This window comes from Prionailurus bengalensis, chromosome B4 (genome assembly GCF_016509475.1).
Source record: "Prionailurus bengalensis isolate Pbe53 chromosome B4, Fcat_Pben_1.1_paternal_pri, whole genome shotgun sequence".
In the NCBI taxonomy this organism is placed as follows: domain Eukaryota; kingdom Metazoa; phylum Chordata; class Mammalia; order Carnivora; family Felidae; genus Prionailurus; species Prionailurus bengalensis.
In genome coordinates this window covers 44,086,160-44,230,338 of record NC_057358.1, presented here as the reverse complement: position 1 = coordinate 44,230,338, position 144,179 = coordinate 44,086,160, and the positions used below count along the sequence as shown (strand labels likewise).

At 40.4% G+C, this 144,179-nt stretch overlaps 4 protein-coding genes across 9 annotated transcripts; 3 read left to right on the top strand and 1 right to left on the bottom strand.

Annotated features, from left to right (window-relative positions):
- Positions 1-23,298: 23,298 nt before the first annotated feature.
- On the top strand, positions 23,299-36,535 carry CLEC7A (C-type lectin domain containing 7A). 4 transcript variants are annotated; one of them, XM_043562108.1, is made up of 6 exons: positions 23,305-23,477; positions 25,270-25,368; positions 26,490-26,627; positions 28,204-28,355; positions 30,600-30,718; positions 35,747-36,535. In XM_043562108.1, exons 1-6 carry the CDS (start codon positions 23,375-23,377, stop codon positions 35,880-35,882), a joined length of 747 nt encoding a protein of 248 aa, XP_043418043.1. In that variant the 5' UTR covers positions 23,305-23,374; the 3' UTR covers positions 35,883-36,535. The 4 variants fall into 4 exon arrangements, with proteins under 4 accessions (XP_043418047.1, XP_043418046.1, XP_043418045.1 ...); XM_043562111.1 differs by lacking the exon at positions 30,600-30,718 and having other exon boundaries at positions 23,302-23,477; XM_043562110.1 differs by lacking the exon at positions 26,490-26,627 and having other exon boundaries at positions 23,303-23,477.
- Positions 36,536-48,281: 11,746 nt separating this feature from the next.
- Positions 48,282-75,947, top strand: CLEC1A (C-type lectin domain family 1 member A). 2 transcript variants are annotated; one of them, XM_043564764.1, is made up of 7 exons: positions 48,282-48,584; positions 61,379-61,477; positions 62,817-62,993; positions 67,344-67,495; positions 70,186-70,304; positions 71,383-71,580; positions 75,913-75,947. In XM_043564764.1, the coding sequence occupies exons 1-6, from the start codon at positions 48,470-48,472 to the stop codon at positions 71,531-71,533; spliced, it is 813 nt and encodes a 270-aa protein (XP_043420699.1). In that variant the 5' UTR covers positions 48,282-48,469; the 3' UTR covers positions 71,534-71,580; positions 75,913-75,947. The 2 variants fall into 2 exon arrangements, with proteins under 2 accessions (XP_043420699.1, XP_043420697.1); XM_043564762.1 differs by lacking the exon at positions 75,913-75,947 and having other exon boundaries at positions 48,283-48,584; positions 71,383-73,344.
- Positions 75,948-78,197: 2,250 nt separating this feature from the next.
- Positions 78,198-104,053, bottom strand: CLEC1B (C-type lectin domain family 1 member B). 2 transcript variants are annotated; one of them, XM_043561691.1, is made up of 9 exons: positions 101,680-102,126; positions 101,354-101,438; positions 98,292-98,398; positions 91,966-92,133; positions 89,950-90,030; positions 83,376-83,522; positions 80,726-80,877; positions 79,425-79,546; positions 78,198-78,763 (listed from the first exon to the last, which is right to left on the bottom strand). In XM_043561691.1, the coding sequence occupies exons 3-9, from the start codon at positions 98,335-98,337 to the stop codon at positions 78,643-78,645; spliced, it is 837 nt and encodes a 278-aa protein (XP_043417626.1). In that variant the 5' UTR covers positions 98,338-98,398; positions 101,354-101,438; positions 101,680-102,126; the 3' UTR covers positions 78,198-78,642. The 2 variants fall into 2 exon arrangements, with proteins under 2 accessions (XP_043417626.1, XP_043417627.1); XM_043561692.1 differs by lacking the exons at positions 78,198-78,763; positions 79,425-79,546; positions 80,726-80,877; ... (1 more) ...; positions 89,950-90,030; positions 91,966-92,133 and adding exons at positions 94,241-96,233; positions 103,070-103,168; positions 103,773-104,053 and having other exon boundaries at positions 101,354-101,505; positions 101,680-101,799.
- Positions 104,054-113,446: 9,393 nt separating this feature from the next.
- Positions 113,447-122,320, top strand: CLEC12B (C-type lectin domain family 12 member B). Its single transcript, XM_043563136.1, has 6 exons — positions 113,447-113,638; positions 115,489-115,587; positions 117,639-117,857; positions 118,367-118,521; positions 118,699-118,814; positions 121,873-122,320. Exons 1-6 carry the CDS (start codon positions 113,548-113,550, stop codon positions 122,021-122,023), a joined length of 831 nt encoding a protein of 276 aa, XP_043419071.1. The 5' UTR covers positions 113,447-113,547; the 3' UTR covers positions 122,024-122,320.
- Positions 122,321-144,179: the final 21,859 nt, after the last annotated feature.

Below are 144,179 nucleotides of genomic sequence, written 5' to 3'. Positions count from 1 at the left end.
TGGTTTCGTTTCGGAGAATTCCTCCCCTGTGTTAATTTTCTGGAAGGTTTTGTGTGGAATTGGTACTTTTTGTTCACTACGTGTTTGGTACAGTTTATCATCACTGAGGTCATCTGGGCATGGGCTTTCTTTTTTTTTTTTATAGTTTTTTAACTATAGATTCAGTTTCTTTAATGGATGTAATGCCATCCAAATGATTCTTTCTTGAGGGTGGTTTGTTGGTTAGTGTCTTTCAAGGAATTTGTCCATTATATCTAAATGTTTAATTTTTTGGTCTAACATTTTTCTTTATATTTTCTTCTTATCATTTTATTTTATTTTTTAATGTTTATTTACTTTGAGAGAGGGAGAGAGCCCGCGCACATGTGTGCACAAGTGGGAAGGGGCAGAAAGAGAGGGGGGAAAGAGAGACTCTCAAGCAGGCTTTGTGCTGTCAGCACGAGTCCGATAGGATCTTGATCTCACGAACTGGGAGGTCATGACCTGAGCTGAAATAAAGAGTCAAGAATCGGATGCTTAACCAACTGAGCCACCCATACTATCCTTTTTTAATATCTCTAGAATGTATATTAATGCAATCTCATTCCTGAAATTCTTAATTTTTTGTCCATTTTTTAGGATAAGTTTGGTTTAGAAGAAAAAGTTCATTTTTCTTCTTCCTGAAAATGTTTTTTTTTTTCATTGAATTTGGTTGGTTTTTTTTTGTAAAAAGTCTATTACTTTTTTGTTTTATATTTTATTAACTTCTACTTCAACTGATTTTTTTTTTTCCTTTCTTCAGCTTAATTACATTTCAATTTGTCCTTCTTTTTCTAGTTGAAGATGAAATCTCAGTTCATGGATTTCGGATCTTTTTTTCTTTTTAAATATAGGCGTGTGGCACTACGCATTTCCCCTTAAGCACCGCTCTATTGGTATGCAACAAATTCTGACCCCCCCCTTACCCCCCTCCCACATTCTCTCAGTTCAAAATGCTTCCTAATTTCCCTTTAATTTCTGTTGTCTCGTACCCTTCTTGGGAGCCTACTGGATGAAATCTGAAGTTGCCCCCACACCCGTCAGAGGGTAAGGGGAGACCAAAGAAAGAGGCAGGCCATTCTAGGTCAATAGGTGGCAGGTTCAATAAGCAAAGGAAACTTACATACAACCCTTGTCTCGGGTGGCAGCAAGACTGGCTAATTTCCCACCCACCCTCCCAATGTTAAAAATTTATGCAGGGGACTTAACTAGGCTCAACCATGTATGTAGTGTAGGTGTTTTCATCACCACATCACTATCTCAAGGCTATGTCCTTGGAGCAGCTCTCGGGAGCAGGAAAGCCAAGCAGAACCCACATTTGAAGGACTGGGGAAGGAATGAGGAAACTCTGATTGCCAATCCAGCTCACGGGGCTAATTGGAGGTCATGTCTTTTTGATGACCTTCCCCAAAACTCCACCCTTCATGACTGGCTCTTACAATCTCATGTGCCCCCCTCTTCCACAATGTGCCCTGAGCAGTCAACAAAGAGTTTCACCAGTATGGAGGCAGCTCCTTTGGTGGCCAGCTGGCTGCATTGGAGGCAGATGCTATAGCAATAATCCAGGCACACGTAAGAGAAAACATAGATTAAGACAATGATTCCAGGGTGCTTGGGTGGCTCAGTCGGTTAGGCACCCTATTCTTGATTTCAGCTCAGGTCATGATCCCATGGTTTGTGAGATCAAGCCCCTCATCAGGGTCTGCATCGACAGCGTGGAGCCTGCTTGGGATTCTCTCTTTCCCTCTCTTCCCCTGCCCCACTCACGCTGGCTATCTCAAAATAAATGAAAACATTTAAAAAATCTTAAAAACAAAACAATGCTTTCAAAAATCAGTGACACATTTTTCTACCAAGAGACTCATGATCCAAACCATTGATTTATTAAGTCCCCTGAGCTGGGGGGAGAGATCATTGAGGTTATTTACTTGTGTTGTTTTGTGACTTAATAAAGATGATACATTAGCAGATTTATTAGGTATGGACACATAGCATTCTGTTTGGATAATGGCGTAGGTGCCTCCGTGAGAGGCAGTAATAATGTCTAAGGCCATTCTATTTTGGAAGATAGATCTTCTCATTAGAGTCTTGTTGGGTGAGTTTAGCAAGGGCTTCTATATTCGCTATAACATCCTCTAAAACAATGGGGGAACAAAGACAGCAGCCAAACGTTGAACCAATGGAAAACAGAATGTGCCCACCTGGCCTTGAGGAGAGGGAGGTTGGCGGTTTTAGGAACTTGACCTGGTTGTACATATCATGTATGTTCACTGGGGAAGGCAGTGCTGTCAGACCTGAGGAGAAGGACTGGGGACAGGACCCATATCTTCTCTCTTCCGATGGTGCACATTCCATTCCATGTATAGTGCATTTCAACAGGTCCATCTTGCAGCAAGACAACAGAATTTCAGTGGAGATTGAATAGTTTCCCCTCACCCAGATGGTGCAAACTAACCCACCCATCTTGGGGGAATGTCCCATTGCAAATTCCCAGTAGATCATTTTTTTTCCCCCAGTAACGATCAGGAGCTTTGTGCTCTCAACAGCATGGAACATTGATCCTGAGTGAGAGTCAGGTCACGGCTGTTTCCCAAGACCTCCAGCAGGGAGGATTTGTGCCTCAGCAGGGGTCCTCAGTCTGGCATGTGAGCAACAGGCCCTTGAGGTTGATCATTCAAATGTATCAAAGCCTGGGATAGTACTTTAGTCGATCCAGTCAAGATGGTTTTACCTCTTAATAATTTAATTTGCTGCTTATCCGATTATAGAGGCGATGGGACACCCAATGTCAGTTCTTTTGCCCAGTCTTATACATCATGACCTTTGACTTGTGACCCCTCACCACTGTCTATGGTACTCAGCTTCTCTCAAACCTTAATGGTGGCAGCCTGGTTTGCACAGTGACACAGGAAAGTTTGGGTTAGGTCAGACGCAGGGTCCACACAAACCATGGCATATTTAGAACCCTCACTCAGAGAAAAAGGGCCAATATAATCAATTTGCCAATCCATTACTGGCTGGGAACTTCAGTGGATGGTCCCAGATTCTTTTGGCAGTTGTCTTGGGCATTGCTTAGAGCACACAGGACATACTATTACAGCATTTAACCAAGTCACTGTACTTCAAGGGCAGTCCAGCGTCCTTGGCGATATGCTATCCCCCCAGGCACTATGGTGGTCCCTGTTTCTACGCACCCAATCAGCTGTCATCTGTTGAAAGGTCAGTAGATAGGGCTTGTAACTAAGCTAGAGCTTCACTTTCTGACTGCCAGGGAGGGTTAGGCATTATGAGCTGGAACGTAGGAGACAGTGTGTAGAAGGCAGCGAGGACTGCTTCAGGCTCTTGCAGAAGGACCCAGATGTCTATCTGCATATCCTCTCCTTGCAAGGGCTTATTTATGACCAGCCGCCCCTTGGCTTCCCATTGTCCAAGCCATAGGGGTTAATCCCTCTAGAACAGCCCAACTGTCAGAGCAAAGGGTTAATGCCCAGGACTCATGAGTGATCACTAAGACAGACTGCTTTGAACTTAGCCCACTGGCTGCTATACTGGCTGCTGTGTGAGAGGCTCCAGAGCTGGGACCAAGATCCTAGGGGCCTCTTCCCTTCTGTTGTGTCTCTTCCATAGTGCTCAACCCGTCCTTTCTGGAGTCATGCACACATGAAACTCGAATGGTAGCCCTGCTTGAGAGCTGCCCAAAGCTTTCGTTTGTTCAACTAGAACTTCTGCCTTTCATGCTGCCCTGATCCCCAGTCCCATACGCACTTTCTGTACCAGGAAGTATAAGGAATGGCGGCACGGTGTTGGGTGGAGAACAAAAGTCCCCCAGAATCCCATAATCCGTAGAAAGGCTTGTACCCTAAAAAGCACAGCTTTTGGGATAACATGGGTTTCACCCAACCAGGCAACACCCAAAACCTTACAGTAGGGCCTAGGCCTTGGATTTTCTGTAGATCCATTACCCATCTTCTTCTCCATTACAGATGTTCCAGTAAAGCCAGCAGGGCGCCCTGGGGCAGAGACAAGTCTCCCCATGTTAACATTGCATCATCCACGTAATGGGCCCATTATACTGATGTAGGGAAGGAGAACAGGGACAGGTCGCAGCTACCATCCCATGACATACGGTGGGATTACGTCGGTAACCTTGGGGAAGTCTTGAAAAGGTCATCACTGTCCCTCTTACATGTAGGCAAATTTACCTTAGTTATCAGATACCTGTGCTCATCAAAGACTTTTCCGTAAATCTCCTTGAAGATAAAGCACTTTTTTTTTTTAATTTTTTTTTTCAACTTTTTAAATTTATTTTTGGGACAGAGAGAGAGAGAGAGAGCATAACGGGGGAGGGGCAGAGAGAGACGGAGACACAGAATCGGAAGCAGGCTCCAGGCTCTGAGCCATCAGCCCAGAGCCTGACGCGGGGCTCGAACTCACGGACCGCGAGATCGTGACCTGGCTGAAGTCGGACGCTTAACCGACTGCGCCACCCAGGCGCCCCGAAGATAAAGCACTTTTAAGGAATTTTTTTTTTTTTTTTGGCCAAAGCATCAGAGTAAAACAATAAGCAATAACTAATAACTATCTGCAAATGACAAAAGACTTAAAAATGGCCTTGGCTCAAGATTTGATGGGAGTATAGCATAGTGAAATTGACAAGGCAATTTGGTTATTTCTATGACATACATTTTACAATTGTGATTGGTAACATTATGCCCGGACATTATCAGATATTAGGAATGTTATGTAAATATATCCTAAAGAAAGTTTAGCATCACTTCTTATTTGACGGTGTTTCTCATGAAATTTAACATAGACAAAAAGTCATATAGTTGTAAAACAAAAACAAAAACAAAAAAAAACTTGTCTCTTTTAATAGAGAAGACTCAGTTTCTTAAGTAATAAAAAAACCTAGTAAAGACAAAACACAGAATCTTTATTTTCTAGGCAAATTACAATAAACATAAAGGAAAACCTTTGTTTACAATTTATTATTAAGATCAAGCTAATAATCTAAGGAAACTTTGTCCTCATAATGGAGAGAAAACTAAATTTTCATTTTATTACAGTGTACTTTTGATATCAAAACTCTCCTTTAAAAAAAAAAAAACCCTCACATAAATCCTTTCCAATCTTAGCTTGACTATAAGTAAAATTCTTTTCTCAACATTCCTCTTCCACAAACCTTTGGAACTTTCTATAACCATTCAGGCTTCATTCCAAAACTCCAGCCGTGAATCGGGTACCCACTGCCATGGCTAAAGTTTTCACTGATACTTGGGATCTTTTGGAGACCGTAGACTAGATTTGGGGCAAGGTCATGTCTACAGCACGGTGTATTATTTTCTAAATTTTTTAATTTTTTAAATTAATTACTTAATTTATTAATTTATTTCATTTTATTTCTTTTTTGAGAGAGAGACAAGGTGTGAGCAGGGGACAGGCACAGAGAGAGAGACGCAGAATCAGAAGCAGGCTTCAGGCTCTGAGCTGTCAGGTCAGAATCCAACGGCTGGGCTTGAATTCACAGACTGTGAGATCATGACCTGAGCTGAAGATAGACGCTTAACCGACTGAGCCACTCAGGTGCCCCATTGTGTATTTTTTTTTTTAAGTTTATTTATTTATTTTGAGAGAGAGACAGAGAGAGTGCGTGCAAGTCGGGGAGGGGCAGAGAGAGAGAGAGGGAGGGAGAGAGAGAATCCCAAGCAGGCTGCATGGGCCTGACCCCCATGAGGGGCTCCATCTCAGGACCATGAGATCATGACCTGAGCCGAAATCAAGAGTCAGAGGCTTAAAGGACTGAGCCACCAAGGTGCCCTCCAGGGATTCCACCTCTTAATCAGGCATTGCCACAAATGCCCGGATCTTCATCAGTGGCAGCTTGCACCCTCCTAGCTTTGCACCCAGCACCCTAGGGTCTCCAACGGACTACCCTGCTCTCCCGCCCTGTCTGCCAGCCTTGAAACTAGCAGACTGGTGGACACCCCCACATCCCTCTCTAACCTCAGCTCTTCTCACCTTCTAAGCCGAGCTTCGGCCTCTGGTTGGGCCTGGGGGCCAGTGAGTTGCCCACAGTAGAGGCCAGCCCACCGCGGCAACTCCTCCCTCACAGTGTGCCCTGTGCGGCTTCACCAAGTGCATTATACCAACCTGTGTTTTTGGGGTGTCCCTGGAGTCACGCGGTGGTCCACAAGCATCTAACACATGGGCCACTCCTCCCCACAGAGAGGTTAATAACCAACTCAGGATTTCCCTCAAGGATCCACTTTTCCTAACTTAAGAGGCTTGTGTGGACCGCCCCTCCCCACATAGAAGTCAATGGCCAAGGTGGGATTTCTCCTGAGGATCCCTCTTTCCCATGGCTAGTTTCTTCAGTCTCTTGGCTGGATTGCCAGAGGTTGGTTCACAAACCTCCCGGCAGTTTCCTGGGTGTAACCAGCCCCATACTCACAGGGGAGGGCAGAGACGGATGAAGGAAAGAGGCAGGCCTTTCCAGATCCGTAGGTGGCAGGTTTAAGAAGCAAAGGGAACTTAGATGCGACATGTGGCTTGGGTGGCCCAAAGACAGTGAATTCCCACACCCACCTATTTCGAAATGTACGGAGACGCCTTCACCGGGTTCAGTCACCTACGCTATGCAGGTGTTCTCAACACCACATCACTATCTCAAGCCTTTGTCCTTGGAGCGACTGTTGGGAGTGGGAAAGGCAGGAGGAACCCACATTCTGAAAACAGAGGAAGGGGTAAGGAGCCTCCCAGGGGTTAGCTCACAGGCCAATTGGCAGTTCCTTTTTTTTCAGTAACCTTGCCCAACAACTTCTTCCTTGATCTATTTGGTGATGTGGAAGCGTGTTATTCAGTTTGCAACTGAAACTGAATATTTGGGGATTTTGCAGAGATCATTGGGCTATAGGTTTTCAATTTAATTCCACTTAATTTTATTTAAGTAATCTCTACACCCAAAGTGGGGCTTGAACTCATGACCCCAAGAGCATGAGTCACATGTTCCTCTAACTGAGCCAGCCAGGCACCCCCATGGAGAATTGGTATTCTGCTGTTGTTAAATGGAAGGTTCCAAAAATGTACATCAGATGAAAGTGATCGATAAGTTGGTTCAAGCCTACTATTCCTTGATGATTTGGGGGGAGTCTATTAGGCTATCAATTATTGAAAGAGAAATATCTAAAATTCTGATGGTGATTATAGTTTTGTCTGCTTCGCTTATAGTTCTATCAGTTTGCTTCATATAATAGAGGCATAAAAATTGTGGATTGTTGGGGCGCCTGGGCGGCTCGGTCAGTTAAGCGTCCGACTTCGGCTCAGGTCATGATCTCACGATCCGTGAGTTCGAGCCCCGCGTCGGGCTCTGTGCTGACAGCTCAGAGCCTGGAGCCCGCTTCAGATTCTGTGTCTCCCTCTCTCTCTGCCCCTCCCCTGTTCATGCTCTGTCTCTCTCTGTCCCAAAATAAATAAACGTTGAAAAAAAAATTAAAAAAAAAAAATTAGGGGCGCCTGGGTGGCACAGTCGGTTGGGCGTCCAACTTCAGCCGGGTCACGATCTCGCGGTCCGTGAGTTCGAGCCCCGCGTCAGGCTCTGGGCTGATGGCTCAGAGCCTGGAGCCTGTTTCCGATTCTGTGTCTCCCTCTCTCTCTGCCCCTCCCCCGTTCATGCTCTGTCTCTCTCTGTCCCAAAAATAAATAAAAAACGTTGAAAAAAAAATTTAGAAAAAATTAAAACAAAAATTGTGGATTGTTATTCCCTCTTGAAAAATCAACCCTAAATTAGTATGAAATGTACTTTTTTATCTCTGTTAATAATGTTTGCTATGTATCCATGTGTCTGAAATTAATATAACCATATAGTCACTCCTGGTTGTCTCTGAGTAATGTTAACATATATCCTTTTCAATCCTTTCACATTTAGCATATATATTTTTATACTTAGAATGTGTTTCTTTTATGTAACATAGAGTTGAGTCTTGCTATTTTATATGATTTGACAATTTCGGTCTTTTGGGCATTTAAACCGTTTACACTTAATGTGATTTTGATATAATTAGATATAAATATTTCTGATGTTTGTTTTCGATTTGTCTCAAATTACCTTTGTTCCTTTTTTTCTTTCCCTGCCTCCTTTTGTGTTAATTAACTATCTCATTTTATCTTCCCTGTTGGCTTATCAGCTATTTCTCTTGATTATGTTACTTTTATAGTTCTTGCAGGATTTATAATACACATCATAACTTATTGTAGTCTACCTTGAAGTGATATTATACAACTTCATGTAAAGGAAAAGAAAGTTACTGCTATATACTTTCATTTCTCTTCTCCCAGACATCATGCTAATGTTACCATACATTTTATTTACACATATATATTGTAAACACCAAAATACATAGTTATTTTTTTAAGTTTATTTATTTGTTTTGAGAGAGAGAGAGAGTCTTAGTGAGGGGAGGGGCAGAGAGACAGGAAGGAGAGAATCCCAAGCAGGCTCCACACTATCAGCACGAGTCCAATGTGGGGCTCGATCTCACGAACACTGTGAGATCATGACCTGAGCCAAAATCAAGAGTCAGATGCTTAACCGACGGAGCCACCCAGGCGCCCCACATAGTTATTCTTTCTGCTTAAAGTGTAAATCATCTTTTCAAGTCATTTAAATACTTAAAAATCTGCATACTTACCCATATACTTACTATTTCTGATGCTCTTTCTTTTTTTCTAGATTCACATTATCATCATGTGATATTTTAATTTGCGCTGAAGGATTTCCTTTATCATTTCCTATGGAGAAGGTCTGCCTGCCTGTCAGGAATTCTTTCTGCTTTTTGACCAAGCTTGGCAAAATTTAAGCTACCTAGCTATTATTTCTTCAAATGTTTTTTCTGCTTCACCTTTCCGAAATAAATTTTAAAAAATAAAGTTATTTCCTCTTCATGTTTCATGTTTGATAGTTTCTACTGTCGTATCTTCAAGTCCACTAATCTCTTCTGCTGAGTTTCTGTCATTAGAATCTTTCAGTGTGGTTTTCATCGCACACTTCATAGTTTTCATTTCTAGAAGTGTGCTGTGTTGTTGTCGTTTTAAAGAGTTTATTTTTTTTATTATATGAAATTTATTGTCAAATTGGTTTCCATACAACACCCAGTGCTCATCCCAAAAGATGCCCTTTTCAATGCCCATCACCTACCCTACCCTCCCTCCCACCCCCCATCAACCTTCAGTTTCTTCTCAGTTTTTAAGAGTCTTTAAAGAGTTTATTTTTAAGGAACCTCTACACCCAACTCGGGACTTGAACTCACAACCCCAAGATCAAGAATCACAGGCTCTCCTGCCTGAGCCAGCCAGGCACCCCTGGTATTGTTCTTAAAAAAAATATCTTCCATGTCTTTACGCAGCTTTTAAAATATATGAATGTATTAAGAACATATTAACTGTTTTGTGTCTGCATCTTTTCATTCTAACCTCTGAGTTGGTTTTACTTATTTTTCTCCTCGTGACCTCATCTCCCATGAGGGTCATGTATTTCTGACTCCCGGCATGACTGTTAATCTTTGGTTGAAAGCCAGACATCGTTAATGTTACCTAAGCCGATGCTACATATTTTTGTGTGCCTGTGAACATTCCTGCATTTTATCGTGAGATGCATTTGAGTTAGATAGAAACAGTGTGATGTTTCTGATTGTTTTATGATTGTCAGGCCGTACCAAGGAAGTTCTCAGGCTGGCGTTAACTATTCTCCAAAAGGAAGGGAAGATTTTCTGAGTATTCTTCCCAACAGTCTCTGAACTGTGCTCTTTTCCAGCCTTGCTCTTGAAAAGGGGCATTATTGCCTGCCCTGAGTGAACCTTGGGTGTTGTTTCCCTGTCCTTCTTGGATGGCTCTTACCCCACTTCTCCGGTAGTTCCCTCACAGCCTCTGATCTGTCCCCTGCTGACTGCCCACGGAGGACCTCTGTGAGCAGATACCTGGGGTTTTCTCCCTGGGCGGTTCTCATCTCTTTTGCAGACTTCTCTGAACTCCTGCTGCCTTTGTCTTTCTCAATTCAAGTGTTTTCCGGCCCCCTCCTCAGTTCCCTTTCCCTGTGTGTGGCCTGCAAATTGTAAACAGGACAGTCTGGGGCAATCACAGAGCTCACCTTGTTTGTTTTTTCCATCTCCCAAGGATCAGGGTGGTTGGTTGTTTGATAAACAATGTTTTGGAAACTGCTGCTTTATGTATTTGCCAGCTTTTTGTTTGTTTCCGGTTCAAAGGTAAATCCATCTCGGTCTTCAGCAAAAGTCCAAGAGAAGGATTTTATAATTATGTACTTAAGTGTTTCTTTCTGTCGGACCTACTGATAGCCCTGAACAAAGATGGGCTGAGCTAAAAGAATCCCTAGGAAAAAAAAATTCTCGTCCAAGCCTGGAAGATGAGCTTTTTGCTTCTGGGTTGGTATAGTTTCTATTTCAAAGCTGATGACAGCACTGTCTTTGTTAGCCAAGATGACGGTGCCTATGAGTCACTGTCCAGTCACACTTGTCTATTTCTGTCCCCAGTTCTTACAGACATTGGTGACTTGTCTTCCTAAACCTTAGACTCAGAAGCAATTGACCTAATCTGATCAATCTTGGGGATCTCCCTCTCTCTCTTAGTTTAGGTATTGTTTCTTGTTCTTATCCTTGTTATTTCCTTAAATTACTTTCAGCAATAAAGTTATTGTTAAACCACTAAAGCTTTTGGTCTACAGCCTATTTACGCATACCCTGAAAGCAAAGGCTGGATTTTACATTCTGAAAGGGTTATTTAACAAAGTATGCGGCAGAGACTGTAAATGATCCACAAAGTCTCAAATATTTACTTTCATTCTTTTTTTTTTTAAATGTTTATTCATTCTTGAGAGAGAGAGAGAGAGAGAGAGAGAGAGGACACAAGTCAGGGAGGGGCAGAGAGAGGGAGACACAGAATTCCCAAGCAGGTTCCAGGCTCCGAGCTGTCAGCACAGAGCCCACATGGGGGGCTCAAACTCACAAGCTGTGAGACCATGACCTGAGCCAAAGTCAGACACTTAAGAGCCACCCAGACACCCCTACTCTCATTTTTGCAGGAAAAAGTTTGCTGATCCCTGATGTAAATAACTTATGGTTTATGCTATGTTTGTTTCTCATTAAGGATGGGCACAAGGACTCTGAATTTGGACTACCTGAGTTCAAATCCCAGTCTATTATTATACCTGTTGTTTAAGATACGTTACTTAATATCTTATTATTTTGATTTCCTTAATTGAAATTCTTCATTGGGTATCTTATGACCTCAATTTTCTTACTTGAAAGATATGAATAATACTAGTAGCTCATAGATCTTCATTTCACATCTAATAGGTCACAGATAGAGAATTTAATGGAATAACGTTTATATAATACTTTATATAGTGCCCAAGATTTGGCAAGAGTTCAAGAAATGTTAGTTATTGTTATCACTTTCTTCCTGTCTTTATAAAGCCCCACAAGAGTTTCTGTGTTTCAGGGGCACCTGGATGGCTCAGTGAGTTGTGTCCCACTTCGGCTCAAGTCATGATCTCACGGTTTGTGAGTTTGAGCCCCGCGTTGGGCTCTGTGCTCACAGCTCGGAGCCTGGAGCCTGCTTTGGATTCTGTGTCTCCCTCCCTCGCTGCCTCTCCCCTACCTATGCTCTCTCTCTCTCTCTCTCTCAAAATAAATAAAATGTAAAAAAATAAAAATAAAAAAAAAGAGTTTCTGTGTTTCATAGTAGATTCTCAACCCATTGCAACAAATTGACCAAGTAACTTAAAGACCTTCCTAACCTAGGTTGGTTGAATTGTGTTTGCAAACACTGCTTAGAATTCGTTGCTGCTGTCGAAATCCTGTGCTGTGGAAGGCACCCTGACTTGGCACTTGCTTCCTTAACCACAGCAAAATTATCGTTCAGCATTTCTTCATTTCTACTTTGTAGAGATTTTCTGAGGTAATTAGGGCTCTCTGCAAGGCAGTTGGGTCAGTTTGGGAATAGACGGTATATAAGCGGATATTATTTCAAATGTTGGATTACCTTAGAGTATTTCACAGAATTAGGCTGTGCTGGTTTGAAACCATGAGCAGAATATGCACGCTGCCCTGAATTTATCATTCAAGTTTCAAGATTTTCAACCTTAGCAAGTAAAATGAGGAAATTTTAAGTATCCAATCTTCATACCTCAGTGTCTCCAAGGGCACCTTTTTCGCACCTCCGTTTACTCCCAACCTCTGCCTCTCCGTGATCATTCATGATCACCCCACAGTGTGCACCCCGCAGCAGTAACCTGTCAAGGATGCCATGGACCAGAAAATGGATGGGCCACAGGTTTTCTGAGAGCAAATTTTAAAAATGAGACAGAAGTAAGTGGTTCCAAGCGTTTGAGCAGTTGGAAACTCAGAATTCTAGGTAGGACTGTTAGCCATTTGGCTTGTACCTGGACCATGGGAAAATCCAAGTGGCTCTGAAAATTATTCAATTAGCCCTTGGTTGGAACACGTTTAAACTTAATGGTCCGTGATATATATCAGTAAACAGTTACATGTCTCAGTTCTAACTTTTTACTCCAGCCAGAGCACAGCTGACAGATGATTTATCATTCTACCATTAGAGAAGAAACAATCCAATAATCGTATTAATTATTTAAGTTCGATAAAGCACACTATAAGACTGACGGCAAAAACATACCTCAATATTGTTCATAAAGGTCAAACGACCAGCCTTTGCTAAGGTCTTTTCTGAGATGCTTGGATAACACCAAGTCTTTTACTCGTTTACAATAAATTCCAAACGTTAAAAAAAAAAAATTAGGGGCGCCTGGGTGGCGCAGTCGGTTAAGCGTCCGACTTCAGCCAGGTCACGATCTCGCGGTCCGTGAGTTCGAGCCCCGCGTCGGGCTCTGGGCTGATGGCTCAGAGCCTGGAGCCTGTTTCTGATTCTGTGTCTCCCTCTCTCTCTGCCCCTCCCCTGTTCATGCTCTGTCTCTCTCTGTCCCAAAAAAATAAACGTTGAAGAAAAAAAAAATTTTTTTTTAAATTAAATGAGCACTTTTTTCTGAATATTATGACCATCATAGTAAGCATGTGTATTACATTTTGGAAATGTATATAGGAAATAATGTAGGGTGCCTACTGTGTGATTTTAAAATAGGTGATTACATACTTCAGTAACTTAGGTACCAAAATAATACTATCAGGATATTCTGCTTTCTCCACACTATTCTAATTTACTTTTACAGAGAGATGGGGATTAAATCTTTTTCTCACTTACTTTTGTGTGTGTGTGTGTGATCATTCATTCGTTGAACAACTCTCTCTCGAGTGCCTTCTTTCTTTAATACTAAAGGGGTAAACAGTAGTGAATATACACAGAGCCTGTTCTCATGGTGTTTATACTCTAGTGTGGAAGAAGAAAGTCAAAAATTAAATTTAAAATAGCTACGTGGGTACAATTTTATTTACTTACTTAATGTGAGCAAGTAATACTCTAGGCATTGGGAATAAGTAGTTAAGACAAGATTCCTGTCTTCTGGGAACTTACGGTGGCAGAAATTAAAAGTTAAAAATTAAAGAAACATGCGATAATACTATGGATGCCTTTAAGGATTTTTATTATGAGCCTTCAGTTTTATAGTCAGAAGTGGATTAAAATGGATTAACTTCCTCTAACTTGTCTTGAAATTCCTAATAAAAGCACCAGATGGCACCATCGCCTCGTTCACTCCTGTCTGATTTTGCCAATGTTCTTGATTAATTTTACACTGAATTCCCTCAGGTCACACAACCCAGCGAATCTGTTTTCTTGTTTTCATTATCCTGGACTTCTCTTATTCACCATCCAAGGATCCCAAGAGAGAGTAAAACCCATCATCATTGTACTGGTGAGGAAACAAACACAGGAAAAAAAAATTAAACAATATATGTAAATAATCACAACAAATAAACACAGAAAAAAAAATTAAACAATATATGTAAATCATTATTCAATCAGTAACGGAATCAGGAGCAGCCAGGCAACACGATGCATCCGTCACATAGAACATGAACTTTGAATCTAGAAGTCTTGCCGGTAACTTAGAGATTGTTTTCGCCCTATGCAATTCAATTGCCCTATCTTGGGCTGTTTCCTCTCTTTAACAAAATGAATGGGATATACCAGGCGAACAGCTTCCCGCTATTTTGTTGGTTCAATTGCTTTTCTTCTAAGTGAAATTATGTATGAAATAACTACATATAAAACAAGCAGAATTAGAGATGCTCTGGGTGTTTCAGCACCAGGGCAGTCTAGCTATTTTCTCATTTCACCTGTCCTGTATCACATTTTGCCTCCACATTCTTTCTTCCTGTTAAAGATGGTGCTAAATTTAAGGATACAGGAGAGAAAGAAAATACAGCCAACACGCTCATGTTCGGCCAAAACGTAGAGCAACAAAAGTAAACGCAGTGGAGAAAGAAGAGTCGCTACGGGTGGAAGAAAGAGGGACAGTGCCACAGGTGACCTAAACCAGATGCATAAACATACCAAAACCACTTCCCGTTTGAAACTGACACCCTCTACCCTTTGCTTGCCTCTGCTCTCCAAAGGAAACTTAAAGACAACTCGGTTGTGATTAGGGACTAGAAATTAGAATTACCGATAGTTTGGTTCTTTCATAAGGTGTATAATTGCCTGTTTTCTCTTTTTTCCCCCCAATTAGGCACTATACCAGACAATGGATACAGAATACCTATAAAGACAGAATTCTTGTCTTTTGGGCGTTTATAAACTGAACCAGACGATAGAACTGGATATTTTTAGGCTATAATATATGTGATATATATCATCTATATCTATCTATCTATAGATATATATATCTATAGATATATATATATATCATCTATATCTATATCTATATATCATATATATTACATATATTATTACTTTTAAAGGTTTTTAATTAATTATTTAATACATTAATTAAATTAAATACATTGACCCAATACATTGCTAATGTACAGTGAATCAGAAGCTGGGGTAGGTTCTTGGGACATATCAGTGAACAAGACAAACAAGATTCTTGACTCCTGGAGTTTGTAAAACCTGTGTACGGGATGAGTCTAATTATAAACAGATGAGTGATATTCAAATAGTGTGAAGTGCTTTGAAGAAAACAAACAAAACTCTGTGATGTGATTCAGAATGCTGGGAAAGCACCCTGGTTGTATTCGGCTTCAGATTCAGCAATCAGGGAAGACTGCCCAGAGAGAATGGTGTTTGAACTGAGAACCGATTATCAAGAAAAATCCCGCATTCAAAGTTCTGAAGGCCAAGCAGCTGGCCACAGCGTAAATGCAGAGTCTCTAAGACAGGAACAAATTGGTGTGTTTGGGTGATAAAAGAGGTCAGTGTTCAAGACCATGAACAGTGAAGGGGAGATGGTTAGGAAATAAAATTAGGAAGACAGTCTAGCGTCTGATTATCTAAATCCTCACGGGGCCGGGAGAGAGAGCCAAGCAGGCAATATGGGGGTAGTGGGTCATCTGCAGAGAACTAAAAAAAAAAAAAATTAAAAGTCAGTCTGAGGGGCGCCTGGGTGGCTCAGTCGGTTAAGTGTCCGACTTCGGCTCAGGTCATGATCTCTCCGTCTGTGAGTTGGAGCCCCGCGTCGGGCTCTGGGCTGACAGCTCAGAGCCTGGAGCCTGCTTCCGATGCTGTGTCTTCTCTCTCTGCCCCTCCCCTGCTCATGCTCTGTCTCTCTCTCTCAAAAAAAAAAAAAAAAAAAGTCAGTCTGCTTTTTATCATCACTAGCGACACCAAACAATGCCAATGATCAAATATTCTCTGAAAATATCTTTTGCTGCCCAAAGTTTTGAACAATTTTCGTGATTATTGTTTAGTTTTAAAACCTCTGTTTAGCTACTTACGTACTCAGTCAATTTTTAGTATTCATGGTAGTTGATGAGGGAGCATAATGCAAGCTGAGGGCAAAGTACAAACTAGCACTCCCCTGCCCCCTTCCTCCCCCACCCCCATTCAATGTGTGTGATGTTCCTCACACACTCCTGACTACCCAAGAACAAAGGAAAGGGGTTTAAGTGCTTGCTATGGTGATGTGGGAAACTAAGACAAATGAAAAATTAAATTCCCTTATTGCCTACAGCCCATTGATAAATCCTTCAAACAGGTAAAGTGATCTCCCTCTAGGAGCTCAGCTGCTTTGCTAGGGGCAAAAGGGAATCTTGGCTTAACATTGTCCTCACCCTCCAGGATCTTGTAAGTGTACTTTAAAATATAAAAATTCCTTTGAAACTGCCTGTATCTCAACTCCCCCAAGATACATGCTGGCAATCTTAAACCATGCTTAAGCCCCCGGTTATGCCTCTGAAGAGTCTCATGATTGAGGTTTTACTAAATGGTAACAAAAGGCAGTTTTTAACAACACCTAGCCCCTCAAGGTCCTGGAAATCTGGCTTCCAAAATTCTTCAGAGACTTAACTGTCCCTAAACCCTTTCCAACCTGCGGGTATATAATCAGTTACCTGTCACAACCCCCGTGGAGCTCTTTCTGTCCACGGGTCATATCCCTGTGCTTTAATAAAATCACCTTTTTGCAACAAGGACGTCTTCATGATTTTTTTTCTTGGCTGTCAGCTCTGAACCCCAGCATCACCCCAAAATCCCATCAGTAGTTATGTTCTATGAAGTCACAGAGAACACTGACTATTGCTTCAAGAAGAAACACAGGGTTAGGCTCCTGGAAGCATCTGGTCACATTTTCTTGCCAACAGAAGAATACATAACTTTGTTTTATATATGTTTCTGTTAAAAGACACCTCAGCAAACATATAATGTTGATACATTAACATTGAACTCCTAGTCCGCAACACTGTAACTCATGCTCGAGTAAAGCTTATCTAATACACGTAAGGCACATCACAGCCTTCTTGAGCTTAGGGACACTAGACAGAACTTCAGCACTATGTTTGAGGACATTGCAAACCATGGAGTAACCAACAAAAAGTGCAAAGAGAAAAAAAAAGAAAAAGAAAAAGCACTAAATGGATTGTAAAAAGGACACTCTTCTACGGCATGAGAGCCAGAACGAAAAGGCAGTGTTGCTTTGTTCAAATTCATTTGGTATCAGACATGTTGGAGGTAGGGGCTTCCCGGGCAGGCTGCTCCCACAGGGGCCACTTTGGCATGAAGATTATTTTCAGTTAAAAGCAATCAAAACCCAGCAGATGCAGGAAAAACTATGCCTCCCCCACAACTGCCTACATTTACATTGGAAAGAAGATCCTGAAACAGGAAGAGAAGAATTAACAGACTCCTCTTTCCAGAAGGAGCTTAGGGGCATAATAAGGCAGCCTTCTTTTTCCAAACATCCCCTTTCACCTTCCTGCCAGTGGCCTTCCTCCCCTTTGTACCTTCAGACCCCTCCCCTTCTCCTTAGCTCAAATAAGCTTCATATGCTGCCGCTTTTGTCTTCTGAGTCTCACGTCCGGTAGGTACACCTGTTAAGTGTGATTTTCTCCTTTTAGTCTGTCTCATGTCGGTTTGATTCTAAGTCTAGAAGGGCCATAGGGCCGAGGAAGTCTTCCTCCTCAACAGGGTGGATCAGATTTTTCACTGTTCTGCTCATGCCGGTGAATCATCATGAAAGAGCCATAATTATTGACTTGCAATTACAATGACATGTTAGTAAGTAGGCACATTTGCAATTCTGGAATCCACGAATAATGAGGATCAACTATATCGGTGTATATATATCTATATTTATATCTATATGCACTTCAGATTTGCAGGTTTATACCTTTTCCTTCAGTAAATGTATTCTACGTGGAAGTTAATTCACAGGATTCCTCGTTAACACTGACACATGCTGTTGTAGACCAATCTGGAATGGTTTGGAATTGCTCAAGTTCACTCAGAGTACCTCTTGGTTTACATTGCTTGCAGTTACTCATTATGGAATGTTTTTGGGTTTAAACTATAGATTTGAAATCGACATCAATTGCATTGCCCAGTGATTATAAAGTCAAAAAAAAAAAACCCAAAAAACAAAAAACAAAATTTGAACTACTTCTATTGTCCTGCTATGTGACAGTTTGCAATTATTATTTGTACTTATACAATTGTTCAACCTGCAGAGAAATTTGAAAGTTTCTAAACCTGATCCTGAAAAAACAAAGACACGGACAATACTACATTTTCTCGAATAATTGTGAAACAGGATTTTTATAAATCTTTGCCACACACATCCTATGTGTAAGTCTTTTTCCTATTTATATACCTGTTGCTTCGGTGAAAGAAATTGTTTGAAATTAAAATGAACAAAAAAAGATGGTCTTAAGTCAATCTTGAACAAAAATGAGTTGATTATGTCTGGGTATACAGTCGACTTAACATGAACATGCAATAACGATTAATTTTGACAACGTCATTGACAAATTTGGAGAAGATAAGGGAGCCAAAGAGAAATTATAACATTATTTATTACAGTGACATACCTATATATAGGTATAAATTCCTCTCCTTTTCCAAAAAAAAAAAAAAAGGCATTAATATAATGGAAAGGATTTTATCGATTTAATTGAGTAGTTTGTACAATATTTATTTTTATTTTCATAGACCTATGTAAACACATATTTTAATTTCGATTGGCATTATTTTATTTACAACTTCCAACGAAATATATCCACTACCTGCATTTGTTTTCTGACCATTATTATCATTCGTTCCATTTCATGATTATTACTGAAAACTATATTGTTGTATAGAGGAAAGGAAAGTAAACAAAATAAAGCAAAGGAAAAAATAACAGTCTGGGTGTTAAATATGCTGGGTACAGCATTGCTCAAGGACACAAGGATAGCGAGTAAAACTGTTATAAACATCTCACAATTAGAAAATGACACAGAAATGCATTTTTTCCTTGGGGAGACTGGGAAATTTCAAAAAAAAATTTTTTTTTCAACGTTTATTTATTTTTGGGACAGAGAGAGACAGAGCATGAACGGGGGAGGGGCAGAGAGAGAGGGAGACACAGAATCGGAAACAGGCTCCAGGCTCTGAGCCATCAGCCCAGAGCCCGACGCGGGGCTCAAACTCACGGACCGCGAGATTGTGACCTGGCTGAAGTTGGACGCTCAACCGACTGCCCCACCCAGGCGCCCCGAGACTGGGAAATTTCAAATACAAGTGCCATAGCAGAGTGATATATATGCACATTATGTATACTTCTCCCTATTAAAATGGAAGAAAAGAAGGTGACTCAGTTAAGAGTCCAACTTCGGCTCAGGTCATGATCTCACAGCTTGTGGGTTCGAGCCCCGCGTGGGGCTCTGTGCTGACAGCTCAGAGCCTGGAGCCTGCTTCGAATTCTGTGTCTCATTCTCTCTCGGCCCCTCCCCTGCTCCTGCTCTGTCTCTGTCTCTCAAAATAAACATTAAAAATGGAAGAAAAGAGGGGCAAAGTAGGAGGGGTAGTAGACGTTCCATGTCGAGTGTGAACAATGTAGCAAATTGAAACCATGAAGCTATGGGAACAATAAGGTAGCAGGAGCCTGAACAGACTCAGAAAAGAGAAGGTGGACTGGGAAAAAGTGGTGAAAGGCACATTTCAACCATGAAGGATTTGCTGATTTTAAGGAGAAGCTTTGGTTTAATTTAAAAAAAAAATATGCCCTCTAAGAAAAGATCCTATGTCAACTACCTCATTTGTAGTAATTAAAACTGGAAAGAGTGCTGGGAATAAAGCAAAGGAGTTTTTGTGGGCCGCCCAAACCAGAGGTGCTTGAACAATGTAAGTGATTTTTCTCCCTTTATTCTCCAAATACAATGTGAAACCAGTTGGGAGGGGGCCTCATGCCCCTTTGTATCCAGGCTTCTGAGAATATGGTAAAGGTTCAGTAGATGTTTAACTGCTTAATGGATAGAAGGGAGGGGGGGGGGAAGGGGGGGGGAGAGGAAGGAGGAGACCCAAGCTAGCATTCAAATTAGAGATGAAATTTTCAAAGTTTTTTTGGAAATTTGTGAAATGCGGAAGGCACTTGGGAGAGTTGCTATCTCCTGACGATTTATTTATTTATTTATTTACGACGGTTTTATTTTTTTAAACAATTTTTTTTAAACGTTTATTTATTTTTGAGACAGAGACAGAGCATGAATGGGGGAGGGTCAGAGAGAGAGGGAGACACAGAATCCGAAACAGGCTCCAGGCTCTGAGCTGTCAGCACAGAGCCTGTCGCGGGGCTCGAACTCAGGGACCGTGAGATCACGACCTGAGCCGAAGTCGGATGCTTAACCGACTGAGCCACCAGGTGCCCCTACAACGGTTTTAAATGAATGCTTAGTTTGTTTTAAATAATCTGGTTTTCTATTTAATTCTTTTAATCATCTATTTACCTATTTCTCTTTTCATATGCATTTCTCTCTATGAGTTTTCCAAAAAGTCACACTGAACACATGCTTGGGGCTTTCCTGTTTCCTTTTGCTGGCCTGACACTCATTCTAGTAAACCCAGCAAAATAGGTATTTGATTAGGAAGGATATTATTTTTCGAGCTTTCTTTTTTTTAAGTTTATTTATTTTTGAGGGACAGAGAATGCATGTGCATGGGTGTGCCCACACAAGTGGGGAAGGGACAGAGAGAGAATCCCAAGCAGGCTCTGAGATGTCAAAAGTCAGATGCTTAATAGACTGAGCTATCCAGGCACCCCTATTTTTTGAGCTTCAATTCTGGGAGTGAACACTACTGTTCACAACAGCTAAATAAATATACAGAGAAATGAAAATACGACCAGGCTAATTCAGGTATTCTGAATGCAGTGCCTTAAGCAATTAACTAATTCATTAATCGGACTCTTGATTCAACTAATTGTATTTTTGTTCGTATTTATTTACTTTTTAAAGTTTCTTTCTTTTGAGAGAGAAAGTGAGAGATGGTGTGCATGAGGGGGAATGGGAATGGCAGAGAGAGAGAATCCCAAGTCGGCTCTGTGCTGTCAGACCAGAGCCCGATGCAGGGCTCGAACTCACAAACCGGGGGATCATGACCTGGGCCGAAATCAAGAGCAGGACACTCAACCGAATGAGCCACACAGGTGACCCCCTCAACTAATTGTATTTTGAGTTTATAAACTATGTTTCATTTTTAAGGATTGTTTGGGTTTTCACCTGTTGCTTACTTTAATGTGTAACCAGGGGTGTTTTTCTCTGAATACATAGATTCTTCTCCTAACCCCCTCCTGTCCCTTGAAATACTGAGAGTTTTTTTTTTTCCTTTTTTCTAGTATGTCAATGATTTGTGTAATTACTGTTCAGTTGTTTTAATCCCAGACAAAAAGAGACGACTAAAGTTTCCATTTATGGAAAAATCGCTTTGACAGCTTAGAAAGCCCAACTGTTTTTGTAGGATTGTGATTAAATAGAGGAAGGAACTTCTAGAAAATAAAAGTTATTACACAAAGTTCTCCCAATGGGGGGCCCGAGTCCACAGCAGAAAGCTAGTTTTTGTTATTTTGCCTGGAAGGTGCTCCCTTCATTACTGTTCTGTTTAGTCAGCTGACCTTTCTTCCAGATACTCATTCTGTGAAAAACCCCCTGTTGTCCAAAGGCTGCATGATAAGACCTGGAACACTGATGGACATTGAGATTGGGATCCACACTTCTCCTTTGCAATGTGTCTACAAAGAGTTTTTCTCTGAGCCTTGGCAAGGAAATCTACTACGCGAAACTATTTCTTCGAGAACCCGAGAGCCATCTCTTTGAAAGGCAGACATTGGGGCGCCTGGGTGGCGCAGTCGGTTAGGCGTCCGACTTCAGCCAGGTCACGATCTCGCGGTCCGTGAGTTCGAGCCCCGCGTCAGGCTCTGGGCTGATGGCTCGGAGCCTGGAGCCTGTTTCCGATTCTGTGTCTCCCTCTCTCTCTGCCCCTCCCCCGTTCATGCTCTGTCTCTCTCTGTCCCAAAAAAATAAATAAACGTTGGAAAAAAAAATTAAAAAAAAAAAAAAGATCATGAGTTAGGCAGCAAGAGTAGACTTTGGTTTGACTCTTTGCTTCAATATTTTTATTAGCTTCTTAAAACTGAGCAAAGGGTTAACATTTCTATATCTCATTTTCTTCATTTGAAAGTAAAAAAAAAAAAAAAAAGAAAAGCATCCCATCCGGACTTGTTGGAACATTGAGATTGACAACACATGGGCAATGGGTAGTACCTAGTTCATAGTAATTGTTCAATGAATAATTACCACTTCGAATTATCAATCCCTAGCGAATCCTGAAGAGATTATTTTTTTCTCCTCTCTGTTGTTACAACAATTGCTCCTATGGCATCATTTATATACCTATCTGTAGGTTTCCTCTATTAGGCAGTGAGCTGGTTCCTCTTCTTCTTCTTCTTCTTCTTCTTCTTCTTCTTCATATGAAGGGCACTATGCTTTTTAAGTTAAATTTAATTAATTAATTAATTTTAGAGAGAGATTGCTCTCGCACATGAGTGGGGGAGGGGTGGATGGAGAGAAAGAGACGTGGAATCCAGGGAGAAAGAATCCCAAGGAGGCTCCACTCTCTCAGCACGGAGCCCCATGCGGGGCTCAATCCCACAGCCCAGGGATCATGCCCTGAGCCGAAATCGAGAGCAGGTGCTCATCGGGTTGAGCCACTCGGGTGCCCCAGGCAATGAGCTTCTTCACATTAATCCTCTATCCTTGTATCCCCGGCTCCTGCCAGTTGAAAAGTTGCACATTTGATAAATGTTTAGTGAATGAGCAAACACATGAGCAAATGAATGCATGTATGAATTCGTATTTCACTTTTCTTATATTTGGCCTGAAACAAAGATTTATCTATTGTGTTGCGTTGTCATTTTCTTAAGAGTCATCAATTTTAGGGGCGCCTGGGTGGCGCAGTCGGTTGAGCGCCCGACTTCAGCCAGGTCACGATCTCGCGGTCCGGGAGTTCGAGCCCCGCGTCGGGCTCTGGGCTGATGGCTCGGAGCCTGGAGCCTGTTTCCGATTCTGTGTCTCCCTCTCTCTCTGCCCCTCCCCCATTCATGCTCTGTCTCTGTCTCTCTCTGTCCCAAAAATAAATAAACATTGAAAAAAAAAATTAAAAAAAAAAAAAGAGTCATCAATTTTAGAAACAGAAACTAAAGGTACAAATGGGAACTCAACACGGCATTGTTTTCGTTTCCTGCCTTTGACTATCTGATTGGACTATTCAAGCTCAACTTGTTAAAACTCATTAAGTGCCTATCCCACACGATTTGACTCATACATCCTCTTTTGTCCGCAGGCAGTTGTCTTCAGAAAAGAAGAAGGAGCTCGCAAATGCTGTGTCGATTCAGGGACTCAGTAGAACAATGGAATACCGTTCTGAGGTAGAAAATTTGGACGAAGATGGTTATACTCGTTTAGACTTCAGCTCTCAAGGCGTCACTGGGAGACATGTGGTCTTAGAGAAAGGTATTTTTTTCTTTCTGCCTTCAACATTCTTGTTGTCATCAACTAAAACACGTGGAGAAAATTGGAAAGATTTGTGCTTTGTAGGAGGAAAACCTTTTAAAAGGTTCTCAGACATCACTGAGGATATTTGAAAGTGTACTAAGCCTTTCCTCATGGCAAATATTAGATGAGTAATTATTAGTATTTAAAATAATTATGATGATGACAGAAAATACCTACAATTTCTCCGTTCTGTAGAAATAGACACTTCGGCACTAAGGAACTGTACATAAGTGTGATGAATGCAAAGATGAAGAAATTTTAGTGGGAGTGTCTTGTTGCTTGATTGGCAGAAAGGCGTAAATTGTAGAATGGAAGTCATGGAAACTTCGAGAAGTATATGTCAACAACATCAGAATATTGAAGATAAGAAAGAGAAGAATAAAAAGATGGAAGATAGACAAGGAAAAAATCCAAATATTTGATTTAGTGGTAAAGGCAAGTTGGAAGTCATAGGGTTTGGAATCATGAATCTGATGTGGTTTTTTGTGACAAGAAATTGATTTGGATTTTTTTTTTAATCAAAAGTGGGGGGTCTTTGTATACTAGCGTTAGAAAATGTGTGTTAGATGAAAAGATCCTATGAACAGGATATGAGTGTTAAACGTACTATAAAAAGAGTGAAAATGGTGAAAGACATTGAAAAATCTCTCTCTTCACAGAATGAACCATTTAGTGTCCTCTATGGTTCTCCTATTATACAATTCTCTGAAACACTTAGACTGCTTATTCTCAGTCAAAGGCAGAGCTATAGTCTTTGTTGCGGTGCATTAACATAAAATAAGTTTCCTGTTATCAAGAGAAGATTTTTGTCACAAGTTTTGACATGAGCATTTGTACTCCTCTGCTTTCTGGTCATTCACCTTGCTCATTTGCTCTTTACCACTTATGCAATTCTTTTCTTGCTCAACTGGTTTAAGAGGACTGGCAAACTGGATGATGTAAGAGGTAGGGAGTCAGGTACAAGTTTCTACGTATTTGTTGACAAACAGTGAGTTATGTATAATGACCTAGTAGTCTCTGGACGAGATGCTTTTATGTGCTAGCCCATTTAGTTCCCACAATGATCCTCTGAGGTATTATTACCCAATTTTTCACAAAGAGAAATGAATAAGCAGAGGGAGTAATTCACCCAAGGTTATGCAACAAATAACTGAAAAGAGAAGTTTGCCCTAAGGGACCCATGCTATTTCCCCACATTTAGCTGTTTTTTATAAAAATGAGTGGGATTTCAGGGGCGTCTGGGGGGGGGGGCTCAGTCGGTTAAGCGTCCAACTTTGGCTCAGGTGAAGATCTCGCCATTGGTGGGTTCGAGCCCCGCGTCCAGCTCTGTGCTGACAGCTCAGAGCCTGGAGCCTGCTTCGGATTCTGTGTCTCCTCCTCTCTCTGACCCTCCCCTGCTCATGCTCTGTCTCTCTCTCTCTCTCTCTCAAAAATAAATAAACATTAAAAAAAAAATTAAAAGAAAATGAGTGGGATTTCAGAAATCCTGATAGTGTCAGGACCTATAGACGTCAATGTGAAACTAAAATTAGGAGTGTACAGATGTCAGGGCATGTGCTGAAATTACAGTTCTGGCACCTGACGAGGTATGATAAAGGAGAGAGAAAATTCAGATAATCCTAGATGGCTAGATTATTTGCGTATAATGGTTCACATCAGAATGTCCCAGATTTTGATGAACTGTAGAACCGAAGTGCCGTGTGATTCACCCTACTTCTTCATTTAATTTCTGTTCCTTCTGGCTTCCTAGGAACTTGTGCTACGTCTCCTTATTGGCGTCCCATTGCCGTGACCTTGGGAATCCTATGCTTGGTAATACTGGTGACAGCTGTGGTCCTGGGTACCACGGGTAAGTATTTGGGCGGGGGGGGGGGGGGGGGGGGGGGAGAAATTAACAACAATGACGACAACAACAGCAGACATTTGATAAGCATGTATACTGTGCCAGACACACTTTTAAGAGCTTGACATGCATAATCTAACGTAATCTGTATATTAGCACGTGCTGTCTCTCTCTCAAAAATAAATAAACATTAAAAAATTTTTAAAAAGAGACTATAACTATTTGTATGAATCTTATGATTTAAGGAAATTGTTTTGTACCTGATCTTTAATCTAGGTTCCCTTGAATAATATCAGGAATTACCTGAGGCACTTACTAAACAGACATTCTGTGATGGGTGAACGAGTTCTTTTAGATTTTATATCTCACAAATTCTATTGTCAGTAACATATTATTGTGCCTTTGGGGTTTTTTCAAGGAGCTCTCATTTTTATTTATATTTTTATTTATTTTTATTTTTTTTTCAACTTTTTATTTTATTTTTATTTTTGGGACAGAGAGAGAGAGAGCATGAACGGGGGAGGGGCAAACAGAGAGGGAGACACAGAATCGGAAACAGGCTCCAGGCTCTGAGCCATCAGCCCAGAGCCTGACACGGGGCTCGAACTCACGGACCGCGAGATCATGACCTGGCTGAAGTCGGACGCTTAACTGACTGCGCCACCCAGGCGCCCCTCTCATTTTTAAATAACAGAAAAAGGATAGATTAATTACTATTTCAAATCTGTCATGCTCTAATTGACTCTATTTCATTTGCCTCTTGCTTTCTCTTCCATACTCTTTCTTTACTTGTTTGATTTTTTTTTCGTTTTTACTATGCCTTCATGGAAGTTATTTTTTTTCTTTCCATCTATTTAATCTATCCATCATCTATTCTATTATCTATCTATCTATCTATCTATCTATCTATCGTCTATTTATTTATCTATCATCTATCATCACTATCTATCTATTATCTATTATCTATCTATCTTGACCTCTCAATCAGCAATGTGTTCTCTATTTATCATGAATCAAGAATATATCCCTTTGTGTTCCAACAAAAATATGGGTTTGGGAATTATGTTTTCAAATATAGTAGAATGACTTTTTTTTTCTGTCACTATAATTGTTGTTGGTATATGAAGCTATTTGGAGACCCAATTCAGAGAGCAACCCATTGAAGAATGACAACTTTCCATCAAGAAATAAAGGGAACTACAGTCAACCCACACAATCATCTTTAGAAGACAGTGTGGCTCCTACCAAGGCTCTCACAACCACAGGCAAGGGCAGAGTTAAAAGATGAGTGGAATCTTTAATCCAGAAAGGTCATTTATTGGTGCTAAGACCTGGAGTAGGGTGGGTAAAGAGAGCACTTTTACATGCAGGGATTGTGCATTCAGGGAAAGCACATATCAGTATTATCTCACAATAGTATGCCCCTATCATATATATAATAAAGTGATATAAATATCCCATGCTTTTGGCCAGGCATTGCTAAGTTGGATTTTTCTTTTTTTTTGAAATCAGTAACTAATTGATCACTTTCTATGTATTTCGATCTATAGATGATGGTATAACTTGATGCAAAGGAAAGAAATGTGTTCTCTCCTCTTTCAGAATTGACATTTAAAAAAATTTATTTAAATGTTTTTTTAATGTTTATTTATTTTTGAGACAGAGAGAGACAGAGCATGAACGGGGGAGGGTCAGAGAGAGAGGGAGACACAGAATCTGAAACAGGCTCCAGGCTCTGAGCTGTCAGCACAGAGCCCAACGCGGGGCTCGAGCTCACGGACCGCGAGATCATGACCTGAGCCGAAGTCGGACGCTTAACCGACTGAGCCACCCAGGTGCCCCCAGAATTGACATTTTAAAGGAATGTCATTAGAATAGGAAATAGGATGTCAGGAAGAAAGGCAGAGAGAAAGGAAAGAAGGGAAAATGTGCTAAGAATGAAGAGGCTAAATTGAGCACATGCCAAAAAGATAGACCTAACAGATATGTTCTTGAAAACTCCGGTTATATTTGTTTTTCTTTAATCATACAATTTCATTAATTTTATTACAGTTTGATATGCACTTTACCCTTATTTCTAATTGCATCATAATTGACTGTGACAATATTTTGACTTCAATTTTCCATTTCTGGACCCATATCTTCTCCCTATTTGTATCACATAGCTAACGATACAAAACAGAGAGATTCTATAATATGAATCATTGCTTTTATACTTTTCTGCTTTGGAAAGCTGTATTGTTAATTGGATCTCACACCTCTAAAAGAAGTTAACGTGAAATTACTGTATATCTCAAAGATTGATTTAAGTTGATTTGTTTTAAGAATTATCATGAAGAAAGGGGGGTCTGGACTGAATTTGAAAGAATAGAATACAAATCAAAAGGGAAAGGAGGACTGACTGTTTAAAACACTGTTTATAATTATTCAACTTATATTTAAAATTTAAATGAATGGAGGATTTTATTATGGTCTCTTACATAAAAATTGTATCCTTATTGAGGTGATTGGGTGGCTCAGTTAAGCATCCAACTCTTGATCTCAACTCAGGTCATGATCTCACAGTTTATAAGATAGAACCTCTCATCAGGCCCTGTGCTGACAGTGCGGAGCCTGCTTGGGATTCTCTCTCTCTCGCTCTCTCTCTCTGCCTCTCTGTCTCTGTCTTTCAAAATAAATAAACAAACTTGCAAAACTCATAGCCCTATAGTTTGAACTGAAAATGAAATCTATCACTGGCAATTCATTGATTATTAAGTGTCCACGGGATGAATGGTCGCTTGCCCTGAAAGAGTAAATTGGTATGATATGAATGTCATTGTATTTACTTTTTATTTCCAGGAGTTTTTTCCAACTCTTGTCCTCCTAACTGGATCATACATGAGAACAACTGTTACCTATTTAGGACATCATTAGCTTCCTGGAATAGCAGTAAAAAACAATGCTCTCAACTGCACTCTAATCTCCTGAAGATAGACAGTGAAAAAGAACTGGTAAGTGTAGACTTGAGTTTTGTAATTATCTGTGGTCTCTACTGAGCAGAAAAATAAAGGTAGATTCCAGATAATGATAATTTTCCCTAAAAGAAAGTCACTTTTCTTATCCTCCATAATTATAATAATAGCATGTATTAAATGGGTAAAATATATGTTTATTTATTATTTTATACATATATATATAGAGAGAGAGAACAAGCATGGGACAGGGGCAGAGGGAGAGAGAAAATCTTTAAAAAAATTTTTTTTAATGTTTATTTATTTTTGAGAGAGAGTCAGAGCATGAGCAGGGGAGGGGAAGAGAGAGAGGGAGACACAGAATCCGAAGCAGACTCAAGGCTCTAAGCTGCCAGCACAAAGCCCGTTGCGGGGTTCAAACCCACGAACCGTGTGATCATGACCTGAGCTGAAGTCGGACGCTCAAACAACTGAGCCACCCAGGTGCCCCGAGAGAGAAAATCTTAAACAGACTCCATGCTCAGCCCAACACGGTCTCGATCCCACAACCCTGGGATCATGACCGGAGACAAAATCAAGAGTCAGACAGACAACCAACTGAGCCACCCAAGCGCTCCTATGTGCTTTTTAAAATTAATTAATTCTAAAAGTAAATACGTTTCACTTTAAAACAAATCTGTTCAAACACACTCCACTCCAAGTTTGCCTGACTGTAATAATCAGACCACTCCTCATTTTTGTGGGTTTGGGTTTCAATTCTTCAAGTTGGTGGAGTAAAACAGAAAATTCCCTCCCTTGTCGGCATTATGATCAAGGAAAAATAGCAGTAATAATAATACATATTTATAAATCATTTACTGCTTGAAATATCCTGGGAAAGGAAAAGAGGTGTAAAAAGTAACCTTGCAAGTTCAATGCTTACATAGTTTGTAAGAAGAAAGTAACAACCCAACAGCTGCTAAAAGCTAAATATCTCGTATTGGCAATAGATGACATAGGAATTCAGAGACATGCCAGTGTAAATAAAGTTTTACAGAAAAAGTGGGACTTATACTGCATCATGAATGAAGGGTAGGACTCAGTTGGGCTATGAGTAGGAATTAATAGTCAGGAAACACTCCATACATCTAAACAATCTATAACTTCTACCTTTGCTTTCACTTCCTCTCAATTTTTTTTTTAATTTTTTTTTCAACGTTTATTTATTTTTGGGACAGAGAGAGACAGAGCATGAACGGGCGAGGGGCAGAGAGAGAGGGAGACACAGAATCGGAAACAGGCTCCAGGCTCTGAGCCATCAGCCCAGAGCCCGACGCGGGGCTCGAACTCACGGACCGCGAGATCGTGACCTGGCTGAAGTCGGACGCTTAACCGACTGCGCCACCCAGGCGCCCCACTTCCTCTCAATTTTTGTGTTTCTGTCCCACATCACCTAACGGTTGTAGTTCACATGAAAATTAATGGAAGTAGATTATGGCAAGGAAGGAGAAGGACACTGGAAGTTGGTCGGGCTCATAGATGTTTCTCTCATTTGTCAACAATTCAAATGTCGTCATTAAAACTCAAATTACTGGGGCGCCTGGGTGGCTCAGTCGGTTGGACATCCGACTTCGGCTCAGGTCACGATCTCGCGGTCCTTGAGTTCGAGCCCAGCGTCGGGCTCTGTGCTGACAGCTCAGAGCCTGGAGCCTGTTTCGGATTCTGTGTCTCCCTCTCTCTGGCCCTCCCCCGTTCATGCTCTCTCTCTGTCTCAAAAATAAATAAACGTTAAAAAAAATTAAAAAAAAACCCTTCAAATTACTTATTCATAAAACACGCCATAGAACTAAATTATTTTTATAGGTTTTTTTTTTAATCTAACTCTGCAGAGCATTTCTTGACAAAAATCATATCAGTTCATATAGTCAATCTGAGGAGAAGATAGTGGCTTGTCATCCATGAAAATTGCCGAAGGGCTCTGTCATCTTTGGATTTTGCTGGGCAAGTTGGAAGGAGGCTGTACGATTTTGATGTTACGGATCTGTTCTTCATTGGAAAATTAAACAATAACGACTCTGAAGGAATGAAATATGCTTCTGGAAACACCCAATGGCATTCAATGGTTGGCACTTTTCTCTAGGTTGATGCCAGCCTGTGCATGCATTCTTTATCAAAGTGATTCAATCTGCTATCTCTATTTCAACGTCTGTAAGAGTTTTTCCCCATCTATTTTTTCTATCATCTCTGTCTATTCATTCTCTCTACCACTCTTGGACATGCGTTTGTATTTATGTTTTCCTACAGGAATTCATAATGAAGCAAGCGTCTTCTCAACCCGATAATTCATTTTGGATAGGGCTTTCTCGCCATCAAACTGAAGGACCATGGCTCTGGGAGGACGGCTCGAGATTCTCTTCTGACTTGTAAGTAACTGGAAAGACAAAGCTTCATGCCCTTTCTCAGAAAGCTAAGAGCATGCCAACCAGTTAAGAATCTGATTTGTGGGCCATTGATAAGAAAGAGAGGCAGAAAGAAAAATGATAGCGAGAGACAACCAGTGAATCAGGAAAAAGAAAAAAAAAAAGAAAAGAAGACGGTAGAGGAGGACTTTACAGTCCAAAAGAGTTGAGTGGTCATCTAATGTTACTAACACAAACGTGCCTCAGCTTTCTTATGAGGAGGGCATTTGCACATGTCGGCAGCTGTCCAGTTAGGGGGAGCTGTCACTGTTAGTATAAAACTCTGGCTACGAGCATGGGCTTTGGAGTTGGCTCTCAGCTTGAGCCAACGCTTGGTCCGCTCACTGTGTGAAATTAGGTAAGTTGCTTAACCCACCTGAGCCCCTTTCTCCTCATCTATAAATGAGAATGAAAATAGTAACTACCTGGTGGGCTTTTAAGGTAAAGAAAGGAGATAAAAGTAACATCACTTAGCACAATGTCCCGTGCCCAGTAAATACGTGTGCCGCGTGCTGTTATCCTTAGTTGTAAAAGCAACACATTTTACATTTTACAGAGTTCTTTGACACATAGTTTGCATTTGCTTAGTTATAAGTTCTTCCCTGTTGTGTGTGTATCAGCCAGAATTCTTTAGAAAAAGATCTATGTAGATCGCCTGTTGGTTCTGAAGAACCCTGACTGCTACACGTGACATTGAGGAATAATTTATCCATGGAGATTGACTATCAGGAATTGGCTCATGTGATTAGGGAGACCGACAAGTCCCACAGTCTGCCATCTGCAAGCGGGAGACCTAGGAGAGCCTGTGGTCATAAATTCCGTTCAGGTATGGAAGGCTGCTGACAAGGGGAGCTGATGGTATAAAACCTAGTACTCGGGTAGAGACGAGCTACCCTGAGATGTCTCAGTTCACACGGTGAAGCAAGAAAAGGCAAACTCTTCTTCTGTAGGCTTCTTTGTTCTATTTCAGCCCTCAGTGGATTGGATGATGCCCAGCCGTATTGGGGTCTGCGATCTGCTTTCATGTATCCACGGATTCAAGCGCTAATTTCACCCAGAACCATTTCTACAGATAAATTTAGAAATAATGTTAATTTGGGTGTGGCCAGTCAAGTTAATGCAAAAAATTAACTATCACAAAGTGCTGAGGTCTTCTTCACTGTAATTGTCAGTTAGTTTCTTTGTCATATCTGAAGAATATGGAATTATATTTTCCTTTTCAGTTTCTATTATTAGTGTGTGTGTGTGTGTGTGTGTGTGTGTGTGTGAGTGTGTGTATAAAGAGAGAGAGAGAGAGAGAGAGAGAGAGAGTGAGCCTGTTTGTTTTCCCATTATTTTCAGGTGTCTTTTCCAATTCCATTTCTCTTTTCAAAGAAAGAAATTTCAGCTTTGTTGATTCCTCTGTGCCTTTAAAAATTTTTCTTTTTTTTAAATTTTTTTTAACGTTTATTTATTTTTGAGACAGACAGAGACAGAGCATGAACGGGGGAGGGTCAGAGAGAGGGAGACACAGAATCGGAAACAGGCTCCAGGCTCTGAGCTGTCAGCACAGAGCCCGACACGAGGCTCGAACCCACAAACCACGATTTCATGACCTGAGCCGAAGTCGACCGCTTAACCGACTGAGCCACCCAGGCGCCCCTAAAAAAATTTCTTTTATTAATTTCAATTCTCATCTTTACCACTTCTTTCCATTCAGTTTCTTTGTGTTGAATTTGCTCTTGTCTCTAATTTCTCATATGAATGCTTGACTTATGAAATCCCTCTTTCTTTTTCTCAAATATGTGCATTTAAGGCTATAATTTAATGTATTTTATTGTCATTTAGTTCAAATACTTTCTAATTTCCATGCCGAGTCCATTCATTTAGTTCAAATACTTTCTAATTTCCATGCCGAGTCCATAGGTCCATAGGTCCGTAGACTTAGAAATGCATTTCTTAATTTATAAATACCTGTGTGTTTCTATAATTATCCCTTTGCTTTGGGTTGCAGCTTAATTCCATTATGGTCAGAGAACATACTCTGTGTGATTGCAATTCTCTGGTTTTTATCTTTTATCTTCTTTCCCTACAGAGAGAAGTATATTAAAGTCTCCCATTGTGATTCTACTTACCATTCTGTAACCATTTTAGTTGATGCACCGAAGCTGTATTATTAGGCACATTTAAATTTAGAATTTTTATACTGTACAGGTGTATGGTCCATCCTATGAATTTTTTCTTTTCTTTCTCTCCTCTTTTTGAATTGTTTAATATTTTTATTGCTCCATTTTTCTTTGATTTTTTAAAAATGTTTATTTGTTTTTGAGAGAGCGAGAGAGAGAGAGACCATGAGCAGGGGAGGTCAGTGAGAGGAGGGGGCCAGAGGATCCAAAATAGCTCTGTGCTGACACAAGCAAGCCCGATGTAGGGTTCAAACTCATGCATGGTGAGATCATGACCATGGATCCAAAGTCAGGGCCAAAGTCAGAGGCTCAACCACTAAGCCAGCCAGGCACACCCTACCCCATTTTTTCTTATAATAATTTAGAGTTTACTCTTTCGCTAATTTTTTAGTAGTTGTTCTAAAGATTACAACAAATATCCTTCACTCATCAAAGTCTAATATTAATTGTTTGGTTTATTTTAAATGTTTGTGTGTGTGTGTGTGTGTGTGTGTGAGAGAGAGAGAGAGAGAGAGAGAGAGAGAGAGAGAGAGAGAGATTGAGAGTAAGCAGGGGTGAGGGGCAGAGAGAAAGAGAGAATTCCAAGCAGGTTCCATGCCATCAGCACAGACCCTGACACGGGGCTCTATCCCATGACCCTGAGATCATGACCTGAGCCAAAATCAAGAGTCAGAAGCTCAACCGACTTGAGCCACCAGGTGCCCCAAATCTTAATTGTTTTTTAATGTTCTTCCCTGGCAATATAAAAAATATTAGAATATTACTTTACTCTGTGTACTCCCTCCTCAATTTACATGCTATTATTTTTGTGGAGTTTATTTAATGCTCTCACATCATTTTCCACATTTTAATATCTCTGCAATTGGCACCTGTCTTACAAATGCTGTCCTTTTATAATCACTGTAGGTCTCAGCTGAAGTTAAAGTCTGTCAAGGATTAGCATTTGTTTCTGCCAGTCAGAGAGAAGCACCACAAATGTGAGATTACTCAAACACTCTACTTGGTTTTTCGTTTTGTTTTGTTTTGTTTTTTTTAAACTACACTCGTATTATGGATTCAGATAGAACTATGTAAGTGCCAGTTACTTCTGGGGCAACTTCTTGGGGAATATAATTTTTTCTTCCCATCTTTCACCTGGTGGCGAGACTGAGACGTGCACTTCTGACAGTCTTTTCTGTGCGGTATTTTAATTTTCATTGACTTCTGCACCGAATGAGTCCTTTGTTTTCCAGTTTCTGCAGGGTTTTCTATTAAATTCCCATCTTGGATGGATTTATTTCACAGTATTAGGTCAATAAATGGCCTATCAACAATTGATGACCCTCTTGGACTCAATAAAAAATATAGCCCTAACAAACAGTAGATTTATATAGTCATCTCCTCTAGATTTTTCCACATATTTATGGTTTGTAATGCTTTTTATTTTCTTCTGCCTCTCCTTCCAACCATTTTTCTTACCCTGAAGAATACTCCCTGATTCCTTTTAGAGTGGAAATTTGAGAGTTTAATTCTCCGTGTTTGTCTAAACCTGTTTCTATTTCAATTTTTCCAAAAAATATTTTCTTTGAGCATAACATTGAAAATTTGTTTGTTTGTCTTGGCCATTCAAAGATATTGCCATGTTTTTCTATTTTTTTTTTTTTTTTTTGGTTTGGTGTTTTGAAAGGTCATCTAGTTGAAGGTTAACGTATGTTTAATATCTGATGTCTTCTCAGCTTTGGAAAATTCTCAGCCATACTTGCTTGAAATGTTGATTCTTCCCTTCTTCTGGGATTCCAGTTATATACATTATAGACCCATTCTCAATATTCTGTATGTCTTCTCTGCTTCTTCCTGAGTCTTTCAGCCTTTTTTTTTTTTTTTAGATATTTACTTCTCATATATCTTTGAGTTCACTAGTTTTTTTTTCCCCATCTATGGCTAATCTGGTGTTAAAAACCTCCATTAATTTTTTAATTTTGTGTCGTAAATTTCTCAGTTCTATGATTTCAGTTTGGTTCTTTCTCAAATCTAATCTGTCACTATTTATAATTCCTGGCTTTCTTCCACGAGGCCTAAATCAAGGCTGTTTCCTGCTTTAGCCTAGTCATTTTTACAAAAGAATTCTCTCAATCCTCCAGCCTCAGGGCCAAGAAGAGATAGATACACAAGATGAAGAGTACCAGTCTGTAGCTGTTATGGTGAGGCTCAGTGATGCCCTTCAAGCTTGACTGATAAACGCCGCCCTTTCAGGAGAACTCTTCTATTTCAGCAAAGAGAACAGGGCCATACACCCACTTACCATGATAATTATCATAATTGTCTATCATGGTATTGTAATACAACTCTGTCTTCAGAATGAATTAAAATACATAATGCTGTTTTCCCTGCCTTTAAATGGGCTCGATATCTATGATTCTTCATTAGTGCTAAGTGTTTCTCAATAATAGCTCCTCTGATTGGTCTGTTCACTAAATACCCCCAAAGATAATTTCACTAGCCTGTTGTTTCATTTGATAAATATATTTCTAGGTGAGAGGTTGAAAGATCAACAAAGAACTTTCTATGGAATACTGAGTGATTTTTCTTATTTGTCAGGAGCTTTATTTCATTTTATGTAACAGTGTTTTTCTTAAAAAATTTTTGAGTCATTTTCATGCGTTAATAATGAAGCCTATCCTGTTACTATTTGAAAACTAATGCAATCTAAATTCAAATTTCCTTTTGCAATAACATGGACATTTCAGAAACTCTTTTCACAAGATCCTTGCCAATTTCGTTCAGCGTTGTATAGACAGTAGACAGTGTTTCTCATGTTCTTTCTAATCACCTCTTTGTATTTTAACAGGTTTCAGATCAGAAGCACAGAAATTCAAGAAAACTCATCTCACGATTGCGTGTGGATTCACCTATCAATAATTTATGACCAACTTTGTAGTTTGCCTTCATACAGTATTTGTGAGAAGAAGTTGTCGATAAAATGACGAGGCTGTTGATGTAAAGAACAGAGAGAAGTATGTAACAGCCAGAAGGGCAAAAAACAAAACAGGAAAGAAAGATACTGGAGGTCAGAATAAATGCTAAAAATAATCAAGAGAGCTTAGCCAACTTCAGTCTTAGCTGAGAAACGGTATGGAGAGTCTGTGATGCTGTACTTTTCAACTGTTTTGGCAGACCAGCCTTACGTTCTAGTTAACAGAGCCCTACATGTGGAGTAGGGACAGCTGAACTTCTAGCTCCATTCTACCATTGACTTAGTATTAACCTGGAGTTAGCCACATATCCGTGGTGTTTCAAAAGGCTCTTTATTTCTGGGCCGACCAGACTCATTTTTTTGTCCTTAAAAGGTGCCCCTGGAGTACATGTGGTGTGTTCCCATGATGCTTTCTTCCACTTCTAGCAGTTTACCAGACACAGGTGGAAGGCAAAATGTATTTCTGAACAGCTGAATGAAGAAATGAGAAAGAACGTCTTCACTACAATCAGAGCTATTCCATCATCTTGTTCATCAATATGGTCACGGTTATGATCAAAAGCATCATGAGGGGCACCTGGGTGGATCAGTCGGTTGAGCGACCAACTGCAGCTCAGATCATGATCTCACAGTTGGTGGGTTCAAGCCCCATGTCAGGCTCTATGCTGACAGCTCAGAGCCTGAAGCCTGCTTCAGATCCTGTGTCTCCCTTTCTATCGGCTCCTCGCTTACTTGCGCTATGTCTCTCTCTCTCTCTCTCAAAAATAAATAAACATTTTAAAAAATCCTTTAAAAATTTTTTCTCTGTCCCTGGGGCACGTGGGTGGCTCAGTCAGTGAAGCATTGGACTTCCGCTCAGGTCATGATCTCACAGCTCATGAGTTCGAGCCCCACGTTGGGCTCTGTGCTGACAGCTCAGAGCCTGGAGCCTGCTTTGAATTCTGTGTCTCCTTCTCTCTCTGCTCCTCCTCCACTTGTGCTCTGTCTCCTTTCTCAAAAGTAAATAAAAATGTAACAAAAAAAATTGTTTAAAAAAAGCATGAAAAAGCAGCAACTCAATCTTATTTATTTATTTTTTCGTATAAATAGCTCAGAGATGGGTCGCCTGGGTGGCGCAGTCGGTTAAGCGTCCGACTTCAGCCAGGTCACGATCTCGCGGTCCGTGAGTTCGAGCCCCGCGTCGGGCTCTGGGCTGATAGCTCAGAGCCTGGAGCCTGTTTCTGATTCTGTGTCTCCCTCTCTCTCTGCCCCTCCCCCGTTCATGCTCTGTCTCTCTCTGTCCCAAAAATAAATAAACGTTGAAAAAAAAAAATTAAATGGCTCAGAGAGTACGTCTGTCACATTTCTGACTAATAAGATTTTGTATAATGTGAAGTTGTATGGGAACTGCTCTTACAAGAAAGCTTTCTCCTTTTTAAATACTATCAATCAAAAAGGATCTGGTAATGAATATAGAAAAAAACAATCCCATTGCTGTGGTGTTAACATTCTGGAAGGCAAAACGTGTCGTACAATTTTTGATGATTAACATTTGGAAGTTTTTAGCACTTTCTCAATAATGCCTGTAAAAAGGTATTATTGGAACATGTTTCCTCATATGAGGATTTGTCTCTTTTTTTTTTCTCTTACATTTTCCCGCTGGTGCTATTTTTATTCCCAAAAGAGTCTTCCTTTTATTAGCGGAGAGGGAGTTACAACCTTCCCGTGGTTATTAACAAGCGAACAGAAATCATGCCAAGTTACTGGATTTTTCACTTGAAAATGTGTAATTGTATGCTATGTGAATCACTGTAATCAAAAATGTTAAAGAAACTTCTGGCCTCCAAATGCTGTGTGTAATAAACACTATCGCAATACGCCCTCTCCCCATCGGAAAATGATAATGATTCTGGCACTGGGGAGAAGGTAGTAGAGTCATTTTAGATTGAAGAATAAATTTGGGTTCTCAAGTATTTAAAAATCTAAGAGAAGACGCTAGAAATTTTTGGTGAAATTTCCTCATGCCTTTTATTTTATTTTATTTTTAATTTTTTTTCAATATTTATTTTTGAGACAGAGACAGAGTGTGAACAGGGGAGGGGCAGAGAGAGAGGGAGACACAGAATCCAAAGCAGGCTCCAGGCTCTGAGCCATCAGCACAGAGCCCGACGCGGGGTTCGAACCCACCAACCGCGAGATCATGACCTGAGCCGCCCCTCCTCGTGCCCTTTAATAGGCAAGCTTGTGTATTGTCACACATACCAAAAGAAATGTGGCAAGGGCAAAGTTAATTCAGGTTAAGAGTTAAATTAAGGCAGAAGGTGAGATTTTGAAGATTTTGTATTTTAGTTTTGCTTTTGGCTTGATCCGAGCCTCCTGAGTCCCAAGGACAGAGTGAATGATTTGAAGAAATCATAATCATCAAGAAAAATAATTCCAGGTGCTGAATGTCCAGCTGTACTTACAGCAGACAGGTTAGGCAATGATAAGCTGTGATTTAAAGATAAAAGTGTGACTGTGACACAACTTTGGCATACAGGAAGATGGTTCTAGGTTTTCCAATGCATACTATACCTGACTCGTCAATACATGGTTATACCACAGTTTACATGGACACGGACGTTGGAATGAACACAAAACTTGCACCTGTTGCAAGAGACAGAAAAGGGAGGATGGCTGCTAACTGAACTTAGTTCCAAAGGGTAAATTCAAGGTGGGTAATGATCATACTAGAGGAAACACTTTCCTGTTCGACGACCACCATCTTCTCTGGCCTGAGCCACTGCAGTAATTTTCGGAGTAATGTCCCAGTGTCCACCCTTCCCCTTCTAAGGTCTTTTGCCAACATGGCAGAGTGATTCTTCTAAATTGAAAACAAATCATGTCAAGCCTCTACTAAAATTCACCTCACTTCCCACGTATCTCAGAGTAAAAATAAATATAGGTAAATCAAAACAAAAAAGAAAAGACCTTTTCAATGGTCTGTGAGACAATTACCATGGGCCACTTTACTTCTTTGAGCTAATCGACTTTTCTCCTCTTCATTTATTCCATTTAGGACACTGGTTTCTCTCTTGTTTCATAATAACTGACATGCTTCGAGCTTTCTGTTCCCTTAACCTGAATGATTCTTACCCTAGATAATCTGCAGGATGCACTCTTTCACTTCTTTCAAGGCTCTGCACAAATATCACTTTCTTAATAAGGCTGACGTCAACTGCCTTATTTAAAATTACCAACCCTCCGGGAGCCTGGGTGACTCTGTTGGGTTAAGCATCTGACTCTTGATCTCAGCTCAGGTCATGATCTCGTGGTTTGTGAGATCGAGCCCCACATCGGGCTCTGCGCTGACAGGGCAGAGCCTGCTAGGGATTCTCTCTCCCTCTCTCTCTCAAATAAATAAATAAATAAATAAATAAATAAAATAAATAAAATTATCAACCCTCCTTTTTGTATATTCTCAATCTCCCTTACCTTCCAACATATTTTCATAAGTCTTGTCCTAGTCTAAGATACTCTATTATTTGCTTACCGTCTTTCTGGTATATCCTCTGCCTTCCTCCTAGAACATAGGCTCCAAAGGGCAGAGCGTTATGTTTTACAAAACTAGAATCTGAGACTAGCACCTGAATTAAAGTAGGTGTTCAAAAGATATTTTTGTCATTGTTGAAAAAAAAGTAAATGTTTAAGGACAAGTAGGAGAAATGGTAATGTAGGTTTTGTGGCAAAAAGTATCAAGAATCTACTTGAATCAGTGAGTGGAGAAGAGTTTTAATTGATATTTCAGGAAAATCATAATTATTAACACCTTCTAACTTTATTTTTTTCAGGCCCCAGCTGTTGCAGTTTCTAATATTTGATCTTCCTGCTTCTTTCTACTGTGTGCTTCACTTACCTCTCCTTTCAAGTTTTATTTAAATTAAATTAAATTAAATTAAATTAAATTATTTAAAAAGTTTATCCAGGGGTGCCTGGGTGGCGCAGTCGGTTAAGCATCCGATCTCGCGGTCACGATCTCGCGGTCCGTGAGTTCGAGCCCCGCGTCGGGCTGTGGGCTGATGGCTTGGAGCCTGGAGCCTGTTTCCGATTCTGTGTCTCCCTCTCTCTCTGCCCCTCCCCCGTTCATGCTCTGTCTCTCTCTGTCCCAAAAATAAATAAACGTTGAAAAAAAAAATTAAAAAAAAAGTTTATCCATTTATTTATTTTGAGAGAGAGAGAGCATGAGCAAGGAAGGGGCAGAGAGAGAGGGAGAGAGAGAGAATCCCAAGTAGGATCTTCACTGTCAGCAGTGTCCAACGCAGGGCTCAATCCCATGAACTGTGAGATCATGACCTGAGCCAAAATCAAGAGTTGGATGTTTAACCTACTGAGCCACCCACATGCCCCTCACTTCAAACTTTTTTACTGCCTTAGCTCCTGTACCATTTTCTAATACATCAATCCAATGCAAATGACCAAATAATTTTGGCTTTACTACTTTTTACAAGGCATAATACAAGAGAAAATGTCTTTACGTTTGTTTTATCTAGAATAACTTGATGAACAATACACGGTTGGAGACACATGGTAAAGCTAGAATGTGTGTTTCCTAATCCTGCCCTCATAGGGCCTGCCCAACCCCACCCAAGCATCTTCTCCACTTCTTTATATTTAGTATGCTTGATTTAACCAAGATGTCAACTAAAATATAGAAAGTATTGGTAGAATAATATAATTATATTGTATTGGTTCAGAAAGGATTTTTGGACATTATCTAAAACAGTCTTCTCAGGTTAGGAAATTTAGGCAAAAATTATTACCCGGCTTCCTGGAGTCACATAAAAAATCACATGTAGTTAGCAATAATTGCAAAAGTCCTGACTTCCAGCTAAATGTGTGATTGTTCATGATCATGGTGTACCAAATATGCTATAAAATGTTAAACTGAGTTCATATGCTGTAAGAAAAAAAGATGATTGAATTGGCAACAGAAGAACACTTTTTTTAATGTTTAATTATTTTGGGAGAGAAAGAGAGAGAGAGAGAACATGCACATGAGCAAGGAAGGAGAAGAGAGGGAGAAAGAGAATCCCAAACAGGTTCTGCACTGACAGAGCCCACATGGGGCTCGATCCCACAAACCATGAGATCATGACCTGAGCCAAAATCAAGAGTTGAATGCTTGACTGACTGAGCCACCTAGTTACCCACCGAAAAACGCTTAAAACAATTCAGTGTGGTAACATACAGTGTTACATTAATTTCAGGTGTACAATACGGTGATTCGTCAATTTATACATTACTCAGTGCTTATCAGATAAATTTACTGTTAATCCCCTTCACCTATCACCCATCCCCCTACCCACCTCCCGTCTGGTAACCATTTGTTCTCTGTAGTTAAGAGTCTTATGGTTTGTCTTTTTCTTCCCCCTTTGTTCGTTTGTTGTGTTTCTTAAATTCCACATGTGAGTAAAATCATATGGTATTTGCCTTTCTCTGACTGGCTTATCTCACTTAGCATTATACCTCTAGATCCATCCATGTTGTTGTAAATGGCAAGATTTCATTCTTTTTTTATGCTTGAGTAATATTCCATTGTGTGTGTGTGTGTATGTGTATATATGTGTATATATATATTATATATATATATTCTTTTCCATTTATCTAAATTTATTCTAAATTTGACAGCTTCCATAATTTGGCTTTGTAAATAATGTTGCAAAAAAACATAGGTGTGTATATATCCCTTCAATTTAGTGTTTTCATATTCTTTGCGTAAATACCCAGTAGTGTGATTACTGGATCCTAGATTAGTTCTGTTTTTAATTTTTTGGGGAACCTCCAGACTCTCTCACAGTGACTGCACCAATTCATTCCCCAACAGTGCACAAGGGTTCCTTTTTGTCCACATCCTCAACCACACTTGTTGTTTCTTGAGTTTTTGATTTTAGTTATTCTGACAGGTATGAAGTGTTATCTCAGTGTGGTTTTGATTTGTATTTCCCTAATGATGAATGATGTTGAGCATCTTTTCATGTGTCTCTTGGTCATCCATATGTTTTCCTTGGAGAAATGTCTCTTCATGTCTTCTGCCCATTTTTTAATTGGTTTTTGGGTGTTGAGTTGTATAATTTCTTTCTATATTTTGGATACTAACCCTTTGTTGGATATGTCATTTGCAAATATCTTCTCCCATTCAGTAGGCTGTCTTTTAGTTTTGTTGGTTGTTTCCTTTGCTGGACAGAAGCCTTTTAATTTGATATAGTCCAAGTAGTTTAATTTTGCTTTTGTTTCCTTTGCCTCAAGAGACATATCTAGAAAAACATTGTTATGGCCAACGTCAGAGAAATTTCTGCCTATGATCTCTTCTAGGATTTTTACTGTTTCAAGTTTCACATTTAGGTCTTTAAACTATTCTGAGATTATTATTTTTTTTTTGGTAAAGTTTAAGAAAGTGGTCCAGTTTTGTTCTTTTTCATGTAGCTGTACAGTTTTTCCAAAACCATTTGTTGAAGAAACTGTCTTTTCCCCATTGCTTTTTCTTGCCTCCTTTGTCAAAGATTAATTGACCATATAATTATATGTTATTTTCTGGGCTTTCTATTCTGTTCCACTCATCTATGTGTCTATTTTTGTGTCAGTACCATATTGTTTTGATCTCTATAGCTTTGTAATATATCTTGAAGTCTAAAATTGTGATACCTCTAGTTTTTTCTTCTTTTTCAAGTTTGTATTGGCTAATTGAGTCTCTTGGGTTCCATAAAAATTTTAGGAACCTTTGTTCTAGTTCTATGAAAAAAAACTGTTGGCATTTTGATAGGAATTGAATTAAATCTATAAATTTCTTTGGGTAGTATAGACATTTTAATGATATTTGTTCTTCTAATCCATGAGCATGGAATGTCTTTCCATTTGTTATATTGTGTTTTATTTCTTTCATCAGGGTTTTATAATTTTCAGAGTACAGGTCTTTCACCTCTGGTTAAGTTTATTCCTTATTATTTTTGGTGAAATTGTAAATGCAATTGTTTTCTTAATTTCTCTTTCTGCTACTTCATTTAGTGTATAGAGATGCAACAGATATTTGTACATTGATTTTGTATCCTGCAATGACTGAATTCATTTATCATTTCTAGTAATTTTTGCTGGAGTCTTTAGGGTCATGTATATATATATATATGTATATATATATATATGTTTTAGGCACTATATATATATATATATGTTTTAGGCACTATATATATATATATATGTATATATATATAAATAATGTGCAAATAGTAAATGTTTTATTTCTTCCTCACCAATTTGGATGCCTTTTATTTCTTTTTGTTGTGTGATTGCTATGGCTAGGGCTTGCAGTAATATGTTGAATAAAAGTGGTGAGCATGAACATCCTTGTTTTGTTCCTGACCTTAGGGGAAAAATTCCCTTTTTCACCATTGAGTGTGATGTGTGTTGTGGTTTTTTCACATAAGGCCTTTATTAGGTTGAGGTATGTTCCCTCTCAACCTACTTTGTTGAGGGTTTTTATCATGAATGGATGTTGTACTTTATCAAATGTTTTTTCTACATCTATCAAAATGCTTGAACTATGAGATCATGACCTGAGCTGAAGATGGAGGCTTAACCAACTGAGCCACCCATGTGCCCCCATCTTCTTTGATTTCGGATTTTGTTTGAGTCCTCTCTCTAGAGGAGTATCAATTATATTGATCTTTTCAAAGAATCAGCTCCTGCTTTCATTGATCTGTTCTATTGTTTTGTTTTGTTTTTAGTTACTATATCATTCATTTCTGCTCTAATATTTATTGTTTCTTTCTTTCTGCTGGTTTTGGGTTTTGTGTAGTCTCCTTTCTCTAGTTCCTTTAGGTATAAGTTTGTGTTAGGTTGTTTATTTGAGATTTTTCTTGCTTCTTGATGTAGGCCTGTATTGCTCTAAACTTTCCTCTTAGGACCGATTTTGCTGCATCCCAAAGATTTTAGACTGTGTTTTCATTTCATTTTGCTCCATGTAATTATTTTTTAATTTTTATTGTATTTTTGAGAAAGAGAGAGAGACACACACAGAGCATGAGTGAGGGAGTAGCAGGGGGACAGAGAGGGAGACACAGAATCTAAAACAGGCTCTAGGCTCCCAGCTGTCAGCACGGAGCCTGACACAGAGCTTGAACTCACGAACCACGAGATCGTGACCTGGGCCAAAGTAGGCACTTAACCAACTAAGCCACCTAGGCACCCCCTCTGCATGTAATTTTTAATTTCCTTTTTTGCTGTTGACCCCTTCATTGTTTAGTAGTATGTTATTTAACCTCCATGTATATGTGGTTTTTCCATATTTTTCTTTGATTGATTTCTAGTTTCATTACATTCTGGTCAGAAAAGATACATAGTATGACTTTGATCATTTGGAATTTGCTGAGACTTGTGTTATTGTCTAATATGTGATCTATTCTGGAGAAGGCTCTATGTGCATTTGTAAAGAATGTGTATTCTGTTGTTTTAGGATGGAATGTTCTCATATATCTGTTAAATCCATATGGCCCAGTGTGCCATTCAGAGCCACTGTTTCCTAGTTGATTTTCTGTTTAGATGATCTATTAATGTAAGTGGGGGGGTCTTAAAGTCCCCTACAATTATTGTATTGCTATCGATTAGTTCTGCTTGTTCTTAACTGTTTTATTTATTTATTTATTTAGCATTATTAATATTTATTAACTTGTATTTTTTTTTTTTTTAGAGAGAGAGAGAGAGAGAGAGAGAGAGAGCATGAGTGGGAGAGGAGCAGAAAAAGAGGGAGAGAGAATCTCAAGCAAGTTCCACACCCAGTGTGGAGCCTGACACGGGGCTTCATCTCATGACCTGAGTGGAAATCAAGAGTCAGATTCTTTTTTTTTTAAATTTTTTTTTTTTTTTTTTAATTTTTTTTTCAACGTTTATTTATTTTTGGGACAGAGAGAGACAGAGCATGAACGGGGGAGGGGCAGAGAGAGAAGGAGACACAGAATGGGAAACAGGCTCCAGGCTCTGAGCCATCAGCCCAGAGCCCGACACGGGGCTCAAACTCACAGACCGCGAGATCGTGACCTGGCTGAAGTCGGACGCTTAACCGACTGCGCCACCCAGGCGCCCCAAAGCCTCTGTTTTAAAGTCTATTTTGTCTGATATAAATATTGCTACCTTGGCTTTCTTCCACGATACACTTCCATGATAAATATTTCCCCATCCTCTCACTTTCAATCTGCATGTTGTCTTTAGGTCTGAAATGAGTGTCTCGTAGGCAGCATATAGATGGGTCCTTTTTTTTTTTTTAATCCATTCTATCACCCTATGTCTCTTGATTGGACTGTTTGGTCCATTTACATTCAACGTAATTCTTTTTTTTTTTAATTTTTAAATGCTTATTTATTTTTGATAGACAGAGTGCGAGCAGGGGAGTGGCACAGAGGGAGACATAGAATCCAAAGCAGGCTCCAGGCTCTGAGCTGTCAGCACAGAGCCTGATGTGGGGTTCAAACTCATGAACCATGAGATGATGACCTAAGCTGAAGTCGGATGCTTAACAAACTGAGCCACCCAGGTGCCCCATTAATTCTTGATACGTATATATTTATTGCCATTTTGTTACTTGTTTTGTGGTTATTTTTGTAGCTCTCTGATTTTTTATCCTCTTGCTCTCACACAGTTTGCTCATTTTCTTTAGTGGTATACTCAGATTCCTTTCTCTTTATTTTTTGCTTATCTATTACTAGTTTTTTATTTGTGCTTATCATTAGGCTTGTATATAACATCTTCTGTATATGGCAGTCTATGTTAAGTTGATGGTCACTTAAGTTTGAACCCATTCTTTACTCCTTTCCTCCCCACGTTTAAGGTATATAGTGTCATACTTTATATCTTTATTTTGTGACTCCCTTGACTGCATTTTACAGATATACTTCTTTTTACTGTCTGTGCTTCCTATTTTCTAACTGTTACTTACGGCCTTTCCTTTCTATTCAAAGACTCTGCTTTAACATTTCCTGTAGGGTAGGCTTAGTGATCATGAACTCCTTTAGCCTTTGTTTGTGTGGGAAACTCTTTATCTCTCCTTATATTCTGAATAATATCCTTGCCGGATAGAGTATTCTTGGCTGCAGATTTTTTTTCTTTCAGCACTTTGAATATATCATGCCACTCCTATCTGGTCTGCAAAGTTTCTGATGAAAAATCCTCTGATGGCCTCATAGGCTTCCCCTTTTTCTGCTTCTAAAATTCTTTTTCACTACTCTTTGCCGTTTTAATTACTATGTATGTATATATGTATCTTGGTGTGGACCACCTTGGGTTGGTTTTGATGGGGTCTCTGCCTCCTGAAACAGATCTGTTGCCTCCTGCAACAGATATCAATCTGTTTCCTTCCCCAGATTAGGGAAGTTTTCAGCTATTATTTTTACAAATAAATTTTCTGTAAAACCTTCTCTCTCTTCTTCTTCTGGGATCCCTACAATGGAAATGTTATTACACTTGATGGAGTTGCTGAGTTCCCTAAGTCTATTCTCATTTTGCGTGTTTTCCTTCCTCTCTCACCTGCTTAGCTCAACCGCTCTGCATTATTCTGTCCTCCAGGTCTCTAATTAGTTCCTCTGCTTCCTCTAGGCTGCTATTTATTCCATCTAGTTTATTTTTAATTTCATTTATTATGCTCTTCATCTCTGATATGTTATTTTTAAACTCTTTAAGGGTCTCACTGATACCCTCCACATTTTTCTCAAGTCCTATGGGTGAAGTTATGATTATTACTTAAATTCTTTCTAAGGCATATTACTTATATCCATTTTGCTTAGATCTCTTGCTGTAGTTTTGTCCTGTTCTTTCATTTTGGACATATTCCTGTCTCCTCACTTTGTCTAATTCCCTTTGTCTGTTTCTACGTGTTAGGGAAGCCAGCTACATCTCCTTCTCTTGAACCTGGTGCTTCAGGGGTATCTCCTATGTGTGCTGTGTGGGCTTTGCTGTTGAGTCTTGACTGCTTTTCTTTCAGTCCAGTCATCTGCAGTGGTTTTCTTTCCATGTTTGGGGCAGTGTTTTGTCTCTGTGGTGTTAGTGGACCAGTCTGGGGCCACCTTGGGTTCGAGCTGAGTCTGACCAGGCATTTGCCAGAGATGCAGTACTAGCAAATTGCAGGGCACTTTCCCTGTAGTGTCCCCTAAGAAGTTTTCTTTGGTGAGTGGGGCCTACAATCTAACCTGCAGTGTGCCCCCAGCCCACTGCTGGGGCAGCCCTCTAACTGGCATGTGTGTTTATCTTCCTCTCATCCCAGGGCAGGAGTCACTTTGGAGTGATGCTGGCCCCTATTGGGGCTGCTTGCACACTGTCAGCCTTGGGACCCCAATTTGAATGGGCTATGCCCAAGAGTTTTTTGGAACAGGCATGCCACTGCCACAGACATGGGACTGGCCAGGGTAGGATCCACAGTTTTAGTAAGGCGCATGCTGGTCTGCTTGCAAGATGAGACCTGCCACCACCACCACCTTTACAAAGCCAGATCTGCAAAGCATGTATGGGCAGGGCACACAGTTTCAATAAGGTGCCTGCCAGCCCTCTGTGGGACCCACTGCCACCACTCTGACTGCCAAAACTGGCCCGGGACCCTGCAAGACCTGTGGGGCGGAGGACTGGGTGTTGGCAAGGTTTGCACTGGTCTTCTGGGGGGGAGGGGACCTGCAGTGCCAAGACGGAGGCAAGCATAATCAGAAAGGGCAGATCTTCTGAAGCAGCATGGGAAGATGGGGTGGGGGGGTGGGGGCCGGTGGTGTGTATTAGCAAGTTAGGTAGTGAATCAGCACGGCACTGGGTCCTGCAGGTGGTTGCTGTTTATGTTGAGGGGCGGGGGAGGGAAATGGCACCTGCCAGTTCCTTTGTTTCTGGAGAAGTCCAATAGGGGAACACTTGTAAAGCTAATACTGTCCCTAACTAGCTATGCGACTTTACAACAACCACTTCCTTCAGCTCACCGGACTTGAATCTCCTTTTTCTGTAAAATGGAAAAGCACAATCAATGAGATGTTCTCGAAATAGTTTCTGTGCTGACATCCCACGTATATGACATTTCATACTACACAATATGCCCTCGCGGAAGAGGGAGGCCCTGTGGTCTGTTCTCTTTTCATAAAGGCACAGAAGTTAACCTTCATCTAAGTGACTCGGTGAGTGTATGGTAGATAAGAAACAGGTGATACGTATCTCTTCGGCCGATTATTACTCTGCAGAGCCTGAAAGAATCTGTGTGTGATTATAAGGTCTTGCCCCCCCTCCCCTTTTTTTACACTGTACTTACACAGGAAGTATAAATACATGAACAAAAGGGATCCGAGAAGTGCAACCCTTCGAAAATTGTTCAGACGGAGACCGCCCAAATGAAAAACACATGCTATTTCCCCTCTGCCTGAGCAATTTGGCATTCCGCATACAAGTTCCCAGGAGAGGGGCTGGGCCTCTCCAGGCAGGAACTGGAGCCAGAGGCTTCCCCTGCTACTCGCTGGGATAGAAGAACATCAGGAATGACTTTCAGTGCAGTAGTTCCTGTGGTGCTCGCAGAAGCCACGCGGCTTGGGTGCAATCAAACTGCGGCCCAGCCTCATCCCTGCAGGAATCCAGATGCAGGCCAAGTACAGCAGCACAAGGGACATGCTGGATGACGATGGGGACACCGTCGTGAGTGTGCATTCTCGAGCCTCGTCTCCAAGCCAGCGGCCAGAGGCTGGACGCAAAGGTACTCTGCCTCCCGGAGTGCAAATTGGCAAGACCCTTGGGCGATGCATGGGATGAGCTCTCTCTCTGGGGAATGTGCCACATGAGGGAAAGAGAAAGCGTTTCCACGATTGAGAATTACCTGTCACTGTGCACTTTCCACAACTTGCGTGCCTCGTATATGAACGTCTGAAAAACTAAGCTCAGTACGATCGAAGATGTTTATTTTTCTAAGATTCTATCGTGAGCACAGTGGTTTGCAGTTAAGGGTGTATTGTGTTTACCAAGTAGGTATAAGTATACAAAGGTGAGATTGTATGTAGAATTGAAGCAACATTCCTTCTCTTTCCCGGCTTCCCATGAAGGCCCAATCCAATGCTGTTCTATTTACCATCTGCGATCCGATCTGGGAATTCGCTGGTTTGGGACTCGTGGCTTTAGAAGGAGTTTTCCCAGCAGACACGGCAACCTGGGTATTTTGTCATAATTCTGCATCTTGAAGTTGTGAGGCCTCGGGAGAGTCATGTCAACAGCAGGTGTTGGTTTTTATCATCTGTGAGATGAGGTGGGATTAAAGTAAATGCTTTCTAAGGTCCCCTTAGCTTAATTCGGTGATTCGATGATCTAAATAGCGGCCTCAGATACAATAACATCCCATTCCGTTCCCTTTTGTTCTACTTACTACCAGACTATTACTGAGATGGTTGAAGTGAATTATAAAAATATTTAATCTTAGTTACATTTCTACCTTAGTTAAGTTTCTACCTTATGCTTCTATTTCCAATAACTCACTTTCTGACATAGCAATAAAAAGATTTTTTTTTCAGTCCATAGAATTCATATACAGAGAGAAGGATCTTAGATCCTGGGCAACTCAGTCAATGTAAGGCGAAATGTGACGAGTTCTAGTGGAAAGACCTCACAGCGTAACACAGAAACAGGTTCTTTTTTTGTTTTTTGTTTTAATATTTACTTATAGGAGACAGAGGGACAGAGTGCAAGCAGGGGAGGGGCAGAGAGAGAGGGAGAGAGATACAGGATCTGAAGCAGACTCCAGGCTCCAAGCTGTCAACACAGAGCCCGATGTGGGGCTCGAACCCACAAAGCGGCAGGATCATGACCTGGGCCGAAGTGGGACGCTTAACCGACGGAGCCACCTGGGCGCCCCAGAGCCAGGTTCCAATATCAGCTGTGCTGCTTACAGACTGGGGTATTGGACAAGTCACTTAAGTATTCTGGGGCCTCAATTCCTTCATTTATAAAATGTTAGCGACAGTAAACACGTATCCAGTGAGCGTTGTGTGCCTCAAAGTATTTTAAGCACTTGTGTATATGAAACTTCTATTTTATAGAGTGGCTGGGGTTTAAGGTTGAGAAGTTATGTAAAGTCCTTGGCATACCACAGACATACCTGTGTGTTTCTTTTCAGTATGCCATTCCCTGAGAATTCCTAAGTGTTCTGTTTAACATTTTTGTGTTAGTCTGCATCAGAGAGATTCTTTTTTTTTTTTTTTTAATTTTTGAGACAGAGAGAGACAGAGCATGAACGGGGAGGGTCAGAGAGAGAGGGAGGCACAGAATCTGAAACAGGCTTCAGGCTCTGAGCTGTCAGCACAGAGCCCGACGCGGGGCTCGAACTCACGGACGGCGAGATCATGACCTGAGCCGAAGTCGGTCGCCCAACCGACTGAGCCATCCAGGCGCCCCTGCATCAGAGAGATTCTTAATCAGTGACGGGATCGTAGTATGTCCTTCTCTTTTGGCCACACTCAGGTTTTCTTCACTTCTATAAATCTGGACACATACTTTTTCACCGTTCCCTTCCACTTCTCCTTTATCAAATAACTTTGAGGTTTTCTTCCTTTCCTCTATTAAACCTTTCCACTCAGTTTCTGTTCATTGAGCGATCACCACCTGAGACTCACTAATGTGACTTTATCTTATTCTTTGCTTTCTACTACACTATCTACTAAGTTGTAAGAAGATACTGGGGACTTCTAGCCTCCTTGATGTGAAGCAAAGTGACAACTTTGGGATGTCAGTTTCTGTAGCCACCGATTATGAGCCGCATGATCCGATATGTTTTCCTCCAACAAATCCTGTGAAGAATCAGCTTTCACGGCTGTGGTTTTAAGTGGCTTGTGTATAACTTCAGTTTTCATCTTTAACTAGAGCCAGGAACTCACAAAGATTAGTGATCAGCATAATCAGGAACAGGGTGTACAAATAAATTCTGCCGAGCTAGGGGGTGGAGAGGTAGGTGGGGCAGAATAAAACACTTAGTGAAACATCTGGCAACCTTTCCCTTAGAAGGGGAAACTGAAACCGTAGGAGTAAAGGTTACAAAGAAGTGTCTTGAAGGCAAACCTCTGAAAATAGTTATCTTGCCCTTCATGTATGATACTTCGTTTTTACCTTGTGCTGATGCAAATATTTAAAGGGATGTCACTGTTGAAGTTGAATTACTTCTTAGGAAAATGATCTGATATAATTTTACTATTAAAAATAACAGAGCAAAGGAAAGGCATGTGGGTGGCTCAGTTGGTTAAACATCCGACTTCGGCTCAGGTCATGATCTCGCGGCTTGTGAATTCGAACCTGCGTTGGGCTCTGTGCTGACAGCTCAGAGCCTGGAGCCTGCTTTGGATTCTGTGACTCCCTCTCTCTCTGCCCCTCTCCAGCTCATGCTCTGTTTCTCTTTCTCTCAAAAACAAACAAACATTAAAAAAAAGGAGAAGAAGGAGGAGGAGGAGGAGGAGGAGAAGGGGAAAAATACCAGAGCAAAACTCACTCCGGGAATATTTTGGCAATGCAGAAGATTTAAGTTCTTATGATTGGAAAATTAATTTTTTTTTCTCTAAAATCAATAAAAATAAATTATGTCCACTCATTTATTTCCTCGATGTTCATTTTTTCAGTAGAAAAGTTATGTTCATCTTAAAAAATGCTAAACGATTCATAAGATAAAAAGGAAAAGTGAAAGACAATGTCCTCATACCTTCTTTCTAAAAACTTATGTTCAAGGTTACGTTATGCCAGGCATATTGCAAGGTATGCCAAATACGATATTGCAAAGTAATAGCAAATATAATATGATCCCTGTTTATGAGGAAACTTAAAGTTTTGCGTCTTCTTCAATTTCTATCATAAGCTTTCTATAGTTTTCAGTATACAGATCTTTTACCTCTTTGGTTAGGTTTATTCCTAGGTATTTTATGGTCTTTGATGCAATTGTGAAGGATGCAATAATGCTGACTTGAAGGAGAACATGCACCTCAATATTTATAGCAACTCTATCAACCACTATCAACCAATTTGTTGATATTGGCTATCGACCAAAAGCCAAATTATGAAAAGATCCCAAATGTCCATCACCTGTTGAATGGATAAAGAAGCTGTGGTTTATATACAGAATGGAATACTACTTGGCAACAAAAAAGAATGAAGTCTTGCCATTTGCAACGACATGGATGGAACTGAAGGGTATTACATTAGGCAAAATAAATCACTCAGAGAAAGACAGAGGTATTTCACTCGGAGGTGGAATGTGAGAAAGCCAACAGATGAACATAGGGGAAGGGGAGGACGAATAAGATAAAAGAGAGAGGGAGGCACACCATAAGGCACTCTTTAAACACAGAGAACAAACTGAGGATTGCTGGAGGGGAGACAGGTGGGAGGATGGGCTAAATGGGTGATGGGCATTAAGGAGGGCACTTGTTGGGATGAGCACTGGGTGTCATATATGAGAGATGAATCACTGGGTTCAGTTCCTGAAGCCAAGACTGAGCTGTATGTTAACTAACTTGAGGAAAGAAAGAAGGAAAGAAAGAAAAAAGAAAGAAAGAAAGAAAGAAAGAAAGAGGAAGGAAGGAAGGAAGGAAGGAAGAAAGTTCCACATCATATGAAAACAAAGCTGGAGGGTTTAAGGGGTTAGGGGCATGATAGGCAGACAGACACATGACAGAAAAGCCACGGAGGGCATAAGTAACTTTGTGTTTTCAGAGATCTATAAGCACTGCGTTCTGGCTGCCGGGTAGAGTTGGAGAGAGGGGAAGCTGACAAGAGCTAGTATGGGAAGGTTAAAAGGGCTTATTATGTCATATTGAGGTATTTTCATTCCAATTCAGTACAATAGGCTCACAGAAGGATTTAAACAGGGAGTAACGTAATCAGTTTTGTGTTTTTAGAAAACCATCTAGGCTGCAAAGAGGTAGATGCATTGCAGGAGTACGAAACTGCACGAGCTAATACCTAGGTAGTTAGCATTAGCTAAGTGTGAGATTAGAAGAACCTAAACCGAAGTAGTGTGAGAATGAGAAGGGGGAATCAGACGCTGAGGAGATAGAGTTTAAAGAGTTGGTGACTGGTTACAAGTGGAAAGACAAGGAAAGAAAGAGCACAGGTTGATTAGGTTCCACCAATGTTCTGTAGATGGTGTTGCCAACAATTGGGGTAGAAACTCCGGGCAGTTGGAGTTGCCCAGACACTTGGATGTGTTGCAAGTGGGTTGCAAGTAAGGATTTTGAGCTACATATGTATGTGAGAATTGTTGACATCTTGGTTAGAATTAAACTTTCTGAGGATGAGCAAGGTCACTGAGAAGGAGAATGGAAAATGAAAAGACAAAAAAATCCGAAGGAATAGAGCTCCGAGGAGAGAATCAGGGGCAGGATGGATGAGACGTTCCAATAAAAGCTACTGATAATGAATGGTAAACAGTGGCAGAGGTGGACCAGGAGAGAGAGAGACATTAAGGAAGCCAAAAAACATAACTTCAAGAGAAATGGAAAAGTCAATGGTGAATTTTAAAAATAATAAATAATAGGGGCTCCTGGGTGGCTCAGTGGTTGAGCGACCAACTTTGGCTCAGGTCATGACCTCATGGTTTGTGAGTTCGAGCCCCGCGTGGGGCTCTGTGCTGATGGCTTGGAGCCTGGAGCCTGCTTCGGATTCTGTGTACCCCTCTCTCTCTGCCCCTCCCCCACTCATGCTCTTTCTGTCTCTCTCTGTGTCTCAGAAATAAATAAACACGAAAAAAAATTTTTAAATAATAAATATTGCAGAAAATGCAAGCAAAAGGAAGGTTAAAACAATTTATTGTTTTAGCAATAAGAAGAAAAATAGATTATTGGTAATTTTTAATACCAGGACTTTGGAAGGAACCTAGTTAAATAGGAAAATAAACAATTTGTCATTTTCCTTTTTAAATATTTCTCTCTTTTTGAGGAGTTAGCTGTAAAGAGAAAAGATCAAGTGTCAGATCTGAGGTATTATGAGTTTGCGCAAGTGTATCTGAAAATTATTTATTATTATTATTTTTTTTCTTTTAATTTTTTTTTCAACGTTTATTTATTTTTGGGACAGAGAGAGACAGAGCATGAACGGGGGAGGGGCAGAGAGAGAGGGAGACACAGAATCGGAAACAGGCTCCAGGCTCTGAGCCATCAGCCCAGAGCCTGACGTGGGGCTCGAACTCACAGACTTCGAGATCGTGACCTGGCTGAAGTCGGACGCTTAACCGACTGCGCCACCCAGGCGCCCTGATTATTATTATTTTTAAGAGTCCAGTGAGGCATTTTATTTGCATGAACGTATTCCATCCCTAGAAGAAGAATCCCAGCATTTTCCCTCCTGTGTGTTTTCATCATGCTTCCTCTGATAGGCCAACGTTCAAACAGAAGACTATAAACCTATCAAAAGAACCTGAAGACATATTAGGGTTTAAGAAAAAAACATAAAACACTTTAATGATACATTTATGTTCTATTTTACTGCTGCTTACGTTCATTACAATATTCTCAAATTTTTCTAGCTTTTTAGCTTCCCTTCCTCAACTAAAGCGTCACTTACGTGCCATGGCATAAATCACATCTCACTGATCCAACAAATCTTTAAGGCATACCTATTTAACATCAAGCAAGATGGTAGGCAGGGAAGGCTATGATTATTATTATTTAAGCGAAGTCTCGTCGACCCAAAATGTTTCATCGGTTTCAGCTGTGCAACTTAGTGATTTGACAAGTTCACGCTCTGCTCCCCACAAGTGTAGCTGCCATCCATCGCACACGATGCTGTTGCAATCGCCCTGACTGTGTTTCCCATGCTGTCCCTTCCGTTCCTTGACTTAGTCATTCCATAACTAGACGCCTGTACCTCCCACTCTCTTTCACTCATTTTGTCCACCCTGTCACCTGCCTCCCGTCTGGCAACCGTTTGTTTTCCGTACATTGATGAGGATTTTTAGGTGCTTGGAGCCGATTTTTAGGTGCTTGGAGAAGTGGAAGGAGTAATGGGAATCAATTACAAGAAAATGGCAGGTAACGCTGTTGAGGATGTGTAGAAGGCCACAAGAGCAGACAGGGATGAACAAGTTCCTGACTGTGTTTACTCATGTGAATATCCTTGAACGAGGTGACGTTTGCTCTTGGCAGAGCAAGACGGGCACTAGTAGTGAGGAAGACGTGGGCAGGGACAAAAGCAGAAAGGTAAGAGCTAGCCTGGGGCAGTGTATTAGTGGGTAAAATTAAGAAAGGCAAGAAGAACTCAGAGGGAAAAGGTGAAGTATTACTTTTGGATGGGAATTTAGATCAGGATAAGATCATTGGGGGAATCACCCGCAGAGTCAAACGCAATGACAAGGTAGATTAATGGGCTGAGACGTAGTCTTCAAAGAAAAGGGGCATATGAGGAGGGACTTGGCAGATGAAGCTAAAACGTTGGATGGGATCCTGCTACGCAGGGTCTTTTATACCAAGAAGACTTGTTTTTCCTTTAGGAAAAACTTAAACTTATATTTGGTGGCAGAGTGGAGAAGGTATGATTTAAGGTGGCTATTTCTAAGGTGTTTCACAATACAGAAGTGAAAAGTAGTAAGCGGTAAAACACTAGAGTCTTTCCATAATTCCATACGGAACTGCCATATAAGGACAAATATTGATGTGGGATCTGTTGGGAGGCTAGGAAAATGATTTAAAAATTGCAGCCAAATTTCATTTGCTCCTTCACTTACTGGCTGTGCAAACTTAAGCAAATTAAGCAACTCCTAGATACTGCAGTTTTTTGGTTTTTTTTTAAAAATTTTTTTTTTTCAACGTTTATTTATTTTTGGGACAGAGAGAGACAGAGCATGAACGGGGGAGGGGCAGAGAGAGAGGGAGACACAGAATCGGAAACAGGCTCCAGGCTCTGAGCCATCAGCCCAGAGCCTGACGCGGGGCTCGAACTCACGGACCACGAGATCGTGACCTGGCTGAAGTCGGATGCTTAACCGACTGCGCTACCCAGGCGCCCCATAGATACTGCAGTTTTTAAAAATCCAAAGGAAGGTTAAAAATAGTGCCCTCTTGGGTTGTTTTTGGACGAGTCAAATGAAATATGACCACATAATACACTCAGTAGTTGTCATTATCAAAAGCTGTGTGTCCTTGGGTAAGGGGACTCGCCCCTCTAGGACTCAGTGACCTGCCTGTAACATGGGGATCATGAGGAGTATCTACTCACAAGGGGTTGTAAGATACGAGATAATGCATAAGGCATTTATCTTAGTAACTCAAGGAGTGTTAGCAATCTTTATGAGTAGCGATGTTATTTTGAATTGCGTTTCATAAGTGAAACTTCTTAAGATATAAAATTGACTCACCCAATTTTTACTCAAAAACATATGTGTAATCGACTTTCTAATTGCAGTGAGTTAAAAACTCAATGATATTCTGCAAATAGGTTATACATTTTTAGATGCATATTCTTTTGAAATGATAGGAAGAATAACATCCATTTACTTTTAGAGAGAATGAAAATATTAAATAGGATTTGAAATAAAATCGTAAGATAATGAAAATCTGCGTTTTCATGAACACTGAAAAATATTCTCAACTCACGGCCCCTCAAATATTCTCCCAGAGGAGATTTATTCTGTGCCCTATGGGAGGAGTAAGGAAACAAAAAGGAGTTGCTAAAAAGACAACATTGGAAATTTGAAAGTCAGATATCTAAGCGGCAATATCTCATGATTAAAAAACGTTAAAAGTAATTTCTGAAAGATGATGCACCTTGCCACGGGTCTAATTTGCCTCCATTCTGTCTGTGAGTCCTGGTAAAGGAGAAGTCTACAAAGTGTGCTATTAAGCATGATAATGTAATCCTGTCTCTGGCCCTAGTTTGCCATGTGGCTTTGTGCACATTATTTAGATTCTCTGTGTCTTTTCCAGCTTTTAGTATGCTTTCTCTTTCAGAGGCATACTAAAAAACTACATCTGGTAATACAGGTGTCATTTCTTTTAAATTTTTTTCAACGTTTTTTATTTATTTTTGGGACAGAGAGAGACAGAGCATGAACGGGGGAGGGGCAGAGAGAGAGGGAGACACAGAATCGGAAACAGGCTCCGGGCTCCGAGCCATCAGCCCAGAGCCTGGCTCGGGGCTCGAACTCACGGACCGCAAGATCGTGACCTGGTTGAAGTCGGACGCCTAACCGACTGCGCCACCCAGGCGCCCCCAGGTGTCATTTCTTATAGGCCCTGGGAATGGAGCCTTTCTTTCAAGGGAAACTCCCCCTTTCTGACGCCTGATGAAGAAAGAGTAACTAACGGGTCAAGGATGCCAACTCTCTCCATCTACGTTTCTTATAATTACAAAGGAATTTGCCTTCCAAACTTGACCTCAGCACTGTAGCCTTTTATGATATAGTTATAGTAAAAAGATACAGGAAAGGGGTGTTTTTTTTCCTCTATATATCTCATTATTCCTAAGGATGTTTATACCATTCCTTGCCCTGTCCACACCTTTTTCTAAACATGCCTCAGGGGACAGCACAGGGGTTCTCTTCCAAAAAATAGAACCACGATAAAGCCAAGCCAAACTGAAGCACCTCCCAGGCAGTTTTGTTTTTGGGTTTTTTTTTCTTATTTCAGGGTGGAGGTGGCCCCTAGAGACAGACCTCATTTTATGATCAAGACACTTGGAATAAAACTCAGGAATATTAAACTTAGAAAAATAGAGGGAAATATAACATCAAAAAAAAAAAAAAAAGAAAGAAAGAAAAAAAAAAGAAGTGAAACTTTCAACTCCAAGGGCTTTCCATTATGGAAGCCCGGTTTCCTGGGAAATGAGCACACCTCCGGCAGAAACTCCCTAGGGTTGTGTTTTTCTGAGTCTTGAGATAAACAGGAAGAGATTGTGAATACTGAGAGAGGGAGGCAGGGAGAGAGAGGGAAGGAGGGAGGAAGGAAGAAAAGGAGGGAGAGAGAGGAGAGTCAGAGTAGAAAAATTTCCAAATGACCAGGGAAAGATGATTCTTTAGAAGGGAATTTTTATAACTTTGTTCCTTAGCAAAAGATATAGACTCCTGCTTTTGTCTTCTGTCCTAGAGACAATCTTAGGAAAGGTGATGTATTTATTCTTTACATGGATATAATTATTATTAGATAATATTCTAATATGTTAAGTCCATGCCCTCGCTTTACAGGAAAGGTTTAAGATTCTTCTTTTTTATTCTTTCAGTAGAAGATCAACACCTCTCTTGGGCCCCGATATTATACAAGGAAGAGCAGGTTTCTTAAGGGATAGTTTGGTTGATTTCTATAGTTTTTCTTTCTGTTTACCTTCTTATTATTTATAATTTGGACCAGGGAAATATTAGTCATAAAAAAGGAACAGCATTTAAGAAATAGTTTATGCCTTTCAGAGTGTATTAATATAAATAGGTTTCAGCAGGAGTAGATAGGTATATGACAGATATTTATATATAATCTGCACCTTCCTTCCTTCCTTCCTTCCTTCCTTCCTTCCTTCCACATTAATTGAGCTGATTTCACCTGATGTTCTAGGTGCTAGAACTGATGTTTTTCTAGTGACTAAATAGACAATAATCTTCTTCAAAAAGGAGCTTACTTTCTATTGGGGTAAGACAGATATAAACCGACAGAAACGAGTAAGATATATAATATATTTGATAGTATTAAGATATATAGAGAAAAATAAAGCCATCATGGTGGTGAGTGCACATATGGGCTAGTACCTCTGGAATCCAGAAATCTCCACCTATTTAAGGTTTTTTTTGGCCATAAGGAACTTTAAAAAGACTTAGGGTTTGGAGAGGATGTTGAGCATCAGCTCTATTCTGGCTTCTGATCTCGTTCTGATCTTGATTTGAGATACTCTTAAGTCAATGCCTTGACAGTCCAACAATTTCCAGGAAAATTTAGACCAAATCACATAGGCCAGTTAATCAAAGGAAATGGGGAAGAAAGCACATCTCTCCAATATCTGTTCGTGATTCAGAATCTCACACAAGTCAGTGAATAGAAACCAGTGTGGCTAGAAGATGAATTTAGCTGAGTCCACCTTCTGCTGTCAGAAATATGGCTGAAAACGCAATCGATTTTTAAAAATCAACAATGTTTAGGGTGCCTGGGTGGCTCAATCGACTAAGCGTCTGACTCTTGATTTTGGCTTAGGTCATGATCTCCCTGTTGGTGAGTGTAAGCCCCCCCTCAGGCTCTGTGCTGACCTTGCAGAGCCTGCTTGGGATTATCTCTCTCTCTCTCTCTCTCTCTCTCTCTCTCTCTGCCACTCCCCTGCTTACACTCCGTCTCTCTCAAAATAAATACCTAAACTTAAAAAAGAAATGAACTCCTGGACCTCTTCCAAGAGTGCATCATGTAAATGGAAAGTTGAGGAGCAGGGAGTAGCCTGCCAATTAATTATGCAGGAGCAGAGGCGGAGCTAACACAGGTTAACACAAAGGACAAGTTTGTTTCAAGGTTAAACAGAGGCCACTGTGTGTAGAATCTTTGAATGAGGGGAGAGTAGTTCAGAAAAGAATGAAAGAACTAGGTAGGGTCCGGAAGAACAAGACTCTTGCAGAATTTTATTTTAAGTGCAAGAAAGCTATAGGAAGCTTTTAGGTGGGGAAATAATATAATCCGATTTTTTTTTTAATTTTTAATTCTTTTTTTCTTAACGTTTATTTATTTTTGAGACAGAGAGAGACAGAGAATGAACTGGGGAGGGTCAGAGAGAGAGGGAGACACAGAATCTGAAACAGGCTCCAGGCTCTGAGCTGTCAGCTGTCTGAGCCCCGACGCGGGGCTGGAACCCACGAACCGGGAGATCATGACCTGAGCCGAAGTCGGAGGCTTAACCGACTGAGCCACCCAGGAGCCCCTAATTTTTTTTAAAAGAGCAATCTGAGTCTTCATGAAAAGTAATTTGGATTTTTTTCTAAATGTAATGCAATCCAGTGGAAGTTTTCATGGAGGTGATTGTTAGTAGAAAATAAGATTCACAGTTTAAAATATATCAATTCCAATGTCAAAAAAATTATATATCTTATTTTGAGAGAGAGAGAGAGACAGAGAGACAGATATAGAGAGAGAGAATCCTAAGCAGGCTCCGTCCTGTTAGTGCAGAGCCTGAAGCAGGGCTCACATTAGGACCTGAGCAGAAATCAAGAGTCAGATGCTTGACTGGATGAGCCACCCAGCGCCCCACACATTCGCTATTTCTACACCATCATTACTACTTATCATTCCCCACTTGGAAATAAGGTGTAACACAAATCTCTGTACCTAGAATACATGACATGGAGGACTGTGTCAAAGAGGAGATGAATTCAGATGTCTTCAACCTTTTTGTTTCAGGACCTGACCTAACATTCCCGATGAAGGGAAACACAGTTTCAAGGAAGCGTCAGCGTTTTATTGAGGGTTTTGCTCTTTCTTTATTTTATTTATTTATTTTTTTAATTTTTTTTCAACGTTTATTTATTTTTGGGACAGAGAGAGACAGAGCATGAACGGGGGAGGGGCAGAGAGAGAGGGAGACACAGAATCGGAAACAGGCTCCAGGCTCCGAGCCATCAGCCCAGAGCCTGACGGGGGGCTCGAACTCCCGGACCGCGAGATCGTGACCTGGCTGAAGTCGGACGCTTAACCGACTGCGCCACCCAGGCGCCCCTCTTTGTTCATTTTAATCACGATGCTAGATGCCACACGTTCGGGGGTGGGGGCAGCGACTTCCTTGTAGGATACCACACAGGTCATTCCGATCCAGAGCTAGCCTCAGCAGGTGACGGGTTCCCTGTGGACTCAGTAGCTCCTCTGCGATTACCACAAAGCACGACTGTGGGGGTGCAGCATTTATTATTTAACTGTTCTAAATTGAGATAGCTTAGATTCATCCTTGAGCCCCTGATGATCACGTTTCTTGACGGTCCATTTTGACAGGGATACAAATGAAGTGAACCAACACAATCCTTACAGGAAAGGGGCTTTCAACAAAGAAATCCCCGAAAGCAAACAGTAAAATGATCACTTCTCATTAGTCATACGCAATTTGCTTTTCAGAAGAAACACGATGCGGAACGTGGGGGGGGGGGGGGGGCGATGCGTCGCGCAGTAACAGCACGCTAATTTCACCTCTCCTCTGCTGGTATGAACAACAGTTCCTCGCTGAGGCAGTTCCATGTCTTTCATAACTCGGATTTTGGCAAAAAGAAGGTTACACAAACCAGCTTATAAAGATACTGGCAATGCGTTGCTCGATGCAGCGCAAAGTAGAACGGGGGGGGGGGGGGGGGGGGAGGACGGCGGAACTCAGTGGGGCCCGTGAAGGATTCCCGCTGTGTAAGTGAGGCTTGGCAGTGAGCCTTTTAACCGCATTCCTGAGGATGGAGGGCATGTTATCTAGCCCCTGGTTACTGTTTTCCTGCAGAAGGGGTTCCTTCCCAGAACCAGCTCTTCTCACTTGCCCGCTGGTGGCAGAGATCCCGAGGAACAAAAAGCGAAATCCTGCCTTTTCCTTTGTTCCCTGCAGGGCACCGGCCTCCCTCTTCAGTTTGGCGACCAGTGGCCCTGACCCTGCTGACGCTGTGTTTGGTGCTGCTGCTTGGCCTGTTGGCCCTGGGGCTTGCGTGTAAGTCTGCGCTCTGACTTGGGGGGAGGGTCTTGGTTCTAAGGGTTGTCTGGGATGAGAAATACTTTTATGATTTTTTTTTTTTTTACTTTAATTCTAACCCTAACCCTAACCCCATGGGTACTTCAGTGTACCTTATTCTAAAGCACCCATGTAAATGATGAGTAGTGAAAGAAGCATTAAGATGCAGCAATCGCTTGCCAGCTAGACTTTTACATTCCGTGTGAGATGGAGCAGGGTTTTGTCCGTTTCCATGCCGATATTTAAAATCAGCAATTTTTAATGCATGCATGATTTAACCCTCTTTTATCCTACAAAAGAGTAGAGGCAGTGGTTTTTGCTCTTAGTATGCATGACTCAGCAGGCTAATACAGAGGGAAGAGATTTCATTGATGTCTACCCCCTCAATATAAGGACAGACTAGGTCCTTAATGACCACAGTATTTTTCAGAAAGCCCAGGAAGTTATAGAATCATTTTGCAAAATCTTGTGAAAACCAAACAAGGAAACATGCGTGTGGAAAAGTCTTGAAATTTCAAACCAGGAAGGACAAGTTCAAAAACTAAAAAAGCGAAGTGGGGGATTTTGCTTCATGAGATTGAGACCCTATAGTAAATGTTTTCCTGAGCTGTTGAAGAAGGTGGTTCAAGGCATCGTAAGTTTTTAAAATTAAAAAAAATATATATTTCTCTTTCTACCATGGCCTCCAAAGTTTTAATTCATTTTGATATAATTTGTTTCATGACCGCCATGACTTTTAAGGATATGAAGCAACTTTCATGATTCATGAAGGACTTTTCTACTTAGATTTAGAAATCTGAAATCTGGAGTTTAAGCCTAAGGGTTGGTTGAAATTTTCTAGACAAGAGATATTAAGGATGTTGCTTGTTCTCACTGAGCCCAGTGGGAATCCATAAAACTATGGAAATGATAATAGGACCACTTTAATGACTGAATGAGATAACAATATATGCTGATTGTCCATAGTCAACATACTAATCATTAGATGAGTGGATTTGTGGTTTCAGGTTAAGCAGAGCTATAAGCGTAGGCACAAAATATTTACTGAGTAGTGAATATGGGTGAAGATTTTAGCCCTGAAGTTAGAAACCGTTATTATGATTCTACATTGTCAGGTCAAAAGACGGAGTTTGAGAAATTAAACTGCTTGAGACAATGCAATTTATTGTGTACTGCAGTTCAAACTTGAATGCACGCGATACGAAAGCTCAAAGCATGAGATCTTCAACAGCACAATGTTTTTTCTTCCCCGTATGTAAAAAGGGGAAGTAGAAATGAAGAAACCAGCTGTCCAGTCTGACTTGGTAACTCGGGTTAGTTTTCCAGTTCTACCAGCTTTCCAACACTCAGCAAGACAGCATTTCTAACAAGGAAGAAAGATTGGCGAATCTCTCCCGACAGCTGCAGTCTCTCCAGACAAAGAACAGGAAGCTTGCAGAAATTCTGCAGCGCGTGGCTGAAAAACTGTGTCGTGAGCTCTATAACAAAACTGGAGGTGAGTCCTGTTCACTAAGCTCCCTCCGCCCTCAGGATATCTGTCATGGTAGAGCTGACTTTCCCATCCGTGTACCTGGGAGTCACGTAATATTCAGTTTGTTGTCTGGCAAACATAATAAAGAATTTGGGCGCCTCCCATCCCCAGTTACTGGATCATTTAGTTCAGGCACCTCTGTGTTATAATATTAAAAAGATTCTTCAAATTCAGACATTTAAAAAAATTTTTTTTAATGTTTATTTATTTTTGAGACAGAGAGAGACAGAGCATGAACAGGGGAGGGGCAGAGAGAGAGAGGGAGACACAGAATCTGAAACGGGCTCCAGGCTCCAAGCTGTCAGCACAGAGCCCAACGCGGGGCTCGAACTCACGGACTGTGAGATCATGACCTGAGCCGAAGTCGGACGCTTAACTGACCGAGCCACCCAGGTGCCCCTCAAATTCAGACATTTTAAACAACAAAAACAATTAACGTTGAATAACCAAGATAACAGTGCACGTAAATAAAATACAGAGTTATTTCTTAATTTACCTTGGCACATAAAGAGCTGAGAGTAGTATACATTTCGTAATGAGTTTATAAATCTTTTCTCACTGAGAAGTTAATGAGCTCGTAACTATTGTTCTCCCATTTTAAGAACCACACTGGCATCAGGTTAAAAATGCTGATAAACGGTATGGGGGCACCTGGGTGGCTCAGTCGGTTAAGCGTCCGACTTCGGCTCAGGTCATGATCTCATGGTTTGTGAGTTCGAGCCCCGCGTCGGGCTCTGTGCTGACGGCTCGGAGCCTGGAGCCCGCTTCAGATTCTGTGTCTCCCCTTCTCTCTGCCCCTCCCATGCTCATGCTCTGTCTTTCTCTGTCTCTCAATAATAAATAAACAGTAAAAAAATTTTAAAAAATGCTGATAGGCTGAGTCAAATCACAGTCATTTAAACCCACTCTGCCTTGCCTGGGTACCAGAAATCTGCATTGTGGTAATGATGACAATGCCAGTGATAGATGAGCCACGCTTTGATGACCACAAGACCGGAAGCCTCATCTCATTCCCAGGCCTTTTTCTCCTGTCTTTTTTGGGTTTCATCATGCTTAACTCTATTCCAGTTAGTCTTCTCTTCTGTTCTGCTCATTGTGTGAGCACAGGAAGCAACCCATATTTCGAGTCTACTTTTTATTTTTCTTTCAGGGACTTTAAATTGGGTTGAAGTCTTCCTCCTCCATACGGGTATCACTTCCCACGCTAACCAGACAGCCAGACTGCGTGGTTAGCCAGTAAATGGCACCCACGTGCATGCTTCCATTTCTCCAGGTGACTCTTTTCCGCATGACTCATGGCCTCACTGGTCACGATTTTCTTTCTTTTGTTTTTCTTTGTTAACTTTCCTGAGGAATAGTTGACAAATGTAGTCGTATGTATTTGAAGTAGATAACGTTACGGTTCGAGGTACACATACATTATGCAATCATACTCAAAGTCAAGATGATCAATGCATCTAACCACCTCATAGAGTCTTGTTTTTTTCTTCTTGTGCTTCCGACAACCCGCTGTATGTTGTCTTCTATGGTGGGCACTGTGCCTTCGAAAGGTAATCCAAGTTTCTCTGAAACCGGTGGTCTCTGGGATTTACAGCTAGCTGTATAAAAACAAACAGAAAGCTGGTTATGCAAGTAAACCATGCCTCCCTTAAATATAAAATCTACACGCCATCTGTTAACGATATCCCTTATTGCCATGAAAATGTCCATATAGCTTTGGTTTGATGTTCGTTCTCAGTTTTATTCTGATGCTCTCCATTCCTTTCCCATTATCCATCCATCCATCCATCCACTCTCTCATTCAGCTAAGATTTATTGAGCACTGACTGATGCATGCCATGCAACGTATACACAGATTTCTGCCCTCATAGACCTCTTGCTCTATTGGGGTGGTGGTAATAAATAGACTTAAAAACATAAAATAAGATGATCAACTTGTCCTAGTGTGCTGGAAACTTTTCCAGCTTTAGTATTGAAAGTCCCACATTTTGGGAAAGCTCAGGTTTCAGGCACACAGGAAAGGGTTGGTCAAACTAAACATAATCTATAAGAAGGTAATCAATCCTATGGAAAATAAAGTAGATAAGGCATGAGGCATCAGGGATTTAGGGATGGTGGGTTGCTAATTAAAGTAGGGAGACCCTGAATTCCTAATTAAGGTGAGGGTATCGGAGCAAAGATTTGAAGAGTTGGGGGAGTTAGCCATGTAGATAATATGGGGAAAGCACCAGCCAAGGAGGTTCTGGAAAGAACCGGAACAGGAAGTGCAGGAGCCCTCAAGTGAATACAACTGCCTGTTCAGGGAATGATAAGGAGCCTGTGTGCCCAGGGCAGAGTGAGGGAGCGGAGAACTAATAGGAGATGTGGTAGTGATTATTTATGGCGTTAGGTGACATGGTAAGGGATTTGGCTTCTATTTTGGGCAAAATAAGGATCCATTGCAGCATCTCCGGCCAAGGAAATATATATCTGACATGAGTTTTAAAGGCTAACTCTGCAAATATGTTGAAAATAGACTGGAAGAAGGAAGAGTGAAAACAGAGAAATGACATCAGAAATGGCTTTTGCAATCACCCAGGAGAGCGATGATGGTTCCTCAAACTAGGATGTTATTAGTGGAGATGAATGAAGGATGGAATAAAATGGGAGGTGAGAGAAATAAAGGAGTCCAGGATACCTCCAGAGATTTTGGACAATGCGATTAGGGGAGACGTGATCAAGTGAGATGGGGCAGAATTCTGTAGTTATGAGGGGGAAGGTTAGAAACCAAAAGAACACTGTTTTGGGCCTGTTGAATTTGAAGTATCATATGGATATCCAAGTGGAGAGCTGAGTAAGTAGTTTGCTATAAAGTCTGGGCCAGAAATATCAACTAACTTACGAAAAATCTCCCAAATTATTTATTTATTTAAAACTTTGTTTTACCTTAAGAAATATTTCAAATATACACACACACAAAAATGCGAACAATAACATCATACCCATTAGCGTATTGACCATTTACATTGTAACATGTTAACATTTTGACACTGGGTTGTTTTTAAAATAGATATATTTTTATGGAATGATTGAGTTCCCATACCTCCGTAAGGGTTGTGGTTACAAATATCTGTTCTCAAAAGCCCAAGGCCATGTACCCTCACCAGTGTTGAAACCATGGCTTTCAGGGAGTAGTTCTTACACTTATAACCTCTACCCACATAGTCCTTCTCACCCTTGACCTGTGCACTTACCTTTTCCGACTGTGGGGCCCATCTTAATTTCTGACATGTGGAGATTTACCCTTTGAATTCATACTTTGCTTAGTACTTATGCTTTTTTTTTTTCTTAAATTTTGTTGACTTTTTTTAGAATGAGAAAAGAGTCCATATCTTATTGGTATATATTGCATTTAAAAAAAAAAGCCTTTGGGTGCCTGGTTGGCTCAGTCGGTTACACATTGGACTCTTGATTTCAGCTCCGGTCATGATCTCATGGTCATGATCTCATGGTCATGATCTCATGGTCATGAGCTGAGCCCCCTGTGGGGCTCTGTGCAGGGCATGGAACCCGACTGGATTTGTCTCCCTCCCTCTGCCCCTTTCCTGCTTGAACACGTGCATATGCACATGCTCTCTCTCTATAAAAAAAAAAAAAATTTTTTTTACAATTATTCAAGAGAATTTTGAGGAAGAAAAGTATGGAAGCTTCAGTTGTTTCTTAAACACCATGCATAATTAAAAGCTCTTTATGAAACTGAATATTCTCTGTTACATATGGCAAGAAGCAATTCCAATCATTCATTGCTAGGTTCCAAACTCCATGAAAGCAGGTAGTGTCTGTTTTCATTTTTTTTTTTTTTTTTTAGTTTTTTTTTAAACGTTTATTTATTTTTGAGAGCGAGAGAGGGAGACGGAGAGAGAGACAGAGAGAGCACAAGCAGGGGAGGGGCAGAGAGAGAGGGAGACAGAATCGGAGGCAGGCTCCAGGCTCTGAGCTGTCAGCACGGAGCCCAACGCGGGGCTTGAACTCACGGCCCCCGGGAGATCATGACCTGAGGCGAAGTTGGATGCTTAAGAGACTGAGCCACCCCAGCACCCCTGTTTCAATTTTCACTGGATATTTTCAAATTCCACCGTATATTCAGTACCAGTAACAACTCGTGGCACATAGAGGGTGTTCGGTAAACATTTGTAGTTATCATCACCCGGGCAACTAAATAAGAGAAAGGGCATCAATTCTCTCTTGAGTCATCACGTACTATATAACTTCAGGGAAGGAAAGAAGGTAGACCTGGATAGAAAAATAACGTATCAAAATTGGTTTCTTTCCAAGAACACAGATGCAGCCCTTGTCCGGAAAAATGGAAATGGCATGGGGACAAATGCTACCGATTCTGTAGAGACAGCAAGAGTTGGCAAGGCTGTGAATATTTCTGCATTGCAGAGAACGCCACCATGCTGAAGATAAACACGCAGGAAGTGCTGGTAAGATCCTGAGGCTTAGTCGGTGCGTGAATTGTTCGTAAAAGGAGGTCTTTCAAAGCGCCGTGTAAGAAGAATCTAAGGAGTCAGTGCTCACAGAGTCTCACACTTACTGCCATCAAGGCCTAAGTCTTACTCCTGTTGTGTCGAGTGATTCCCTGGGTTATGGAAGAAGGCATTTTCTGTTCTCCACAGAAACCCATGCCTTAGAACCACGAGAGGAGGCGCTTCAAAATCTCCACCAGTCAGGAATCAAATTAAAACCTGTTTTCGTGCCTCACCTCCTTGGATGTGGGCGGGAAGGGCACAATATGGAGGCAGTGTCAGAAAGATGAAAATAGTCCTTCCTGTCCTTCTGTTATAAAGGGACAAGGCCTTTCATTAAAAATGTTTCATTAGGTAAATCATTACTAGAGTTTGCAGATAAATATCTTGCTTTCCAGAAGTTTATAACCTAACATAGACTGGTCAAGGCAAATATGAAAGTGAAATTATAAATTGACATATATTAAGTATATGCGGTTAAAATAAACTCTAAAAATCACGTAATTGTCGCCACCTTAAAAAAATATTTATCGTTGCCTTCGGATTTAGTCCCTCAAGCAGTGTGGCCGTTATGTATTTATCATTGTTTTAGCGGAGGTCTCGGCCCAGAGTAAGTAGTTTATCCACAAAGGATTATTTAATTGAAATAAAAGGCCACCTCACTATGCAAACTCTTAACATCCCTCTGGTTACATCCGAATTCCTACCTACTTTCTGAAATCTGTGATGAATAGAACTCTGCACTGTCTCTTATCCACTAAAATAATATTTGTATCCTTTCTTGACAGCTCAATTTAAGCAGAAAGGGAGGTAAATTTATTTGACTAAGACAATGTGTCCTACCATAAGCCCATCTAATTTTTCTTATTCTCTTTGTTTCCCCCACCTCTCGTACATACTGAGGACTCAGGTATATAATTGAACTGCGTTATATATAATGGTAGGGAATATCGTGAAAGTTATACAGTGATTTTCTCTCATGCTTCATATCCTTGTATATATTTAAATCATTTCCATGTGATTTATATTCAGAACTTTTAATTTGAGGGATCTACCCTTCAGTTGGAAGTATTTCAACTACACTTCTTTCGATAGGCCTACTCGATGACTATTACTTAGTGATAGTTTCACATACACTGCCAATAATCTTTTCTTGAACAAACATGTGCCATTAACTAACTGAAGGGTTGAAGACATAAAAAATGTATGTGTCCTTAAGGAACTCACAATATGGTGGAAAAGAAGGACATAAAAATGGATAATTATCACAAATTTATATAATTTCTATGCTATCAAGAGTGAGACTAGATAGAAGGAAGTGAATAACTTAAAAACATTTCAGTATAGGGGAGCCTGGGTGGCTCAGTTGGTTGAGCGTCTGACTTCGGCTCAGGTCATGATCTTGCGGTTTGTGAGTTCAAGCCCCACATTGGGCTCTGTGCTGACAGCTCGGAGCCTGGAGCCTGCTTCAGATTCTGTCTCCCTCTCTGCCCCTTCCCATGCTCATGCTCTGTCTCTCTCTGTTTCTCAATAATAAATGTTAAAAAAATAAAAAATTTTCAATATAGATATTAGGGAAGAAATTATATATATGAGTATATATGTATATATAAATACTATACAAAAATATAAATAGACACACACATATGAAAAATTTCTCTGCCCTTCCTTGTCTGAGACATAAATCATCCTTCCAAATTTTCTCTTACATCTTTTTGCATTAAATTATATTCATTAGTCTTTTCTCCTTCTGGGTCAGTCCCTGTATAAAGGTTATTTTTCCCATGTTTACACTTGTCCTTCCATATTCTTCCATTTCCCAGAATTACTCCAATCTCTTTGTAAATCTGCCTCTCATTTTTTTTTTTAATTTTTTTTTTGTCAATGTTTATTTTTATTTTTGGGACAGTGAGAGACAGAGCATGAACGGGGGAGGGGCAGAGAGAGAGGGAGGCACAGAATCGGAAACAGGCTCCAGGCTCTGAGCCATCAGCCCAGAGCCCGACGTGGGGCTGGAACTCACGGACCGCGAGATGGTGACCTGGCTGAAGTCGGACGCTTAACCGACTGCGCCACCCAGGCGCCCCTGCCTCTCATTTTTTTATATAAAACTTAGTATTTGTGACTTGCAAATAATGGGTCATTTATAAATCTTGGTTGATGCGATTCATGGTTTCAGAATATCAGTATACATTCCATAATTATTAAGACAAGATCAATTCGGGGTGCCTGGGTGGCGCAGTCGGTTAAGCGTCCGACTTCAGCCAGGTCACCATCTCCCGGTCCGGGAGTTCGAGCCCCGCATCAGGCTCTGGGCTGACGGCTCAGAGCCTGGAGCCTGTTTCCGATTCTGTGTCTCCCTCTCTCTCTGCCCCTCCCCCGTTCATGTTCTGTCTCTCTCTGTCCCAAAAAATAAATAAACGTTGAAAAAAAAAATTAAAAAAAAAAAAAAAAAGACAAGATCAATTCTTTAACTTGGCCAAATTGACCTCCCCGCAGACACTTTTTCTCTCAAGGGCACTATCACCTATGTGGGGCAGGACTCATGTGTTGTTCTTGTTTAAAAGTGTTGGCTGGCCCTACACATCTCTGTGTGTATAGGGTGTAACATCTCTAAAGCTAAAGATTTTCTTGTGTGCCTTTCACAGGAGTTTGCCATGCCTCAGAGCTACTCTGAGTTTTTCTACTCTTATTGGACAGGGCTATCCCGCAATGGCAGCAGACAGGCGTGGCTATGGACGGATGGAACCCCGTATTCCTCTGAACTGTAAGCCTTCAGACCATTTTGTGGGCAACGCATTCAATAGAGAGGGTTTGCTTGCGTCACAGGGTCCAACAATTGGGTTCAATCAGCGTTAGTCGAACATCTGCTTTGCACTGGGTGCGGAGTTTGTAAGAGGATGGACCAAGACGTTCAAAAATAAAACATAGTGCTTGCTTTTCAATGGCTTATAAACCAGTGAAGGAGACCTACAAACTGTTAGTGAAACAGGGGGGGCAGTTCCCCGTCTGGATGCTTTCAGAGTGTTTATCTCAGGGCCTGAAGTCCCTTGGAGTTATCAATACCCGGAGACAATATAAGACCTCAGATTTCTTGGCTTCCTGGGTAGTGTAATAGGGAGCGCATCTTTATTTACTTATCTATTTATCTACCTATTTATTTATTTAATTTTATATTTCATTTAAGTAAATTAATTAATTTTTTTAATATGAAATTTATTGTCAAATGGGTTTCTATGCAACACCCAGGGGAGCACATCTTTAAAAGTACAGTTTCTGAGACTAGATTTGCTGACGTTATAAGAGGAATATTATCAAAAATTACTTTTACTTATGTGAGCACTTAGATAGGATTGTCGTGGTATCTTTTGAAACAGGTAAATGTAATACCTGTCCCCAAATATATTACAGTTTAAAGCCACGTTCGGACAGATACCTTTCTTCTCTCTATATCGTACAGGATATCTTCTCCCAGGAGGTAGGACGTAATCAGTGTAATCATTTTTTTTTTTAATTTTACAGTTAATTAAACTGAGTCGCAGATGATTTCTCAGATGGTGGTAAAATCATATGATAAATTTGATGGATTGTAGCATGCATCCTAGTTTTAATTAGAAACAGCTTTTGTTGCTTTAGATGAATGGATGCTTCCAAGAATGAGTATGGAAATTGAGGGGCTGAAAGTAAGAGCTTGGTGACCCCGTCTTCGCAGTAAATTCATTCTGCGTGTCTATTCTACAGTTTTGTCAAGCGAAGGATACTCCCTATGTACTCTCTGGGTATTTAACATTTCACTTTAGAAGTAAACTATGATTCAATTAACTTTTTTTTTTTCTTTCTTCAAGGTTTGAGATTATAATAGATTTCACCAGCCTAAGAAGCAGGGACTGTGTGACCATCCTCAATGGGAAGGCTTTCTCAAAGGACTGCAAAGAGTTGAGGCGGTGTGCATGTGAAAGAAGGGCTGCAGCAGTGAAGCTTGAGAGCCTCCATTAGCCTCTCTGAGCCATTACGTGGAGGTGATGGACTCTTCCGCCATAAAGGTGATGTCAAGCTCCCTTCAGGGAAATTGAAGATCAGAACAAAAGTCAATTTCTTTATGGGCACCTGTAATAATTTGGTTTCAGTTCCTTTTTTTCTCCCATTGGAGCCATGTTTGTACAACAAAGCAGCAAAATGATTTGAGCCAAGCAAGGTCATTGCAAAGGATATTCGAGACGTTGGAAAATGGGAAAAAAGGAGGAAAGGCAGTTTCTCTGACAGGTCCAAGAAGCACTTTCCTGTTTCCTGCTCAAGATCGCCAGCATTTCTGAGCTTGGGTTCACGCAAATGTTTATGAGTCACAAAGAAGTCCTATCTGCATACCACCCACCAGTCGCAGACTTTCGTAAAGTTGTAATCGACCTTCTTGACCTAGAGATGCTTTCCAGCGTTCTTCCTTCTCATCATCTAATATCATCTGCCTTTTTCCATGTCTTCCTTAATATTTGGAGAAGTGAGAAACTTACTGAAGTAGAGGAAATAAAGGCGTGTAACATTCTTTACTCCAAAGGTCAAGTAGACCATGAGAAATTAGAAGTCATTTTCTATACAACGTTCTTAAATACGGAACTAATTCTTTCTGTTTCTGTTTGCTTCAGTCCGTACTTTTCCCTTCCTACTCTCTCAATAAAGCCCCCATCTGCCATGTCTAGGGCTTGCTTCCCACTGGGATAACTCTCTTTATTAGAATCTTAACTTCTTATGAACATACCTCCCCCTGTTCACTTAAGACTCCAACAATTATCTCCTTTCCTGAGGAATTTCTTCCAAGAAAGAAATATTCTCAGCTCAGTTTTGTATCCCAGTTACTGCCCCGATCCTCCCTTCAGAGAGATTGAAGACCAGAGCAAATGTCAGTCTCTTTATGTGAATCTAATCATGTGAGTCTTTAATCAGTTCCGATTTTCTTCCATTTGATCCATGCTTATGCCTTTCAGGTACTGAAGATTTAATAATAATAAATGTAAATAATGTGAAATGTATGTGATTTGAGAATAGATTTGTGATTTGGGGAAATTTTCAGCGTGGAGATGTTCTTCAAACTATGATAGCAACCTGTGTTTTGGTTGTTTGTGCCTTACAGAGAGTTTGTAGGGACTGTACAAGAGTACTGATTATTTGATCACTGGAAGAAGATAAGTCTTTGAGAGGCACACTGATTTCAAGAAGGTGATTTTCGCACTTTCCTGAGATGAAATCTTTTGAGGCAAGCTGGTCATCAACACATGGCTAAAGATAAGTCAGGGAAATTTTAATAGGTTGAGTTATCCAGTCAGGTCCTGGAAAGGGGAAGAGAGACTGTGACATTTGCACACATCACTGGTTTGTTGTGTAAGCATTCCTTTCTCAGGAAGCCAATATGCACAATCATAACAAGGGTCATGGTAAATAACACCATCACAACCACTGACTGTTGGTTTATGGAAAAATCAATTTTAAGGGTTTAATGCTAGAAAGGATCATCTATTATAAATCTTTATTTGTCAGCAGTGGAAACTGGGGTGTTTTAGTTTTATTTTCAGTAAGCATCTATCTCATGGTAAAATGATATTAAGTTAGCAATCATGATAAAGAGAATATGTCTGTATTCATTTTCACAAGACTGCATTACTTAGCAATCACTACTTGTGGATTTCTTACTTAGGAGTTAATTTTCTTTTCAATTTTCTGTCGATTCGTCAGGAAATGTCTTCAGCGTTGAACAAATTTTGTCTTGATTTATTGTGTTGTGCAAAAATAAATGCACTTGTGGCCATAAAATGAGATGTTTTAGATCCCCTATACTGATTCATTATTGGGCAAATCACTTTACCTCATGAAGTTTATTTCATTAAGTATGAAGTGGAAATGTTTGTAATTTTCTCGTGGTGCTGTTGTTAGCTGAACTGGGGTAAATATGAAATTAGTTTTACAATCTAAATTGCAATATGAAATGTAAACGACATTAACAACACGTAAAAACAGGATTTAGTGTTTTCTTTTAAAGTTTATTTATCTATTTTGACAGGGACACTGTGAGCGGGAGTGATGCAGAGAGAGAGGAAGAGAGAGGATCCCAAGCAGGCTTTGTGCTCTCAGCAGGGCTGGATCCCATGAACCATGAGATCATGAGCTGAGCAGAAATCTGGAGTCGGATCTCAACTAACTGAGCCATCCAGGCACCCCTATTTTTTTTTTTTTACATAAGGGACCACAAAAAAGCATAAGCAACCCTTTTTGGATATCTGTATTCTTTAGTAAATTATCGAGAGGCACTTACATTAGGAAGATGTGGATATTACCAAATGTTTTTTATGATGAGTGCAGATATTTAATGAATGCGATTAATAAAATAGGCACATAACAAGAAATGTGGTTTAGTACTTTAGTTAAGCAATTAAGTGTTATTTAAGTTTTGTGACCACGGGAAGAAAATGTGGTTAATATGAGAAAGTCAAATTATTTTGTGGACTAAGTTGTAAAACAGGGACATGGGACACATCGTTTTGACCCCTGGCATCCTACATGACTGCAGTCTAGTTCAGGGTTGAATGACAAGTGTCTCTTTAAATGCCATTACTTTAAAGAGACTAGCTGCCTGGAAAGTGGGTGTTGAAAAGTGTTCTCCCTTCAAATCTGCAACCTAAGGGAAAGTGTCACTTTAGATAGTGAAGAGGGAAAAAATAGCATTTATTTGACATTCTTGCTATTCTTAACCCTATTTCTCTCCATATTTGCCCTCGGTCCCATCATCTGTATCACAAAACTTGCGACACTGATCACAATATGAGCAGATATTTCAAAAGAACAGAAATATAGTAGGGCACAACATTTTCTCCCCATTTTAAAAAATATTTAAGAATAGGAAAGAGGGGCTCTTGGGTGGCTTAGTTGGTTAAGCATCAGACTCTCGATTTCAGCTCAGGTCACTATCTCATGGTTCATGAGATCGAGCCCCGCATCGGGCTTCCCTCTGAGAGTGGAGCCTGTTTGGAGTCCTCTTTCTCTCTTTTTCTCAAAAAAAAAAAAAAAAAAGAAAAAGAAAAGAAAAAGAGAAAGAATAGGAAATAATCATGACGTGAACTTGGACATGTGATTTGCTAAGACATGTTTCCATGGATAATCAGAAAAAGCAGCACCGCGTGAATTAATTTTTGGCTCGTGAAAACTTTTTCTCTTCCAGGCTTTTGTGTGGTTAGTTCATTCTGAAGAAATTTCAGGAAAAGTCAAACGAGGAACATAGCCTTTCCTGGTAGATCTGAGTTCCCTAGGGTACACAATGAGTTATTTCTTTTCCTGAGGATATTGAACCGCTTTTAAAACTTATCAACAGGAAACAGATCATGAGCCCTGTAATAGCAGGAAGAGTGAGAAGTGTAAGGGGACCTTTTACATTGGAGACATAAGCGCTTATGAAATAAGGAGAAGACTAGTAGATTGCCTTGGGTTTGGCCTTAATATTTGTTATTTATTTAGTTATTTATTTTGAATACGAAATTTATCGTCACACTGGTTTCCCCGCGACACCCAGTGTTCATCCCAACAGGTGCCCTCCTCAATCAACTACTTTGTAAAGGGATTCTTGTCATTTTCGCAGAATGCAAAAGCCATCATGATTTTATTTACAGTGTACATAACTTTTTTACAAGGTGCGTTGTATGAATAAGTTTTTAGGATCTGGTAATATTATTATTCTATCAACATTACTATTCTCATGTTTTCCTTTTTATACGCTTAATGTACTTTAACCATAGCTTGTAACAAAGCTTCTTTACACTTATAGGACAGGGTTTTATGTTTCCTTTCCTCTTTTTTCTTAAAGCTAACTTGGATTTCAATGAGATGGATGAAAGATATCCAATTGAGTATTGGTGAGACCAACATATAAAACTCGTTATCTCTGTGCCAAGGCCCAATCCCTTACCAGTGCCTGGAAAAAGACCTTGATATTCTGGGCCAAAAGCAATCTGCAAGAAAAAAAAAAATTTCCACCCGTAATATCTATGTGTAAAGCAGTATTGCCACTGAGGAAATTTGTAGGGTCCTATGCCAGCTGCACTGTAGATAAGATTCTGGCTTGTAAATTATGCATCACATATTGATGGAATGACATCAGCTGAAGGAAGTTTGCCTTTGGCTTCATTGTACTTTTTCTTAACAGAGTTATTAAATGCTTCCTATCCTTTCTGTAAACATAGTTCCATGACAATACTCTGAAGAATCTTGAGACAGTCAAATTGTTATTGTTTCTCGTTTATTCCAGGTTATTATATTCAACCGCCAGCTGTCAGCTGTGAAAACCAAACACAGGACTCAACTTATACTGTGTTTTCTGTGCTATTTTCCTTTTCCAGGTTCAGCAGAAAATTAGAGAAAAATGCCTGTTATTGAAAAGCCCACCGTTTAAACTCCAGGTCAAGGGTAAATTAAAAAAACAAAATAGGGGCGCCTGCGTGGCTCAGTCCAACTTCGGCTCAGATATGATCTCACAGTTTGTGAGTTCAAGCCCCACGTCGTCTCTGTGATGACAGCTTAGAGCCTGGAGCTTGCTTCCCTCTCCCTGGAGAGGCTTAGAGCCTGGAGCTTGCTTCTTGTCTCCCTCTCTCTCTGTCCCTCCCCCCACCCAAAAAATAAATAAACATTAAAAAAGTCAAAACAAAACAAAACAAAACAAAACATGAAAACATGCTCTTCCCATCCTTAAAGGACCTTATCCTTCAGAGGTCACCTTTTACAATAGACTTCTAGGTTCATTTAAGTTATTTCCGCTAGCCTCAGTGGATTTATTTTGTTTCACTTTATTTAAGCGGTATCTTTATTGTAAAGAGAGATGAGAATCTAATGTAGCTCAGCTAGTCCTTGTGAAAAATGAAAAATTAAATAAAATTATGTTGAATTTAGCAGGTATTTGATGAGAATTTACTGTGTAGCAAGTTTCACTAAGGATGGTAAACAGAAGTAATGTAGTAATAATTGGCGAATTTTTCTTTCCTGTAGATTACAAGATACTTTCATATCTTGTGTCTTGGCAACAAGCTGATCTATGTACAGGGAGCCTGCAGACCTAGGATTCAGATTGTCTATAGATTTATTTGAAGAGAGTCATTAACTTTAAAACAGATATTTTGTCTAGACAGTTGCTGACATTTATATATAAACTTTAGCTTCTCAATATTCCCGTAACCCGCGCAGGAAAAAGGGTCATGTTTATCTGGACTACATTAATAAAGTTGATGCCTACAGATGACTAGTAATTTACTCCAGATAATAATAATGAGCACTGATACAGTGTCAAACTCTAGGAAAGGCAATAGTTTCAGCAACTAACATACATTGATAATTTAATTCTCAAATAATATTTTGAAATAAGCCCTATTACTATTTTACAATGAAGAAATTGAGGCACAGAGAGATGCAGTTACAGTGGAATGTTACTTGTCCAAAAAAGACATCCAGATGGCCAGCAGACATGAAAAGATGCTCAACTTCACTCGTCATCATGGAAATGCAAATCAAAACTGCCATGAGATGTCACCTTACACCTATCAGAATGGCTTAAATCAAAAGCACAAGAAACAAAAAATGTTGGCAAGGATATGGAACAAAAGGAACCTTCTTGCACTGTTGGTGGGAATGCACACTGGTGCAGCCACTTTGGAAAACAGTATGGAGGTTCCTCAAAAAGTTAAAAATAGAACTAGCCTATGATCCAGTAATCATGCTACTAGGCATCTACCCCCAAAATACAAAACACTAATTCAAAGGGTTACATGCACCCCTATGCTTATAGCAGCATTATTTATAATAGACAAGATATGGAAGCAGCCCAAGTGTCCATCGATTAATGAATGGATAAAGATGTGGTACACACACACACACACACATACACACGCGTGCACACACAATGGAATATCATTCAGCCATTAAAAGGAATGAAATCTTGTCATTTGCAATGACATGGATGGAGCTAGAGAGTATAATGCTAAGTGAAATAAGAAAGTCAGAGCAAGACAAATACTATATAATTTCACTTATATATGGAATTTAAGAAACAAAGCAAGTGAGCAAAGAGGGAAAAAGAGAAGCCAAGAAACAGACTCTTAACTACTGACAGGAGACTGATGGTTACCAGAGGGGAAGTGGGGAGGGGGCGTTAAATAGATGATGCGGATTAAGGAATGCACTTATCATGATGAACACAGGGTGATGTATGGAACTGGTGAATCACGACATCGTACCCCGGAAATTAATACTACGGTGTATGTTAACTATACCGGAATTGAAATTTAAAAAAATAAAAAATGCTGGAGTGTTAACCTTGAGAGTCCCAGCCTGAGTCCTTTGATTTGTGAGTACTAGAGACAGTCAGAGAGAGGAAAGAAGGAAGTTCACAGCTGTCCTTTACTGGAGATGCACTGGTACTGACGGCCTAACTACTCCTTCTACTTATATAAAGTGCTAGTAATGCAAGTGTCCAGTAGAATTCTGCAATCCTAAAAGGGTATTGTCTTACAGGCAGCAGATAGCTGTCTGTCTTCTTTCTAATATGAAAATCCATATCTCTGTCCTACTCTCCTGCAGATTCAATAGTGGAATGCCTGGAAGCCTAGAAAACATGCAAAGAAAGATCTGGCGGGCAGAGATTTTAAAAGCCTACATTTATTTATTTATATATATAAAAAAAATCAGCCAGCTAGAAAGGCATCATCCCCCCAGGGGCTTATAGATTTTTGTGTGGAGTTTATAGTCACTCTAGATTAAGGGGGGAAGCAAAAGCACAAGAACATGTTTTTTCTTCAGTTTGTTCTCAGCGTTTCGGGATTTTGTCCTCAGTAGCTCGAAGTCACTTTTATTCTTGGCAATTTACACAATGTCAAATGAAGGTCTGGAAAGCATTGAAGGAAATTGCCAAGTGTAAATGCAGAGATAGGTTTTGATACCTACCTCCCAGGTAGGTAGTTTCATAGCCCACACATAGTCACACTTCACTTGCCCTTTGGAATTTTGTGGCAGGTTTTCCAATGGCCTGATCAGCGCACTCTTGCAATAGATCTCTTCAAGTGCAATTTTGTTCAGGTAGAGGATCATAATGCATACTTCTCACAGATAAAATATTTCCAAATGCTGCAGTTAGCGGAAGACAGGGACTTGTCCTTGAGATATCCGCAAAGCTGGTTAGTTGATTGGAGTGTCTTTACTGGTGACCTGGGGAGGCAAAGTCAGTGAATCCGACTTTAGGCGTGGGGCTGACTGTGATGGTCTTGTGGGTACCTAACGAGAGGTGGGTAGCTGTTTGTTTTGTTTTAATATGGTATCCTCCTATGGCACCCTCTTTCTTCAGTAACAGAGCTGTTTTCGCTCCATAAAAATATGCTACTATAATAGCAAAAAGCCTCATATTAAAAGAAATAGAGACACCAAAGTTGGCTCTAACTCAGGATTTCTCTCCCGACTCTTAACTCTCAAAATACTAAGGCACCTAATCCTGTTCACCAATGTCCCTAGTTCTATCTAAAAACCTTAATATGGAAATCGCTTAATAATCACCATAATGTCTTTCCCTTAGTACTCTAGCCATTAAACGGTCCACAGGAAATGTCATGATACTGATAAATGTTGTTCATGCAGTGTCTCCAATTTTGATGTGAATGTGCTACGGGTGATGGCAGCAGGACTGAGAAGGACGAAAACTTGGAAGCCATGAAGCTACCCTTCAATGACCTCAGCTTTGGTTCCAATAAAAAGCCTGTGAAGCTATCATTGCTGGTTCTGTCTTCTGGAAAAACTCTGAGGTATAAAATAAAAGGAACGTCTGAATTGCCTCAGGTTTCTAATTTTTCTTGTAACAATTCCCTCAGACACTTACAGGTCAGGGGGAGGAGCGGAGCCATCTTGCCAAAGCCACGATCTGCTGAGACCATCCTGAGACAATCCCACCCAGTAATCATAGCCACTTTTGATCTTCCTCAGGCTGCCAGTGATAAAGTCCTAGAAGCAACAAGACCTCAACAGTGAACTAGGGGGAAAACAGCAACAAACTACGATGAAATATAAAGTGTGACATTTTGCCTAGATGGAAATTGAGAAAGAATAAGACAGAGATGGTTTTAAAAGAAGGGATACATTTCATAGATTTGTTTTTATTGTCGTACGATAGATGGGGTCTTAAGGACTATAAGGAAAATAAGCATCTGGCAATAAAATAATCTTAACAGATTCCGAGTTTGACAGTTAATACATGTCAAAACAAGGTGTGATACTAATGAGGAAGAGTAGAAATATCCTTGACATCATAGACCGCATAGATCATTCTTTCCCAGTATACTTCAATACGAGAAATAATTTAGAAGATTCCAGAGGCAACTTAACTGTAGGGGTATTCTGTTAGAAAAAAACATGACTAGCTTTTGTCACCAAATTTGCACAGAAAAAATAGTGGAAGCCTATAATGGTAGTGAGTTCAAGTTGTCTTGGTTTCCTGCGTGTCCTTAACATATCGTTAAATGGTTCTCTCATTATTCTTGGAAAATTGAACGTTAGCTAATTATTGAGTATAGCAAGCATACATTTTTAATGAGGTCAGAAATGTGTCAACTCTGTATTCTACTTCATACATATTTCCATAAATATGTAAAATGATTTCAGGGAAACACTGCTTGTTAAGATGGTAGTAAACCAGACTAAACGTTTCATTTAGCAAATGCTTATTTTCATAGACCGCTCCATTTCATGACGTCACTTCCCTTTTTATACTTCCGCTTTTCCTTGGTAATTACAGAGCTGTGATTGGTTGTTATACTTCCCTACAGCATTGAAAGCGATGACTCTGAACCACACACAACTGTAATATACGTACATCTTGGAGTGGATCAACAAGTCATAAAATAGTATTTCCTTTACCGCCTCGCCTTTTTGATGAACAAAGGACATACAGCTAACATATTCTCGTTGATTTCTGGATAGCTTCCTGCTTTTGTTTTGTTTGTCTAATTAAAGGGAAAACAAACTTTGGTAATTCCCACTCCGTCTCTTTGAAACCTTTGTTACGTACAACAAATATACTACTCTTGTAGAATATTAAGGAGTCCTGTCTTCTTAGAATCAGTCCTTTCTTTTAACGTATCAGGGTATTTTCAGAATGATAGGAAACCACGAGATAGTGTTTACCATTTCCTCTTTGCTGTCTATTTGTAGAAGATTAGAGCCCTCCTTCAAACAGTCCTCTTTACTGGTATGCCAGATTTTCCAGTTTTCAAAGACATGGTAGCAACTTCCACCATTCTGAATCCAGTTGTTTGGACAAGGGCTGCAGTTATGGGCTTTGAATATAAACATACCTTGTTAAATTTATCAGAAAAATATCAGTAGCACATCTCCCCAAAGGAACCCCTTGCCTCACCCGCGGTGAAACTGAGCACTTTTAACCAAATGGTTTGTATGAGGCAGTACTTACCGTAGTGAGATTTATATAATTATTTCCAGCTACAATAGGTCTGTAAGAACTAGTTTAAGATAAAATTAACTTTGGGGGCCTGGGTGGCTCAGCTGGTTAAGCGACCAACTCTTGGTTTCCGCTCAGGTCGTGATCTCACGTTCGTGGGTTTGAGCCCCACATCAAGCTTCAAGCTGACAGTGCTGAGCCTGCTTGGGATTCCCTCCCTCTCTCTCTCTCTCTCTCTCTCTTTCTTAAACTTAAAATCAGCTTTGGAATGTCTTTCCCCAAATTGTTCCTCTTCTATAATAAGTGAGCTGATTGTTCTATTTTTATAAATATTTCCCTTCTTTAGGTTGACATCATTTATGTCTTCATTTGTTTGCTTATTGTTTCATGTCTGTTAACCTCACTGGTCCAATCTAATTGGAAATATACTGGACCATTGGGCAAGCTGAGTAATAAGTTTCAAGTTGATGTTTAAATTCTGAGAGTTAAACATGAACGTGTTTCGCATGTAAGGGAGAGAACAAACAGTTCATTCTACTTTGAGGAATGATTTTAGAAAAATGTGAGTGAGGAAAATTGAAGAAAAACATAAGTGACCAATAAGCTTATTTCAGAACTTGGATATAACTAACAAGTAAGCCATATTGTTTAATCGGTTTTATGAACCCTGTCTTAAAGAATGTATTCACAAAAAAAGTGTGCTCAAGAGTATAAAAGGGGAACCGAAAAGCAAGAATTTGACCGTTTCTTGCACAGTTTTATAGAGGGAAAGACACTGGCATTTCCAGAACTCTAGTTTCTAGACAGAGGACTTCTACTGAGGGTCACAAATAGTTCATTATCAGTTTCCATGGATCCAATGTTGAGTTATTTAAAGCTTTTCATTATCCTTCATTTATAATCTATGCTGATCAGTGTCTTGTCTATTGTTAAAGTTATAGCCTGAGTGGCATTGACAATGGCAGCTGAAAGGTTGGAGGACATGTTAGATTTGTAGGTCTCCAAAATGGATATTGTCATTGTCTCAAGGTCGGTGGCTCAGATGTGGGCCCAACTCATGCTTGCAAAAGCTTGATGTATTTAAAAACACTGTGGGGCACACAGTGATTCTGTAAACATTTATTTGACCACATTTTAGTCAGAAGGAGCTATAGTAGGTTTTTGATCTCTCTCATTGGTGATTCTTTAAATGGTATTCACTCCAAGGATAATTAATGCCAATTAGGTAACCATAGAATATTTGACAAACTACAAAACAAATAGAAATAGGCTGTTTTAGGTTTAAATGCTTGTAAGAGGGGAGCAGCTTGGCTGGCTCAGTCGGTAGAGTGTGACTCTTGATTTCAGGGTTGTGAGTTCAAGCCTCATGTTAGGTGTGGAGCCTACTTGAAAAGAAATGCTTGTAAGAGATGTAAAAGATAAAACTTAAATAACTTCATAGAATATTTAAAAAGAGCTGAACCCTGCATTGTTATAATTTTTGTGGTAAAGACTCTGATTCTAACATGATTTTTCTGCCCAAAGGGATATCTAAATTTGAATCTAAAGCAATGTCTCAACCAAATATATTGAAGAATTTAGAACTATAACTAAAGATGCACTTACAGGGGTGCCTGGGTGGCTTAGTCGGTTAAGCGTCCGACTTCAGCTCAGGTCATGATCTCACGGACTGTGAGTTCGAGCCCCGCGTCGGGCTCTGGGCTGATGGCTCAGAGCCTGGAGCCTGCTTCCGGTTCTGTGTCTCCCTCTCTCTCTGCCCCTCCCCCGTTCATGCTCTGTCTCTCTCTGTCTCAAAATAAATAAACGTTAAAAAGAAAAAAATTAAAGGGGCGCCTGGGTGGCGCAGTCGGTTAAGCGTCCGACTTCAGCTCAGGTCATGATCTCACGGACTGTGAGTTCGAGCCCTGCATCGGGCTCTGGGCTGATGGCTCAGAGCCTGGAGCCTGTTTCCGATTCTGTGTCTCCCTCTCTCTCTGCCCCTCCCCCATTCATGCTCTGTCTCTCTCTGTCCCAAAAATAAATTAAACAAACAAACAAACAAACAAACAAACAAAAAGATGCACTTACAAATTGGAGTGATTGGGTAAAACATCAAATGCTGCTTAAAAAAAAAATCTGATCTAATCCTACACATTTCCCTTTGAAATTTGACTATATGCTTTTTAAATCTGAATTTTGTGGGACCTCAGTATTTTCCACGTTCTATGGAAATATATAAATAAGATTGAACTGAAGTGTGGATCAAAATTACGTCCCTCCTAATTTAAAGCTCTGACTGTAGTTCTGCAGAGAGTAAAATGTATGTCACTGTTTCTTTTAAGGGATTGGTGCCTACATTTGTATCTGCACAGTGGAAACTGATTTGATATCAATTACCTGAAATGAAGGAGCTTTGCATCAAGGTTTGACAGTATTTCATCTGAAGGTTATGGTTTTTCTGCCATCGTGTGAAATTCCACATTGTTCTCTCCTGATGGATGAGTTTTTCTTGCTGCTTCATTGCAATAGTGGACACCTGGAACACTTCAAACAATAACAATCATTCTTAATAAAAAATGCTAACAAATTATTGCAAAGTAGTTTTTCCATACAGACTAAGTACAGCTGCAAATTACTGATGATCTTTGGGACTTTAATTCGCATTAAGTTTTTGTTTACAATTTACACTGTTCAAGAATCAAAAACTTCAAAGGAGACAAATCAAAAAGCCACTTTATCACCCAGTCTCCCCATGCACCTGACTTCACTTCCCAAGAGCAGTCAGCTTTACCAATTTCTTTTTTACTCTTCCATATATGTTTGCTTGAATTTTACAAGCAAATGCATATAAAATGCCCTCTCTTCCCTTTGTATGGACGGTAGCAATCTGTTTATATGGTTTTTCACCTTTTATTTTACCACTTAAAATATATTTGGGGGGGCACCTGAGTGGCTCAGTCAGTTGAGTGTCTGACTATTGGTTTCAACTCAGGTCATGATCTCCTGGTTCATGAGACTGAGCATCGCATCGGGCTCTGTGTTGGCAGTAAGAAGCCTGCTTGGGATTCTCTCTCTCTCTCTCTCTCTCTCTCTCTGCTACTCCTTCAATCATGCTGTCTCTGTCTCAAAATAAGTAAGTAAACTTTAAAAAAAGGTAATTATAAAGTATATTTTGGACCTAATTCTATATCAGTATATAAATAGCTTTCTCATCCTTTCATTATAACTGTATTGAATTCCATTGTCTGGATATATCATGATTTATGTTAGACATTTTCTTTTTTTTTTTTCAACGTTTATTTATTTTTGGGACAGAGAGAGACAGAGCATGAACAGGGGAGGGTCAGAGAGAGAGGGAGACACAGAATCTGAAACAGGCTCCAGGCTCTGAGCCATCAGCCCAGAGCCCGACGCGGGGCTCGAACTCACGGACCGCGAGATCGTGACCTGGCTGAAGTCTGACGCTTAACCGACTGCGCCACCCAGGGGCCCCTATGTTAGACATTTCCTATTGACTTTTAGACTGTTTGTAATCTTTTGGCATTCCAGAAATAAATACTGTAATAAAGAACCTTAGTCATACATAATTTCACACCTATGCAAGCATATTTTTAAGATAAGTTGCTTGGTCAAAGTTTATGTACATTTAAGTTGTATTACGTATTTCCAAATTACCCTCCATATATGCTGTTGCACATGGTATCTCAATATCATTTGACTTTGCATTTCCCTTTTTACACTGGTGTCGAAACATTTTCTCGTACATATAAATGTCATTTGTATTTCCTTTTCTATGAAGTGTATAATCATATATAATATATAATATATAATTACATACATAATTATAATTTTTCTCATTGAGTTTCTACTCTTTCCTTGACTGTTTTATATGAGGTGCTTATTGTGCTGAGAATTCATTCAAACAGGCCTGGGATCAGCCTGACAGTGTCTGTAAAGTTTCTGCCTGGTACCGACCTCTGGACGAGGTATGAGACATACTGATTAATAGTGTCGCTTTGCAGTCATCAGCCTGAGGATGTTGGGGCCAGATTATACTAGCTTGTCGGCATTCTTTACTGATGCCATATGACCGATGATTTGCCCCTGGTTACAAGGAGGTCCTGAGCAGGGTCTGCTGTTGAAGCCGGTTACCTTACAGAAGTATGCCTATGCGGTCAGCAAAATATAAAAATTCCCAGGCAAGACTCTATTTGGGGTGCCCTGGTACCAAAGTATTCTGTGTATACATTGGTGGTTCCTGACTGAAGAGAAGAACTGTGCTCCGAAAGGATAGTCACAGAGGGAGGACGAGACACCTGTTCGTACCTGGCCTGTCCGGATCCTTCATTGTAATACATATCCTTACTTTAATGTGGTCGTTAAATTGTACCCTTTTCTTATGGTAAACTGTACATTGGTCAGCCCTGGCATTCAGGGTCGTGTGACTCTTCTTCGGCAAATCAATCTCGTGTAACGGGTTCTGTTAGTGCACTTGTACTTTGGTAAACTGAGCTTTTCGCTGATACGAGCTGCAGTTACACTGTCCTGGTGTGTCTTTTGACTTTGCGTGTGGTAGTTTGCCCCACGTACGTCAGATGCTTTTTAAAATTTTTGATTTTGTTTAAATCCAAGGTAGTTAACATACACGGTAACAACGGCGTCTGGAGTTGAATCTGGAGATTCATCATCTACCTTTGGTAGTCAGTGCCTATCCCAACAAGTGCCCTCCTTAATGCCCAGCACCCAATTAGCCCATCCCCCCACCCAGCACCCCCTCAGCAATTCTCAGTTTTGTCCCCTGTATTTGAGGGTCTCTTGTGGTTTGCCTCCCTCTCTGCTTTTATCGTATTGTCCCCTTCTATTCCCTTCTGTTCATGTGTTTTGTTTCTTGAGTCATTTTTAGTAAAAAATTTACACTTGAGATTATACTTTTATAAGTGTAGTTCATTTTTCCATATTTGGTAGCTGGAATTTATTTCGTTGGAATTTATAAGGTATGACTTCAGCCTTTCTCCCCCAGATGGCTACATTGTGTGTGGTCTCATATCCTTTACTGAATGAAACCCCTCCCCGTTGTCTTTTTTTTTTTTTTTAAGTTTATTTATTTTGAGAGAGAGAGAGAGTGCCGCATGCATAAGTGGGGGAGGGACTAAGAGAGAGAGAGAGAGAGAAAGAGAGGATCCCAAGTAGGCTCTGCACCACCAGTACGGAGTTCCTTGTGGGTCCCCGAACTCACGAACCATGAAATAATGATCTTGGCCGAAGTCCAATGCTTAACCGATTGAGCCTCCCACGTGCCTTTCCTCCCCATCCTCATTTACTTGCCATCTGTAGCTGAAGGGATAGAATAATGGGAATAATATATTTCTATTATTTTAGTTACATTCGATCTGCCTGCTTCTCGGTGGAATGAACCACACAGCCTTCGTTATTTTAGATTTATAATTTTATTTCAATATTCGGCAGGGCCTGCCTTTCTCCCATTTTCACATTACTTTTATATTATTTTTTGTTGCTGTTCTTTTCTTCTAAGTCTGACTCACTTTTTAGGTCGATTCTTTTTAAAAATCATATTATATGTTTCCGATTCTGTGTCTCCCTCTCTCTCTCTGTTCCTCCCCCGTTCATGCTCTGTCTCTCTCTGTCCCAAAAATAAAATAAACGTTGAAAAAAAAAATTAAAAAAAAATCATATTGTAAAGTACCCATCTATTCCTAGTCTATTAAATAGTTTTCTTCACATGGATATTGCTTTTCTTTGTGCCGTTTGGTTTTTATAGAATGTCTTGAAACCCGCGGCTTAATGTTTTTGATCAGTTTGCGAAAACATTCATCCAATAGGTCTTAAAATAATACCACTTTTATCGAACTATCTCTTCTACGTTAGGGTCTATTATTACACATATGCTAATCTTTCCCAATATGGTCTAGGACTCTTACCCTCTTTTCTATATTTTGCTCAAGAGCTAGGGACTAGATATGCAATGGATGGTTTATACCTTGTCCATTGGCGGTTCAAGTAACCTAGGCTGCTAGTGGCTTGGATTATGTTCCTTCTTAGCAAAAGGCTAGATATAACCAGAGTGGGGAGTAGGACAGTGATGTTATTTATTTTATTCTATCAATAATCTGTCACGTTTAGAGATTGAAAATAATATTTTTTTAGGAATTTGAAGTATTATTCCAGAAGTTTAAATTTCGATGAACTCTTTCTAGATTAACCATATTCTTGAGGTTATTGCTGCTGTGTTTATTACCATCTGAAAAGGTTGTACTGTATAAAACTGTAATAAAACTGGAGAAAGGGAAATGAGACTTCTCTTTTGTTCCCCCGCAAATGGGAAGCAAAATACAGTGTTGGGCTTGTGATCAATTTGCGACAAGTGAGGAATAAAGATTAAACAATATATTTATTTGGGGGAATATAAGACAAATGTTTTTAAAGCCCCCCAAATAAAAGTATCTTGTAATTATACGATGTTGTATGATATACTTAATGGATGAATTAAGAAAATGAAAAAGAAGAGTAAAAACAAATGAAAAAAATTTGATGTTTTAGAAAATATGTTGCACTGCAGAGCTTTCAAAATAGAAATTAGCATAAATCATTTGGTAGAAAAAAATAGAAAATACAACATAGTAGGAAGAAAGCAAGAAACTGCTTTTCCTTACATTTAAACCCACCATTCAAATAGCAGTTGTTAGCATTTAGTTTATATCTACTAAAACTTTTTTCCACATATGCATGTAAAACCCCATCTATGTTACATATAATTTTTATAAAACTGTATTTTTCCATAAGTGACTTTTAAGTCTGCTTATTTCATGGGAACTATTGTGTAACCATATCTCCATATTAATAGCAACAGTTCTAGAAGACCTCTTTAAATTACTGCAGTGTATCCTTTTATATCAACGTACATGATTAATTTTACCAGTCATTTTTATTGTCAGATATATATGGATGCATTTTTAATGGTATACAAGAAAAATTTGTAATTAACCCATGCATTACTTTCATATTTAAACAGGATATGGATTTCATTCATCACTCTTTGTCAGAAACATGCCCCTGTTTCTAATATGTATATTAAATTATATAGTATATAATAATTTAAATATTATTATTGGCCTTTTTCTTACAGTGAAAATTTTCACGGAGAGAATATTTAACATTCTTTATTAAGTGGAACATGATTAAGATGAGATAATTATTAGACATTAAACATGATTTTTACAACTCAAAATACACTGGCTATAAAATAATCTATAACTAGAAGGACAGCGATAAGAAAGTCTGAAGTCAACAAACCACTTCTTGTTTAGCACAACTCTTGTTTCTGTAACTGGCTTTTACTTAATAAAAGCCCTAAGAATGTTTTGGGAGTGTAAAAGATGATCTTGGCCAATGGCACTATTGGTAGCAAAAAACTAAAAGCCACTATACATGAAGAAAAGCCACTAGTAAAAATATTTTACATTTGTATAGTGCTATTTATAAGTTTTAAAAGTAGGTATTTGTAGCTATTAATGCAAAAAAAAAGCCAAAACTTGTATTTTTTTTTTAATTTTTTTTTTCGTTTATTTATTTTTGGGACAGAGAGAGACAGAGCATAAACGGGGGAGGGGCAGAGAGAGAGGGAGACACAGAATCTGGAAACAGGCTCTAGGCTCTGAGCCATCAGCCCAGAGCCTGACACGGGGCTCGAACTCACGGACCGCGAGATCGTGACCTGGCTGAAGTCGGACGCTTAACCGACTGTGCCACCCAGGCACCCCCTTAAAACAATTTTCTTTTTTTTAATTTTTTTTTTTCAACGTTTATTTATTTTTGGGACAGAGAGAGACAGAGCATGAACGGGGGAGGGGCAGAGAGAGAGGGAGACACAGAATCGGAAACAGGCTCCAGGCTCTGAGCCATCAGTCCAGAGCCTGACGCGGGGCTCGAACTCACGGGCCGCGAGATCGTGACCTGGCTGAAGTCGGACGCTTAACCGACTGCGCCACCCAGGCGCCCCCTTAAAACAATTTTCTAAGAACAATCAGGAAAATAAGTTCATGGCTAACATGAACAAGATCAAGTTTCTTGTACTTTGTGGAAGCAAATCTGAACCCGTCTCCATTCTAGAACTCATAATTCTCACCAGTTAATGTCTGCTAGATAGAGAAATGTTTTTCCAGAGCATATGAAAAGGAGGAATTTTCTGGACAATAAACTTTATCTCTGTCTTTCTACATATACTTCCTAGTGCTAGCATGAGTGATAATCCAAGTTGTTGGTTGTTTTTTTTGTTTCTTTTTTGTAATCTGCAGCTCTGTAATTATTATATTTTATAAAAATTTCACTAGCCAGATATGAAAACATGTCTTAAAATTTGGACTAAAGACATGTGATTAAATACGGCCCAAATAAAGTGTTCAGATTGCATTAAGCTTACTATCTTGTACTTTGCCTCATATAAAGTGAAAAGCTCTTACTAAAATAATCTGCATAAAGTCATATTTAGAATACATGCATATTTAGAAAAGAAAGAGCATTATACTGAAATCTTTCAAATTGCATCCTTTGGCATACCAATAAGAGTCACAAATTGAATCATAATATAAGTCATTATTTGCATTATTTTCCCCAAAGAGACGATGGCATTAGAATTGAGTTAAACAATTAACTCGTGCAGATGAGCGCTAAAAGTTATCAGTAGCATCCCAGTGCTTAGAGAGTTACATAAATGCCCCATAACTTAAATTAGTAAGCCATTATTTTACATCACTTATATGCATTTACAGGTTTCTCATTGATTGGTTTATCTATTTATAAACTATGACATTTATTTATAATGATATATAGAATTGTCTATAAAGCTACATGCAGCGTATATGTACATATGTATTTTTATAATGTATAATTATATGTAAAGTATATGTAGTATGTATACAGAGAGATTATTTAGAAGATACCCTTTTGTACTTACACTTGATGCCCAGGAAAACAGAGGTTGTTACTGAGCCCACGCAGAAAATACATGAAATCACCACCAGAAGACACCATGTTCCTGAGCAAGGAATAGGGCCAATGATACTGAGTTAGAGAAAGTAGACGAAAGACATGGGCTAAGAGCAGACCGAGTGAAAGAAAGAATTTGCATTCCTACTAGAGAATCCCTGAAGCCCTGGGGACTGTGGTAACAGGAAACTTTTGGAAATGCAAGTTAGATTTGGAAAAATGTCAAATCCAATAGGTTAAACAACATACTTCTCTTAACGGTATATGATGCCACAATCTTACTACCTAGTTTTCTAGTTTTCTCTTCCAGCAATCTTTTAGAGCAAACCGGGTAGTAAGCCTTCATTTTTGAAAGCAAACATCCTCATCTCTCTCCAGTGCCACTTGAACAAGATTGGTTCAAAGATATTTCTTTTATTAAAAAAAAATTGGGGCGGAGGGGGGCGCCTGGGTGGCTCAGTCGGTTAAGCGTCTGACTTCGGCTCAGGTCATGATCTCACGGTTTGTGAGTTCGAGCCCCACGTCGGGCTCTGTGCTCACAGCTCGGAGCCTGGAGCCTGTTCAGACTCTGTGCCTCCTTCTCTCTCTCTGCCCCTCCCCCACTTGTGCGCGCGCGCGCGCGCGCGCGCGTTCTCTCTCTCTCAAAAATAAATAAATGTAAACAAATATTTTTAAATAAAAAATAATTCTTTTTAATGTGTATTTATTTTTGAGAGAGAGAGAGAAATGGAGCATGAATCGTGAAGGGGCGGAGAGAGAAGGAGACACAGAATCCCAAGCGGACTCCAGGGTCTGAGCCATTAGCACAGACAGAGCCTGGCACGAGGCTCAAACTCATGGGCAGGGAGATCATGACCTGAGCTGAAATGAAGAGTCAGACACTTAACTAAATGAGCCACCCAGGCACCCCTTAATTTTAAAACATAAAATTTTGGCTGAGGGACATTTTTTTTTTTCCAGGTAATTTTGAATCTATTCAGGAAGGAAAAATGAAGAATGTATGATTTGCTATATTCTTAACACTAGCCAGAAAGAATTAAAAGTTATCTTTGTTTGGATTATGTGGTAGGCTGAATAATGCCACTGCGCCAAATGCCCATGTCCTACTCCCTGGAACCTGTAAATATTACCTTTTGTGGTAAAAGAGACTTTAAATTAAGTGAAGGATCTTGGAGTGGGGGCTTTATCCTGTTTAATCTGGGCCTTTATAAGTGGGAGGTCGGGAGTCGGGGTGCTATATGACAATGGAAGCGGAAAGACACTTGAAAACGTAATGCTACTGGCTTTGAAAATGGAGGAAAAGGCCATGAGCCAAGAAAAGCAAGAAATGCCGCTCTAGAAACTAGAAGACACAATGAGATGTATTCTCCCCCAGAGCCCCTTAAAGGAACGCACCCTTGCCAACGCCTTGCCCAGTGAAACCAATTTTGGACTTCTGACCTTCAGAACTGTAAGATAACAAATTTGTCTTGTATTAAACCCCTCGGTCCGTGTTACTCTATTATCAAAATAATAAGAAGCTAATACAAATGTTAAATAATAATACCAGCACTGATCACTGGAGCAGACCGCTCCAGACTGATAAGATTTTGCCAGGTTTTCAACCCATGTTTTCTCTTTATTTCCTAGTATTAGTCAGGTGATTTTCAGGGTATTTTATGCAGGAACCAAACTAATAAAAAATATATATATGATTTCTTTCATGTATCTACCAAATTTGGGAATTCGTTGTCTTTCCAGCAAGAGAGAGGGAAAAGGGTTACTTTTTTGTCATAAGTTACGTATTTGTCATAGCCATTGCTCTTTTCCTTTTGCACCTTTACTTACTCTCCCACATCACTTCATTTTTCACGTTAGCGTATCATGCACATTATCAGATGCATACGTGCGGAATCTCATTAGAAAAATCACCTTGGGCTCATCGTAGGCCAGGAAACAAAATGTAAACTGCAAAGTCTTGGACTAAATAATCAGAACTGGTTACCTGAACATTTGGTGGAAGACAGATGTTTCTGGTAAGGGCTTGGTGTTGGATTATCCCACTGGAGGGAGTTGTATGTCCCTTCTTCCTGCATGTCTGAGATGCTTCGACAGGTAAGGCAGTCTCCAGGAGAAGGCGAGGCCAAATATCTCCTCTTGTGGCAGGTGCAGGCTGGTGAAAGAATTGAAATTGACTACTTCTCACGCCGGTGGGAAACTACGTTTGGGTTTAAGGAATAGAATCGATGCATCTTCATCTAGAAAGTAGAAGTTTGTGAAGTTGAAGCCAAAGTAGAACTTGTTAAAGAAGGAAATGAGAAAGAACCTGAACTTGCAAAGGCCGATGGTAGAATAGATTATTGCTCTGGTTTTGAAAGCACAGCAGATGTTGAAGGTGACAGCACTAGGTTATTGTCAAGATGAAAAGAATAGAAGTCCAAACAGCACCCTTATATTTGGTGTAGGAAGCATTTGGATGACCTAGGGAGCAAAGAGCCAGGGTTCGCTTACCTGGGACAAACCAGGATGTAAGGAGCTGTGGATCACTGTGTATCCTTAAAACAAACAAGATAAGGAGGGATTTCATCTCTAAAATCAATTTACCTGCTGTAGTAGTTAGGGTAATGTAGTGACAAGTGAGTTTCAGAAAGCACACTAAAGATTATTTCTTGCTCACATAACAGTTTAGCTTGAGTAACCCTGGTTACTGGGTCAATTTCTTCCAAGGGGGACCCAGGCTCCTTCTATCTCGTGAGACACCGGAGTCCCTTGGAAAGGGAAAGAGAAGATGGCAAATCCACATCTGCTCGAAAAGCCATAACCTACATGTAGCACATCCACATCCACTAATGTAATGCTTGTGTTTGGATCTAAAAGGCTGGGCCCGATAAATGTGATTTTTGCCTGGCCAGGGAAATTTTTATGACAATGTTACTCTAAATGGGAAGCATGAGTTATTTAGTGGATAGGTGGCCATTTCTGTCACATCCTGTGACTATAGCATTGGTATTAAGAAACTTGATACTTTAATCACCATTCACATATTGGCCATTTGTTCTTATGGCCAAAGGTCATGTCTTAGTAATGCATAGTTTGCAAATCTCAACAATCTGCAAAATTGCAATGTTCCCTTTTGTTTCAGTGTCCCCCTGCATCAATCATTGGTCTCTGTAACAGAAGAAAACAAATGGCATATTCAGAGAGTAATCTAAGGGCATTGAATAAGGGCACTGTTGGGGGAAGGATTAATGGACCCAAAAAAGGTGGTGAGATATGCATTGGGATACTGTTAGCACCCCTAGGCCTGAGGAGTTAAGGGGAGGGTGTTTGAACTCTATGACTTGTTTGATAGGGGTCATGGCCTGAGATACCGAACTTACAGCCTTTCCTTTGCCAAACCATGTCATGGTAGGGAAGACCCAGGGACTGAATACCTTGACCACTGTCTCATTTCAACCTTTGATCACTGCTAGGACCTCCCAATAGCTAAATTAACTGGAAGCCAGGGACAAGTTTCCCCAAATAATGCTGGTTATTTGAGTTCTGCCTCCCAAGACACAGGGTGGGGCCAAGAGGATCTCAAGAGGTAAAGGGAGACTATCCAGCAAATTCTCTGAATACTTCTAATGGTTTTCATGTGACTTGAGATTCTGATCTGAAAAACGATGTCACTTAACTCTGTAGCCTTTTTAATGTAGTGATTTCTATCTTGAAGAGAAGAAGAGGAAGAAGCCATAAGCATACCAAACGTGCATTAAGACTAATGTCAGGAGCACAGGAACAGGAAGTTCAATGAGTTGTCATTAATTTCCAGGTGCGCTCACATTTTATCAGGACTAAATATCAAGCTTAGAAAGATCTAGTTTTCTGTAACACAGTATACGCTCTGATAAATTTCTTTAGGGGAAACATTGGGCTCTCCCAATAAAGAATTAATAGGTTACTTGTATCGCTTTTGATGTTTTTAATCATACCACCTTTTACTGATTATTCATGACTTTCCAAGTAGTGTTTCAAAAGGCTTTTATGTGAATTATTTTGATTCTCAGAACAGCTCTATGAAACAGGCACTGTCATTAGCACAGTGTAACTTCGTTGTAAATTGAAGCGCAGAGAAATCAAACTTTACCAAAGTTCACTTGGGTAGTAAGTGGAAATCAGTATTTGAAATTAGGTGCTCTGATCACAGAGCCTGTGCTATTAAAATCTGTGCTATTCTGATTTCATGTATAAGATTATTTTGATTTGAGGACCAGAAAAAAGAATCTTTGTAGGCACAGTTTGATAGGTTTACATTTTTTAATTGCATTTTTTCCAGGACCTAAGATATCATATTATTCTTTGAAATTTACTTGTGCCATAGTGATGTATAAATATATGTGTTTGTTTTTTGTTTGTTTTTTGTTTTTCCATTTGCGGGTGATAAAACACTAAAGTCCAGAGATATGGTTGATTTCTGGATGATTTTCTCAAATATTGGTTCCTATTCCATTTCTCTAAATCAACAAATAAAACAGTAACATAATGATACTCTGCCCCCAAGACCATAATTTTAAGACATTTGAAGTAGAAGCGAAACTTGAGGTATTTGTGTTATTTTTCCTGTCTCTCCAAAATCTGCTTGTTTATCGATAGTCTACGACAAGAAAAAGATCCAAGGGTCTTTGGGTATTAGAGCACGAAGGTATAAAATAATACCTATTTGTTGAGTATTTATTACATGTTTGGTACACTGCTCAATGTTGTATATATCATATCAGATGATCCTATTACCTGTGAGTAAAGTAATAATATTAAAACCATTTCACACATGAGGAAACTGAGAGTAACTTACCAAAAGCCACACAGGGAGGAAGTTCTAATGTCGTTTTTCTCACAATGTATTAAAACCTACTTGTAGCAGAATCGAGCCGGAGTGCTTCTTAAAAGCACAGGACTCAGCGTCTTCTCAGCCTTCCAACTGAGAACCTTGAGTATTTGTGTTTGCACATCTGCATGGTTTACCAAGCCTCTCAGTTGAGATGTTTGAGAATCCCATTCACAAATTTTATTACCACCAATGTGAGAAGAAAGAGTGGCTTCAAGGAAGCTGTGGGAAAGAAATGCGATGTTTGCCTGTTATCCCGTGAAAGGGTGCCTCCCCACGTATCTATAAATACTTCAGGAGTTATTCGGCAAAAACCAAGCATAGAACTGTCAGGAAGAGATAAAACATTTTTACTTGCCGTTTTGTCTGCTTGCCTACGGGCCTTGTTAAGGAAGCAGTTTCTTATTTTTCAACCCCATCAGGCTTCTTGCCCAGAAACTTTTATTTTCCTTGCACAGAAAATTACAGAGGTTGAGTCTGACCAAAGCAGACTCAGAATCCAAACTGTAATTCTGTGATGTTTTACAGATTGTGGTGCTTTTCACGCGATGACAAGTGACTATTTTTTTTTGCTTCCCGTGAGCCACAAGGAGCCGTGCTTAATGCTGGGCGTATAGGAAAGTCATGGTGTTTGCCTTCATGGAGTTATCGATATAGTTAGTACCCTGACCCCGTTCTTAGGTTGGGCGAGCGTGAGATAATGGGTGCTATTCTATTTGAAGTATGAGAAAATGAACGTTAAAGGGGCCACACTACTATTTGGTCCACGGTTGTACTTTAGTTAAGTCATCATCTACATTGTTCTACAGAGTCCAAGTTCAATTTTCTTTCCACTACCTTATGTTGTCTTTCAAACGTAGATATCTTGCACAGCTTCGGTTGATGAAAGCCTAGCCGTTCTCATTCCAATTTAAAGTGTTTTTTTGTTTGCGTCTGAAGATGCAGTGAATCATACTGCGTTGACATAATTATGAGGAGAAGACAAGAAGAAAGAAAACCCATGGAAACAGAACAACTGAGAACAAATGATCAACTCACAGACTGGCTTCCGGATGTATAAAGAAGGGATTAAGTTATCCCTTAGTATGAAGGGATAGATAAAGGAGGAATGAAGTGGGGTTGGTAGAAAAGATAATGTAAAGATGACTCCAAGGGGGACGAAGGGAAAAAATAAACAATTTTATGTCCAGGAAGTCCTTCATCCAGATCTGTCACTGTACAATCAAGCACCTGTCTGTGACATCCTTCCCATCTCTTTGCATTACAGGAGTGTGTCCACCTTTGTCATGCCTGCCTTCCTCTCACACATTAAGTAATGTTTGTCATTACAGAAGGTGGGGTAAATTTTCCCATTATAAAAATAGGCACAATTCATATTGTCTCCTCCATTTCCAGAAAGCTCAAACCTGTGAATGGAAAAGGGAGAATGAGTTCCCGTGAAAAACGATGTCGACAATCAACGATCAAACCCTGCGTGCAAGTATTTTGTGGCACAAAGTGGAAAAAAAAATGAAAACACACATTCAGATCATTGAGAAATGTTCACTCTGCTCGGGAGTATAAAGTATGCACAGCTGAGGAGCTCCATAGCGATTTCAAACAGCATCAATTAAGTAGTAAGTGAGCAGTAGGCACCATTAGAGTCCAGAGAAAGAGACAGATATGGATGGGATCTAAAACTATGGAGAAGGCTTTATCTTTTCATCTTTTCATAGAAGAGCATGCTTTAGCTCTGTCTTGAAGGGAGGATAGGATTTAGATAAACAGAGAGGAGTTAGAAGAACCCCGTAGGACAAGTAGCTGCACAAAATGGGAAGGAGCTCAAGGAAAAGTAAGTTGATCAGACATTTTTTTAAATGAGGATTTGTGTTACAAGCTAGCAGATATAAGGCTAAGCACACTCTACCGTGATTGCCTTACTTTGTCTTTATTCCCTGCCGCACTGCTCGTGACAAGAGAACAAAGAATGTATACATCTAATTGGTTGGCCAAACATCTGTAGGATACCTACCATGTGCCAAAGCTGTTTTATGTGCCGATGATAGAGTCAACAAGGACACAGTCCTTTCTATCAGGGAACTTACATTAAATATAAGAGGATATTGGTAAGAAGCCAACAAATAAAACATTTCAGAGAGTGGTAAGAGTTATGAAGAAATGAAACGATGTGATAACAGACTCGAGTGGATGTGGGGCTAATTTAGTTTCAGTAATTGAAGTTGACCTCATTGAGGAAGTGAGGTTTAAACAGACACGTGAGTCACAAGGGGGAGCCCACCATGGAGTTCCGGAGGTGGAACGTTCCAGAAGAAAACAGTAAATCCAAAAGCCCTGAGACAACAAAACAAGTTGAGCTTGTTGAAAGAACAGAGGGTTCACCCGTTTGCCTAGAGTATTGGGAATGAGGCAGAAAATGACAGGAGCTAAAGCTCAAGACCTATGAAGAAATTTGCTTGTACCTGCAGTATCCTTTGTTCATCCCCATAGTAAACACTTAGGAACTGTTGAATCAATTAATTGCAAATTTTAGTAGCGACCAGATTGTACAAGTTTTAGTTATATGGTTTACATTTTAACTGGAAAGACAGAGTTTTGACATACAAAGTGAGCAAAAATCTTGAGGTTGGAAACTGGAAAGCCATATTAACTATTAATGCAATTGGTTCCTTTGCCTGTCTCGTCTGTAGAAGGATGGAGCCTTATGATAGGAACATTGGAACCACCTTGTCAACGATGTGCCTGATTCTTGGAGAACCCTGGCGTGAAAGAGTAGGTAAAATGATGCTGAAAAGTCCCAATGAATCCTCAAAGTAATCACTTCCAACCACAAAACAACAAGAATGATAATTTTGTTCGAAAAATCTGTGAAGAGAATCGGATCACGTTAAATGCATTCACACGCGCACACACAACACGTGCAAATATCACAACGGTAAATTCGAGGGTAGAAATGAATGGGGAAAAATATTGGAAGTAGAGGTTGGTTGTGACACAGATAGAGAGCAAAGGCATGGGAGAGTAAGGAAGGTAGAACTGTCTTATTACCCGTGGTCACTTATTAGGACTCAGGTGTCAGTGACTCAGCTACTGCTTATGTAGCACACAGAAGGGTACAGAGCCACCTCCCAACTTTCTTTTTTTCATTTTTTTAATGTTTATTTTTGAGAGAGAGAGAGAGAGAGAGAGAGAGAGAGAGAGGGCACAAGCGGGGCAGGGGAAGAGAGAGACGGAGTCACGGAATCCGAAGCAGGCTCCAGGCTCTGAGCTGTCAGCACAGAGCCCGATGCGGGGCTCGAACTCGCAGACCGCGAGATCGTGACCTGAGCCCAAGTCCGACGCTCAAGCGATTGAGCCACCCAGGCACCCCAAGCCACCTCCCAACTTTTAAGTAACTTGCCATCAAGAGAGTAAAGGTTCTCAGGAATAAAATTTGCTAGTTGTATTCCAAAAGTCCAGTGACTTACACATCTTTGGAGGGCACTGAGCCATCTTCCCACCTCCAGACCTCATTAGTGTTCTTGCGGGACAGTCCAACCCAACGAATGAATCCAGTCCTAGACTTCATGTATTCCTATTGCAAACACAAATAAATAGAACGGTCAGCACGCTTTCACAGGTCTTGCAATGACGTAAAGACAAAGCTTCTTGATAAGACCCTGAACAACAACAATAAATTAGATCACAGGTCAATATGAATATTAATTATATTTGGTGTTTAGAATTGTGCCAAGTTCGCTTGTTCCAGAATGAAAAATGGCTTGTAGAATACAGGGGAAAAAATGTTCACAAAAAGCAGATATTCTAACCTCCTCTGTGTTTATCTTTCACTGACAGAAGACTAGAGTCGATTATTACCACTTCAAATAGAGTACCAAATATGGCTCTTAAATAAGATAATGGGAAACAACTGGAGAAGAAACATAAAAAAGAAATATATTGCTGGCGAAACTATTATTCCCTAGGTTTAACCTCTACTTGGCTTTGGTTTCATCGCTTAGCTTAGTTTTGTAGTAGCCTACAAAATTTACATATGGAAGTATTAATTTGTTTCAGTTGATTGAGTAAAAGGGAGTTATATGAGGTCTTTCTCAAAGGGATTATAAACAGCATCTGCTTTATCTAATTTGCCTTTTTCTTTTTTTTTTTTTAATATTTATTTATTTATTTTGAGAGAGCGCACAAGCAGGGGAGGGGCAGAGAGAGGGAGACAGAGAATCTGAAGCAGGCTTCGAGCTGTCAGTGCAGAGCCTAACACGGGGCTCGAACCCATGAATTGAGCCGAAACCAGATGTTTAACCAACTGATCCATCCAGGCGCCCTCTAATTTACCTTTCTCTGCCTAGGAATGAACACTACCCACTATACGTTATGGGTCATTGCCTATTGCCCCAATTAGAATATAAGCTCCCCAAGGTTAGGACTTCTGGAAGTTTTGTTAACTGAGTAGGTTCAGATTCTGGACTAGTTTCAGTGCATATTTGTGGAATTGATGGATCAATCAATCAATCAATCAATCTATGGGTAACAAAATTAAAAGGAGTCAAATGTTCGTATACGCTCATACCTCTCAGAAAAAACAGGTAAGAATGCATTCTTGACAAATAAAAAGTGACTTGAGCTTCTTGACAGATGTGAGACACAGACTGGCATTCCATAAGAGACAGTGTCTGAAAGTCACCTTTAACCGCTTATATTTTAAAGCTTCAGCCATAACTCACCTTTCTGTTAACCCCCTGTTCTTTTCGTTAAAATACACCCACATTGTATACTTCACTGTACAAAGTATAGTCCACCTGCCATTCAACTATTCTTTGTTTCTCAAAAATGACATTGCTTCCTCTTTCATTCGTAAGTCTCCAATCTGGCATCAGCTTAGGGTAGCAAGATTGAAGACATGTTTCCATGTCTCCCATTAATCTCTGGCTGTTGAAGTCGAGGTTTTCGGGCACTCTCTTCTTTTGCCAGATTGGAAAGAAAATTAATGTATTTATCCGAATGCCGTCTCTGAGTTTCAGTCCATAACACGAGTTAGTAGATGAAGCAGCACACACAAAGGAGCATGCGTGTCAGTGGAATGTTCTCCTCATGTCTGGTCCACTTCTGTGGACTCCAGCTCAGGAAAGGAGAAGTCAGTTTTACTGATCAACTATGGCAGTTTTGTAGACTGTGACTGGCTTGAGCATTTGCATTTGGTTTGATCTCTGCACACAACCCAAATCCTGATCTTGTATTCGAACTTATACTTGCGTTCATGTTTAATATACAGAATATGATACTTACCATAATAGAAGGTGTAGGATGAATACCATAAATACTTTATGCCTTTAAAAAAACGTTTCAGGGGCGCCTGGGTGACTCAGCCAGTGAAGCGCCTGACTCTTGGTTTTAACTCACATCATGATCTGTGTTCGAGCCCCGCATGAGTGGAGCCTGCTGGTGACGCTCTCTCTCCCTCTCCCTGCTAGCTCTCTCTCTTTCAATCTCTCTCTCTCTCTCAAAATATTTTTTAAAAATTAAAAAATGTTTTAATAAACGTATTACCGAAAAAAATTAAAAAAAATTAACCCATTATTTGGTGGAAGGGAGACTCTAAGGCGTGGTTTCTGGTTTGCTTCCAGGATTCACGAAGAAGAGAAAAGCTATACTAAAGAATAAAGAGAGAGTGCATGAGTGGATGTGAACATAGTTCGCTTGAAAATAGAGCCTTTGGGGCGCCTGGGTGGCTCAGTCGGTTGAGCCTCCGACTTTGGCTCAGGTCATGATATCGCGGTCTGTGAGTTCGAGCCCCGCGTCGGGCTCTGTGCTGACAGCTCAGAGCCTGGAGCCTGCTTCGGATTCTGTGTCTCCCTCTCTCTGCCCCTCCCCCACTTATACTCTGTCTCTCTCTGTCAAAAATAAATAAACATTAAAAAAAAAAAAAAGAAAATAGAGCCTTTGTTAGAAGCTGCCAAAGAGGAAAATGTGGAAGAGGCAAGGCGTTTTGCAGAAAAATTTCAACTGAAATCCTGTGTGTTTCGCAAATGAGATTGTTCCCACCCTACCGAAGAGCCTGTGGAAAGGTGGAGTTTGTATCATAGTTTGTTCAAGTTCAACTGTTCAACAACTTAGCAGGACCCGGGGAGCCATGTAGTACTGAGAGGACATTGTTATTTATATTTTACAGTGATTTGAGCTGCTGAGTTTCTTTATACTTTCAGATTCTTTTGTGAGTTAGTAAATGGAGTTAAGAAAGCTGAGAAAGCTTAAATGACTTGTCACAGGAGTAAGACCAGAATTCGAAGTCTCATTAGTTCATTTTCACACTTTTTACTCTCAGCTGTGGTCATTTCTACTGGGCTTGATAAGGTTCAGATTAGTACAAACTGTAAGACTCGAGAAACGTGTGTGTGTGTGCGCGCGCGCGCGCGCTGTGTGTGCGCGCGCGCGCGTGTCTGTATGCGCGCGCGTTGTGTGCATAAAATCAAATGCTTCACTTACAATTTTGCTCCGCATGACTCCAAAATATTTGACAGAAGAATCTCCTTACCAGAACTTTCTGGCTGGTGATCTTCAGCAAAGTGGCATTCACGTTAACACAGTACTGCTTACTCTCTTCCCACGTCAAGTTGTGCCTGAAAAATCCATAGCAACTATCGCCGTAGTATCTCCAGTTTCGGTCACATGGGCTGCATTTATGGCCTTAAGGAGAAACCCAGCATAGGAATCTTTACTTTCTACTTTTCCTTTTTCCCTATATTCAATGTTGCTTGCAGATCTCCAGATTCCCTACGGATAACATCACAGAAATACTCCAGGGGAGGGGGGAGCGGGGGGGGGGGAGGGGAGAGGAAGAGGTTACAAAACCATACTTACTGGCGCCGCTCTTTTGTTCGGATTGTTTTATTAAATACTGGCAGAACTGCTGTGCCAACCGGTGCAGAGTGCCTGAGAAATTTTTGTTCTCCGCTTGTAGGTAGTTTCGCTCTGTGGCAGCTGGAGGTAAACATTGGGTAATAATTTGTCATCAGGATAATAACGGTGGTGCAGAGACCTTTCAATGAACTCTACTTTCAGTAGAATTGTCAAACTGAGTGGTTACCGGATACACATGAATAGGCGAGGACTGCAAAGGGTCTGGGGAAAAGGGGGGAAGGGGACCCAGAACAAATTAAGAACTGCGCAAAACTGACACCTGGTGGTCATCCAAAAGAAGTTGAGTTATATGAAGGAGACCATCGCAAAGTAAGAAAATGCCCTGATCAAATGAGGTGCAGGTTTTGAGATTTCCTTGAATGCAGGTTGCTAAGCAGATTTCAAAGGTGGATGGCACGTTACTTTGTTTTTCACGTCATACCAAAATCTCTTTTGATTTAAAAAATACATTATTGATTTCTGGTTGTGCTCAAAATATTGTGATATTCGGGTGAATAAAAGATGGCACAGGAGGGGCGCCTGAGGGGCTCCAGCGGTTGAGCTTCAGGCTTTGGCTCCGGTCATGATCTCATGGTCTGTGAGTTCGAGCCCCTTGCGTGGGACTCTGCTGTCAGTAGAGAGCCTGCTTCAGATCCTCTGTCCCCCTCTCTCTCTGCTCCTCCCCCACGCATTGTCTCTCTTTCTCAAAAATAAATAAAACATTTCAAAATATTTTTAACACTACTACTCACATTTTCCAAAAAAAAAAAAGATGACAAATGAAAGATTCTACAATATCTTATGAAAAATAAACAGGTACACAAACCAGCAACAGCTACATCATGGGCTTTTAGATTTATAAAAAGAAGGGCTTTTAGACTTATAAAAAGAAAAAAGTGATCATTTTTTGTGTGTGGGACACAAATTGTTTCTGACTGAAAATAAACACATTCATTAAACACAATGGGAAGGAGGGCTTTTAGGAAGAGGGACTAGAGAGAGCAAACTCTCAGGCGGGGAAACCGAGAAAGCCCCATGTTGGTCGGGGCGTGGGATATGCGAGACAGGGAGAAAAAAAACTTGAAAAGATCGTGGGGATCTAAACCGAGCGGGATCTCCAAGACCAGTTTAAAATTCTTGAAAGGGATTGTAATTAATAAATCAGCAAAGTGATAGTAAACAGAAGGAAAAAGTCAGAAGTCGAAACTGAGAATTTCTTGGCAGCCATGTAGAAGATGATTGAAATAGTAACAAGTAGACCCACAGTGACAATTTGGTTCAGGGGCATCCACCCGGACCCTCAGGTGTTGCTTTTGCCAGGTCAACTCTTTCCCAATGAGTCAATACTTACACATCATCCACAAAGCCACCAGCCCAATAACTAACCCCACGCACAAGGTCAGCAGAATCAAAGCCATCACACGCCACAAAGGTGAGGAAGCAGAGTCAACTGTGGGCACACAATAAAGATGTTAGGGGGCGGGCTATGTGGCAGTGTCACCTCTGCCCTTGCTCTCTCAAGGTTATCTGAGTGATATAAATAGATTCATTGCCAAATCTTGCTAGTGTTCTTTTGGTGATCATCAATAGCGAGCATAACCCATTCCCCATGCCACGCACCCATCTTTTTCCAATGGATTTCGACTCTGAGTCAAAAACGACGATTAAGAGCTTTGTTTCTTGGTCTTCGTTGTGTTTTGTACCCACCCCCCTAAATGATGGCTTTTATAAGCCACAGCTGGAGAATCATACCCATTGGCTGACATCTTCGAAAATGAAGGTTAGAAAACATTCTTTCCCCTTATCCGCTTGATTTTGATTCCTCCCAGCAAGAAACTGTGTAAACCTTAGGGTAACGTTCCCTGCTTTTATCTTCTATCGCTGATATTCTAAATAAGTCTGTCTGAGCCTATGTAGGTATTAGTCAAATTCTGAAGAGAAGGAAGGTCATCAGGAAAATGAAACTACACGTGCTACCCCTAGCAGAGAAGGGAAACTCCGACTGACCGATTTCAACAATTAATTTCCAAGTTGCTGGCTCCGGGCACTCTTACCTGAGGTGAGAGCCGGTTTTCGACCTTTAATATTTAAAGTGACATATCCGTCTTCATCCTGCATGGCTTCCCTTGGACTACGAGTGAGCTTAGGGTCCAATGACTTTGCAAACTTGTAATGTCCACTCTTAACGATTTCAGTGTTGGCGAGTCGATGATCCTCCTCTCTCTGGTAAGGAGGAGCCATAGGCGTTGGGGGACATGGTTGTTTTGTTTTGGTTGGGGTTGGGTTTGGGTTTTTTTTTTTTTTTGGATATTTTTTCTTCCAGGAAGCCCTTTCCTAGCTGTTCAGAGATACAAGGACCTTGAACGTAAAAACATACAAATAATAACTTGCCGTGAAGGAGGAGATATGGCATTTGCTTCCTGTTTTCTTTATCTTCAGCCCTGAATGAAGGAACATCTCCTTACGTGTATCCTTTCAAAGAACAAAAGTTCATGCCTCATCTTCGCCTTAGTGGAGTCTAAATCATGTTGTTGAAATGAACCGTTTTGTGATGAAAATTTCCTGGGCAAAACGCGAGCAGATACATAGCCTCTTCCACGGTGAGGAGAAAGTCTAACATAATTTGATCTAATATGAGCTCAATGAGACGTTTCAGGGTCTTGTGTTAGCGGGCAGCATTTCTGACTATAGCCTACACTTCATCCAAATGCGTGCATCTTCCGCAAATTATATTTTTCAAAACTTTGAGGACTCTGCAGGAAGCAGGCTTCATACTGCTTGGGTTTAGGCATCAGAGAAAACCCACCAAATAATGTGAAATAAAGCCGAGTCGGGGATGTAGGCACTGTCTTTCAAAGGTTTTCACTTTAAAATGAATTTCCAGCAAGGGGCAAATCATCATGAAGCGAAATTGTGTAATTACAGGTATGGTGGTGCTTCGATGAAGAGCTGTTTGTGGAAGGGACAGGTTCCTAGTGCCCTGCACATCGGAGTGTGATATGTGTTTCCACGCATCTAACTGTATAAAATGGGTTTTCAGGTTGTTATTGTGGCTCACACTGAAAGGAGTTGTAAGAACAGCCAGAGAGAGCTAGTTGCTGTGCTAATGTAAGAATATTAGTGAGGACACTATTTTGTCATTAGGGTAGCTTTTATATAGTTTTATAGCAGACATATATAAGTATATATATAAATAATAATAATATAAATATACTATACAAACATACATATAATATAAATAATACTTATATATAAATATAATATAAATAATACTTATATCTAAATATAATATAAATAATTATATAAAATACAATATAAATAATAATTATTTATATATATAATAATAATATATGTACAGTTAAAACTTCATGGTCAGAAAAGCTTCCCTTCTTCTAAGTAACTTCTAGGCATTAATCTTATAAATAATCTTATTTTTATTTTTTCTCTAGTTAGCTGAGTGTCAGACTTTACTTTTCAATACAGTAATTACATAAGATCTCATGGCAGGTGTTTTGTTTACTAATTTTCCTTTGGGGACATCTTGTACCTATTTCTTTTTCCCTTTCTGTTATCTCCTTCCCTCCGAATTCTTTGTCAAATTCACTTAAAATAATCTTTCATTTTGGGGCACCTGGGTGGCTCAGTCGGTTGAGCGTCCGACCAGCTCAGGTCACGATCTCATGGTTCGTGAGTTCGAGCCCCGCGTCGGGCTCTGGGCTGAGGGCTCAGAGCCTGGAGCCTGCTTCCGATTCTGTGTCTCCCTCTCTCTCTGCCCCTCCCCCATTCATGCTCTGTCTCTCTCTGTCTCAAAAATAAATAAACATTAAAAAAATTACAAAAAAATAATCTTTCATTTTAAAATTTCTTTCCTTACACACCTCACCTAATTTTAAAAGTGAGGTAAAGAATAACGAAAACAACATGGGAGGCATTGCCCAGTAATTACTCAGACCCTCCTTCTCTTCTTCGGCTGCCTTTATTCACACACCATTCCTGAGGCTTTCCCTCCACCTTCACTCCTCTGTTCTGTGTTCTTTCTGTCACTGCCTTACATCAGCTTTCTCCCTCCCCCCAAAATATACAGAGACACTGAAAAATAATTGTGACATAGTGACAGAGAGAAAAGAACGGAGGAGAGTGAGTTCAAATGACACTTTTTTTGCAAATCTTTGCTCTGCTCTTAGGAGCCCAATAAGTGACTTCTGAAAATTTACAGTTAAATGAAATCAAATATGTAAATGTAAGGTTCGTAGGCATTCAAAAGCCTTTGTAATTATTGTAAACGTTTTCTTGTTCAATTAGCAGAAATTTTCAGGAAGTATGAAACATTACAATCAGCTTGTTTTTTTGTGGTTTCTACATTCTCTAGGTCTTGGGTAATTGGTTGAGATATAAAAATATCGCGTTTATTCTTCTTGGAAATTGCCAAGAATATGTTGGGCTTACTTCCTGATTCACGAATGCTTAAAACTGTACATTTAACACCAGAAATAGGAAAGCTGAAATGTAAGCCTCAGGTGACATTCCTTTCCTATAGTTCAGCCTCTGGACTTTCTTTGGTTTTTGTTTTCCTTTTAATGATTGTAATACAACTTTTTTTCTTTTCTTTTCTTTTCTTTTCTTTTCTTTTCTTTTCTTTTTTTTTTTTTTTTTTTATCGTTGATAACACTAGCCAAAAGCTGAGGGTCTTAGGTCCAGATCTATGTTGCATAAAAATATATTTGCCTTTATTTGTATTACCCCAACGTGGCTTGGAGGGTGTAAACATGCTGCGTAAGTACAGAGTTTCTCAGGGTCAAAGGAGCCCTTGATAACATTAGTCTTAATTCTATTTTCTTCCTCTACATAGCCTATAAATACAAGCTGAGTTACTCAGCAAATTAAACAGAGAACTGCAGGAAAAAGAGATAGAGATAACACACTTTTCTTTTTCCTTTTCCAAAATCCAAAGACTTTGCAAGATCGCGCGTGCGCGCTCTCATTTTTGAGTAAACTTTATCCCCAACGTGAGGCTCAAACTCAGGACCCTGAGATTAAAAGTTGCATGCTCTACCCACTGATGCAGCCAGGTGCCTCTTTGCTCATCACCCTACAGGACTTGTCATTGGCACGTTATTTCTGTTTTTATATTTTATTGTCCCTCTTTTCTTGTCTTGGTAGAGTAAAACTAAAAAAGTCCTCTACTGCGAATGTTGGGATAAGTTTGAATTACGAATAAATTTTTTTTTATTTGTTTACTATTTTGGAGATTAAGAGGCACTTTTCCATAGGTTACCTTTTTTTCTTTTAAAGCAAATTTCTAAACTGTCTTGGACACTGAAATTGGCAGTGAATATCCACGGGGAAAGTCATTGTCCTAGTCTTTGTGGAGCAGTCTTAGGTTTTAGCTATCTAACCTTTGTTCATTAGTATGTAGAACAACTTTCCTAACTCCAATATACACCAGCCCACATTCCTTGTTTCACTTCTTTTCCATTACACTTATCATTCTCTGACCACCCCCACCCCCCCCCCAACACACTCACACTCACACACACAGGGAGGCATTTTTGTCATGTATCCCCAAAGAATGTATTCTTTGGCTCTAAAATAGTGACTGACATAGAGTTACCATCCAATAGATATTTGGTAAGTGAATGAAAGGGTATTTTCATCCTGATATTGCACGTGTAGAAAGAGAAAGTTAAGGAACATGGGGACTTTTCTATGTTCACACTTCTTGTAAAAAGCAGTATCATTTCCTGGTTCCCAAGTTCTTTCCCAAGTTATAAAGTCTTCCACACTTAAGTATTGTCCAGACTCCATTTCAGTTTATAGCTGAAGAATGAGTAAAAGACACTAGAATCACAATGACAAGGTATAGATTCGATAGGAAATCAGTCGAATTCATCACATTGTGGATAAAATTGTTTAATATATAATGAGGGCTAGTGGATATGTATGAGAGGAAGACCAAAGGAAAATCACGTTGACTATTATGAACGCAATAATGATGTCTTTAAACTGAAAACAAATAAAGGAAGGGAAAATTTTGCAGCTGGTGTTATCTTTTTTACAGACTTCTTAAGGCCCGTCACGTTTTCACTAATCCCCAGTACATTTATTGGTGATATCTTGTTCCCTTTAAGTCTTCTGCATTAAGATTGTTGGTTCACCTCTGACTTACTAGCTTTCTACAAATACACCAAATACTGTTTATCTTTGGAAAAGGCTAGGGTTTCCTGTCATGAAAAAAAAAAACATTATTAGTATTTTCTTTAGTTTTCAGCAAGCTTAAATATGTGGACTGAAAAGTGCAGTGCTTTATTAAAAATTAATGAACTACACAATGCATAGCTATCAGACAACAGCGGTGGCAAAGCCTTTTGTTAGACGGTAGAGAAAATAAAGGGAAACGTGTCAAATATCAACCGTCACACTGAGAAGTTTATCACGCACATGCCCACAAAGTATCTGTAAAGGTAAATAAGAATCAAATGGAATCCGTAAGCCTTGAGTTAAGATTTGAAGCAAAGGCAAAGAGAAAGGAAAGGAATACTTTTGTCGGGCAGGGCAAACATCTAAAAGCTATGGAAGTATGAGTGAGTATGGCGTGATCCAAGAAAGCAAAGTGATCAAGCATATTCGAACTGAGGGTTCGTGTCACAATATATTGGGATATAAGGTATCCTATTAAAATCACTACTAAACGTATCTTGCAGGGTAACTAATCAATTATTTAAATATATATTTATTGATCTCTGTATGTGTATAGTATTCTATTTTCCGGGATAACGTGGTGAGCAAAACATACAACAGTCGTGCTCTTATGGATCTTATAATCTAGTGGAGGGCGATGAACACAAATAGCAAAGAGGCAAAAAAAAAGAAAAAAGCAAGATAATTTCAGATCGTGTGTGCAATGTAAAAAATAGTGTAATAGATCTTTAGGGGCGGAGCTTGGGACAGGCCCTTGTGTTCATTTCACTGGACAAGTAAATGTTGCTCTGAGAGTTAAGGCAATCAATCTGTCAGCATAGCCCTTTATTGGAATCAGGATATTTGATTATCCGGATTGGTTGAATATACATTTCAAAATAAATTCTATCATGTATTTATCCTCCAGCTCCTCCTTGTGGCCATTTTTTTTTTCTCTCTGCTTTTATCTTTAGGTCTCTGATGCCTGCGGATTTAATCTTGACTTTTCTCCTTCCCTTTTTGTAAATAGTGTTGAATGAATTTCCATTTTGCCCATTCGCTAAATACTGTCCAATTAAGACCCCTCTTTAAAAGTGTTCTCTGAAATGGGCACATAATATGTGGGAATGGAATGATCGTTGAAGGGTGGAGTTAGAGTATCTGATTGTGTAAACTCTATTTCTTTTAATGTATCCCAAATCAACAATACTTCCATATTTAATACGTGCCTCCCCTTATTTCCCACAATGAACAGTATAGTCTGGGAGATTTAATTCATGTGACAGCAACACAAGAAGTCAGAGTTGATTCTGAGTTTTGGGCTAAGTGAAGTTTTCATTTACTGAAATGGAGAAGCATACAGTGACACAGCTGGGAAAGCGCTGTTTATTTTTTTGAGGTGTTAAGTTTGAAACTCCTATAGCATATCTAAATAAATATTCCAAGTCGTCAGTCATATGTACGGACCTGGTGATCAAACCCTGGCCTGAAGACATAGGTTTGGAGGTCACCTATGTATGGCTGTCAGTATCCCTGGATGAGCACAAACAGGAGAGAGGGCCAGGAACTGAACTTTGGGCCACAGCAGTATTGTGAAGTCAGATAAGGAGGAACCAGCAAATCAGAGGGAGTATTAGGTAGTGAAGTAGAAAGAAAAACAAGATAATGGTGTCCTGTAGAACAGAGTATTTTGAATTTTTTTTTAACGTTTATTTATTTTTGAGACAGAGAGAGACAGAGCATGAACGGGGGAGGGGCAGAGAGAGAGGGAGACACAGAATCGGAAGTAGGCTCCAGGCTCTGAGCCATCAGCCCAGAGCCCAACGCGGGGCTCGAACTCACGGACCACGAGATGGTGACCTGAGTTGAAGTTGGACGCTTCACCTACTGAGCCACCCAGGCGCCCCTAGAACAGAGTATTTTGGAGAAGAATTTTAAGTTAAAGGGAACAACCAATTATATCAAACACTGCTGACAGGCCAAGTAAAATGAAACTGGGGAAAGAGTCACTAGATGGGTTAATGTGGAGGTTGATGGTGATTTAGGAATGCTTTTGCAGATAAAGTGAGGGGAAAAGCCTGATTAAAAGCCTGAACTCCTTTGTGGTTAAAAGAATTCTTGTACAATTTGTACAAATGGTTGTACAAATGGATAGTGGTTGAAAATGACATTGTTTGACATACAGATACGACTTTCTTTCCTTCCTTCCTTCCTTCCTTCCTTCCTTCCTTCCTTCCTTCCTTCCTTTCTCTCTCTTTCTCTTTCTTCTGTCTTTCTTCTTTCTTTCAAGTATGATCACAGTGGGGGGATGCCAGGTGGTGTAGTCGATTACCGAGGTTATTCCGGGAACTGAGAGTCCAGTATATTGGAATTATCATCTACATAGATATTGGAATCAGTGCTAATCATGACAAGAGTCGAGATTTAAGAGATTCAAGACTATTGAAAAAATGGTAAGGAAATGAGGAGAAATGTGGCGTATGACTATAGTAAGGTGTGATATATAATAGCGTAATCTGTCAAAATGAGCTAGAGAGATGCTGGAAGTTTTGAGGGAGATAAGTATAAACAGTGGCTTCTAAACTAATACAATTATAAAGAAATAATAGATAATAAAGCCTTTTAGCATCATAATAGCAGAAAATGTGTAAGACGTGTAACCAATCCTTTTTCTTTTTTTTTTTTAAGTTTATTTATTTGTTTTGAGAAAGAGAGAGAGAATGGAGGCAGGGGGAGGGGGAGGCGCAGAGAGAGAGAGAGAGGGAAAGAGAGAATCCCAAGCAGGGTTCATGCTGTCACCAGGGAGCCTGACAGGGGGCTGGATCTCAAGAATGTGAGATCATGACAGAGCCAAAACCGAATCAGATGCTTAACCAACGGAGCCACCCAGGCACACCGATCATTTTTCTTATAGAAATTATTAGCCACCAAGTGGGATTCCGCATCACGGTTTTAAAACCCAAGTATAATTTCATATAATACTGTAAAGAGGTTAAATGCTTTCTTAGGGAACTTGAGGGTATGAAAGAATCAGGGCAATGAAAATGAATACTCAGCCTTTGCAGAATGTGGTGAAAGACAAAGACCAAAGGAGAGAGAGAAAAACATCCTGAGTTTTCGTTTTTGTAATCACCTGTTTAATTTAACTTTTCTTCGTATCGATGGCCTCTGCCTTTGCCTGTTACATAGAATAGTAAACAGAAACGTAAATTTGTTATTTACTTCCACATTTTTGACAGGGGAGTTTAACTGATTATGACTCAGAACCTTGAGATAATTATTTTTTTGATTGAGCATTGCATCATTTTGAAAAAACAACAACAACAAACCAAAGAACAGGAACAAGAAATACATGTGCATTCGTGTGTTTAGACATCAGGCATAAAAGTTTTTGAAGAATCATTAGCTTCACATTGTCTTTCTGCAACCTATCGGATATTCATTCACACCCATGAAATACGGGCAGTTTATTCTGGAGAACTTTGACGAAGATGATCTTCTCACAGAGGTGGACCTTGAAGGTTCTGGATCAAGTCCTTCAGCCATTTGAAAACAAAAACCTACACCAAAACACCCCCCACCAGTACTGTTATGTAATCTTTTCCTTCTTACCCCAAAGGAAACTTTAGAAAAGATTTCTTAGTTCCCTTGCTCATATATAGACCCCTCCCAAAAATGGCTGTCAGTGGGGCTGTGTTCCTTTCTGAGTGCTCTGTGGGAGCACCCGTTTCCTTTCCTTTGCCTCTTCCTTGGTTCCTGGCCCTCCTCCTCCACCTTCAGCCAGCAATGTTGTCTCTCTCTGCCCGAATCTAGGAAAGGTTCTCCACTTTGAAGGGCTCGTGAGCTTAAATTGGGTCTGGCAGATAACGCAGGATAACTTCCTCATCTCAAACTCTGTCACCTTGGTCACATCTGCGATCCCTGTTGCCATGCAAACTACTCTATTCAGAGGTTCTGGGGAGGGGAAGGTGCATATCTTTGGGGGAGGGCTGTTATTCTGCCTTCCACAGGTTGTCCACAACAATTATTTTTTCAAATATAAATTAGTGAATTTTTATAAGAAGCGATGATGGGATTAGAAGTAAATGCCGTGCCTGGAGTCTGATGCCGATGAACTAAATGACCAACCGTAGGTGAGAAGTGCTGTTTTTTTTCTCATGTTCTTCCAGATAATAGCCAGAGCACTTGCTATATCAATTGTCTGCTTTGGGGCCCCTGGGTGGCTCGGTTGGTTAAGCGTCTGATTCTTGACTTCGGCTCAGGTCATGATCTCACAGTTGGTGAGATGGAACCCCATGTTGGTCTCTGGGCTGACAGCACGGAGTCTGCTTGGGATTCTCTCTCTCTCTGCCCCTCCCCCACTCTCAATCTCAAAATAAATAAATAAATTAAAAAAAATCATCCACTTTCTTGCTCATAGGATGTTGTTGAAACAAAGTATCACAGTGAAATCTTTGTGCAGTGGGTTGACTTCAGTTTCACTGGAAACACCTTTTCAGGGCATTTTGAGTCCTAAGAAAGAGAACATAGAGCTTGGTTATTTTATCAAGTTATTTTTAAGATGAGATGTATATAACTTGTAGCTCAAAGAGGCTTCAAGGCATAAAGATTCTCTAGAGATTCCCCATTTGCAGTGGTCCCCGTGACAACCCAGCACTGTTTGTTCTTCCGGTTGCCCCAAACTCCAGTCTTCGAAATTTTCAGACCTGAAAGATGGCGTCTATTCTCTAGGAGTTTTAGCTGCCCCACAACAACGACTGTTGGCTGCCCGCAGGTTAAAAACCAACTGAATAAACAAATTAAAAACAAAACCAAAAGCACCACACCATGAGCCAGCCCTTTTGTCCCCAGAATCTGCCTGCTTTCTTTCACTATCCCGGAACTTCTGGTAGTTGCTTTTTAAATCTTGTCCTGAGTATTAGTTGTTATCTCCAGAGGGATTATTCTGTTTGGAATTTAGCCATGCCAGAGGGACCTGCCATGGGTACGCAGTTTTAACAGCTATCAATTTCTTCTTTATGTTCCATTGCTAGTACTGCCACTCTCCCCTCTCCACAATCTGTCTTTCTCTGTCACACACACACACACACACACACACGTATTTCTTAAAACAGCAGCTAAATGTGGTTGGTCTTTACCTACACGGCTTTTTCTGTCTTGCACGGGTCTATCTGATATGAGTGAGTATAAACGAGATCCGATGTCTTCATACAGGCTTAGCTGGTCTTTGACACATGTAAACACGACAGTCGGACCCTTTACTGAAACATTCAGATCCTCTACCTGAGGATCATGGGAATTCCCCCAGGAAACCGCCATCCGGGCTCTGCTTCCAAGTACCCCTATTGCTTCACAAGAAGCAGTGCAGAAAGAACAGACAGATTGAGATCTTTTTTATTCTGGTTTCTAAAGAGAAAGGTACTTGACTTCTCTTTCTACACACACACACACACACACACACACACACCAAACAAAAACGAAAACAAAAAACAAAAAACTGATTGTCATTCTGTCCTTACCGAGGGGCGGTGGGGTGTGTCTTGGGTCAGTAGAGTGTGTTTATAAAAGCTCCCAGCCTTGAGAAGAACACCCTGTTCCTGAGCCTGAAGACATTGCAACATTAATTAATTTACAGTAGCGCTTTCTTCTACAATGTCTGAAGAAGTGACTTACGCGACACTCACATTTCAGGATTCTGTTGGAGCAAGAAATAACCGGGATAGAAATAACCTAAGGAAAAGAGGTAGGAGTTCAGAGACAGCAAGATGTTGACCTTGGGGGATGCACAGGTGTTAAATGCTTTGAGGTCGATGCTAAGGAGAGGTGTCCTGCAGAATCTCCAAAACGGAGACAAAGTTGTGGGATGCGTTAAGTGGAATGGATGTTCCCAATTTGGGGGAGAAGACATGTACCTTCCAAGATCTCTTTAAACGTGTGGTATCACTATGTTTCTTGAGGTTCTGTGCCATAGTGAAACATATTGGATACGAGAGAAATCGAATCTGGGGATTAATGGATTTCTTTTTAAAAGTGAAGTTGTGATATTGATACCTTGTGAGAGATGCCAGGCAAATATTCTTTTAGAAGTCAGATGGGAGGCTTCTAAAATAGAGAAAGTGGAGGAAATTTCTCTTTTCAAAGGTACAAATAACTGAAGAGAGGAATGGGAAGATGAGTGAGTCAGAAATAGACAGGAGATCATTTCTGTTTTAGAAGTTTAAAAAAACTGTCTTTAGAAGGTGGAAATTCCCAGTATAATTCATACAGTTGAATCAATAATAACAGTATCTGTATAGTATTTTATATGCATTATGTCATATTTTTCTCAAAATATAATTGTGAAGTAAATGGAATGATATTAGCAAAGCTGAGGCTGAAAAAAACTAAATGGTTTAGCCAAGTTCCTACAACTAGTATGTGGAGTCCAAACTCAGTTCTAGTCTTCAGCTCATTCCCTTATCCCTTGTTGGAAGAAATATAAATCTCTGTGGTCAGGAATCCAGGTTAGTATAGCAGACTATATTCTTAATTTTCAATAATCTGTTGACAGTTCAGGTTGTTGCCCAAATCATCTGATATATAGGAACTACTTTCTCCTCTTTGGATTTGTTTTTAAGTGTGTGTGTGAGTGTGTGTGTATGTGTGTGTGTGTGTGTGTGTGTGTGCGCACGTGCCTGTGCGTGGTATTAGGGCGATATGCAAAGAGGACGGGAATAGGTTTGTCATGGGGTCTAATAAACCTGGTTAAACATTTTCGTTTATTTGTTTGTTTAAGTTATAGCTGTAATCCTTGAGATAAAAGGAATTGTGGTTGTGCTGTATGTGACAGTGCACCTGGAAATCTGCATTAATCTGTCTGAAAATGTTGGGCTAGATGCCATTAGATTCTGAATAAAGAAATATCATAGGTTAGACTACATGTTAATTTTGCCTTTCATTCAGTATTCATTCATTACCTACCAGATGCTAAATAGAATGTAATTGATAAAAGTAAAATCCATAATAATCCTAGCCTTGGGGAGGTTTAGTGACCTCAAAAACTTGAAGTCTCCCCTATTGTCCAGATCATCCAGAGAAGCATTTTTCACCACATCTCATACATGCATTTGGTAACCTTTTTTTTTTTTAATGTTTATTTATTTTTGAGACAGAGAGAGACAGAGCATGAACAGGGAGGGTCAGAGAGAGAGGGAGACACAGAATCTGAAGCAGGCTCCAGGCTCTAAGCTGTCAGCACAGAGCGCGACGCGGGGCTCGAACTCACGGACCGTGAGATCATGACCTCAGCCGAAGTCAGACGCTTAACCGACTGAGCCACCCAGGCGCCCCTGCATTTGGTAATCTTAAAGAAGGGTGTTCAATGATATAAAACACAAGCCTAAAAATTAGGAGACACTCTTAAAGGGAAAGAGAATGGTGGGAAGAGAAGTGGGGGAGCACTGATGGTAGAGATCTTACCGCACATCATTTTAGGTATTTTTGAGAAAGTAAAGAGAGAAAGAAAAGGGAGATTTTAGGAAGCTGGGGAAGCTTCCTAAGTGGGAGAAATAAAAACTCATGTGCAACTACAATTTCTCTGTTGGCTTTCTTCAGGGTGTCCAGCTCCTTCCCCCATCTGGCGCCAGGCTGCCCTGAGTCTGTTAACTCTTTGTCTGATGCTGCTGATTGGGCTGGTGACCTTGGGGATTATGCGTAAGTATATTTTCATCGAACCCAAGAAAGGTGATTAGGAAACACATTTGTAAACTATGCAGACTCAGGTTTGACAGTATTATATGATCACATCTCTTTCATTCTTCCAAGTCTCTAAGCTCAACAACCAAGGGACAAACTTTATGACTATGAGGATTTTGGAAATGGATTTTATCCATTTCCTCTTAATAAACTAGACTGGATTATGAACACGGCTTTTGTTTTTCTCTTTATTCATTGGAATGGGGAGCTTCTTTTCTGCATAGATGCACATCCACCTATTATCCCAGTAGTGACCAACAGGGAGCCAACGGAGGGGGACTCAAGGAAAAGCGTGCCGTTTCATTTACCCCAAAGACTTAGTACAAGACTCTCTTAATCTGCTCACTCAAGACCTTTCTAGTGTAGAAACAGCCTGCCTGCTAGAAATGAAAAAGAGATAAAAACAAAGAGGAGAAGTTACCTGGGGGACCTTACCCTGTATATAGAAAGTTGAACCACCTCTGTGTAACAATGGAAGTTCCAGTCCCAATCACAATAGCCCCCCCAAAAAGAGTATTTTCTTGGTTCTGACCCATCCTTGAACCGTCAAGGTCGGACAGGATAGGGAGTTGTGGACTAACATTAAGTGGAAGAACATCCTGAGAATACACACTTTGTAGGGTGTCGTTAAGTATATGATGGACAGAGTAGAGTGTTGGCATTTTATTCCCTTTCAGGGGACTTGCAGGCAAGAAAGTTTATTTTCTGGAGGATGCTAGCACCTTCCATGCTACTTTCTTTCATTTTTACATGTGGAAGATTTCATGGGTAATTAGAATTTAGACATACTGGTTTGAACATTTAACTAGGAGCTAATGATGTGGCTTTAGCCTTTTTTCTTTTTAGCCTTCTTTCTTTTAGAAAGAAACATGATGTTCTAGCAGCAGGAACAACTATTCAGTAGCCAATCATTAGGTATTAGCAGTTGATCTTCTACAATGATGTATATTTTAAAAATGAAGATGCACTGATGCATATTCATTGGTTCACTATAGACGGGTGAAGGGTTTTTTTTTTTTCCTGAAGGGCAGTGACTCTTAAATTTATTGTGACAATGAATCACCTGAGGTGCTAATTAAAGAGGCCGATTTTTATGGATCCAGGGCCAGAAATAGTCTAGTGTGGCATTAAAATCTGCATTAAAAATGTTTATTTACTGGGGCGCCTGGGTGGCTTGGTCGGTTAAGCGTCCGACTTCGGCTCAGGTCATGATCTCACGGTCCGTGAGTTCGAGCCCTGCGTCGGGCTCTGTGCTGACAGCTCAGAGCCTGGAGCCTGTTTCGGATTCTGTCTCCCTCTCTCTCTGCCCCTCCCCTGTTCATGCTCTGTCTCTCTCTGTCTCAAAAATAAACGTTAAAGATTTAAAAAAAATGTTTATTTACTTATTTCAAGAGAGAGAGTAGGGGAGGGGCAGAGATAGAGGGAGAGAGAGAATCCCAAGCAGCCTCCTAGGCTCCACACTCTTACTGCAGAGCCCTGCACAGGGCCCGATCTCGGGAACTGTGAGATCATGATCTGAGCTGAAATCCAGAGTTGGACACTCAGCTGACTGAGCTACCCAGGTGCTTCTAAAATCTGCATTTAAAAAAAAAACACAAATATATGGATGATTCTGATAAAAGTGGTCTTCACACCATACCTATTGCCTTAAAGGATTCTGTTCCCATGAAAACACCAATTACATGAACCAACTCCAAATAGGAAAAAAAACCACACTGGACGAATGGCAAAATGGCATTGCCTTAGATGAAATAACAAAGATATATAATCATTAATTCATTCATTTAATACAAGTATAATCAGATGCAAAATCTCAATACAATTATAAAGGATGAGCTCCAAACAATTGGGAATAGCAAGGCAATCGTGTGTGCTTCGTCCACGATGCTTCAATTATCGGGAGCCACTAATACATACGACAGGATGTAAGAAATATGGCTGTGTTAAAAGAATTACCCCTGGCTGAGAATAAGAGGATATGTGAACATGTATCCTATTATGTCTTGGAGTTTTGCAGACATCTCATGAAATTAACTCAGATTCAGAGAGATTAAGTCAACTGCAAAACACCATCCACCAACAGCAAGATAACTTCTCCCAGCAGCTGAGCGACTACAGGAATTTTCCCACCGAGGAGGAGCGTCTCAAATCCCAGATCTCCAGTCTATTGAAGCGGCAGGAACAGATGGCCATCAAGCTCTGCCAAGAGCTGATCATTCGCACTTCAGGTAATCAGGACCTACCGTCAGGTCAAATCTGTTGCCCCAGTGGGCACTGATCACATGAGCCACCTTGCAGTATGAGAAAGTTATGTTATCCAAAGACTCCTAATGATGTCACCCTACATTTCCAGGGGACAAGGGAAGATAGGAATTTATTTAACATTTCTGAAAACACAGAGGTGAATTTGGGGAGCATCTTGCAATGATCCCAACCTGGATTCTTCAGCCTCTTAATGTGTGAACCATTTTTAGGTGATCCTGATGTTCTAAGAAGTTAAAAGTGTAGCTGGTAACTCTGAGGCCAGAAGACTGAGCCCTGGAAGCAGAATTTCGATCACTGTTGCCCTAGCCCATAATTGGGGGTGATTTCATTTTCACAGGCTCCTAAAGCGGTATGTTTTCAGAATGCTGGGTCTCAGACCCTATCGTCAGGTTCAATTACTTAGTTCCCAAATCCTTTCCCAGTCACGCCGGGATTATTTAATTTGTGCTCATGGGTGCAATTTCTTTTTCAGACCACAAATGCAATCCTTGCCCTAAAATGTGGCAATGGTACCAAAACAGCTGCTATTATTTTGCAACGAATGAGGAAAATACCTGGATTAACAGTAGAAATAACTGCCTGGACCAGAATTCCACCTTGGTGAAGATAGATAGCTTGGAGGAAAAGGTCTGGCTGAATTTCTTTCCCTGGTTATAGACAGTATTCATATGATGGAAAGTAAATACATGGAATTTCTGACTCACACAGTGGGAATTTTGGGCATTTTGAATGAGAATGAATATCTTAACGTCTGCAAACCAGAATGTGGCTCTCCCATGATACTTTCCCTGTTGTCTCTCTCAGGATTTTCTGAAGTCACAGCCATTACCCAAGTTTTCTTTCTTCTGGTTGGGCTTATCATGGGATCCATCTGGAAAGAGCTGGCTATGGGAGGATGGCTCCATTCCGTCTCCATCCTTGTAAGTTTCAACTGTCGGGGTGATGGGGGGCGGGGGGAAAGCAAGCGAAGAATACTAAGAAATGGAACACTAAGAAAATCAATGTTAACTGTAAGAATTATAAATCTAGATACAAAAATAAAAGAGTACAATGTACGAAGAAAAGAGAGCTTCAGGAAAAACTATTGAGAGCAAGACTACCTAATTTCATGTATGTGACAAACTCATGGCAAAACACGGAAGCTTTTCTATTAGTTGAAATTTCTTTTTTTTTAATTTAAAAAACAAATAATACGCTTTGTTTGAAGCAGTTTATAAATATTAGCCCTATGATAAAAGCACTGTTATAGTCCTATTTTAGGGATGAAACAATTGCCATAGAGAGATTAAATAACTTGCCTGAGGTCACTGAGCTCCTAAGTGGCAAAATCAGGACCGAGTGCTTTTGAGATCATGACCTTGGGCTCTCTGCTACCCTGGCTGCCCAACACTTACAGTCCAGAGGGTGGTGTTTATCATGGACATACATTAACACATTTATTTAAATTCCAATTGTCAACCACTTTCTAACAGCAAGTATGTCTAAATTGGCAAATCAGTTTAATAATTAGTTTTTTTGATGGAATGTACCAATTAGATTATATGGCAAATGTTTTTCATGACTTAAAATGAGCTGAATCCGCACCTTCAAGGTTTTGAGGAAATATTTAGTGTACCTGTAGAATACATGATACTTTGAAAATTACGGTTTTTGCAACTATTTAAAGTTGTGAAAAAATAGATGTCAAAAATATGTCAAGGAACACAGTCTTACAAAATTCTCTTAGTGATTACAAATCAAATATTTTGAGGAACACAGCTCATCACAACCATATCAAGACGATACAGTTGTATTTGTACTTTTAAAAAAAATTTTTTTTAACGTTTGTTTATTTTTGAGACAGAGAGAGACAGAGCATGAATGGGGGAGGGTCAGAGAGAGGGAGACACAGAATCTGAAACAGGCTCCGGGCTCTGAGCAGTCAGCACAGAGCCCGACGTGGGGCTTGAACTCACGGACCACGAGATCATGACCTGAGCTGAAGTCAGCCGCTTAACCCACTGAGCCACCCAGGCGCCCCTGTACTTTTAATATAATACATGGTATTTGTACATTACATGAAATGTAAGGTCATTTGGCACATTTCTGGGTGTGGTGGGTTTTTTCTCCACCTCCCTTCCCATCAAGTTATTCACCCATTCACCTCACTCCTGTTTTACTCCTTAATGCATGTTGTGCAAATTTTCTTTTTTAAAAAAATTTTTAATGTTTATTTATTTTTGAGAGACAGAGAGAGACAGAGAATGGGCATGGGAGGGACAGAGGGAGAGGCAGACACAGAATCCGAAACAGGCTCCAGGCTCTAAGCTGTCAGCACAGAGACCGATGCGGGGCTCGAACCCACGAACCATGAGATCATGACCTGAGCCGAAGTCAACCGACGCTCAGCCGACTGAGCCACCCAGGCGTCCCGTCCAGGTTTCCTTAAACTGAGTTATAATCACTCATTTTCCACCAAGGGTACTGTGCTTCAGCGGTGGCTTCCCACATTCCCTGAATAACAAACAATGACAGGTCTGCACTTTTGTCCCCAGATATATGTCATCTTTGTCCATTTCCCACCATTTTGTCAGGGTGGGACACACCATGACGATTTTGCCCTCGCTAATGACCACTACCAGTCATATTAAATCAACTAGTCTGGTTTCACCCAAATACTCACGGCAAAGAGCATGTGCAAAGTAATAAAAATACAAAGATGAGAGTCACTTCTTTGCAAATGGAGCCATATTGGGCATGAGATGATAACACACTAATCCGGAGTGTTGCTGCTAGACTGAGGGTTTATAGAACATGCCACCATACCCTGGGAAGTGCCACTGTTTCCATTTTGGGCTTTACGAAGATGAGTCCCTTCTCCCAAAGGACTTTTCATTATCCCAGGCCCCTACACTCACTCCCGGTTAAAATATGGAAGAGATGGTCCCTGCAGCAAGGTGGAGAGTCTGACGTCACTGATGCCCTGAGACTGTGGCTGTTATCATGCAAGGTGCTGGGACTGAGCTTCTGAATCACACAGCCGTTTCCTCCTGAGTGAGGCTAATCTCAGCAAGCGCAGAAGCCAAGAGGAAGATTTAGTAAGCCCGGCCCTGAAGCCAGAAAAGAACACTGCAGTTTATGCAGATCATGCGAGTAAAAAGGCACACAGGAGGTTGAGACCGGCTGAGCATGATTTGTAATGACGTTATTCAAGAGTTACCACCAATTCCTTACGGAGGAACTAGGGACCGGTATCAGAACCACATCGATGTAGTCACTTATGTTCTCCCTTAACCCTTATCGTGTTCTTTCTTCCTCCTCCACACGTGTGTGTATACATATATACATAACACAAAATTATATATACACGAAATTATATTTGTGCATAACAAAATGTAATAACTGTCCACCCAGAACGTGATTTCACTTGTCTGCTTTCCTTCATAAAGTTCCAAAGTAAAGAAATCCTAGTACTTCTAATATCATATGTGCTGGGTAATTTCTACCACGTTAATGGAGAGGTTACAAATTCTCAACCCAGGACTTAAGTATCCTGCTTAAATAATTCTACCTGGGATTATGATTAACTTGAAATGAAAAACTCAGATATGCCAGCTTGAAGAATTTTGATATGTTGTGGGGGCGCCTGGGTGGCTCAGTCGGTTGAGCCTCTGACTTCGGCTCAGGTCATGATCTCACGGTTTGTGAGTTCGAGCCCCGCATCGGGCTCTGTGCTGACGGCTCAGAGCCTGGAGCCTGTTTCGGATTCTGTGTCTCCCTCTCTCTCTGCTCCTCCCCCACTCACACTCTGTCTTTCTCTCTCTAAAAAAATAAATAAACATTAAAAAAAATTAAATAAAAAAAAAGAACTTTGATATGTTGTGGAACCAGCAGTCTCTCAAAGTTCAGATAGATGGCTTTTGGTAACTGAGAACACTGAATTGTGATCAAATTTCAAATATGAAATTTGTCTTTAATTTTAAATGGATGACTTTCCAGATTCAGCCCTAGAGAATATACCCAGATCAATGGATCCAGAGGATGTGCCTATTTTCAGAAAGGAAAGATTTATCTTTCCCGCTGCAGCGCTGAAATTTCTTGGATTTGTGAGAAGACAGCTACATTAGTGAAGATTGAAGATCTGGATTAATACGCATCTTCTGAATTCACCAAGATGTAAGGGACTTGTGATTACGTTCATGTGAAGAAAGAGAAGGCTACCCGACCACAGCCAAAAACATGAAAAGATGACGATGTACGTAAACCATCAGGCAAATAAACTTCACGGAACATCCTCTGCTTCATCGTCTGATGGCTTCTGATCTGATGTTCTGGTGACTGCTGGGGACCTCGGGAGAATAGCCACTGTATGGCCCTGTTATTCTATCTCAGCATCATTTCACTGGATTTCCTCCCTCAAATAAAAGGCTCTTTTCCTGCTCTGTCATCACACATGCACAAGTGCACAGGGGTGACGTTTGAATATTTAGCAGCCAGCAGCCCTGGAACAACATTCAGGAGGCCCCGTTGTGACAAAGATCTGGGGGATTCTGGGATATGGGTGCTGGCGGCTAGGGCAGCAGCATTATACCAACTGATTTGAAAATAGTTTAGTATCTTGGCAAATTGTTTGCTCGTACCCTTTGTACGAGCTTTGTCATATAGGTGGAGTAGCACATCATTTAGTATTTATACTATCATTTTTTAAGATCAGTAATGTTGAGGTTATTGCTTGGGTAATCTGGGTGTTAGAATCGTGTGAAGATAGTAGAACCATTGTGTTCTATTTTTCAGAACTTTCCTGCGGCATAGCTGGTCAGCGTTCCTGCACGGTAGTCGCCGAACATCGTAAATCTAGCTTGAACGTTTTTCTGGGACAAAATTGCTTATTCGGTGAAGGAGATGGTTTTTACTTGCTCCTCATATAATTGTGCAGCTGCGTAGAGGCTCGATAGAATGGTAAACTAACCCACAATACTGATCTGGCCAAACCAGAGATCTAGAATTCACTGGAAAAACTGACATGATCGGAGTTCTGAGCTGGGTGCATTTCAGACTACTTTGACAATCCTTTGAAAGAACATCACGCTACATCCAGTAGCCTTTTACTCTCTAAAGATTTAAAATCGAGGGGCGCCTGGGTGGCTCAGTCAGTTGAGCGTCCGACCTCGGCTCAGGTCACGATTTCACGGACCGTGAGTTCGAGCCCTGCGTCGGGCTCTGGGCTGATGGCTCAGAGCCTGGAGCCTGCTTCCAGTTCTGTGTCTCCCTCTCTCTCTGCCCCTCCCCCATTCATGCTCTGTCTCTCTCTGTCTCAAAAATAAATAAACGTTAAAAAAAATAATAAAATAAAATAAAATTGAGAGCTAATTGAAATTTTACATAGGCACTAACAGAAACTCTAGAACAAAGGAATCAAAGTCTAATGTGAAAATGTAGTGAAAATTATGAGCAAAATATCCGTAAGCACAAATTTGGAAACATAATTATTCCATCATAGTTCAAGTGAGCAGGCTTTACTAATTATCATACAGGACTGAAACACAAGTCTAACACAGATTAAAAAAAGCAACTTTACTCTTTTATTTCTTTAGTAGCTTTCTCTCACTGTCATTCGCACAAAGACAAAATTATTCCTCAAAGGTCAACGCCTCTGCACCTGACTCCCACACATTTGAGTTTTTCTTTATTCCCCTGGGAAAGATCATTTCTTCTTTTATTCCTCTATTTCTAAACATCGAAAGATCTACTATTAGTGTTAAAATATCTTTGTTGGTTATTTTGTTCCTATCAGGAGGTTACAAGTTTCTTCCCTGGTGTCTCGTATCTTTTAACTCTTATCTCCTGGGCACTCTGACTTTCACCCTCACTGAAAGAGGACGTTTCTGTTTCTGACCTCACAGTGGCTCTGGAATTTCACCAGATCGTATTGCTCATAGACGTCTCCCCGCTTCCCTGCCATCATGATGTCGTCCCTGGCAGCCTTTGCAGTGGATGAGTAAACCCAAAGGTCTTCTGGAAGATCCTCCAACCCCTTATGTCGGAATAATTTATTCCTTGCTGCTTTCTGATACCTTGGCTTATGTTATGAGACATGCCATATGCCAGGAGTCAATCTCTCTCTCTCCCCACTATTGAAAATTTCTGGGAGATATCACACAACACACACACACACACACACACACACACTGTCAAAAGTCCTGGGGAAAGGCCATGGTTTGTATTTATTTTGGATAACTGTCCTTCCCTCATTGAAGAGTTATGTAGTTTCCAAAGCTGTCTTCGTGTAAGATTTATACAGGTAGTCCCCTTAAAAGGACAGATTCCTGGGCTGCACCTCAGGTCTAAAGACTCAGAATGACTGGAGGGCAGGACTGCGGAATCTGCAAGTTTCACAAACGCCACTGGAGATACTTATTAACTCGGCCTGGATATTCGCCAATGTTTGAATAAATGGCCTCAATACTAGCTTCCCTGAGCAAGCATATTCAAAGGCAAAGGTGGCGGAACCATCCTCAAAGCGAAAACTCTTTTCTGTCTTTAAAAACATTTTGCTTATTTATTTATTTTTAATTTCATTTTGCCGGCTTTACTGTGATATAATTGACATATAACATTGTATATGTTTAAGGTGGATAAGACAACGATTTGATATATGTATTGTGAAATGATTTCCACAAGAAGTTGGAACGTTATTTTTAATGTGTATTTACTTTTGAGAGAGAGAGAGAGGGCGCGTGATCCAGGGAGAGGCAGAGAGAGAGAGACCGACAGAGGATCTAAGGCAGATAGCAGAGAACCCAATGTGGGACTCAAACTCACGAACCGTAAGCCAAAGGTGGACACTTAACCAACTGAGCCACCCAGGCCCCCCACAGTAGGTTCAGCTAACACATTCATCACCTCAGTGGATGGCTCTTTCTGCAGTGTTAGCAAAATTAGTTTGGTTCGTGCAGGGCGAATTGGGTCAGGACAGGTCAAAATTGGGACAGAAGTAATTACAAACCTCAGCTATTTCATTTTTGTGAGCTCGTCCCACAACTCTTTAATGAGAAGACTGGTTGGGATGGTCAGGATAGACAGGTAATATGCCATTTGCTTTATCTGGCTTGGTGGACATACTCAGTTTAGCTGTGTGCTGCAATTATACTGAGAAGCTTGGAGGAAACACTGATGCCTGAGATTATTCCACCTCTTAGGACTCTGATATAGTTGATCAGGGGTGTGATTAGGTTATGGAAAAAAGAATTTAAGCTAATCTTAGGATTCTAATTTTCAGCTAGGGTTGAAAACCACTGGACTGAGATCATTTTAGCGACCATTTTGTTGGCGTAGGGCTACCATATTGGTAAAATAGCCAGACGTCCATTATATATGAAGAGAGAAGGTGAGCTAGTCCCATTGGTGAGGAGTCCATGGCCTTGGGACAGTGGGCATGGTGACTGTGATCGGAAGCTAGGGTTGTTGGTATATTCGAGGCTGTATACTGATTACCCTAAGTGAATCATTCTTGTTATGTTTGCTTATGTGTGGAGAAAGATGAAAGGGCACATTATTAACACTCTTTTCCTCAGGGCAGGTATGATAGTAGTAAAACTGGACAGGAAGAGGATAGAATTAACTTTTAAAACTGAGAATTCATGGGGCGCCTGGGTGGCGCAGCCGGTTAAGCGTCCGACTTCAGCCAGGTCACGATCTCGCGGTCTGTGGGTTCGAGCCCTGCGTCAGGCTCTGGGCTGATGGCTCAGAGCCTGGAGCCTGTTTCCGATTCTGTGTCTCCCTCTCTCTCTGCCCCTCCCCCATTCATGCTCTGTCTCTCTCTGTCCCCAAAATAAATAAACGTTGAAAAAAAATTAAACAAAAAACAAAACTGAGAATTCATTGTGAAGCAGAGGACTGAAGAGGTGGTCAAATTTAACAAGACGATCCTGAAGCCAATGGAATTCTGTTCCTCAGGTATGTTAGTCTTGCCGAACAAGTAACTTGAAGAGCTGACATGTTTTTTTCCCCCTCTCCTTCAAGGTATATAATATTATCAAGATAATAAAGTGCATCTCCCCTCAGTTTTCTCTAAATATATCTTAGCATGTTTTTCAATAATCAACAAAGACTAGGATTAAAAGTAGAGCATACTGGGCTTGAAACGTACTGGTTCACCCATTAAGCCATTTTTTTTTAAGTATATTTATTTTTGAAAGAGACAGAGTGTGTGCACGTGCACCTGAGTGGGGGAGGGGCGGAGAGCGAGGGAGAGAGAGAATCTCAAGCAGGCTCTGCACCGTCAGCACAGAGCCTGTCACAGGGCTCGAGCCCACAAACCTGAACCGGAATCAAAGTTTCAGATGCTTAACTGTGCAACCCAGGCACCCCCAATAAACCATTTTCAGTGGTCTCGCAGATCATTTCTAATGTTGTTCCCTATGAATAATCTACGTTCCTCTTTCCGTTTTCGTAGTCATGGGGTCTAACGGCCTTGAAGCAACACCTCTACCTTGATGCCTATTATGTAGCTCCCCAGCGATTCTGGAAAATATTTGACATGAACGGATATTTTTGGCTATCTTGAGGACCAGAAAAATGTGATGTTTCTGTAGGCAATTTTCGTCCGTTCTCTGCCTAGAGTATGGAGGTAGAGAAACTTCTCTTCACGTTCAGGTTCACAGTTAGAGGTGAGAGTGCCGTGTGTCCTTTCAGTTGCTCAGCCAGCTAAGAAAGGGCGAGAGGTATAATACTAGAAATAGCGAATGAGTGAGTGCTATATGTGGAAATACTGAAGAAGGAGTGGTAACGTCGCTTTGGGTCTATTTATCCAAAAGCTGCTCTGTGTTTTCTTCATGTTCTAATTACCTTCTTTGGGTTAGGATGCATGTTCTACTTGTATACTCAATTGTAATTTTATTTATGGACAGAAGTCAAATCTGTGTAAATAATAAAATACGCTGTAGCTGATCTTCATGCTTCCCAGATCTGTTTAGACTGACAAAAATGTCTTAAAATTCCTAAAAGAATCGTGTAGGTGCCTCTGAAACTAATTGTGATGACGACGATAATAATTAATTATAATAACAATAATAAATATTCAAATCCTCTGAGGAAAAGGCCATCTGTGAAATCAGGGGACCCATTCTGAGAGAGGACGGGAGGATTAAGTTTAACGTCCTGGTTTGGGCACAGGGTTGGTTGGTAGAATAGTCCACGGCACAGGTGGACGTAATCTTGCAGTCTCTCTGCCCGGCCCCTGGGACCAGGAAAGTGTCCCTGAATAGCACTGTGAGCTGACAAGGTAAATCTCCATTTTAAGGGCCAAAATAAGTAGTTTCTGGGAGGCCAAACATCTGTTTTTAAAAAGGCACACCTGGCGGCTCAATTAAGCGCCCGACTCTTGGTTTCAGCTCAGGTCATGATCTCGCAGTTTTTGTGGGTTCGAGCCCCATGTCAGGCTCTGTGCTGACAGTGTGGAGGCCGCTTGGGATTTTCTCTCTCTCCCTCTCTCTGCCCCTCCCCTGCTTGTGCTCTCTTTCGCTGTCTTAAAATAAACTTTAAAAAACATATATATGTATGTTTTTATATACATGTTATATATATTTTAAATATATATATTTTAAATATAAAAACATATATTTTTAAAAATATTTATATATTTTTTTTATTTTTTAAATATTTTTAATATATTTGAAATATAAAAACATATGTTTTTATATTTTTAATATATATTTATATATTTTAAATATTTTTTATATATTTGAAATATAAAAACATATATATATATATACACATATATATATATATATATATATATATATATATATTTTTTTTTTTAGGTGAAGACATTCAAGTCATGAAAGACCAGAAGAGGCTTCTAGGCTGCACCAGCAGGAGGCAGCAGACTCTCAGTGAGAGGGACAGGTACGCACCAGCTAAGGAATTTGAAATTTCTGTTGTCTGACATTCCGGATGTTTCTTCCACTTTTAAGGGATTCTCATAATCGGAGAGAGGAAGGGGTTGTGGGATTTTCTTTCAGCATAAACCAAGATTATAACAAAAACAGCCATCTCCCGACTATTCAACTAACAGCCAAGGGGAAAACTTCCAGACACGATGCGCTGTTTTTAATCCGAGCCCTCAAACTCACAGTACTGGGCAAAGGCAAATTATAATTGGCATGATAGAAAGAGCATTTGAATTCTTATTGGATTCGTTTGGTAATGATGACAAGTTATGAATTTCTGGTCTATCTCCTTGATTCTCAAGTCGTTTATAATTGTTTTTATTACAGGAGTAATATTCCTTAAGTGCTTTGCTCCATCATTCAATCAAGTAATTCAGAGCGGAATAATCAAAATAATCTACCCTCACAAAATCAGATAGTTCTCCATAAATACAAAACATGTGAGTCCTTAGGGGAGGCCAATAATTCCTTTGAAAACATAAGCACATATCTTTGACTCAATTCTTCCATGATATTTTGTGATTTTAATTCAGAGAATAGAACTTAAAAATATTTCAATTCATGAACACAATTTAAAAACTTGGTTGATAACTTGCAGATGTCATAGTGTTTTATTTTGTTCATTTCTAAGTAATAACTGTAGCAACAACCACAGCCTGTGAGATGAAAGATTTTTTTAGAAATAAGAGAAATTTTTAAAAATTCTTCTTATTGAAGGAAGAATTGTGATAGACAAATTTTAATATCTGTGCCTTAGGATTTTGGCTGTTTAAATATGGATATTACCTCAGCCTTAAAAAAAAACCCTAAAATTTACATATAAATGTGGTTTACTGCATTATTAATTCATCTTTTAGTTTAGTGTGTGTTTGAATAGAGATTCAGCCTAACAGACAAGTATTGATTTTACTCTACGGATCCAGATCTGAACTTTATCTCTTGGCAAAAAGTGGTTGGTCCAAGTTGTGGACATGTGACCCAAGCGAGATAAATCTGAGTTCATTGATGAGTATTGAGGAGGGCACCTTTTGGGATGAGCACTGGGTGTTGTATGGAAACCAATTTGACAATAAATTTCATATATTGAAAAAAAAATCTGAGTTCATGAGTTGATAAATGGAAGTTGAGAAATAGATTTTTTTTTTAAGTTGGGGTTTTTAGTTGGGTTTGCTACTTGCCGTAACAATCCTCCCTGGAGAAGGTTAACTACAGTAAGCGAGCAGAACTCAGATTCAAACAGAAGCAGAGAATAGCACAGTGCAATTTCCTCTGCGGAGACCTGAAATTGGTAGCTTTCTTCAGTTTTCTGTACCACCCTAATCACCTTCCCCTCTGTGAGATAACAGATGCCTTCGTTTGTCTAGGCTATTTAAATGGACTCAACTTTCTATTAACCATAACTAAAGAGACCTGACCAATAAACAAATTTTTTTTTAGTGTTTCTTTTTGAGAGACAGAGAGAGAGAGAGAGAGAGTGCCTTTGCAAGTGGGGAAGGGTCAGGTAGAGGGGGACAAGAGGATCTACAATGGGCTCTGTGCTGACAGCAGAAAGTCTGATTCGGGGCTCGAACTCAAGAACTGTGAGATCATGACCTGAGCCAAAATCGGATGCTTAACCGACTGAGAAACCCAGGTGCCCCCTGACTAATACAAATAACAAATAATAACATACAAATAACAAATAATAACAAAACTCTAATAACAAAACTCTTTCCCAAATTCCGTGGGAGCAAGATTTAGTCCAAATCTACCTCATCCTTCAAAGGTCTGTAGGGATTATTACCCATATCAAATATTTTACTACATTCTATAGCCTTTTGGTTATATTACACAGTTATATTACAGTGTTAACATATGCGTAGCTTTCTGTCTTCTATTCCCGTTTAGATGCCAGTGGGGTTGTAATTCATTTGGCAGAAATCCAGCACACTGTGAATCTTACATCTGTGCTCTAACTTTAGAAATTCTGACGGCAAGTAAAGTATGAATATAGCTTTTCTTCTGGTTTTCTGTGCCAGAAGAGAAAGCAGGCCTCAGGAGACAATTACACATCAGAATTGCCAAGACGTTACATGCTTAATCATGAGATGAACGAAAAAGATCACAGAAAATGTCTTCTGAGGTATGTGTAGATGTCTCGATTGTAGGTATTCTAACAGCCCCAACCTCGCCTCCAAAAATGTTCCCAGGAAAGCACACTTCACATTCTGCATTTTCCCAGAATTTGAAATCGAATGGACCAGAACTTTAGAAACTCAGTCTCAGGCACTTTGTAAGAAGAGAGGTAAACTAGTGTCGTACCAATGATTATCATCATGGCCAAAATAATCTTAGTGTTCCCCTTATTTTCATAAAATATAATCTGTACACAGAACCTTCTACTTATTCAGAGGACTAAATAGCAAATCTATTTTATGACAACAAACCATAGTGGTTGAGAGAACAGACGTCAGTTCAAATCACAGCTCAGCAGCTTGCTAGCCCTGTGATCTTGGGGAAGTTACTTAACATCTGTTTGCTAATTTGTTTTCATACTCAAAATAGACATGATAGTAGTTTTTTTTTCTTTTACAAGCTTGTTGTTAAGATTAATTAAGCTTTGAGAAAATCGTCCAGCAAACACCAGGCACTATTTGTACTATGACTGTTGTCGGACATTCCGGACAAAATAGAAGTTTGCTGAGTGAATGAAGTTGGGTTTCCTAATCAATGTAAACTCTGACATTTTTTCACTATTTGTCTAAAACAGCTGTCAAAAGATTTCTTAAACCTGTCTGTCTATTTGAGAGAGAGAGGGCGAGCTGCAGAGGGGTAGAGAGAAGGAGAGAGAAAATCCCAAGCAGGCACCTCTCTGTCAGCGCGGAGCTGGGCTCAGGGGTCTGTCTCGTGGGGCTCGGGGCTCATGAGATCATGACCTGAGCCGAGATCAAGAGACAGAGGCTTGACTGACTGAGCCACCCAGGCGCTCCAAAAAGATTTTAAACATTGCGGATTTTCACCCAGCAGCACGGAATAGGTTATCCTGTTCTTAATGTTTATTTATTTATTTTGAGAGACAGAGAAGGAGAAAGCATGAGTGGCAGGGAGAGAGAGAGAGAAAGTCCCAAGCAGGCTCCACGCTCAGTGTGGAGCCCGAAGGGGGACTTGATCTCATGACCTTGAGTTCACTACCTGAGCCGTTATGACCAGATGCTTACCAGACAGTCACCCAGGCACCCTGAAATAGAGTGTTCTTGAAATGCAGTTGTATGTTTTTATGAAGTAAAATTGTATCACAGTGTGGCCTGTAGATAAATGCTTCAAAAATGTATGACAGATCTTTATAAGGTTTATACTTGAAAGCATCAAGAGTATACATTTGTACTACTTTGACAAAACAGTTTCATGAACAGTATATTTTCTACCCAGTCTACCAATCTAGAAGAATTCTACCTTTTAGGAGGTATTTTAAATTCTAATTGTGTGTGTGTGTGTGTGTGTGTGTGTGTGTGTATATACACATATATACATATATATATACATATATATGTATATATATGTATACGTATACATATATATACATATATATGTATATATATGTATACGTATACATATATATACATATATGTATATATATGTATATGTGTATATGTATATATGTGTATATATATACACACACACATACATATATATATAATATTCATACACGAACATACACAATTAGAATATATATATATATATATGGCCCATACATATGACACAATTGGCTCAGAAAATACCATTCACACACGCACACCCACAAATAGTTGAAAATAGAATTTGTGTAATTCGCTTCCCCCCCCAACCCAGTTCTGTGTATGTTTTTTTGTCCCCTAAAGAAGAATGTTTTGTGAGGCTGGAAGTTCCCAAGAAGCCTATGTCCCTTTAAAATATTTCTGTTTTAGAAGGGCCTGATTTCTCTCTCTAGCTCTCTCTCTTTGTGCTTCCTCTCCTCCGCCTCCTTTTCTTTCACCAGGGACCCTGGGGAGGGCAAGGAGCGGGAGAGGCATGATCTTGGGAGAACAAGGCATCTGCCTTATTCCAAGCCCTGTCCTACATGCACAGTTGGGCATGCACCACTGAAGGCAGAGCTGGAGGAAGTCGGACTGCCTGTCGGAGTAGAGGTTGGGGGTTGGCTGCGGTATTCTCCAGTAAGGAACTCCTGAAAGCCCTGCTTGCTAGAGAATCGCAAGAGCCTATCAGGCAGCCAGTTCAGATAGGGACAAACTATTGCCACTTTGCAGCTGCCAGCTGAGAATGATTTTCAGGGGGTAGGTCCCCTCCACCCCGGAGGCTATGCAGATGGTTGTGATTGGGCTCTACCTCCATAGGTCTAGAGGGGCCCTTGCTTCCCAAGGCCTACTGAAGGGGTGCCATTTCTCCCCTATGCCTACTCTGCCGTGCAGTTCAGTGTGGCCAGGGACCTGGAATAAGACAATGGTCAGGAGAGACTGGGTCACAGGAGAAGGCTCTTGAGGGATGAGGTGCATACCTACTCCAAGCCCCAATCTACCCAATGGAGAATGTTCCCCCTGAAGACAGAGTTCCAGTTTACCCAACCCTTTTGCCCAAGAAGGGCCAGGTGGAGTGGCTGGTATAATTACCTGTCAACCTAAAATGGTCAGAAAGGCAATAATTAAGCAAAAGTGTTTATCTGGGATCATAAGCTGCAATTCAGGGTACACGAGTTTGGGTAGCAACCCACATAGTGTCTACTGGGGGGTGAAAGTCAAAGATGTTTATAATTTTTTTTTAATTTTTTTTTTAACGTTTATTTATTTTTGACACAGAGAGAGACAGAGCATGAATGGGGGAGGGTCAGAGAGAGGGAGACACAGAATCTGAAACAGGCTCCAGGCTCCGAGCTGTCAGCACAGAGCCCGACACGGGGCTTGAACTCACGGACCACGAGATCATGACCTGAGCCGAAGTCGGCTGCTTAACCGACTGAGCCACCCAGGCGCCCCTATAATTTTTTTAATGTTTATTTATTTTTGAGACAGAGGGAGATAGGGCGTGAGTGGGGGAGAGGCAGAGAGAGAGGGAGACACAGAATCCGAAACAGGCTCCAGGCTCTGAGCTGTCAGCACAGAGCCCAATGTGGGGCTCGAACCCAGGAACTGTGAGATCATTGACCTGAGCTGAAGTTGGGTGCTCAACTGAGCCACCCAGGCGCCCCAAAAGCCAAAGATGTTTAAATACAGGGGCGCCTGGGTGGCGCAGTCGGTTGGGCGTCCAACTCCAGCCAGGTCACGATTTCGCGGTCCGGGAGTTTGAGCCCCGCGTCAGGCTCTGGGCTGATGGCTCAGAGCCTGGAGCCTGTTTCCGATTCTGTGTCTCCCTCTCTCTCTGCCCCTCCCCCGTTCATGCTCTGTCTCTCTCTGTCGCAGAAATGAATAAACGTTGAAAAAAAAATTTAAATACAAAACAAGAATGCTTATATACATTGCTCAAATAATTCTTTTTTTTTTTTTTTTTTAGAGAGAGAGAGAGAAAGAGAGAGGGGCACCTGGGAGGCTCAGTCAGTTAAATGTGTGACTTCGGCTCAGGTCATGATCTCGCAGTTGGTAAATTTGAACCCCATGTCAGGCTCTGTGCTGACAGCTTGGAGTCTTGTGCCTGCTTCAAATTCTGTGTCTCCCTCTCTCTCTGCCCCTCCCCTGCTCATGCTCTCTCCTTCTCAAAAATACATAAACATTAAAAAAGTTATTAAAAAGAGAGAGAGAGAGAGAGCATGCCCAAGAGTGTGAGTGGGGGCGAGGCAGAGGGAGAGCAAGAGATAGTATCTTAAGCAGGTTCCATGCCCAGCTCAGAGCCCGACATGGGGCTTGATCTCACAACTGTGACTTCATGAACTGAGCCAAAATCAAGAGTCGGTCGCTTCACTGACTGAGCCGTCAAGGCGCCGCTGTTCACAAAGAATTTTGGTCACAAAGAATTTTGATGGACTCTGGCAGCAGAAAACTAATCTTGACTAAAAGGTGGCTAGGGCTTTTGCCAAGCAAAAGTTGTAGCAAGTTGCAGATTGTTGTGCAGAGTCCTTGGAATATTTGCGGTTTGGCCCAGTTCAGAAGTTCGTGGTTCCACTTGAGGAGAACAGGGAGGACGTGCATGAAGCCCACATCCTTAATGGCCTCCCAGGTCAGTTTCAAAACCCCTTGACATAAGTGACTCCATTTTATTTCATCTTACACACACACACACACACAGAGAGAGAGAGAGAGAGAGAGAGAGAGAGAGAGATCTGGGAGCCCTAGTTGCTGGAGAAGCCCAGAAACTCCATCAGGCAGCAAGTCCAAATTGGGACTGTCACCAATTTGTAGTCGCTGCCTGGAGCGATATCCAGGTGGGGTGAGTGGGAGGGGCCTCAAGCACGCCGGAAGCTCTCTGGTTGTTTGGGGGTGGGCCTTAGCTCCACAGTCTAAGAGGTCTAGGCTGCCCAAGGGCTACTAAAGGGGTGCCTAATGCACATGCAATTGCAGCACAGTTCGGCTTAGCCTGTAACAGGGCAAGGGTCAGGAGAAGCCTGGTCACAAGAGGCTTGGGAAGAAGGCATCTACTTAATTCCAAGCCCTACGCTACAAAAAGTGTGCCTATTCCCCAGGAAGGCAGTGCTGGAGAATGCTGGACTGCCTGGCTGGGGTCCTGGCTGGGGTTTCCTTTATATTAAATTTCCAATTCTGATGAATGTATCTACTCATTTCTAGCTGCTGGCATGAGTTCTTGGGCGCGCACTGAAGAGTTGATTGAGGTTGGGGGCAAAATTTGTCTTCTGGGTAAACTTCCGATTGTTGGAAATCTGCTTTTCAAAACACAAGACACATCTCCCGTCTTCAGTCTTCTCGGGCCAGGGGTATTAGCAGCCAGCAATAATAAACTTTAAAAATAAATCGCAACACTTTATTTCTTAGGGAAGTTTTAGCTGTAGAGGTTGATCCTGCCCTAAATGGTGTCTCACACTTCCCTGGGACCCACGGAGCACTCGAGCCAGTGAGAAGCACCGGGCAGAATTAGCAGAGAAGGGCAGTCACACACTGCAAGGTGGAGGACATTGCAGAGGTGACAGGAAATGAACAGGGGAGCAAGAAATGGCCACGAAGGCCTCCTGAACAAACCCTCAGACCTATGAAAACTCTGAAGTATCCAAAAGCTACAAAAATATCGTCATGTATGTTTTCATTATATCCTGATTCAGCCAGAGGAAGGGTTAGCATTTAGATCCTATTTAGGGAATAGGATCAATGTTCACCAGCTGAAAAGTGAGCCTTCAAAAATGTATCCGTCACCAGAGCTACTAGTACATTTATAAAATAGCACCGCGATAGTTTGTGATTCAATCACTAATTTCATTATATACTTGTATTTTTAAAAAAAGGAAAAAAAAAGAAGATAGTCTCAGAACTCATGGATATTTCATTTTAAACCCCTTTGGCACTTAGCAGACATAACACATAACCAAAACATATTGCTTTTGAGATAAGGAACCAAAGAAAGAGAAACAAAACAGCAAGTAATGTTTAGTTTCAGCTTCACGTCAGTTCTGGTTAATCTATGACCGGTGCTTAAACCACAAGACCTGTGAACTTAAAATATTTTAGGAAAAAATCTTTCCTTAATAATTTAACTGATGGGGGCGCCTGGGTGGCTCAGTGGGTTGAGCGTCCGACTTCGGCTCAGGTCATGAGCGCGCGGTCCGTGAGTTCGAGCCCCGCGTCGGGCTCTGTGCTGACAGCTCAGAGCCTGGAGCCTGTTTCAGATTGTGTCTCCCTCTCTCTCTGACCCTCCTCCATTCATGTTCTGTCTCTCTCTGTCTCAAAAATAAATAAACGTTAAAAAAAATAATTTAACTGATGAAGACACATCAGCAGGATGGCAGAATAGGAGGTTCTTTGTCCCTTAACAGCAACACTAATTTGATGATCATCCGCACATAAAAACGTCTTCACGAGTGCTGTAGATTCCGGGGTGAGAGATTATAGGAAGGAGCATGGAAATAAGAAAAGATGCATTGATGGGAGTAAGGAGGACAGCCTCACTTCGTACACATCAGCCTTCCCTGTGCCCAGGAAGTGCAGTATAAGAGAGACCCCCTCCACCTGGTAAAATACCGGTAATGACCTCTAAAGAAATAGAGACATCCAAACTGCCTGGTGAAGAATTTAGAAAGGATGGGAAATGTTTTTAAACATCGTGCATTTGGTGAAAGAACTACCTAATGGAGAAACTGCTTTTTGAGAAATGTTTGATTGGTGGAAGCTACTCAATTCCCTGATGTTGTTCAGATGAACTGTCATTCTCTTTGAGGAGCCTTCCTTTAATCCTCTTCCCAGAAATTTGTCGATTACATTTGGGGTTTCCTACCCTGGACCAGTTCTCATGGATTTTCCATTCCTGGGCCTGTGCTCCCGAAAACTTAGATTCTCTGTATCCATTTTTCTATCTCTTCAATGTACTGTGTAGTGACCTGTGACCTCAGTTCCCTCATGGATTAAAGAAGAGCTGTTAATTTTTAATTTATTTGGCTTTTTTTCTTGTTGTGTGGATGGCAGTGATCATTTCTAAGCTCCATATTTGCCAGACCAACACCCAGAAGTCCATTGCTAATTGTGTAATCTCAGGCATAATCATTTCTGCAGTTAGAACAGGCTCATTTATTGAATGGATGGACACTGAGTAACTAAAACAGTGATGGGGTGCCTGGGTGGCTCAGTCGGTTGAGCGGCCGACTTCGGCTCAGGTCACGATTTCGCGGTCCGTGAGTTCGAGCCCCGAGTCGGGCTCTGTGCTGACGGCTCGGAGCCTGGAGCCTGTTTCGGATTCTGTGTCTCCCTCTCTCTGACCCTCCCCCGTTCATGCTCTGTCTCTCTCTGTCTCAAAAATAAATAAACGTTAAAAAAAAATTAAAAAAAAAAGAGTGAGTATAGTAAGAATTAAGTAAAGTGGAAACAGCTAGAGTCATGACGTGACAGAATGTTTTTATTCCCCTAAAAACAGCATTCAATGGATCAACAAAACAATCACTTTAGTTCGTTTGTTTGTTTTTTTTTAATAAGTAGGATTCGTTAGGAAATAGACTCTGAAATTCTGAGATTTCTGGGTAGAAGCTTTAATGCTAAATGCTTTTGAGAATGAGAACACTGAGGGTAAAGGGATCCGCTCTGGGTAAAGGAAGAAATTGTGCATCCACACAATGTAGTTGCAACAGAGGTCCCAGCTGATCCCATAGGGGAATTCTGGGACTTGGCTGGTCCTTCAAAGTTGCATTTCTTGATATAAAAGGGCTGGGTCTGCATACCCCCCCCCCCCCCCCCCAGCTTAACCAGTCATTTGATTTGGGCTGTCCTGAGAGGGTGACTTTCTTTGGCAGAGAGCAATTCCCAGTAAGAGACTCAATTGAGAGAATTCATTTGCCAACACTCCCAGGAGCCTGGGAAGTAAATACCTCAGTCCTGAAGGGGGTATTCGGGCAACACACTAGAACATCTACTGCAACCTACTCTTGCACTGTTTGGATCTGCTTGGCTAGTATAAAAGTGTTCCATGACTAGCTCCTCCAGCATTCTAGTCAGTCTCTTTTCTTGGTGAAACTTACTAGTGAGACAAACTCTTCACCCTGTCATTGCAACTAACATTTACTACCTTCTTACCTCACTACCCATTCTAGACGCCGCTCACCCTTGACCGTGCTCTCAACTAGTCTAGGTGTTTTACCTAGTGGGGTGACCATGATACTCATTGCTAAGGTATCTAAGACTCTGGCTGCCAAGTCCTTCTCAGATCACTTCTCCTGAACTTACCTATTAACTGTCAAAGTTTAGCGGGGAACTTGTAAGAGATATCCTAGTGGGTCACCTTGATGACAAACATATGCTTCACCTTCCCTCTTATGCAACAACAGCGCGACATTCTCCTGGTAATCAGACTTAATTAACTTTGTCAGGATTGTGACTCATTGCTTTTCCTGCTGGGCTCTTGGCATAAAAACCCCAGACTAGCAGCCATAGTTTACGCTTTAATGAGATTCTGATTGTTTGCCTGATGAAAGTGCTCCCGCTGTGGAAACCAGGGCTTTCAGAACTGCATATCTTAAAGTTGAGATTATGTAAACACAAATTCCCCAAACCGATGGTAGCAGTGGTAAACAGGGTCAATCCTATTTCTACCATTGGTTCCCAGATCTGTGGATTCTACCTACTGAGACATAGAAACATGTGATAATTGTTGATTGAGAGTGTTTTCTGTTAATCCGATATTCCTCATGTGACTCATGAATCTTTAAAGACTCTAAAACTATTGAGAAAGGAGGTGATCTTCTAATAAATAACCCACATTAACAATTGTAACAGCAATAATGATATTTTCCATACTGAGTTGTGATAGCTAATTTTATGTGTTAACTTGAGGACCATGGGGGCACCCAGACATTTAGTTAAACATTATTCTGGGTGTGTCTGTGAGGGTGTTTCTGGATAAGGTTAATAATTTAATTGGTAGCCTGAGTAAAATAGATCGCCTGCTCTAATGTGAGTGGACCTCATCCAATCAGTTGAAGACTAGAATTTTTTTTTTTGTAAAGACTGAGTAAAAGGGAACTTCTCCTGCTTGATTGCCGAGCTGGAACACCAGCCATTTTCTACCTTTGGACCGAAACTTACAACATTGACTGTCCTGGGTCTCTAGCTTGCCAACTGCATATCTTGACACTTTTTCAGCCTCCATAGTCATATGAATCAATTTCTTGTACCTATATCCTATTGGTTCTGTTCTTCTAGAGAACCCTGAATAATATAGGTCTTGGTACTAAAACTGGTTAAGAGAAACAGAATGTTGAGGATAAAGTTTCTGAATTAGTTCTGGAGTTTCTTAAATTGGCTCTTGATTTGATTAGATTTAAAGACACTAATGACTATTTCTAGTTGTAAAGGGGGGCGTTGATAGTCCACGGTGTGATGTGGCAATGGATATACAAAAACATCACCACTGGATACTCAACATCAACCACTTAAAAAAAAAAAAAAGAGGAAGCTGGGTGACCATGAGACTTTCATGTTTTGTTTTCTTTTTTTTCTAATCAAACTAACAAATATAACAAAACTGGTTGGTTGTTTGTACTGGACAAAGTGGAGAAAGAAAAGGATGAGCTCAGGGATTTGAACTTCCAACTCAACTGGTGCATAAATGATCTCAAAACTTAATGTATGCTGTGAAGGACACCCTTATATTCTCCAGACACAGGGTCGAGATTGTTGAAAATCCAACCTAGAATCTCATCCTATGATTATTGAATTACTATAGATATTGAAGTCCCAGCTTCAAAGAGTATCTACTGTTAAAGAGAGAGCGTTGAGTGAGGATGAATGGAGTCCTGAAAGTTGGAATGGGGACATGTGGGAATATCCTGGTGAAGCTGGGGATATTGAGCCTCTAAATTCTGATGGATCTTATTTACCACTGGAAGAGATCTCCCCATCCCCAGAGGGAGCAGCCTTTCACCCCCAGTGGGAGTAGCCTCTCTATCCCCTTCTGAGAGGATTAACCCTATGATGCTGAGGAAACTGTACAGACTCCCTGAGACAGCTGCTCAGCAAGACAATTCTGAATATCCTCAGGACCTCCCTTTCACTCTTCCTTACTTCTAAACTTACAACAAGACTCAAGTGCCAGAAGGTGCCTAACGGTACAAAGTATGATCCATGAGAAGGTGAGCTCTACTTCAAAAGAACAACTGGAGTTTTCTAATTTATGCAGATGAAAATCTGGGAAGCATGTGTGGGAATGAATACTAAGGCTGTGGGATTTTCCCACTAGATGAAAGAAACATGAAGTTGGATTGGGTCAAATTTATTAATATGAGCTCACTAGGCAGAGATTCTGCATTGAATATTGCAGTTTGGAGAGTTAGAAAAGACTAACAATTTGTTTAGTTGGTTGACTAAAATATGGACCAAAAGGTGGCCTGTCATGAGAACATTGGAAATACTAGAGCTGTTTTAGTTTAATATAGGAAAAGCTGAAGGAGGTTGGAATGTTAGAGTGGATTTGTTATTTAAAACCTACTCACCCACACTGGGAGGGTCTGGAAGACATACATAGCCTTCACCATGAGAGATAAATTTGTGAGGGGAGTCCCTAGCATCCTTGAAGAATGCTGAGATCGCTCTTCTCTGTAAACTAGACTTACTGTAGGAATTGCAGTCACTGAATTGGGAATAAAAGCAAGGAGGCTAATTGGATCCAAAGTGGCAGTGGCCGAATGGCAACATTCAACTGCAAAGGAAAGCTGAGTGTGGTTACCATGATGGGCAGCACAGCCAAAGCAGCCATCAGAACACTCTGACTCACATAGACCTGTGGCCTTGCACCATTAACTAAGGTGTTCCTAGAAGTGAAACAGATGGGAAGGCTACTAAGTCGTCACTCGATCAGTATAAGCAGAAAAGTTCTAGGTCAAGTGAACCAAAGTCTACCTGGATCATTAAAATATAGAGTCATGGTTCTTCAATCGATTTCCAGACTTACGCCAGTTTACAGACCCAGAATGAAGAGGAGGACCGGTCCCCATGAGGAAGGGTTTCGGTATATTGCCTAAAATTTATACTGTTAATCTTTTCCCCAACCTTCCTCAATGAGACCTACAGCCTTTTACTAGGGTAACTGTGCACTGTGCAAAAGGAAATAATCAGAACTTTCAAAGACTGTCTGTTGGACACTGGCTCGGAACTAATTCCAGGAGACCCAAGACCTCACTATAACCCACCAGTCAGAGTAGGGGCTTATGCAGATCAGATGATCAATGGAGTTTTAGCTCAGATCCCTCTCACAGGGGACTGGGTGGGTCTCCAAACCCATCCTGTGGTTATTTTCCTTTTCTGGAATGTACAATTGGAATAGATATACTCAGCAGCTGGCAAACTCCCCACATAGATAGGTTCCCGGACTTGTGGAATGAGGGCTATTATGGTGGAAGCTACTAGAACTGCCTGCACCTAGGAAATAGTAAACCAAAAGTAATACCACATTCCTGGAAGAATTGCACAGATTAGTACTACCCACCATGAGGGACTTAAAAAATGCAGGGGTGGTCATGCCCATCTCATTTTTCCTATTTGGCCCGTGAAGAAATAGATGGATCTTAGAGAATGACCAGAGGGTTTTGTAACCATCTGGGGATGATTATTCCAATTGGAGTTGCTGTACCCGATGTGGTGTCCTTGCTTCAGCGAATTCAACACACCCCTGGTGTTTGGAATGCAGCTACTGACCTGGCCAATGCCATTTTCGCTCTTCCTGTCAATAAGACCAATCACAAGCAGTCTGATTTCAGTTGGCAAAGCCAGTAATACACTTTCACTGTTCTACCTCAGGGGCATATCAACTCTCAAGGTCCATGTCATAATTTAATGTGCAGAAACAATGATACCCTTTCCTTTCCACAGATATCACACCGATCCATTACATTAATCACATTATATCATTAAGTATAAACATTTTTAATCTGTAAAAAAGAAAAGAAAGTAAAGAAAAAGAAAAGAAAAGAAAAGAAATTGTTCTTTCCAATCTCTTATATTAAAACTTTGTAGTTTTAATACCCCAAAGAAAATTATTTTGTTCACTTACTGTATTTGAAAGCAATACAAATTCATTTCCAAAAAATTGTGTACATATTCCCTTTTAATCTAGCCTTAAGTATTTGTTCTCCTCTCTACTTATTCTAAACTATATACAGACAAAATTAAGATAGTTGTTATGAGAAAACGACTAGTCATCAAAGGCGTCCTCTGTGCTAATTTCATACTAGCTTGGGTAAGTGTCTTAACCATCCTTTGAGAAACCACAAGTATTTCTAAAGGATTCTGCTAGACTGAGTGAGGCAAACATATACCAGACATTTCCTGGACTGAACTTAAATGCATGTTCTATGTTTCTCTTTCTTAAGAGTTCAAGTATTAGCAACCAAAATTGTATCTAAGTATTTGTTTATAATGAGCAAGCAGCTTGCCTGAAGTGGATGGAGGGAAGATAGGTATGTAAAATTAAAATATATAAAAATCTTCTCTATTTAGAACCCAAGTGAAATATAGCATTTTTTTTCTTTCTTTGCTGTTGCAAAGATCATCACTCTGTTTCTTCTCTAAAGCAGTAACAATGTGACTTAAGTTTATTTTGATTGGCTACAGGATTTCGAAATGTTCCAATAACATTAAATCACCTTCGCTAGGTGTGGAAGGATGATTAGGAATTAATCAGGAAAATATCAGTATAATATTAAATATAATATGTTGCAAGGAGCAACACAGACAAAGCCTTGGAGGTAAGATATCTATTTGGTGGGTTTTAGAAAAGCAAGCATGATAGGAAGTTACATTATGAAGCTGTGTGGTACATAATAGCTTTGGGGATTTGTTTCTTTCCCATATGATTGAGGGCTTTATATGCAAGATATGCAGAATATTCTGGGAGAGGAGACAAAGGGATGGAAGACATAAACACAAATGTTTTTAAGTTTATTTTTTTTAGTAATCTCTACACCTAACATAGGGTTCAAACTCACAACACCAAGACCGAGAGTCACATGTTCTTCCAACCGCACCAGTCAGATGCCTCAACATCAAAACTATTTTACGTGAGAAGTGTACGTGGGAAAATAGGAAATAACTGAAAAAATTTAAGGAGGTGTGAGTTATCCCAGACGAATGGTTTGCTCTGCAAATAGTATAAAGACATTAAAGAGTAAGAGGGTCATGTGTCCAGATCGTGGACGTTTATGTAACTTAATATGCTTAGGCATAGTTCTATGTATTGATGTCATGGTATGTAATTAAAGTCCTTATAAAACATGCTAAAAAGCTCATTAACTAGGGATTTGAAATTTTCTCATGTTCTAAAGAAAGATTAATCTAATAAATAGGAGTTAGGATGGCAGAGATATGGAAAACCGAATTATTGGTGGTAAGAGGATTAGGACCTAGAATGAGCTAACATGGAGAATAGAATAGAATAGAGTTAGAATAGAATAAAGTTCCTAAAATAGAAATTATTTGGTTTTACTAGAGGAGGGGGTATTGAGGTAAGAAGCACAATGTTTCTCATATTTCTACACTGGTATATAGGAGTTGGTATAACACATTTATCTTTATTTTGTCTGTTTTTTTTTTTTTTTGATTAATCAGAGAAAACTGTTCAATTGGGTAGATAAAAAGTTTGCTCTAGAGGTTAGGAGTGAGGTCTACTTGAGATAATGATGTGGCCTTCATCCACATTTAAATAAATGTTAATATATTTGGCATATGAAGAAAAGGGCATATGTAAAAAGAAGAAGGTCTAACATAGAACTTCAAAGAAAAACATTGGAGACAGAGAGAGAGAGAGAAAGAAAGAAAGAGAGAGAGAGAGAGAGAGAGTCCAAAGAGATAGAAAACTAGTCAAGAAGCAATATGACCACAATGGGGGAGGTTAAAGATGAGAGCATTTTCAAGAGGCATTAGATACCTACACTGTAAAATGCTCCAGGACTATAAATTGCCTAGTTAATTGGCAGTTTATGATCAATGGTGACCTTAAGTGTGACTGAAGTCCCTTTACTGTTACTTTTGAGAATTTTACAATTTTTAGTTAGCTTTTTAGTACTTTTCAGATTTTTATGCTAACATAGCCTGTCATTACTAAAAACTGAAAGTGTCTTTAGAGACCTTCAGTTTGTTAATGCACATTTTTCACGAATATTATTTTTAAGTGTGATACTGTGGTTTATAATAAATATGTATTTTGGTCTTCCATCTACAGTTTCTGGCTTACAGCTCCTAAACTCCTTGGAATTTCCTAAGTGATAAATACAATGGGAACATCTTTTATTATAACATTTGGTCTCTGGTCCTCAATTCCTGAAATCAAGCCACTTCAGAGCCCTAAAGGTAAAAGGGGTATTTTGGCATTTGTAACAAGTTCCTTTCAACCAGGAAGGCTTGACAGAGTTTATGTTAATGAGTTGTCTTGAGGAAATCCCCAGGCCTGGGGGGGGGGGGGTGTGTTGCCAGGGAAACCAACCACCAAATGAGGGTTGAAACTTTCAGCCCCACCCCTGGACTTCCGCAGAGGAGATTGAATCTACCAATGGCCAATGATTTAATTAAGCCTGCCAATGCAGTGAAGTCTCTGTAAAAACCCAAAAGGAAGGAGTTAGAGAGCTTCCCGGTTGGTAAATCAGAAAGTTTCTACCTGCCATTATGCCTGGCCCCAACCCCAAATGCCACAGGAACAGAAGCTCATTTGGTCAGGACCTGGCCGTGTGCATGTCTCCATCTGGCTGTTGATTTGTATTCTTTAATATTCCTTGTAATA

Coding starts and splice junctions, on each gene's coding strand:
- CLEC1A (XM_043564764.1), top strand. CDS start 48,470: ATGCAGGCCAAGTACAGCAGCACAAGGGACATGCTGGATGACGATGGG. Junction 61,478..62,816: donor GTTGGCCCTGGGGCTTGCGT/GTAAGTCTGCGC, acceptor AACTCGGGTTAG/TTTTCCAGTTCTACCAGCTT. Junction 70,305..71,382: donor ACCCCGTATTCCTCTGAACT/GTAAGCCTTCAG, acceptor TCTTTCTTCAAG/GTTTGAGATTATAATAGATT.
- CLEC7A (XM_043562108.1), top strand. CDS start 23,375: ATGGAATACCGTTCTGAGGTAGAAAATTTGGACGAAGATGGTTATACT. Junction 25,369..26,489: donor TGTGGTCCTGGGTACCACGG/GTAAGTATTTGG, acceptor TGGTATATGAAG/CTATTTGGAGACCCAATTCA. Junction 30,719..35,746: donor TCGAGATTCTCTTCTGACTT/GTAAGTAACTGG, acceptor GTATTTTAACAG/GTTTCAGATCAGAAGCACAG.
- CLEC12B (XM_043563136.1), top strand. CDS start 113,548: ATGTCTGAAGAAGTGACTTACGCGACACTCACATTTCAGGATTCTGTT. Junction 115,588..117,638: donor GGTGACCTTGGGGATTATGC/GTAAGTATATTT, acceptor TATGTCTTGGAG/TTTTGCAGACATCTCATGAA. Junction 118,815..121,872: donor TCCATTCCGTCTCCATCCTT/GTAAGTTTCAAC, acceptor ATGACTTTCCAG/ATTCAGCCCTAGAGAATATA.
- CLEC1B (XM_043561691.1), bottom strand. CDS start 98,337: ATGAGGTCTGGAGGTGGGAAGATGGCTCAGTGCCCTCCAAAGATGT. Junction 83,523..89,949: donor TGTTTTCCTGGGCATCAAGT/GTAAGTACAAAA, acceptor TATTGTTTGAAG/TGTTCCAGGTGTCCACTATT. Junction 78,764..79,424: donor TCCGCTCCTCCCCCTGACCT/GTAAGTGTCTGA, acceptor TTGCCTCCCCAG/GTCACCAGTAAAGACACTCC.